This window comes from Schistocerca americana, chromosome 2 (assembly GCF_021461395.2).
Source record: "Schistocerca americana isolate TAMUIC-IGC-003095 chromosome 2, iqSchAmer2.1, whole genome shotgun sequence".
Classification (NCBI taxonomy): domain Eukaryota; kingdom Metazoa; phylum Arthropoda; class Insecta; order Orthoptera; family Acrididae; genus Schistocerca; species Schistocerca americana.
In genome coordinates this window covers 273,257,895-273,402,073 of record NC_060120.1, presented here as the reverse complement: position 1 = coordinate 273,402,073, position 144,179 = coordinate 273,257,895, and the positions used below count along the sequence as shown (strand labels likewise).

General features: G+C 39.3%; 1 protein-coding gene across 1 annotated transcript; it reads left to right on the top strand.

Moving 5' to 3' along the window:
- The first annotated feature begins 37,028 nt into the window (after nt 1-37,028).
- On the top strand, nt 37,029-126,746 carry LOC124596107 (succinate dehydrogenase cytochrome b560 subunit, mitochondrial-like). Its single transcript, XM_047135117.1, has 6 exons — nt 37,029-37,100; nt 37,181-37,237; nt 61,528-61,680; nt 101,494-101,690; nt 124,699-124,841; nt 126,425-126,746. Exons 1-6 carry the CDS (start codon nt 37,084-37,086, stop codon nt 126,527-126,529), a joined length of 672 nt encoding a protein of 223 aa, XP_046991073.1. The 5' UTR covers nt 37,029-37,083; the 3' UTR covers nt 126,530-126,746.
- The last annotated feature ends 17,433 nt before the right edge of the window (nt 126,747-144,179 follow it).

Here is a 144,179-nt window from a genome sequence, read left to right as displayed (position 1 = left end):
CTGCTATTCTCCCATGGAGACGATCGTAGAGATGCTGGATGTAGTCCTGTGGAACGGCTTGCCATGCCATTTCCACCTGGCGCCTCAGTTGGACCAGCGTTCGTGCTGGACGTGCAGACCGCGTGAGACGACGCTTCATCCAGTCCCAAACATGCTCAATGGGGGACAGATCCGGAGATCTTGCTGGCCAGGGTAGTTGACTTACACCTTCTAGAGCACGTTGGGTGGCACGGGATACATGCGGACGTGCATTGTCCTGTTGGAACAGCAAGTTCCCTTGCCGGTCTAGGAATGGTAGAACGATGGGTTCGATGACGGTTTGGATGTACCGTGCACTATTCAGTGTCCCCTCGACGATCACCAGTGGTGTACGGCCAGTGTAGGCGATCGCTCCCCACACCATGATGCCGGGTGTTGGCCCTGTGTGCCTCGGTCGTATGCAGTCCTGATTGTGGCGCTCACCTGCACGGCGCCAAACACGCATACGATCATCATTGGCACCAAGGCAGAAGCGACTCTCATCGCTGAAGACGACACGTCTCCATTCGTCCCTCCATTCGCGCCTGTCGCGACACCACTGGAGGCGGGCTGCACGATGTTGGGGCGTGAGCGGAAGACGGCCTAACGGTGTGCAGGACCGTAGCCCAGCTTCATGGAGACGGTTGCGAATGGTCCTCGCCGATACCCCAGGAGCAACAGTGTCCCTAATTTGCTGGGAAGTGGCGGTGCGGTCCCCTACGGCACTGCGTAGGATCCTACGGTCTTGGCGTGCATCCGTGCGTCGCTGCGGTCTGGTCCCAGGTCGACGGGCACGTGCACCTTCCGCCGACCACTGGCAACAACATCGATGTACTGTGGAGACCTCACGCCCCACGTGTTGAGCAATTCGGCGGTACGTCCACCCGGCCTCCCGCATGCCCACTATACGCCCTCGCTCAAAGTCCGTCAACTGCACATACGGTTCACGTCCACGCTGTCGCGGCATGCTACCAGTGTTAAAGACTGCGATGGAGCTCCGTATGGCACGGCAAACTGGCTGACACTGACGGCGGCGGTGCACAAATGCTGCGCAGCTAGCGCCATTCGACGGTCAACACCGCGGTTCCTGGTGTGTCCGCTGTGCCGTGCGTGTGATCATTGCTTGTACAGCCCTCTCGCAGTGTCCGGAGCAAGTATGGTGGGTCTGACACACCGGTGTCAATGTGTTCTTTTTTCCATTTCCAGGAGTGTATATTGATGACCTTGCAGGCAATATTAACAGTAACTGCAGACCTTTGCAGTTATCTATACTGCAGTACTGTCTGAAAGAAGTTGCATAAATATTCAGTCAGATCTTGATACGATTTAAAGTGGTACAAAGATTGGAAACTTGCTTTAAATGCTCAGAAATGTAAGACCGCACACTTAACAAAACGAAAAAAGTAATATCTATAATATTGTAGGCCAGAGATGACACCCACATATACAGGGTGTTACAAAAAGGTACGGCCAAACTTTCAGGAAACATTCCTCACACAAAAAGAAAGAAAATATGTTGTGTGGACACGTTTCCGGAAACGCTTACTTTCCATGTTTGAGCTCATTTTATTACTTCTCTTCAAATCACAATAATCATGGAATGGAAACACACAGCAACAGAATGTACCAGCGTGACTTCAAACACTTTGTTACAGGAAATGTTCAAAATGTCCTCCGTTAGCGAGGATACATGCATCCACCCTCCGTCGCATGGAATCCCTGATGCGCTGATGCAGCTCTGGAGAAGGGCGTATTATACCACAGCCGTCCACAATACGAGCATGAAGAGTCTCTACATTTGGTACCGGGGTTGCGTAGACAAGAGCTTTCAAATGCCTCTATAAATGAAAGTCAAGAGGGTTGAGGTCAGGAGAGCGTGGAGGCCATGGAATTGGTCCGCCTCTACCAATCCATCGGTCACCGAATCTGTTGTTGAGAAGCGTACGAACACTTCGATTGAAATGTGCAGTAGCTCCATCGTGCATGAACCACATGTTGTGTCGTACTTGTAAAGGCACATGTTCTAGCAGCACAGGTAGAGCATCCCGTATGAAATCATGATAACGTGCTCCATTGAGCGTAGGTGGAAGACCGTGGGGCCCAATCAAGACATCACCAACAATGCCTGCCCAAACGTTTACAGAAAGTCTGTGTTGATGACGTGATTGCACAATTGTGTGCGGATTCTCGTCAGCCCACACATGTTGATTGTGAAAATTTACAATTTGATCACCAGAATAGAGGAAGCACAGTACATACTGACGAAACTAAAATGAGCTCTACATGTAAATTAAATGTTTCCGGACACATGTACACATAACATCTTTTCTTTATTTGTGTGTGAGGAATGTTTCCTGAAAGTTTGGCCGCACCTTTTTGTAACACCCTGTATTTCACAACCTTTATTTTTCTCGATCACAGTCAGAAGTGACAGTTGTAAATCAGCAAAGAACAAAAGTCTTGCTCTAAAATCCACTATGATACAAGGAATAAACAATGCAACTCACTGGTCGGCTTCTCTTTCCCACCCAGCCCCCCCTTCCTCCTTAAACTGTTGAGCACATGGGTACTTGATTTTTGATTTGTCATCCGACTCTTGTGCGGATGACTAATTGTTGTGCTGGTGTGGGCGCAGTTGTGACCAGTTGTTCCGTGTTCCTATGGCGTCTTGGAGTTGACTCTTCAGTCTGACTGTGTGTAGGCTCATTTGAACCTTATCCATCCTTAAGCAAACGAGCACTGTCGAATATCGGCGATGGTAAGTTTCTTGCTGGCTTCATTCTTTCATTGGACACCTTGGTGCTTTTTCCATTTTGCAAAATGTCAATGTATTGGCATTACATCGTGGTACACGGTAAGGCCCAGTATAAAGGGGTTATAAAGGAGCCCGGACAGTGTCTGTGCACAGCATGATGTGCGAACAGTTCACCAACGCTTTGTGCACAAAGACTGGATGTTCACCATAGCAGGACGCAGGTGGTCGTCTCTACCTTGTCATCTGGTAAAGAACGTGCTGCACCAACAGTGGTAGCTCCGTTTGTGCTGTCAGTGGTGCAGTTGTGAGATAGTCGCCGGGATTCTCAATGGGTCCCTGTAAACCATCTTCGCCAGCAACGCGCCTATATCTGCCTAATACGCAGTCCATAAACCTAGATGTACCAGCGGTAGTGCTTCCATCCAACTCTCTCAGTGACACAAGAGGGTTGCCTTCAGTGTTCAGCGCCACCTTTCCTCCATTTCATGGCGTTTCGGATGATAACGGTTGTGTGATGGCTCTGGAAGCCACACAGTTTAGCCAGCCCATTAAACAGATTAGATCTAAACTGGCGGCCCTGGCCTTTCATAATATGCAGTGGACATCTGAAACGTGCCAACCAATTTGCGATGAACGCCTCAGCCGCTACATCTGTGATTTGTATAGTCTCGCCCATCTTCTTCACCTGTCTACTACCACGAGCAAGTATCTACAACCCTCTGAGGGTGGAAGCAGACTCACTAAGACGAGATGTACGCGAGCAAACCTTGCCGTAATGCGTGAAAAACTTCCGACCTTTCCGTAGAAATGTTGTCCTGCTTTACAACGCTGACATTGAAGATACGATCGAGTCCAATTCCTGGTACCCCTCTTGATCGATGGCCACACGAACCTCTCGGTTACCAACTTGATAGTGGCATTTGCCCCTGTGTGCGCTAGGCTGTAGAAGCTGCCAAAGAGCACTTTGCGGGATAGCTGTGTAATGTAGGACCGTAGCCTCTGATGTGAGATGCCACAACATATCTTCACCTCACTTCCCGGCACGTCTGTTTGCTCCAGTCGCAATCCAGTGGGTCGATATGTCAGTAAGTCCTGGAGCTCTTGAACTGTCTATTCTGCTGTGGCGAGGTCATCGTAATTCAAGACGCTGACTAAACTGCATACTCGCGAAAAATAGTCAGTGACTAGGTTGTCTGCGCCTTTAAGATGCCGCACGTCTGGGGTGAACTGGCTGACGAATGCTATGTGCTGGAACTGCTGTGGTGGTAGTAATACAACAGCTTTACATGACGGTAAACGACAGCATCATCTGGAAACAATCTAAGAGGGCTGCTTAGATCATCTCCTAAATTCTTTATGTAGATCAGAACAGCAGAGGGCCTGTAACAAATGGTTCAAATGGCTCTGAGCACTATGCGACTTAACTTCTGAGGTCATCAGTCACCTAGAACTTAGAACTAATTAAACCTAACTAACCCAAGGACATCACACACATCCATGCCTGAGGCAGGACTCGAACCTGCGACCGTAACGGTCGCTCGGTTCCACACTGTAGCGCCTAGAACCGCAGGGCCACTCCGGCCGGCGGCCTGTAACACTTCCTTGGGGAACGTCAGATTTTAATTCTGTCTTACTCGACGACTTTCTATCAAATACTACGAACTGTGACCTTTCTGACAGGAACTGACGAATCCAGTCACACAACTGATGCAATTCTCCACAGACACGCAATTTGATGATAAGTTGCTTCTGAGGAACGGTGTCAAAAGCCTTCTGGAAATTTAAAAATATGGGATCAATTTGACATCCCCTGACGATATCACTCAATACTTTGCGAGAATAAAGAGATAGTTGTGTTTCACGAGAGCGATATTTCCTGAGTCCGTCTGACTATTTGTCAATAAATCGTTTTCTTCGAGTGAACTCATCCGAACACGATGTTGCTGTTGTGGTCTTCAGTCCTGAGACTGGTTTGATGCAGCTCTCCATGCTAATCTATCATGTGCAAGCTTCTTCATCTCCCAGTACCTACTGCAACCTACATTCTTTTTAATCTGCTTAGTGTATTCATCTCTTGGTCTCCCTCTACGATTTTTCCCCTCCACGCTGCCCTCCAATACTAAACTGGTGATCCCTTGATGCCTCAGAACATGTCCTACAAACCGATCCCTTCTTCTAGTCAAGTTGTGCCACAAATTTCTCTTCTCCCCAATCCTATTCAATACCTCCTCATTAGTTACGTGATCTACCCACCTAATCTTCAACATTCTTCTGTAGCACCACATTTCGAAAGCTTCTATTCTCTTCTTGTCCAAACTATTTATTGTCCATGTTTCACTTCCATAGATGGCTACACTCCATACAAACACTTTCAGGAACGGCTTCCTGACATTTAAATCTATACTCGATGTTAACAAATTTCTCTTCTTCAGAAACGCTTTCCTTGCCATTGCCAGTCTACATTTTATATCCTCTCTACTTCGACCATCATCAGTTATTTTTCTCCCCAAATAGCAAAACTCCTTTACTACCTTAAGTGTCTCATTTCCTAATCTAATTCCCTCAGCATCACCCGACTTAATACGACTACATTCCATTATCCTCGTTTTGCTTTTGTTGATGTCCATCTTATACCCTCCTTTCAAGACACTGTCCATTCCGTTCAACTGCTCTTCCAAGTCCTTTGCTGTCTCTGACAGAATTACAATGTCATCGGCGAACCTCAAAGTTTTTATTTCTTCTCCCTGGATTTTAATACCTACTCCAAATTTTTCTTTTGTTTCCTTTACTGCTTGCTCAATATACAGATTGAACAACATCGGGGAGAGGCTACAACCCTGTCTCACTCCCTTCCCAACCACTGCTTCCCTTTCATGCCCCTCGACTCTTATAACTGCCATCTGGTTTCTGTACAAATTATAAATAGCCTCTCGCTCCCTATATTTTATGCCTGCCACCTTTAGAATTTGAAAGAGAGTATTCCAGTCAACATTGTCAAAAGCTTTCTCTATGTCTACAAATGCTAGAAACGTGGGTTTGCCTTTCCTTAATCTTTCTTCTAAGATAAGTCGTAAGGTCAGTATTGCCTCACGTGTTCCAACATTTCTACGGAATCCAAACTGATCTTCCCTGAGGTCGGCTTCTACCAGTTTTTCCATTCGTCTGTAAATAATTCATGTTAGTATTTTACAGCTGTGACTTATTAAACTGATTTTCGGTAATTTTCACATCTGTCAACACCTGCTTTCTTTGGGATTGGAATAATTATATTCTTCTTGAAGTCTGAGGGCATTTCGCCTGTCTCATACACCTTGCTCACCAGATGGTAGAATTTTGTCAGGACTGGCTCTCCCAAGGCCATCAGTAGTTGTAATGGAATGTTGTCTACTCCCGCGGCTTTCAGTGCTCTATCAAACTCTTCACGCAGTATCGTATCTCCCATTTCATCTTCATCTACATCCTCTTCCATTTCCATAATATTGTCCTCAAGTACATCGCCCTTGTATAGACCCTCTATATACTCCTTCCACCTTTCTGCTTTCCCCTTTTTGCTTAGTACTGGGTTTCCATCTGAGCTCTTGATATTCATACAAGTGGCTCTCTTTTCTCCAAAGGTCTCTTTAATTTTCCTGTAGGCAGTATGTATCTTACCCCTAGTGAGACAAGCCTCTACATCCTTACATTTGTCCTCTAGCCATCCCTGCTTAGCCATTTTGCACTTCCTGTCGATCTCATTTTTGAGACATTTGTATTCCTTTTTGCCTGCTTCATTTACTGCATTTTTATATTTTCTCCATTCATCAACTAAATTCAATATTTCTTCTGCTACCCAAGGATTTCTACTAGCCCTCGTCTTTTTACCTACTTGATCCTATGCTGCCTTCACTACTTCATCCCTCAGAGCTACCCACTCTTCTTCTACTGTATTTCTTTCCCCCATTCCTGTCAATTGTTCCCTTATGCTGTCCCTGAAACTCTGTACAACCTCTGGTTTAGTCAGTTTATCCAGGTCCCACCTCCCTAAATTCCCACCTTTTTGCAATTTCTTCAGTTTTAATCTACAGTTAATAACCAATAGATTGTGGTCAGAGTCCACATCTGCCCCTGGAAATGTCCTACAATTTAAAACCTGGTTCCTAAATCTGTGTCTTACCATTATATAATCTATCTGAAACCTGTCAGTATCTCCAGGATTCTTACATGTATACAACCTTCTTTTATGATTCTTGAATCAAGTGTTAGCTATGATTAAGTTATGCTCTGTGCAAAATTCTAACAGACGGCTTCCTCTTTCATTTCTTAGCCCCAATCCATATTCACCTACTATGTTTCCTTCTCTCCCTTTTCTACTGTCGAATTCCAGTCACACATGACTATTAAATTTTCGTCTCCCTTCACTACCAGAATAATTTCTTTTATCTCATCATACATTTCTTCAATTTCTTCGTCATCTGCAGAGCTATTTAGCATATAAACTTGTACTACTGTAGTAGGTATGGGCTTCGTGTCTATCGTGGCCACTATAATACATTCATTATGCTGTTTGTAGTAGCTCACCCGCACTCCAATTTTTTTATTCATTATTAAACCTACTGCTGCATTACCCCTATTTGATTTAGTATTTATAACCCTGTATTCACCTGACCAGAAGTCTTGTTCCTCCTGCCACCGAACTTCACTAATTCCCACTATATCTAACTTTAACCTATCCATTTCCCTTTGCTCGCGTATCATGTCATTTCTGGAAACCCAGAATCTACTATGTAGGAATCAACATGGATTCCGGAAACAGCGATCGTGTGAGACCCAACTCGCCTTATTTGTTCATGAGACCCAGAAAATATTAGATACAGGCTCCCAGGTAGATGCTATTTTTCTTGACTTCCGGAAGGCGTTTGATACAGCTCCGCACTGTTGCCTGATAAACAAAGTAAGAGCCTACGGAATATCAGACCAGCTGTGTGGCTGGATTGAAGAGTTTTTAGCAAACAGAACACAGCATGTTGTTATCAATGGAGAGACGTCTACAGACGTTAAAGTAACCTCTGGCGTGCCACAGGGGAGTGTTATGGGACCATTGCTTTTCACAATATATATAAATGACTTAGTAGATAGTGTCGGAAGTTCCATGCGGCTTTTCGCGGATGATGCTGTAGTATACAGAGAAGTTGCTGCATTAGAAAATTGTAGCGAAATACAGGAAGATCTGCAGCGGATAGGTACTTGGTGCAGGGAGTGGCAACTGACCCTTAACATAGACAAATGTAATGTATTGCGAATACATAGAAAGAAGGATCCTTTATTGTATGATTATATGATAGCGGAACAAACACTGGTAGCAGTTACTTCTGTAAAATATCTGGGAGTATGCGTACGGAACGATTTGAAGTGGAATGATCATATAAAACTAATTGTTGGTAAGGCGGGTACCAGGTTGAGATTCATTGGGAGAGTGCTTAGAAAATGTAGTCCATCAACAAAGGAGGTGGCTTACAAAACACTCGTTCGACCTATACTTGAGTATTGCTCATCAGTGTGGGATCCGTACCAGGTCGGGTTGACGGAGGAGATAGAGAAGATCCAAAGAAGAGCGGCGCGTTTCGTCACTGGGTTATTTGGTAACCGTGATAGCGTTACGGAGATGTTTAATAAACTCAAGTGGCAGACTCTGCAAGAGAGGCGCTCTGCATCGCGGTGTAGCTTGCTCGCCAGGTTTCGAGAGGGTGCGTTTCTGGATGAGGTATCGAATATATTGCTTCCCCCTACTTATACTTCCCGAGGAGATCACGAATGTAAAATTAGAGAGATTAGAGCGCGCACGGAGGCTTTCAGACAGTCGTTCTTCCCGCGAACCATACGCGACTGGAACAGGAAAGGGAGGTAATGACAGTGGCACGTAAAGTGCCCTCCGCCACACACCGTTGGGTGGCTTGCGGAGTATCAATGTAGATGTAGATGTAGATGAACCTACCTGCCCGATTAAGGGATCTGACATTCCACGCTCCGATCTGTAGAATGCCAGATTTCTTTCTCCTGATAACGACGTCCTCTTGAGTAGTCCCCACCCGGAGATCCGAATGTGGGACTATTTTACCTCCGGAATATTTTACCCAAGAGGACGCCATCATCATTTAACCATACAGTAAAGGTGCATGCCCTCGGGAAAAATTACGGCTGCAGTTTCCCCTTGCTTTCAGCCGTTCGCAGTACCACAACAGCAAGGCCGTTTTGGTTAGTGTTACAACGTCAGATCAGTCAATCAACCAGACTGTTGCCCCTGCAACTACTGAAAAGGCTGCTGTCCCTCTTCAGGAACCACACGTTTGTCTGGCCTCTCAACAGACACCCCTCCGTTGTGGTTGCACCTTCGGTACGGCTATCTGTATCGTTGAGGCATGCAAGCCTTCCCACCAGCGGCAAGGTCCATGGTTCATGGGGGGAAGGCCGAACACGATATATGTTCCAAAATCCTACTGCATATCGACGTTAGTGATATGGGCCTGTAATTCAGCAGATTACTCCGGTTCCCTTTCTGGTGTATTTGTGTGACTTTTGCAACTTTCCAGTCTTTAGGTATGGATCTTTAGGCAAGCGAGCGGTTGTATATGATTGATGGCTAACTATGAAGCTATTGTATCGGCATACTTTGAATGGAACCTAACTGGGAGCCAATCTGGACCAGAAGCCTTGCCTCAATTAAGTTATTTAAGGTGTTTCGCTACACTGAGGACATCTGTTTCTAAGTGCTCATGTCTACAGTTTTTCTAGACTCGAATTTTGGAATATTTACTTCGTCTTCTTTGGTGTCTCGAAATATGGTAGAAAATCCAAAGAGATTCTGGTCGTACGTAATGTACAACAATGGTAAGACACAATTCATACCTTCACTGCACGATAACAATTGTGATATTACTGCCAACAGTGCCCCTTATGCAGAGTAACTAAATACGGGTTTCCGAAATTCTTTCACCAAAATAGACGAAGTAAATATTCCAGAACTCGAACCAAGAACAACTACCAGCTTGAGTAACTTAGAACTAGATATCCTCTGTGTAGCAAAACACCTTAAATCACTTAACAAAGGCAAGGCCTCCAGTGCTGTTTGTATACCAGTCGAATTCCTCTCAGAGTATGCTGATGCAGTAGCTCCATATTTACGAATCATATACGATCGATAACTCGTCGAAATATCAGTACCTACAGACTGGAAATTTGCACGAGTCTCACCAAAATCCAAGAAAGAGTAATCCTCTAAATTACAGACCCATATTGCTAACATCGATATGCAGTAGGGTTTTGGACCATATACTATGTTCGAACATTATGTGTTCTCTTGAGTTAAACGATCTATTGACAGACTGCCAACACGGCTTCAGAAAATATCTTTCTTGTGAAACTCAACTAGCTCTATCTTTTCAGGAAGTAATAAGCGCTATTGACAGAGGATGTCAAATTGGTTCCATATTTTTAGATTTCCAGAAGATTTTTGACACTGTACGTTATAAGCGACTTCTAATCAAATTGCGCGCCCTGAACTATCGCCTCATTAGTGCAACTGGATTCATGATTTCCTGTCATAGAGGTCAGAGGTCGTAGTAACTGACGAAAAGTCATCGCGTAAAACAGAAGTAATATAGTGCGTTCCCCAAGGTAGTGTTACATGCCCTCTGCTGTTTCTGATCTACATAAATGATTTAGGAGGCAATCTGAACAGTCCTCTTAAGTTGTTTGCACGTGATGCTGTCATTTACCGTCTTATAAAGTCATAAGATGATCAAAACAAATTGCAAAACGATTTAGACAAGATATCTTTATGGTGCGAAAAGTGGAAATTGACTCTAAATAATGACAAGTGTGAAGTCGTCCATATGAATACCAACAGGAATCCGCTAAATAGTAGCTGAAAGGTATTGGTTGCAACTTGGCGCTGGTGTATTTCTGGACACAGCTCCTTTGTGGAAACTATTATAAGCATTGCGCATTAAAGTTCGTGCTAAATTTCATGCTTCTGTAAAACTTCGCCAGTCTTGGAGATTTTGCGTTTTTTTAAATTTGGGATGATTTTTTCATTGTTTCTGCAACAGTGTTTTGACGCTTTTTGTGTGCTACAGGTAATCAGAACTGCCTCTTATTGATTTATTTGGTATGTATATCTCAACTTCCATTGATACTATTTCTTTGAATTCAAGCTACATCAGGTCTACACTTATATAGTCATATCGGAAGGAGTGGCGATTGTCTTTTAGAAAGGCGTCAAGTGCTTTTTTAAATACACTGACAGAAAAAAATCGCTGCACCAAGATGGAGTTGTACGACATAAACGAAAGTTAGTAGGAGTGTTTCTACATCTGAAAGATGATGTCTATTCCAATTTCGCGCCATTCGCGTAAAAGTGGCGCTAGTAGCGCCACTATGAGGATGCAAATCAAGTTTGCTGTAAACACACACTATAATAGCCTTGAGCGTTAGTTACCTTTGAGATTGGACATGGTGAGTTGATGTTAGTCAAGAATCGAGTGCACCATGAATTTCTCTTTTGGTGGTGATGGTTACATGCAGGTATTTATATCAGTTGGCCGATTCCAGCTGTGACTCACTGAAATTGTAGTCATAGGATACTAAGTGTTTTCGTTTTGTGAAGTGCAGAGTTTTACACTTCTGAACATTTCAAACAAATTGCCAATCTTTACACCACTTTGAAATCTTGTCAAGATCTGACTGAATATTTCTTCAGCTTCTTTCAGACAGAACTTCATTATAGATGACTGCATCTTGTGCAAAATGTCTGAGCTTACTATTAATATTGCCTACAAGGTCATTAATACACAACATGAACAACAGGGATCCCAACACGCTTCCCTGGGCACACCCAAAGTTACTTGTACAGTTGACGATGACTCTCCATCCAAAATAACTTTCTGCGTCCTCCCAACCAAAAGGTCCTTAATCCAGTCACAAATATCACTTGATACCCCATGTAATCGTACCTCTGACAATAAGCAAAGGTGTGGTACAGAGTCAAATGCTTTTCGGAAATCAAGAAATACTGCATATACCTGACTGCCTTTAAGGAAACACAGACATAATTATCAACACCTCACTGAGTTTGAATGAAGTGTAATAGGGCTACAAGAAGCTGGACGACCCTCCTACGATATTGCCAAAAGACTCAACAGGAATGTAGCCACTGTACATGACTGCTAGCAACGATGGTCATGGGAATGTATGGTCACAGGAAGACCGAACTCCAGATGGTGACATGACACTGCCGAGAGGGGAGACCATCACGTTTGCTGTATGGTTCTGACGCATTGTACTGCAACTACAGCAGCAATTTGAGAGGCAGCTGACATCACAGTGACACAACGTACTGTTACAAATCTGATAGCTCCGAGCCAGACGCCCTGTAGTGTGCATTCCAATCTCTGAAACCACAGCCATTTGCGATTTCAGTGGTGTCAGGTTAGAGCTAATTGGAAGGCAGAGTGGAGGTTTGTTGTGTTTTCTGATGAAAGCCACTTCTGCCTTGGTGCCAGTGATGGCTATGTGGTAATTAGAAGGAGGCCAGTTGAGACCTGCACCATCCTGTCCATGTGCTAGACACACTGCACCTGTACCTGGAGTTGTGGTCCAGCGTGCAATTTCGTATCACAGCAAGAGCACTCTCACGGCTATCCCATGCACCCTGCACGCAAATTTTTTACGTCAGTCTGCTGATTCGACCTGTTGTGCTGTCATTGATGAACAACATTACAAGGGGTGTTTTCCAACAGGATAACACTCGCCCATGTACCCATGCTGTAGCTCAACATGCTCTGCAGAGTGTCGATATAGTGTGTTGGCCTGCCCGATCACCAGATCTATTTCCGATTGAGCACATCTGGGACATCATCAAACTACAACTCAAGTGTCATCCACAACCAGCATTAACCATCCCTGTATTTACCAACCAAGTGCATCAGGCATGGAACTCTCTCCCTCAAACTGACATCTGGGACCTGTACAACACAATGCATGCAGACTGCATGCTTGTGTTCAATGTGATTTCATAAAGAAATGACTAGCTTGTTTTCAAAACCATATTAACCACAAATAAACAGGCACCAAATATATTATTTCTAATACAATAATTCTGCATTTTTACTGCAGGCTACAGATGGCCCAGCAAAACTTTTTTGGAACTATGAAGCTGTGGAAAAAACTGGTGACTTGCAGAAATTTACCACCTATTTGTCCAAGTCACTTTTACTGATGAACTAAGAGATATTTGTAGCCAGAAGATTAACTCCCTGTGTGGGTAAAGGAACAAAAGATGGTATGATGTTTGCTGTAACTTTTCATTTGTCAAAGACAACTGAAGTGTAGAAAGAAAATCCTTTAGTACATTTAATTGCGTTGGTTTACAGTAAAATAAGAGAAGAAATTTAATTTTTTTGTTCTAGGAAATTCTATTTTCACTAGCTGTCGACGACTCTCAAAAAATTGCAATACTGATTTGATAAAAAGAAAGCTATAGCTTCTGCTATATCGGCAAAGATTACGTTCTGTATGTGAACCACATGACAAAGTACTTTTTTCTTAGCTTGCTATCATTGGCCAAAATGTTATTTCAATATCTCGAAGAAATGTTATTTCAATATCTCGAACAAATGTTATTTCAATATCTCGAACAGTTTACAAGATATGATGGATGTTATGAATGTTTCTTCCTTGCACCCATGCTAGTGGAAGTGAATGTTGTTGCTGTGGTCTTCTGTCCAGAGACTGGTTTGATGCAGCTCTCCCAGCTACTCTATCCTGTGCAAGCTTCTTCATCTCTGAGTAACTACTGCAACCTACATCCTTCTGAATCTGCTTAGTGTATTCGCCTCTTGGTTTCCCTCTACGATTTTTGCCCTCCCCAATTCCCTCCAATACTAATTTGGTGATCCCTTGATGCCTCAGATTGTGCCCCACCAACCGATCCCGTTTTCTAGTCAAGTTGTACCACAAATTCCTCTTCTCCCCAATTCTATTCAGTATCTCATCATTAGTTACGTGACCTACAAATCTAATCTTCTGCATTCTTCTGTAGCACCACATTTCGAAAGCTTCTATTCTCTTCTTGTCTAAACTACTTATCATCGACGTTTCACTTCCATACATGGCTACATTCCATACAAATACTCTGAGAGAAGACTTCCTGATACTTAACTCTATACTCGATGTTAACAAATTTATCTTCTTCAAAAATATATGCTACATTAAATCCCTTTTCTCGAATCTGGAGGCAAATATTGATCCCATCCCATGTTTAAAGAAAAATTCAAAATGTTAGCTACATTTGATACACAGTAACATATGATCTAATATGCACAACACACGAATTCATAGTGACCCCTATTTTTCATAGCAATGTTTTTGAATTTGTTACTGGTATATGAAATATCACAGTGACTATAACCATTAGCGAAATAATGAAATTGACATATAAAGTTACAAGTGACATAGAAAACAAGTCTTTTTTACGGAACAGATTCTATAAAATCTTTTGAGAAAGACCGCAGGGCGTGCGCCTCGATTGTGTCTGCGCAGCATCTCGCCAAGCATGCCTCTCTGCATGACATCATATCGAGTGCGGCATGACTTTCTCTTTTGGTGGCGATGGTTACATGCTGGTATTTATATCGGTTAGCCGATCCCAGTTGTGACTCACTGAAATTATAGTCATAGCATAATACATATTTTCGTTTTGTCAACTGCACAATTTTAGACTCCCGAACATTTCAGACAAGTTCCAATCTCTGCACCACTTTGAAATCTTATCTAGATCTGAATGAATATTTACGCACCTTTTTTCAGACAGGACTTCATTATAGCTGACTCAATCATGTACAAAAAGTCTGAGCTACCTATTAATATTGTCTACAAAGTCATTAATATACAACGTGAACAGCAGGGGTCCCAGCACACTTCATGTACACATCCAAAGTTACGAGGGTAATCCCAAAAGTAAGGTCTCCTATTTTTTTATAAGTACAGAACTCTGTTTGTGTGGCAGTTGATCACACTGTTATGAAGAGTGCTTCACGCGCTATGTGTATACATGCACACGCCGCGCTGAGGCGCTCAGTCTTGGCTTGGCAGCCGTTGAGAATGGAGCTCCCGTTGGATGTTACCGCCAAGTGCAATTCTATTATTGAAGGCAAAGGGCACTGCGCCGATCGAAATCCATCGCCAATTGACGGAAGTGTATGGTGAGCCGTGCATGGATGTCAAAAATGTTCGTAAGTGGTGTAGAGAGTTTGCAATCAGCCAGGAAAGTCATGACACCGGTTTTTTTGGATCGGAAAGGGGTATTGTTGATCAACTTCATGCCCACTGGAGCCACAATTAACGCTGACAGGTACTGTGAGACTCTGAAAAAACTCAAACGGGCAATTCAGAACCGGAGAAGATGAATGTTGAGCAAGGGCGTACACATTCTCCATGACAACGCTCGCCCACACATCGCTCGGCAAACCATTGCTCCCCTGCAACAGTTTCAGTGGAACATAATCACCCACCCACCCTATAGTCCTGACTAGGTGCCCAGTGACAATCACCTGTTCCCTAGGTTATAAGAACATTTGGCCGGAAAGTGATTCAGCTCCGACGACGAGGTGAAAGAACAGGCTCATAACTTTCTGAACAGCATGGCGGCGAGATGGTATGACATGGGCATACAAAAACTGCCACAGCGTCTACAGAGATGCATCGACAGAAATGGTGATTATATCGAAAAATAGCTAAATGTTCAAGCTGTAAACTGATGTAAACCATTGTAGAAATAAACAGGTCTATGTACTTATTAAAAAATAGGAGACCTTACTATTGGTATTACCCTCGTACTTGTACATATATCGATGACTCTCCATCAAGATAACTTTCTGCATCCTCCCAACCAAAAAGTCCTCAAACTAGTCACAGATTTCACTTGATACATATGGTCATATCTTTGACAATCACAAAAGATATAATAATGAGTCAAATGGTTTTCAGAAATCAAGAAATACTGCATATAGCTGACTGCCTTGATCCAAGCTTTCAGTATGTCATGTGAAAAAAGTGTAAGTTGGTTTTTACATGACTGATATCTGTGGAATCCATGCTGGTTGGCATTGAGGCGATCATTGTGTTCAGATACCTCAGTGTGTTTGAGCTCAGGAGATGTGCTAAGATCTTACAACAAATCGAAGTCAAGGATATTTGATGGTAGTTTTGTGGACCACTTGTACTATCCCTGTTGTACATGGGTATAATCCATGGTTTCTTCTCACAACTAGGCCAGATTTTTTGTTTGAGGTATCTACGATAGATTATAGTTAGAAGAGGACCTAACTCAGTCGCAAATTCAGTATAGAATCTGATAGGAATTCCATCAGGCTCAGGAGCTTTGTTCAATTTAACGATTTCAACTGTTCCTCAACACCACTGACACTAACATTTATTTCACTCATCTTTTCAGTTGTATGAGGATTAAATTTGCGAAATTCTGCTAGGTTTTCCATTGTAAAGGAAGATTTGAAAACAGAGTTAAGCATTTCAGCTTGTGCTTTGCTACCTTCAGTTTCAGTTCATGTTTCATTCGCTAGGGACTGAACACTAACTTTCGTGCCACCAATAGCCTTTACATACAACCAGAATTTCTTTTGGTTCTGTGAAAGATCATTTGACAATATTCTGCTACAGTAATTAGTGAAGGCTTCACACATTGCTCTCTTGGCAGATGAATGCATGTCATTCAGCATCTCTCTACCTATAGTCATATGCATTGTTTTACACTTATTATGCAGTAATCTCTCTTTGTTTAGAAGCTTCGTTGCAGTGACTTTATACCATCGTGGTTCCTTCCCATTAAGAGCTGTTCTCTATGTACTTATCTGTCCAGTGCATGGTCAACTATTCTTTTAAACTTGAAACTTAGTTCCTGCCCTGTGCTGGAAATTTCAAGGTCCTCATTCAGATACGACACTATTGATTTTTTATCTGATTTGCTCAACACACACACACACACACACACACACACACACACACACACACACACACACACACATATATATATATATATATATATATATATATATATATATATATATATTTGTTTTAGCTGTCATTTGTATTTTGATAATCACTGTTGCCACAACTGTGTCATGGTCGTTGATATTAGTTTCGATGTGAACATCCTCAAAGTGTTCAGGTCTGTTTGTTGATATTAGATCCAACACATTTCCATCACGAGTGAGGTTCTGAACTCTATATTATAAGTAGTTTTCAGAGAAGCCATTTAGTAACGTTTCACAGGATGTCTTGTCGTGAGCATCACTAAGAAAACTGTAATTTTCCCCACTCATTGTTAGATGTTCGAAGTTTCCACCAATGATTACAATATGACTGTGGAACTTACATATCAGTGAACTGAGGCTTTCTCTAAAGTTTTTGGTTGTATCAGAACATGTGTCTACTGGGTGATAGAAGGATCCAGTTACCATTTTATGCCCATCCCTGGTACTGAGTCTTGTCTTGTGTGCAACTTCAATTTCTATCTATGTGAACTTGAATTTCTTGTCTACTGCGACAAATACACCAGCTACATATTTTATTGGTCTGTCCTTTCGATGTGCACTTGAATTTTCCCCACTTCCATCAGTTTTAGGTTTCAGCCAGGTTTCTGTACTTAGTTTTATGTGAGCTTCAGTGCATTTCAGTGGCACTTCGAACTCTGGCACTGCTGAATGCTTCAGAAGTTAACCACTAGGATTTTAATACTCTCTCCTTTGGGAGGAGTTTCTTTCAATTTTATACTGATACTTCTTGGATGGAGAGATGCCTAATCTAAAAACTCCTTATATGCACCCAGACACATTCATCTACCTCGGTAGTGGCCTCTGATGTGTAGTGTGCACCTGATACGTTTATGGGACCCTACAGTTCTCAACCCTATGCCCAGTTCTCAACCTTAAGCTCAGGAAGTCCCAACCTAGCTTGTCACAGAACCTTCGAAGTCTCTGGTTCAGTCCTTCTGCTCCACTCAGAGCCAATGGGCATGTCTTTTCTGGGGATAAAGCTGCAAATTGTGAATTTCATTGACACTCCATGCACAAGGTTGGTCTTCTCAACCTTCTCTGTCAATCACTGGAACAGTCTAAGTATGACTTTGGAGCCCATACGACAGACCTTCATTTATTCCAATCTGCACGAAGTCTGATTTCAGCCTGTTCCATGAGTGACTGCCGGAATAACCTCTTTAACATGTTGAATGTGGCCCCAGGTACACACACAGACTGCACCTGCAGTCCTTTCCTGCCCTTGTTGCCATTCCCCTAAAGGGAACCATCATTCACTGTACATTTGAGAAACTGTCATTTAATGCACTGCCACCCTTTTGCATTTGCCTTGTCTTGATATTTGGTAAAACAAGTTTCCCCAAAACAAGTGAAGTGAGTTCCACTGGCTCAACTTCATTTAACATGAAAGACAGCATCTTAAATTTGTTGGCTAGAGAGATTGATATAGCACCCTGAGTCCCCCTGGTCTCCATCTACCCCATACAGAACGACGAGATCTACCACTGAAACGTCACTCTCAGTCAAGTGGATGAGTAATGGCAGATTCCATACTGCCCACTGAGGAGACAGGACCGACAGGATAGAATAGTAACTGAGGTACTTTTGGTACCAGTACTACAAGTACATGATTCCTGGGAGCTCTTCCAACATATCGATTCGGAACAGCTACTTATTGTTTGACAGTACTCAGGGCCATTTCCAGCTGCTTACGAATGTCAACCAACTCATCCTGTGTTCTAGAACAGTGTACATAGTGGGTCTGCATTTTGGCTCATGCAATGTATTAAAGAACAGTGAAGAAATAACTTTAAACTAAGTCTAGTTATTATATTTTAACCTGTTGAGCTAAAAAATTACTAATTCCCTACATGAATTGAAACAAATATACAAAATGAGACTCCTATTAAGGCACTAGAAAAACCAGTGGCAAAAATTACTAGTTTCCTAAAGATTTTTGAGGTTACTTACAGTTGTTGGTAAACACGAAAATATAGTTAATTTACAATAAATATAGATAATATATACTCCTCTTGAAGGGAAAACGCGATGTAACACAATATGTTAGATACAATATCTGCTACAACAACTAAATCTCAAACGCCGATTTAGATTATGCACAGGACAATAGTAACTTCCGAAAATTCTCAAAAATGCAGGTTTATTTGCGCTGAAACACAATGAAATTTGGGGTGATCATTTCTTTGGCAGTAGGCCTAACTGTGAATCACAAATGCTGATTTTCTATGAAATTATTCATCCAAAACACTTGTAACGGTAACTTACGAAAATTTTCAAAAATTTAGTTGCAGCACTGACAGGAAGTCAGAGTCGCGTAGAACGGCGTAAGATATCTTGGCAAGATATTCTACACTTTATTGCCATGAACACAAACGGAACATATACAAGAAATGTTACGCATTTTTCAAGAGGCAAGTAGGAACTGACGATTAAAGATCATTAACTTAGGTTACACATAAACCATGTCCATATTTGCTGCGATCGATATGTTGGCCGAGGTCGATACCCATGGTACATACTGCCACAGTGCCGTCCCCTGCCCTCTACCAGTGCGGAGTAAAAGGGAGTGCTAAACTCCCCTTCATAGTAGCAAAAATAGTCAAAGCCAAATGTGAAATCATGTGGCTCAAGACAGAGATAAAAATACAACACAAAAAGAATGACCTCCTCAACAGACAACTGTACAATCTACACTTGCAACTTAGCAATAACCTTTCCAGCCTACAGTTCACCTACATATTGCAATACATTGACGACATCATTTCTAAAGAACATCAGAAAATAACTTGTAGGCATAATAAAAACTTGATGGTCTGAAAAGTAAAAAAGGTAGCTTCAATGCCAAAAATCCCCAGGCTAACCTACATCAGTTCCATGAAAGAGTTATTAATTCAACTAACATCACCTTTACAAATACTGAACTTGCACTCCTAAACAAAGGCCTTAAGCACAACATAGAACCAAATCTTAATGGCAAAAACCTAAAAAGCCTTATTGCATCCACTAAGCTTGCATTTGATGCTGCTAAATTGAATCCCAGTGAAACCAATGCAATAGCCTTCAAAGCCAATAAAATAATCACAAGACACCTAAAAAATACTTCACATAAAAACAGTGGCCAAAAGACACTGAACTGTATTAATAGTGGCTGGTTGCTGTTTTCATCTTTGTAAGAATTAACCTATTATACACAGCCACAGTCTCACCATGTCAGTTTTAGACAAAATAACACAGTAATCACCAGTAAGACACCAGCACAAATGCTGAAAAATTCTACTGAAGTGCTGGGGGATGTTCACAAATGGTCTCAGGAAAACAAACTAACTCTTAACATAAAGAAAACAAATACAATATGCTTTAGAATGAACAGAAAACAGAGTCCCTTAAATTTAAAACTAGATAACATCTCCATAGATGATGTAAATTCTTAGGGTTGCACACTGATAGCCAAATGAAGTGGAATAAACATGCTATCAAATTCTCAAAAAAGATATCCACAACATGTTATACACTTAGAGTCCTTGTATCCACATGCAGTAATAAATGTTTGAGAACTGTATACTTTAGTTATGTTCATTCCATAATCAGTTATGGTATTATTTTCTGGGGAAACAGTGCTCAGAATTTGCAAACAGTATTTAAAATGCAAAAGAGGGCAGTAAGAATTATAACAAAAAGCAGTAACCGGGTCCACTGCAGAGAACTTTTCAAAATGTTAGAAATTCTAACTGTTTCTTGTGAATTTATATTCCAAACCATAGTGTACATCAAGAAAAACATAGGAAATTATAGCACAAATAGCAGTATTCATAACTATAGTACAAGAACAAGTCACTGTCTTCACATAGACAGGAAGAATAAACAGAAGACTCAAAATAGCTTCTTGTATGAAGGTGTAAAACTGTATAATAAACTGCAGCAGAAAATAAAAGAAGCAGATAACATGTACCGCTTGAGGAATAATCTTAAATTATTTTTGCAGGAACGCTGCTTTTACTCTATAATTGAATTCCTTAGTACAAAATGATTGTAAATAACTTTTGTTTCACAATGTTCAACTACATGTAATGTTTTGATAAGGATTGTAAATGATTTATATGTCACAATGTTTAGCTACAGGTAACAGAAAAACTGTATAAGTATATGAATGTACACAAACTGACTGCATCCATTCATTTTAAAATGTCCACAGATGGCTAAATAAATAAATAAATAAATATAAATCTTGGGGAAGTATTCTACACTTTATTGCTGTGAACATAACCAGGATATGTAGAAGAAACGTTATTGCGATATGCATTGTTTGGGAGACAAGCCAGGCATGACTATCTAAGATAATCACTGAAGATAATGAATTTAGGCAACAGATGAACCATGTCATCTGCTGCTGCAGTCGATATGTCGACCGGTGTCGATAATGGCAGTCGATATTGCCATATAGTTTTGTAATTGTCCGAAATTTCTCACAAATAACCTATTTCTCCAGTAATTATGAAATGAAATTAGATGACAATTGTTTTGAACGAGGATAGGCCTACTTTTACACTTAAAAATGAACGTGGAAATTGAATAGATTTTTGCTTAGATGTTTCTCTGCCAAATTCTACACTGACATGCAAAAGATGAAAACTGCAGCATGAGTTTATTTCAGTCGTCTGGCCTCTTACTGAGTGATCAGCCCATCTGACTACCATGCAGCGGGCCTGGGTTCGATTCCTGACCAGGCCGGAGATTTTCTCTGCTTGGGAACTGGGTGTTGTGTTGTCTTCATCATCATTTCAACATTGTCATCACCCAAAGTGGCGTAAACTCAAAAGAATTGTAAATCAAGCGCTGATCAGCCATCAATGTAACACAATCATTTAATTTCATTTTTTGAATCATAGTTGCAAAATGTGTGGTTCCAAAAAGTACATCTTCTGCCTGATGCAGGTAACAAAGCAGTGTCAGTGCAGTCGTTTGGATGAAGCCAGCCTATACAGACTGACAGTGTACTTTTCATCTGGACGAGATCAGTTTAATATAGTTTATTAAAATGTTCAGTAGAAAGATGGAGTTTAGATTATCACTTATTACAAACCAGCTTATTTCATTTTCTAGCTACATTTCACCTGAATGTTTTTTCTGTTCAAGTTGTAACATTCAGAACAATATCTACATACATTATGCACATTTCTTTTCTTCTTGTGCAACCGACGTTTACTTCTTCCTATATCGATACTGATCGAAGTTTATTAATGTGATTGGGGTATGAGCACATCTGCCATCTGTTTCTGAAGCATAATGATTCACACTTGCCATGCTGGATTATTCGAGTGGTCTAAGGTGCTGCAGTCATGGACTGTGCAGCTGGTCCCGGCGGAGGTTCGAGTCCTCCCTCAGGCATGGGTGTGTGTGTTTGTCCTTAGGATAATTTAGGTTAAGTAGTGTGTCAGCTTAGGGACTGATGGCCTTAGCACTTAAGTCTCATATGATTTCACACACATTTGAACATTTTTTTGGTTGACACTTTCCGACCTGATGTCTCTTGACTTATATATAATGCATTCACAACAACTATGTTCAAAAAGGGATTGAATGCCAACTTTCGATACCATTTTAATGTCTTTCTTAACAGACTGCTATATGCACTCGTCTGATCAAAAAAGTGAATAGACGTTTTTCCTTATTATACTCAGTAACAATTTTTAGTTTCTGATCAGCCACTCTTTGTGGTGTCATGATTTTCCATTTCACTCAAATACACACATCAGTTTATCTTCAGCAAGCAGAATTGCCACCTCAGTGGTAAACTGAATATAATCAGCCCCCTGCTCAATGTGTTAAGAACACTTTTCCACTTTATCAAGAATTTATATACTAAGTTGAAGACAAAACCCATTACAAATTGCAGTAGTTTTAAATGAATTTTTTATTTAACTTGTGCACACATCTGCATTTTGTCTTATTTACAAGGCATCTTCAGTGAGTGTCGTGATATATTACATGATTATTTTGCACATTTGGATTATAAATTTAAAACAGTTCATTGAAGTTTTGTAATAAAATGGAAACCAACTTACAGACCAGCGTCTTATTCATTATCTGTAAGCCAAGTAGCGTTGTCTCATTGACAAACTCAACACAAACTCACACATAAAACAACAAACATTTTAAAAAGAGAAGGCATGAACATAGCATTCAAAACAGACAAACATTCCAAAAATTATAGAAAACACAGACAACTAAAAGGAAGCAAGAATATATCAATTACAATGCAAGCTTACAACACAAATTAGAAATTTCTGTCAAAGTAATATCTACACCTTTCTGTCCCACATGCAGACAGAAAACTGGCAGGATACATATCAGTCTCGAAATGTAGATGACAAATTGGAGACTTTTCTAAATAGTTGTAGTTATTATTTCAACTACTACTTCCTCTTAAAAACAAAAAAATATTTCCAATAACAGTAAATTCCCAAGTGGATAACCCCAGGTATTTCACCTCAACAAAAAGAAAAAGAGAACTCTTCAACCTCAGCAAGACCGAATTTGGCAATACTAAAGAATTTAAGAACTACTTTACCAAATATAAAAAATCTTTAGAAATGTAGTTAATGTAGCCAAAAATCTGCAAAATGTTACCTGCTCAAATTATCAGCTAACAAAAGTAAATGCATGTGGAAAATCATTAATACACACAGTGGCAGAAATCAACAGCTGACAAGTAATACGAACCTAAAAATAAATGGGAAATCAATCACAAACGAAAAAGAAATAGCAGATGAACGTAACTCACATTTTATTAAAAATGTTTGAAGTCTCACAGACCACCTTATAAATAACCATCTCTCAAACTTAGAACAAAAAAACTGCACTGACACACTGTTCTTATTACCATCAACAGAGGCAAAAATAGAAAAAAATATTCATACAAAAATTAAGAAAAAGTCCCCTGCAGGACAAGATCAGATCCCCTGCTTCCTTCTCCATAACCGCAGCAGCCTCATAAGTAAACCATTGTCCCATATAATAAAGTCTTCATTTGTCTATGGCATATTTCCTAATAAACTCAAGACTGCAAAATTCATACCCATTCGTAAAATAGGAAGTAAAGATGATGTCAGCAATTACGGGCCAATAGCAGTACTCTCAGTATTCAGCAAAATATTTGAATATACCATGGCAGACAGACTAAATTCATTTATGAAAAAAAAAAGAAATGCCATATCACCTGCTCAGTTTGGTTTCCAAGGAGGAAAAACCACAGCTGATGCAATACAGCAACTCCTAGATTACACCTTAACACTAGTAGATGGGAAGTTTCCAGCCATAGGCATTTTTCTTGACCTAACAAAGCCATTTGATATGGTCAATCAGAATATACTGCTCCAAACAATTTATTTCCATGGATTGAGGGGCATTGGCCATGACTGGTTTAAAAGCTAACTCAAAGACAGAAACCAATGTGTCCAAAAGAATGTAACCAATCGACCAGGAATAGCTAATACTGTACAGTCATCTACCCAAATCACAGAACATGTAGTTCTACAAGGCTCCGTGTTGGGACCCTTATTATTCTTACTTTATGTAATTGACCTCCCCTTAAATTTACAAAATAACAGACTTTGCTGATGATACCACAATCATGGTATCTGACTCAAATTAACATCTTCAAGACGCAATAAACAGGAGCACAGCACAACTAAACTCATGGCTTAATAAGAACAGACTACTCCTAAAGAGGGGCAGCCGCCTTTTCAGTAGTTGCAGGGGCAACAGTCTGGATGATTGACTGATCTGGCTTTGTAACACTAACCAGAATGGCCTTGCTGTGCTGGTACTGCAAACGGCTGAAAGCAAGGGGAAACTACAGCCGTCATATTTCCCGAGGGCATGCAGCTTTACTGTATGATTAAATGATGATGGCACCCTCTTGGGTAAAATATTCCAGAGGTAAAATAGTCCCCTATTTGGATCTCCGGGTGGGGACTACTCAAGAGGACGTCATTATCAAGAGAAAGAAAACTGGCGTTCTACATATCGGAGCATGGAATGTCAGATGCCTAAATCTGGAAGGTAGTTTAGAAAATTTAAAAATGGAAATGGATAGGTTAAAGATAGATATAGTGGGAATTAGTGAAGTTCGGTGACAGGAGGAACAAGACTTCTGGTCAGGTGAATACAGGGTTATAAATACTAAATCAAATAGGGGTAATGCAGGAGTAGGTTTAATAATGAATAAAAAAATAGGAGTATGGGTAAGCTATTACAAACAGCATAGTAAACGCATTATTGTGGCCAAGATAGACACGAAGCCCACGACTACTACAGTAGTACAAGTTTATATGCCAACTAGCTCTGCAGATGATGAAGAAACTGATGAAATGTATGATGAGATAAAAGAAATTATTCTGGTAGTGAAGGGAGACGAAAATTTAATAGTCTTAGGTGACTGGAATTCAACAGCAGGAAAGGGAAGAGAAGAAAACGTAGTAGCTGAATATGGATTAGGGCTAAGTAATGAAAGAGGAAGCCGCCTGGTAGAATTTTGCACAGAGCATAACTTAATCATAGCTAACACTTGGTTCAAGAATCATTAAAGAAGGTTGTATGCATGGAAGAAACCTGGAGATACTAGAAGGTTTCAGATAGATTATATAATGGTACAGACATTTAGGAACCAGGTTTTAAATTGTATGACATTTCCAGGGACAGATGTGGACTCTGGCCACAATCTATTGGTTATGAAATGGGATATATGATACTGCACGGAGAGTTTGACAGACCACTGAAAGATCTAAGTCGAAACAAGTCCCAGGAAGGAGACAACATTCCATTAGAACAACTGATAGCCTTGGGAGAGCCAGCCCTGACAGAACTCTACCATCGGGGTGTTGACAGATGTGAAAATTATCGAACTATCAATTTAATAAGTCATGGCTGCAAAATACTAACATGAATTCTTTACACACGAATGGAAAAACTGGTAGAAGCTGACCTCGGAGAAGATCAGTTTGGATTCCGCAGAAATGTTGGAACACGTGAGGCAATACTGACACTACGACTTATCTTAGAAGATAGATTAAGGACAGACAAGCCTATGTTTCTAGCATTTGTAGACATAGAGAAAGCTTTTGACAATGTTGACTCGAATACTCTCTTTCAAATTCTGAAGGTGGCAGGGGTAAAACAAAGGGAGTGAAAGACTATTTACAATTTGTACAGAAACCAGATGGCAGTTACAACAGTCGAGGGGCATGAAAGGGAAGTAGTGGTTGGGAAGGGAGTGAGACAGGGTTGTAGCCTATCCCCAGTGTTATTCAATCTGTATATTGAGCAAGCAGTAAAGGAAACAAAAGAAAAATTCAGTGATGGAGTTAAAATCCATGGAGAAGAAATAAAAACTTTGAGGTTCGCCAATGACGTTGTAATTCTGTCAGAGACAGCAAAGGACTTGGAAGAGCAGTTGAACGGAATGGACAGTGTCTTGAAAGGAGGGTATAAGATGGACATCAACAAAAGCAAAACGAGGATAATGGAATGTAGTCGAATTAAGTCGGGTGATGCTGAGGGAATTAGATTAGGAAATGAGACACTTAAAGTAGTAAAGGAGTTTTGTTATTTGCGGAGCAAAATAACTGATGATTGTCGAAGTAGAGAGGATATAAAATGTAGACTGGCAATGGCAAGGAAAGCGTTTCTGAAGAAGAGAAATTAGTTAACATCGAGTATTGATGTAAGCGTCAGGAAGCCGTTACTGAAAGTATTTTTATGGAGTGTGGCCATGTATGGAAGTGAAACATGGACGATAAATAGTTTAGACAAGAAGAGAATAGAAGCTTTCGAAATGTGATGCTACAGAAGAATGCTGAAGATTAGGTGGGTAGATCACATAAGTTATGAGGAGGTATTGAATAGAATTGGGGAGAAGGGGAGTTTGTGGCACAACTTGACTAGAAGAAGGGATCGGTTTGTAGGACATGTTCTGAGGCATCAGGGGATCACTAATTTAGTACTAGAGGGCAGTGTGAAGGGTAAAAATCGTAGAGGGAAGCCAAGAGATGAATACACTACGCAGATTCAGAAGGGTGTAGGTTGCAGTTGGTACTGGGAGATGAAGAAGCTTGCACAGGATAGAGTGGCTTGGAGAGCTGCATCAAACCAGGCTCAGGACTGAAGACCACAACAATAACAACTCCTAAATATATAAAAGACAGTTGGTAGGTATTACTTTCCACAAAGTAAAAAAAAAACACCAATACCAAATATATCACTGAATGATGATAAAATCAACTATGTAAAGGAAACCAAATTTTTGAGGGTTACCATTATTGATACACTTACAGGGAAAAGTCATATTGATATAACCTGTACCAAATTGAGTAAACTATGTTTCATGATTAGACAAATAAGGAATATTGTTAATACAAGTACCTTCACATCAATGTACTATGCTCTTTTCCACTCTGTATTAAGCTACGGAATTACCTTTGGGGCCACAGTGCAGAAGCAGTAAGACTGTTTAAACTAAAAAAAAAGTTAGAATAATATTATTTAAACCGCAGAAAGAATCTTGTGAACCACTGTTCCAGAATCTGAAGATATTACCCCCCCCCCCCCCCCCGACATTTGTACATACTGGACCTACTATGTTTCACCAAGAAAAATATTAGCAACTTAGATATAAATTCAGACTGGCACCAACATGATACAAGGTCAAAGAACTCTTTATGAGTGATTCCCCATTCAACATAACTATAAGGAAAGGTGTCAAGTATATGGGAATAAAACTCTACAGTCATCTCCCAATAGCAGTGATGAACATTACACAAGTGAAGGATTTTAAAGCAAACCTACAGTCACTCCTAATTAAACACTGCCTCTGCAGCATACAGGAATTCCTTGAAAACAACCTGCTTTAAGGAACTGCTATAAGGAACTGCTCAACAACAACATCAGATAATGGATCCCAAACTATTGACCTTATGTAACATAACCGAATGTAAGTTTTATTGGTATAAATGCTAAATTGTGGTACAGAGTAAATATAAGACCTAAGTACATTACATAAATATGTAATCATTTTATAGATTCATTGACATGTACCTCTTCTTATAAATGCCTAATATGTAGCAAATGACCTGTCCTGTATCATGACGTGAATTTCTGTACAATGTGTGATTCAAAGGATCAAAATAAATAAATAAATAAATAACACAATATGGAAGACAAATCGGCAGAACATTTCACATCCAGTACATAAAACATATCAGAGCTTGGAAATATGGGATACTCCACTCAACTTTTGGAGAATATATAAGAAAAAATAATCACAAACCTACTACAAAAGAGAAAGATATGAAAACAGAATAAATAATGAAAGTCACGTCCTAACCTTACAAAAAGTTGTCTCATACACAGAACAAAGTGTGGAAAGGACCTACCACTAAATGACCAAATAAGAACTAAGGACAATTAGTAATTTCATGACTATTTTAAATCATATAAAAATCAACATGGTTGTCTGAAGCCTGGTAAGTGTGCAATTGGCAGTTTGTATTCTGCTCTATGAGTAAATATAAACCAATGTTGGGAGTTACAGTGATAAAACATGGCGCACTGCGATTCTGAATTTAACCAAAGAATTGTATTCTGCAAATTTAAGATGGAAACAACACAAATTAAGAAATAACGTGAAGCCTAGAGTAGGTACCAGAGAGCGATGAAACATATCTTGTGATCGAAAAACATTATGTTTCACAGAGGACAGATTTTTAAAATTGTGCTAAAGCTGTCAATATATTTGAAACAAAACATTTTACTCAACATTACCGACCAAATTTGCCTGCTTAGTCATCTTCAAGTGAATATTTACATACATTTGTACTCACATAGCTTTAAGAGATATTACTTTACATTATAAAAGGAACAGGACTTCAGAGAATACTCCAAGGTCATCAGGATTTCGTAAACCATACAAAACGCATAACTGAAGTTAAAGTGCATAGTCGCATATCCAGATTCACAGTGAAGTACCTGGTATTAAACTTTTCAGTGTGGTTTTCGAGATGTCAGTTTCCTTGGAGTATTGGGACTGAGTTACCTCTTGTCTGGTTGTTTACTATGACATAATGCCATATGTGTCAGAAAATGAAGATGTGCACTTGATACTGAGTGAACAATTCAAACTAGCCAATCATGTGGAATGAAACATGTCACTTCAAATAAAGTGACTGCTTATATGGGAAACATTAATTAAAACCAGATTTCTTTAATAAACCGAGAATCATTCGTGGAAGACAATAGATGCTTGATTACTAATAACATGAAAATAAAATAAAATCAGGAAACTGAAACTAATAACCTATTATAGTGCTCTGTGATTATGTGAATGTGTTTTAATTCCCTTGATAGCTGCCAGCCACAGTAATCCATTTTGTTTTCATTTGATGTGAGAGCTACAAAGGAAGAAAAAACAGCAAAATGACGAAGTGTAAACATGTGTCACGTGGAGACTACACTCACTACAGCCACAGCCTACTACAACTCCGACTGATCTGTGCCTGTGCAAATGTGGCACCTTGGGTGCGCCAGAAAAATTTTTCCTGGTGGCATCTGGCTGCTTGCTACTATTGCTCATACAGCTGACAGCCAGAAGCTGGAGAAGGCGCTATTGATAAGCGATTCCAGCCCTGCACGTGAGTGTGAGCCCACTGGCAACTACTCAAGGAAACACTTACAGAAATGCATGAGACTATAGACACAGGAAATGGCAGTAACAGTGCTATATTTCGCAAACAGAGTGACCAAAAGGAAAGCTATAAGTCTTTAACCAGTTTACCAAATGAGACAAAGCCGTCTAACTTACAAATATTGAGTTAGACGCTCATCTGTTGGTACCTTTCCATTTTATTATAAAAACTTTCAACAAATTTTTTTTTAAATCTATAACCTTAAACTATTTGGATTCATGTTTGGAAACATGTTTCGAAACACAGAAACGTCTATCCGTAGCAGTGTCGGTACAGATCAAAGGAAACATGTTTCAGGCTAGCTTCCACTTGTCACCGCTGCACGGCGCTAGCGTGTGTGTGTATGTGTCGTCAACTGTAAAGTGGTGTTTTGTTTACTGTAGCGTCGTTTTCGCTTTATTTTTCTAAAATAATGGCGTGGTCAAGGCAGCAAATTTTTGATTTAATTGCCATGTACCAGGAGGAGGATTGTTTATGGAATGTCCGGAGCAAGGAATACAAAACACTGTTAAAAAACACGACATACTTGCAAAAATTCCAGCAGCTTTTGGCACGGACAAGGGAAGTATAGAGAGAAAAAAAAATACGATCGCTCGTGGTTGCTTACAGGCGTGAGGAAAGAAAAATTATTTGCAGCAGACCATCTGGTCGTGGTGCAGACACTGCATATGACTCCAACTGGTTCGGCTATCAGCTGCTGCAGTTCTTCGACGGTGTTCATGAGCCGAAAGAGAAAACAGATACTGTGGAAAATGAGATACTAAAATTATGCTTGTTTGTTTTTATTTGTATTTTATGGTATACAGTGACAATCACCCGTAGTTATTTTGCCATGGTACACTTCATTGTGTGCTTAAAAAGCAAACTCGTCACGGATTTGTTTATTCGTGGAAGCAGCTTACCTTGGTATATTCTGTGCTGCAGTGAAAACTGATGCTGATGCAGTGTCATCTCGTCTCCAGGTGCCTGGAATCATCTCACCTGTTTGTAAATCGTAGGAGTCGAAGCTTCCATGTGGGTTCAAATGGCTCTGAGCACTATGGGACTTAACTTCTGTGGTCATCAGTCCCCTAGAACTTAGAACTACTTAAACCTAACTAACCTAAGGACATCACACACATCCATGCCCGAGGCAGGATTCGAACCTGAGACCGTAGCAGTCGCGCGGTTCCGGACTGAGCGCCTTAACCGCGAGACCACCGCGGCCGGCTCTTCCATGTGGGGTGTACTGGTTCCTTGCCTCAGCATTTCGCCTTAAAAAATTGTGGAGACACACAGCTGTAAGTGTGACAGTTTTTGCCTTATCCGGCTGCGGCAACATAGTTTTTCTAAACACACGAAAAACTGAAGCCATACTGCCGAAAGTGTTCTCAACAACCATTCTGGCCCTAGAAAGTCTGTAATTAAAAACTCTCTCTTTTGAACCTTTAACATGTTTTCGCAGGTAGGGTTTCATGTTTTCCTGTAAGGGAAAAGCATCGTCTGCTACAAAAACATATGGTAGGGCCTTGTGCCACCTGATAATCATTCAGCTTGTGGCAAGTTAAGTTTCTTTTTGTTATTAACTCGTTTATGCTCGCGTTTTTGAACACACCACCTTCTGATATTCTGCCTTGGCAACCGATATCTGCGTACAAAAAGTTGTAGCTGGCATCGGCGACAGCAAGCAGCACAATGCTGAATGAACCTTTATAATTATAATATTCACTTCCACTGGCAGCAGGGCACTGTAGCACGATATGTTTCCCATCAGTTGCTGCGACACAGTGGGGGAACTGAAGAATCTGTGAGAACAAACATGCCAGTTTCACGTCAGTCGCAGGTATCTGAAAGAAAGAAATTTGATTTTAGGTTTTCGTACATTCGCCAGAGGGTATAAATGAAGATGAAGAGGTTGCGGCTGGACCTTCCAGTCCTCCACCACGAAAAATTGGAAGGATGGGAGAAAAAAAATGCAACAACCCTACAAGATTGCATCTCTAGTATTAACTAAAGTGCTGCAAAAACAAGAAGAGAACAAGAACGGTGAATGTAGTACATATGGGCGGTATGTGGCATCAGTGTCACGGAAATTACCAGAGTTAGAAAGAGCAAAAACAATGCCTTTGCTTAACGAAGTGCATGTAGCAGTCGACAGTGGGTATGAAAGTTACAGGGATATCATTACCAAGTAATAATTCCCCTGTTACATTTATGAGTTATGGAGACAGTGATAACATAAATGAAGAAGTTGTGTTTGATGAGATATGTAATGTAATTGACAAATAATAACATTTCGAAAAGATGCTTATTTAACTATGTTTATCATTTACTTACCTTGAAAAGCATCAAACTTTTCATGTTTATAATTAAAGAAGATAATTGCCTTTAAAATCAGTCATTAGTTTATTGCAATATATGAAGTGTGATGGAGGTGAATTATTGTGCCATTAAGCGTCGGTAAAGGGCTATGATTCTTCTCTTTGCAAACTTGGTTCACTTTGTGCATGAAAGGAATTCTTCTGATGCGTTCCTAGCCGGGAAGCCTGGCGACTGGTGGACACAGATAGTACCTATGGGAGAGCGCCGGTCGCGCTCCTATGTCGGCACGCTTCACAGAGGGCAGGCTCCCAGAGGATTAGCGACAGGCGAAGACGCTGCATACATCAACAAGCTGCCAAGGGAAGCCGTGGACATTTGCACGTGTCCCCGAGGCAGCGAAACTATAAACTTAGAGCGAAAAACAGCTTTGCCACGATTCTAAGTAACGCGGACAAAGCGACGAGTCGAATAGCAACAGCACGACTTGGGTGTCCAAGAATCTCAAGTGGACGGGGAATTTTGGCCGTTTCCCGCGAGCAGGACACCTGAGAACGTAGCGGCAATACTCAAAGGGTTTATTTGTACACTCTGTCTAACACAGAGTATCGCTCCCTTTTCCTCGCGGAATGCGACGGCAAGGAGGGAGGAAATTTTGTAAGGGACTTCTTCATTGGCAAGGATCCAACGTTCGCTTTGAAAAATAGTACGAGCTACGTAATTTGCGCAAGGGCGGTGACAAGACGCTGTGGGGTGGGAGGGGGTGCGGCTCTCTCTCTCCAGGTGCGAGGAGCGCACTGGTGTTGGGCATTCCGTAATTGCTTCTGAGGAGGCAGGAGTAACTCTTGACTGCTTCCGATAAGTCGCAAGAATTCTCTTATCGCTTGTCATGAGACGATGCACTTTGCATTCGTCGCAAACAGCGTAGAGAGCAAAGTTTGTTAGATCCAAGTAGGCGAGCTTCACTCACTGTGCGCGTTATCAAGAGCTTAACTCAGGATCACATATTGATTTACTACATGTTCGATGAAGGTAGTACTGTTAGAACAGTGTTGAGCTTTGTTTAATGCAGTTTCGCGTAGGTTTGCACTTGCAGATGGACGCATACCGTCGTCCAGTAATGATAACTTCCAGTAGCAGGTTTCGGTCACTATTTTCAGCGTAGGGCATGCTAGACGCTATCAACTAGGTCGCCGGAAGAGTCTTGATGCAGCCGCACGCAATCAGCCGACTCCACCGCCACGCCAACCACGCTATGAACATGGAAATACAGAAAACGCCCGCTTTCCTAGCTGCGCATTCTTCTTTCGCTTTCTTCAATTTCTTTGCAATGTGTTAGATGCTCATAAAGACGCAAGGCACAGTACTCACCGTTTGCCGGTTAAGAAAGTCATATGTTCAGCTTTTTTTTTTTTTTTTTTTCCTTCCTCATTTATTACAACAGGTAAACCCATCTCGTGTAATTTATTTATATGTTAAATTAGAATGAAGTCATACAATGCTCATGTCAAAAGGCAAATACCAGGGCAGGCACCTTATGTAATTCACTTGTTGTGAGCTCTTGGTGTCAATTCAATTCTATTTGTCTTTTTTTTTTTATGCTTTCTACAGTATCTGGCGAACCAAATTTTTTTTATTTTTGTTTATCATTATTTGAATAATTTGTGAGTGAATGTTTAATGAATTTGATAAAATTTCAATAATTATTGCATATACAGTTTAATGCAGTTTCACTGAATAAACCAATTATATGTTGAACAACACTCCTTGCCTTTCATTTATAGAATCTAAATAAAATTCACATCTCTTTCTCCCTCCCACGCGTGGTATCTTGCAACCTTTACATAGTCCTTCAGTATTTTCACCAGAGCTCCACATACTTCAGGTACTATTTGAAATATTGCTTGCTTCGAAAAGTGAAATAAATACGCAAGGCTCTGAAATGAATCTCCTGTTGCCAGAAATCAATTTTTGAAACAAATGGTGATATCATATTTGCCATATATTCAAAATCGGTATATGACATTCGAGTGAAGTTACGGAAGCCAGAGCCTTCTTCCATACTCAGTTCACGTAGCAAGTTATTTCCGCCAGTTTCTCTATAGAATGTTTTTCTTCACCAACGACGAAGACGCCTTTATTTTGCTTGTGTAAACCTTCTAGCATTAATAATGCAACATTTCATATCATTATTGTTTCTTCGACGCCAGACATAACGAACACAACAATACAAGGAGCACTGCAGACGGCGTGAACACGGTGAACACACAACGAGAAATGTTTGCCGCCAGTGTGGACGAAACCAAGACCAAAAACAAAGTCGGAAACATTTGCAAAACATCGCCGAAAACAATGTTTCCAACAGAAACATGTTTCCAGTGGCAGTGTGTATGTGGCTTTACAAGCAAATAAAAAATCGTGTAATGTTTCAGAACACCCACTAAAGATGACTTGTAAACAAGGCGAAGGGTGTCTGGTTGCACAAGTTAAATAAAAAAACTTAATGTGGAGCATGCAAAAGGCGTTTTTCTCCTAAGCTACTGCAGTCTATATACAGCTGCTGCAAAAAATCCGCGACGAGAAAATTCTTAAGCCGAAATTTGCACAGTGGGGGTGGCATGATTATTGTCTGACAATAATTGTAGACTTTGAGTGACCAATGTGTCAATGGTAAGCATAAATTCTAAATTGTCGTAACAAACGCCGTAAGTGTGAATGCTGGGATAGTTCCTTTGATTAGGCCACAGACGACTTTCTACCCTATCTTATTTTGTTAACGTTTTTCTGTAATGTTTCTGGCATGTCCGATACCAATGTACTGAGCCAGGACTGCCCAACTAGAGATGGGCAAAACTGTTCTTTTCAGAGATCGGATCAGAACTGTTCACTCCCTGAAATGAACTAGCTCTTTTTCATGACTCACCACTCATTCACAATAGAAAATAAATGGAAGGCACATTGCCCTTTAAACTTGGTTTGTTCCAGTACTATACCTGTATTTTGATCTTATTTGATCCTATTTTGAAGTAACACAGATAATGAATAAGCATTTTGTATTGATTATTGAAATTTCCACGATATGACAAAGTTTTTGATTATTGATTTATTTTGCACTATCGTGGATTTTGGGTGATCGGAAAATGTTGAAACTTGAGATTTACATTAACAATAAATTTGGCTATAATGTATTAAAATTTCATTAACCTCGTACAAATACATCGCAAGCCATATATTTTTAAAGTGAACGTTTCCTTCCGAAGATGCCTAAGATCGCAAAATCCGTACCAGAATAAGAAAAAAAAATATAAATTTTACTGTAAGACTAAAGTGCTGCATATAGCCTTACGTAGAATAAAACAAGGAAAATATTGGTGTATCACATTTTGCGATACGTTTATCGGTTCGCTCGTAATTAAAGCGTAAATTCGAGTGTCCATAAGAAAAATCCTATAGTAAGAGGAGTCGTCAGGAACCTAATGTGACCAGTTTAAACAAATAAAAATAAAATAAAAACAAATGATGTATGCATAACATAATAATATAATATATATAGCGGTATTACTACGAAGAACAATATCCAGTAGAGACGAACTCCGATGCAGAGGCGCTGAGTCAAGCAGGTCGAGCCGCGAGCTGTATTACTGCGTGAGCTAAGACCGCAGAGACCAGAGTGACACCTGAGTTGCTTTGCTCAACGCTCTGGCTAGAGTCGAGAACGGTGAGATGAGCGTTGAGCGGGCGAGTACTGATGCTGGGGGGAGCGGTGAACGGCCACCAGTCACCCGCTCTGAGACAAATCGTCCGTTCTCTTGCGAGTTGGGTGTTGCAAGTAGTTCTTATGTTCCCCGCTAGGAGGCTCTCTGTCCTGTTGCTCGCATCAACCGCCCAGAGGGCAGGCCGTGCGACTGAAACGATCGCCGACGGAGTGCGATGCTGCGCCAGACACTGCACGCGGCAGAGGAAGCACAGAGACAGCACGGCATATGTGAAACACAAAATCCAATGGGGCACTGCACAATGCAGGCAGCCAAGGTAGAAGCAGGGCAGAGGCCGGCGCTGGCTGTGTTGTGTGGCGTGTAGTGTGCTCTGACCAGCAGAGGCCCCGCTGATATGCTCCGTCTCTCTCTCTCTCTCTCTCTCTCTCTCTTCTCTCTGCTGTGGGGAAACGTTTGGAGCTACCGTTCTTTTTTTCTGAATCACTGATTGTTCACTCCTTTGAAATATTCAACTCTATGAATCAGTTCAGGAGCGGATCCCCCATCTCTATGCCCAACCTTTTCGATTGCTTGGATCTTATTGGAAGAAGACAAATGTTCTTGGGCCTCAACAATGTATTTCATGCTAAAAAAAAAAAGAAAGAAAGATGGAGAGAGAGAGAGAGAGAGAGAGAGAGAGAGAGAGAAGAAATACGAGATGGACCAATGATGGAATAATATGTGGTGGGAATTTCATATCGAAGGTATTCAATTTATCATAACTTCACATTAACGGATTTTCCTTTTTCTGTTCGTGTAATAGTACACCCCTGTACTAGTGGTCTATGACTGCATAAACAAATAAAATAAATATGTGGCAAACGGAAGTTCCAGCATTTTGAACAACAGATCAGGCTGTTATGGTATATACGGCGGAATTACGACCTTGCTACGAGGCGCGGAATTCTGATTGAGTCTTTCGAGTTTTTGTGCCAGAAGTATCGTATCCTCATTTTTACCGTCCGTTAACTGTGCCAAGAGAGGTGGCATTGTGTTGAATTTGTCAGTTAGAACACACTTCGATCTTCCATTATCCCTGCTGCACGCCCGAATGGGATATACTACACAGTGGGAAAACAGACAAATTTCCATTTGAAAGTGACGCTACTTTCAGCTCTGTTCCGACGACATTAAGTGTGAACCACCGTCTGTCAATATTATGTCACATTTGAATTATATGTGTCGTAATGTTTTGCAGTTTTTATACATGAATTATGAAAGAGACGTGGTCAAGCTCAGTCACGGTTGTTGAGAATATTCGAATAACTTGAATTTTGGCGTACAATTGCTTAAACACGCCGAAGATCATTAGTATAAAAAAAAAAAAAAAAAAAAAAAAAAAAAAAAAAAAAAAAAAAGACGCCAAACGTGTGTCACATCTTTGATAGCGCTCAAGACAAAAACACAACAGGGCTATGGCATTGTGTTACAGGTGAATATTGACTAACGCTTATATATATATATATCCAGGTTATGTAGTGTTCCATCTGATTTGATATATGTATGTCACAGATTACTGGGAGGCAAGCAATTGTGTCGGAGCCTGGTACGCAATTTATACTCGCAGCCGTAAGTATTTCCGTTGTAATGTTGACGCAACAATACTCACTTCTGAAAATACGCGACGGAGAGAGAGAGAGGGAGAGAGAGAGATATTTACATGTACTGTACTTTATAGTAAAAGGATTTGTTTACTGATTAAAAGTAGTGTTTGTCAGTAATTACAGAAGTTTATGTGTAAAGGGATTTTTATTTCACTGCTGTGAATAACTGGTAAGAAATATATAGTCCCCACCCTCCGCCACACACACACACACACATACACACACACACACACACACACACATATATATATATATATATATATATATATATATATATATACATATATATATACGCTGGCTACGTAGGGAGACTATTGCAAAGTTTTGAAAGCCTTGTTTCATAAGCTTTCATATGGGAGCTTTTCCGCGGCTGTCCTCAACAATGTATTTTCAAGCTTAGGATTGTGTCACATTCCTGTGGAACTGTAGAAGAGTGGGTATTAAGGAACACAGAGACATTGAAGTATCTACTGCTCATACCACAGACAGCAGAAAATAATAATCTGTTCTGTACGTCCGATTAAGAACAGGAACCTTGGGGCATGCAACAGGTTAACTAAAGAAATACAGGTCATAGAACCTTAATATATGTGCTTTATTAACCATATACTGCCAGGGTGCTACTCATATTCGGGACAGATAAATTTACTCAAGTAAATGGAAAGAAAGCTGCTACTTGGGAAACACTGGTCTTCTTAGTTCAAGATAGCTTCAGCAACAATACATATTGGGCATGTGTCTGTTCTAAAGCACCATAACTGGCCTCATTTAAACTCATCAACATACCAGCACTTTCTCGTTTGGTAAGTTAAAGCATCTTTGTTTGTTGTATATACAATACTATTTATATTATATTATAGTATAGCTTATTGGATTAACTTTTAGAAGCTATCCTGGTGTAATTTGGTACACTGCCATGCTTAAAATGTATTCTATAATGTACTGACACTAGTTTATTTTATTATTGTATAATGATTTATGGTGAATAAAATTCTTGATTATTGACTATAATATTGCTGTCATCAGCAAAGATAATTTTTTCATCATAAGTAACACTATTGGGAAAGTCATTGAGGTATAGAAATAGTACTGGTCCTAATATGCTACCTTGCAGAACCCCTATGGTAATGTGTGTTGGTTCTGATAAGTGTTTTACTAAATGTTTAGATCTATTTGAATTATGTATTATCTCTACTCTTTGTACCCTATCTGCCAGGTATGATCGAAACAAGTCATTAGCTACCCATTTTCTCTCTAATGCTTCTAATTTATTTAATAGAATCTTGTGGTTGACTGTATCAAAGGCCTTAGAAAGATCCAAAAATATGCCCATGACACACTCATCTTTATCAAGAGCATCAAGTACAACTTTCTGAATTCTACTATGGCTGACTCTGTATTTTTGCCATTTCGGAAACCAAACTGTGATCCACTTAAAAGTGTATTTATTCAGGTAATTCATTAATCTGTCTTTCACAATTGCTTCTATTATTTTCGAGAACTGTGACAGCAGGAACATGGGCCAGTAATTTTCTATGTCTTCTGCATTACCTTTCTTAAACAAAAGTACAACTCTTGCGTGTTTTAACTGCTCTGGAAATGTCCCTGATGTGAACAGTTTTATTGACTTCATTCTCTGTGGTTGGAAGTAACATCATTGTATTTAGTGCAACATTATTTACAAGTGTTATATTTGTTTTGGGGAATTTTTGCTGTAACTTCTCTGCAATACTTGAAAAATGCTCTTTTACATAGTAGTTTGCTAAGTGTTGTGGATCATTTATTACCTTATACCCCTCCCTTAGCAATATGTTATTCTGCTTTTGTTTGCCTCTCCCCATTTCCTTTGTTATAACATCCCACATGGTTTTTCCGTTATTCTCTGCATTATATATTATTTTGAAACTTCCTGGCAGATTAAAACTGTGTGCCCGACCGAGACTCGAACTCGGGACCTTTGCCTTTCGCGGGCAAGTGCTCTACCAACTGAGCTACCGAAGCACGACTCACGCCCGGTACTCACAGCTTTACTTCTGCCAGTACCTCGTCTCCTACCTTCCAAACTTTACAGAAGCTCTCCTGGAAGGTAGGAGACGAGGTACTGGCAGAAGTAAAGCTGTGAGTACCGGGCGTGAGTCGTGCTTCGGTAGCTCAGTTGGTAGAGCACTTGCCCGCGAAAGGCAAAGGTCCCGAGTTCGAGTCTCGGTCGGGCACACAGTTTTAATCTGCCAGGAAGTTTCATATCAGCGCACACTCCGCTGCAGAGTGAAAATCTCATTCTGGAAACATCCCCCAGGCTGTGGCTAAGCCATGTCTCCCCAATATCCTTTCTTTCAGGAGTGCTAGTTCTCCAGGTTCGCAGGAGAGCTTCTGTAAAGTTTGGAAGGTAGGAGACGAGGTACTGGCAGAAGTAAAGCTGTGAGTACCGGGCGTGAGTCGTGCTTCGGTAGCTCAGTTGGTAGAGCACTTGCCCGCGAAAGGCAAAGGTCCCGAGTTCGAGTCTCGGTCGGGCACACAGTTTTAATCTGCCAGGAAGTTTCATATCAGCGCACACTCCACTGCAGAGTGAAAAATCTCATTCCGGATATATTATTTTGTCGTTAAATGACTTTTTCGCAGCAATCAGCACTTTCCTATAGATCTTTTTGTATCTGTGACAGAAATTTAAGAATTCTGGATTGTTGCGCATCTTTTTCATGGGACTGAGGTGTTTAAGTGTTTGGGAGAACTTCTTAATACTTGCTGTTATCCATCAGTTTTTGTGAGATGTTGATACAGACATGCATACTTTTGGAAATGCCTTTTCAAAATTCAGTTTAAATAATGTGGAGAATTTAGAGAATTTCGTATTCACATTTGTTTCCTTATACTTCATCCCAGCTTTGTTTTGCTAGTTCTTTTGAAAAATCTTTTATTTTTATTTCTGATAGATTTCGTTTGTAGGCTAGTAGTTTAGGGAATGATTCGGTGCCTGATTTTACTGTTGTTATTTGACAGAGATGGTCTGATAGTCCAAGATCTTTTACAGCTACATCACATTTTTCCTTGTTCATATTTGTGGCCACATGGTCAATTACTGACGCAATCATTGTAGTAACCCTTGTTGCACTACTTACAAATAGGGACATGCCAAAACTTTGAAGGATATTTATGAAGGTGCTGCTGGATTCATTTATGATATTGGTGTTGATGTTAATGTCCCCATACAGAATTATGTTGACCTTTGTACTTGAGACTTTATCTAGAACTTCTGTTAATTTATTGAAAAAATTGTCCACACTGCCACTGGGAGATATCTACACACACAAAACGATTAATTTCTTCATGATATCAAGTTAATTCAATAGCTGATATTTCAAAGTGTTTGTCTTCACTTACTGTACTGAAGTCATGTCTTGATTTGAACTGTGTTCCTTTTCTGATATAAATGCATGATTCTCCACCCCTTGAATCAGTTCTGCAGTAAGTGTTTGCCCTTTCATACAATGATGATACTACATGTTGGATTTCTGTGTCTCTACAACAGTGTTCAGCAACACAAACTACTGTGCATTTCAAAGATTGGAGCTCAACTTTTGATAGTTGTATTTTTGTTTTTTATTGATTGCATGTTTTGATGGAGGATTGTTAGTCTGTGAAATGCCCAATGTTACTCTTTCCAATGGTTTGTTTTTCTTTGTGACATCTGGTATGTGTGGTATTTGAAGTATTAAAATCTGTCTTGTGAGTAATTGTTTCAGTATGTTTTTAAACTGTTGGAGATACTCTTTAGCCAGGGGAACCTGTTGTCTGGATTTATCCTACCTATGACAACAGGTATTTGAATATGTGTGGCCTGAGATCCACCCTCTATACTTTCATGAATCAGCTGTACCAACCTTCCCTTCCCAGTCCTGTTTAGGTGTAGGCCATGCCCAGTGAAACCCCATCTGTTGATAGTCCATACGGGCACCAGAGAAACATCAGCAAAGTTGGCTGTCCTAAGAGCCATCCCTAACCCCACATTGATTCGCATCACAGTTCCATCGAGGTGTTGTCAATCATGATGCCGATCATAGCTGATTGATTTGGGGGAGGGGACCAAACAGCGAGGTTGTTGGTCCCATCAGATTAGGGAAGGAAGTCGGCTGTGCCCTCTCAAAGGAACCATCCCAGCATTTGCCTGAAGTTATTTAAGAACATCATGGAAAACTTAATCAGGGTGGCCGGATGCAGGTTTGAACCGTTGTCCTCCCTAATGCAGGCCCAATGTGCTAACCACTGCACCAACTTGCTCAGTTTGTGATGAAGCAAGCTGGGATAATTTTACTTCCCCTCTTGCTTTGCCATCTGCCTACTTAAAATCATTTTTTTTAACTAATTGCCTTTAACATACGTGAAAATAATCTGCATTTTCATATAAGAGAAAGGTTGGCCCTCAGTTTTAAAGAATTTAACACCATATCTAATTTTATGCTTAGTTTTTTGTATGTAATTAATTATCTAATTTATTTTGACTATTCCTAGTTAATAATTTCATTATAGGGTGAAATCAGTAATTGTTTCGTAACTTAAATTCTATTGTTGATGCATAAACAAATATAAATTCTCTACTAATTATAAACATTTGGAAGATGAAATACTAGTAATCTTAAAGTATCTATTTGGCACTATTCGAAAACATGTTAGCAAAACCACCCCTGAATTAATTCCAAACTAATTAACAGTTTTGTCAAAAGTATTGTTTGCATAATGATATTTGTTAATTTCATGTTTTACACAAATAATTTAGCCTAACTCTTACAGTAGAAGAAACTGTTAAAAAGACGCAAATTTTCGAGGTATTCAGTTAATTTAATGAGTTAAGTTTGAATTGTAATTTCTGTAAATTAAACAATGAATAATGTGTAGTTTCAGGGCCTATTATTGTTGTGATGATATATAAGGGCCTAATTTTTGGTCACGAGACAGTCAGTCCACGTCAGAGTTTCAGACAAGGAATCTGTGTTGATTAGAATGATAACAATGCATCAACTTAAATGTGGAATAAGTGTTACACAATTAGGCCATGTGTAAAAACAATGACAGTGTCTGCTCCATACATGCCTGATTATTCTTCAAGAACTGTGAACTTTGTGGTTAGGTTTTACTGTTCGTAGATGTTCAACAGTAAACTATTGTAGCAGCATGTGGATGTTCGACTGCTACCTATTAATGAGGCTTATCAAAAGTTATACAAGTGTGCACTGCCCATATAACTGTGCATTATTAGGGGGTTGTGAACCGTGAAATTAAAGTACTGCGAAACGCAACTGTGCACGTGTTGGCTACATTAATTACAGTAGTCAGTGTTGGAATCCACAACCCATTTTTCAGGCAGTGTAGCAACGCAGTACGCCAACACCAAGGATAACAAACGAAGAAATAAACAAAGCAGATGGAACCGCTACAAGTGTACTGAGGTAAGGTGGTGGTGTGTGATGATGTGGGGCAAGGGACGGAGAGAGTCAGGAAGGGGGTTGGGGGGTAAGCGGCTCGTGGGAGAGTAGGGAGCCATCTGTGAGCTGGCTGAGGAGGGGGCAGGTGGCAGATATGTGGACACGCGATTTCGTAGACTAGGGCATGAGGTAACAAACAACATGCAACTGACTGATATGGGAACAGAATTTGTGTGCCGCCTGCACTATCTCACTGCAACCCTAGTAGGCCACAAATGGCTCTCCACTCTTCCAAGAGCTGCTAGATGCTTCCTCCCCTCCAATCCCCTCCCTGCCTCCTGCCTCTCTCCATCCCTCACCCTACTCCACACCCTCAAACTACCCCAGTACGCTCACTGTGGGCCAGGAAACAGCTGACAACTTTATTATGTAAATGCTCTGAGACTGCTGTTGATAATACCTTTGTAGACAAATCTAGAGAAAAAAGTCATATCACAAAACAAATAGTAAATGGGCTATCTGCTCATGATACGCACCATCTTATGTTAAATGTTGAAGCATGTCAGGGTATAAACTATATTAAATCTGAGTACAGGAGGGTAATAAGTCAGTAAACAATTGAAAATTTTAGGAGACTGCTCAAAAACATGAACTTGATAGATGTTTACAATACTTCTGACTCAAATGGGAAATTCAGAGCATTCATTAGTAATTTTACTTTCTGATTTAAAATTGTGATTATGGTAACATATCAATGAAGTTAATCAAAGAATGTTCAAGTGAGTTCAGTTCTATCTTAAGTTATTTGTGTAATCAATGTCTTATCAGTGGAGCATTTCCAGACTGGCTAAAATATGCTGAAGTTAAGCCTCTTTACAAGAAGGGGGATAAAGAAACACCATCAAACTATCGATCAATTTCACTTTTGTGAGCTTTCTCAAAAATATTTTAAAACGTTGTGTTCGAGCGTCTTACTAAGCATCTGATTGCGAATAATATATTGTCGAAGTCACAGTTTGGGTTCCTTAAGGGTTCCAATAGAGAGAAGGCCATTGACACGTACAATGGGACTGTACTTAATTCATTGTATAAAAAATGAGAGGGTATTAGAATTTCCTGTGACCCGTCAAAAGCCTCTGATTGTATGAACCACAGTATTCTCTTAAGTGGGTCCTTCCAGATCAAAGGGACCAATATTAAAAAAGAGTCCCCACTCAACCACCTCAAAATGTAATGAAATTTAGTGTTGAAGGTTCTATATGGTCTTTCATAGTTATATAGTAAATTTCAGTCCAGTATCTTCAGTGGTTCAATTTTTAGGGTTTTTTTAAAGAGAGGTTACTAACCTTCACATCACATTCAAAGGTGCAAATGTGCCAAGTTTGCTAGGCTTTTTTAAAAGTTCTAGCACACATTTGGTCATTTGCTTAACCATACATAGACAAATGTTTATGCTGAATCGCACCATGGCAAAAATTTGTGATTTAGCCTCACCTATGTATAGTTACAAGCTTCTAAAGTGGTTGAAAAATTCATCTGCTATTCTGTGAGCCATGGTTTGACCAACCACTGCTACTTTTCATATGAACACTTCACACCAAAACTTCAGAGAGTTATTCCTACCTGTGATGTCTATATATGGATCAAATTTAATGAACACTGGATGCCTAGAAGGAAAGATATGCATCTGCAAAGTGGGCCAAAATTTTTTATGTGCACAGATGGAAAGAGCATGCTTTACGCTTTCAAAGCTATATTGTTTAATTTCTGGATCTTGCATATTGATGAGTAAGAATACCTATTCAAAAGTAGGGAAAATGGATTATTGATAAATACAAAAAATTAATACAATTTGAAATTGTAAATAAAAAATGTGTAATTGTAATGTCTTTAAATATAGGATTTGCCTGTGGTTTAGGGAATGTGACTATGCTAACAAGAAGTGTTTTCACATTATTTTACAGTATAGAATATAAAATAATAAAACCTAAGAAAATGCTCGTAAGATTGTAAAATCTAGAAGATCATACTGGAATGCTGTGTTGCTTTGGAATGTTTTATCCCTACAAAGCATGGTGGTGCATATATGCCCTGTCATTTAGTTTCTATCAGCATTATAAAGCATCAATAGTTTTTAAGGCTCTATCCTTGCAGCAGTGCTACATTGCTGAAACACCAATTTCATTTGTTGCTTTCATTATTGGCAGTTTTCATTGTGTCAGTCTTTTGTGTGGTGTAATCTTTGGCATTGACATTGTACAATCTTAGTGTTGATTATTGAGTGCTTGAATAATCAATCATCATTGTTGTTGCTGAAGGTAAGCACTAAAACAATATGTTTTGATGGCCCAAATTCTATATTTTGGCCCAGTTTCTAAATTTCATATACAAACAAGACTGAGTCTTCTATGCTTCAAACATGAATATTTATGAGCTTTAGAAATTGCTTGTTATAGCTTAATAAACTATTGTATAAAATGAACCAAGAGACCCCTTCACCCAACTACTTTGGTGGATCAGATGGAACTGATTGGTGTAAGTCATCAGCATTCTATTACAACGAAAGTCAACTACAATAAGTTAAGGAAATGTTACCAATGGACAAGGAGCTTCTACGACTTAGGTCTGGGCTTGATTTAACTGAAGATGTCCAAATGTGTTCATATCACAACGCCTTGTTGATGACAAAATTTTAGTGCCTGCAGAAGACTTGCCGCAACCCATTTGGTAAAGAAAAACATGTAGCCAAGAAGGCTTTAACAGCAGTAACCATTTGCAATGTCTGATAGGTTGAAGTTACTGACTAATTTAGTTTTTGAACCTGGTCAGAAAATTTGTACCAACCAAAAAGGATCATCCACCAGGGTAAGCAAGAATCACCATCCACTGAAGACATGGATGTTGTTGACTCTTGCTTTATTGCTAATACTTCATTATCATCACTTGGAGAGTCACCATTAAAGCTTCATTGGTTCAGCAAAAGGGATTCAATAGGATACATAAAGCACAAAGTTCTGAAAGCCCAAGGCAGCATTACTAAGGTAATTGCCACAGCTGCTGCTGTGAGCCAAGCAGATATACAAGACAAATAGAAGACTGCCAAAAATATAAAGATATGGATATATTAATTGAAGAAGTTAAGATTAAGCTTCAGGCTTCAAGAAATTGCAATAAAGTTCAAATTTTGACCCTGCCCCCAAATAGCTGGACTATTGAAAAAATGACTAAAGAATTTGCTGTTTTGACTAAAATGGAAAATAAGTGTAGGAAACTAAAGGTGGAAGATGGGATTTTAGCAACCCCCTCAAACCGAAAAGGGAAAAAGCTCAGTGATGAACTAAACCAAAATGTCCTCACTTTTTTTTTTAGAGATGATGAGTTTTCTTGTTTACACCCAGACTAAAAGGATTATGTTGCAGTAAGAGTAAATGGGTAAAAGATTCACAAGCAGAAACAGCTGCTCCTTTGAAACCTGAAAGAAATGTTCAGCGCTTATTGTAAGCAGTATGGAAATCAACTGAGCTCCTCAAAATTTTGTGTGCTAAGGCCAAAAGGTTGCACTACATTGGTGCTTCTGGATCACATTTAGTATGTATATGTGCGATTCATCAAAATGTCAAATCAATGTTGGCTTGAGAAACATCCCTCCAACATGATTACAGGGTTTTGAGGAAAAAAATTGATGCAGTTTGGAATCAAAAGATTGTATGCTGCAATGTTTTGAGGAATGTCCAGGAAAAATACAACTAGAGGCTTTTCTTGAAGACACTTTTAAAGACTATGACCCTGAAGAAACAATGTAATATCAGTAATGGGTCCACATTGACAGACACACATTGGAGACATGTCAGAGAACTGCGGAAGATTTCATTGAGGCAGTGATTTTTGAAATTACCGGGTTAAGAAGCCATCACTTTGTGACAAAACACTAAAATTTACACCTTAAGCAGTTAAAAAGAAATCTTGCAGAAAATGAATTAATTATGTTGATGGCTTTTGCTGACAATTACTCATTTGTTGTTCAAGATGCTGCACAAGAATTTCATTGGGTGAATAGTCAGGCCACATTACGTCCATTTGTTATCTATTTTGGTGAAAAAGAATGTCAAGAGTATTAGCATCTGTATGATGAGCAACTGTCTCCATCATGATACCATTGCTATCCATGCCTTTCAAATAAAGTAAATAGCATATTTAAAGACAAAGATTGAAATCATTGTGAACATTTATTACTGTAGTGATGGCTCAGTTGCTCAATATAACAATTTCAAAAATTTCACCACTTTATGTCTGCACAAAAAGGATATTGGCATCATTGCTGAAGGGAATTTTTTTGTGCAAGCCAAAGCAAATCACCTTGTTATGACATTGTGGGAACAGCAAAAAGACTAGCAGTCTGTGCTAGTTTGCAGAGGCCCTTAGACAACCAGATATTGACTCCACATGATTTATTCAAATTCTGTGATGATAGTATTCCAGGCATAAAGTTTTTTAATGTACCAAAAGAAGATGCTGAAAAAATTCAGCCTGATTAAGAAACAAGGTTTGTCACAGGACATACAATATCTGGAACAAGAGAAAACACCAGTTTAAGCCAATTAATTGTAATCAGCTCAGAGTACACGGAGTTTCAAATGATGCTACAGCATTCACAGTTAATGCCTCTGAAGCAGATGAAGAAATTGCAGCAACCTCAATTGCGAGTTTAAAACCAGAACACTATGTTGCATGTATGTACAACAATTTTTGGTGGGTTGGAAAAGTGTGTGAATTTTCACATGAACAACAAGATGTCCTTACCAGCTTTATGCACCCACATGGTTTTGCTCATTCCTTCCACTGGCCAACTGCTAAAGACACCTGCGGGATTCCTGAGCAATGTATTTTCATGACTTCAAAAGCACCACCACCACCACCACCATCATCAGGAAGACAATAGTTTCCCTCAATCTGTCCTTGTCAAAATTGTAGAAGTATTTAACCAAAAATGGAACTGACTCTTTAGTGTTTTTGTTTTGCAAGTTTGCTGTGTTGTGTATTATGCTTGTTTTATGGTATATGTTAAAATAATGTTTGAAACTGATTTACATACTAAAAAAATTAACTGTGGGTCATAATGAGGAAAATATTGCACCTTTCAATCTTCTTGAAGTGCTAAAATAATAACTTTTGAAATGTATTCTTACCCATCAATATGCGAGATCCAGAAATTAAACAATATAGCTTTGATAGCTTAAAGCATGCTCTTTCCAGCTGTGGCAAGAAAAAGAGGATTGAATAAGACACAGTTGAGATATTGGCCCCCCCCCCCTCCAAAAAAAAAAAAAAAAGCCATAAAATTTGCACATAGAAAATTTTGGCCGACTTCTAGGTATTCAATGTTAATTAAATTTGATCCATATATAGACATTATAGGTAGGAATAACCCTCTGAAGTTTTGTTGTGATTGGTTCATACGAAAAGCAGCAGTGGTCGGTCAAACCTCGGCTCACAGACTAGCACGACAAACTTTTTAACCACTTTAGAGGCTTGTATCTATATATAGTTGTGGCTGAATCACAAATTTTTGCCATATTGTGATTCAGTATAAAAAGTTGTCTATGTATGGTAATGCAAATGAGCAAATGTGTGCTAGAACTTTTAAAAAACCTAGCAAACTTGGCACATTTGCACCTTTGTATGTGATGCAAAGATGAGTAGCCTCTCTTTAAAAGCCCCTATAAATTCAACCATTAAAGATACTGAATTGAAATTTAGTATATGACCATCAAAGATCATACAGAACCTTCACACCAAATTTCATTAGATTTTGAAATGGTCGAGTGGATGGAATAACCCAAGTATTAATAGTGTATTATTAGTATATTACGATGTCTCTTCACTGACAGTGCTGCAAAATGGTTTGAGTCTTACCTAACTTACAGGAAACAAAGGGTGCCATTATGAAATACCTGTGGAGTAAGCAGTCATCTTCTTCTGATTTGGTATTAATTATGCATGGTATTCCTCAAGATTTAATCTTGGTTCCATTGCTTTTCTGGTGTACATTAATGACCTCTTGTCTAAGTTTGACTGCAGATGTTACAAACATTGAAATAAAAAGCAAGTCATGTAAAGATTTAGAAATGGCTGCTAATCAAATTTTCATTGACATTAATAAATAGTTTAAAGCTAAGTTGTTGCCATAAGACTTTGACGAGACCCACTATATGCAATTCAGAACCTGTAAGAGATTTCCATCCAGCATGTGTGTAACACTTAAGACATGCAAGTGGAAGAGGTTGACAGTGCTAAATTTATGGGATTACAGCTTGATAAAAAATTCAGATGGGAAGGGCATACCACAGAATTGCTGAAGCACCTAAACATGTCTGTGTTTGCAATGAGAATGATGTCGCATGTAGGAGATATAAATATGAAAAAACTTGCATACTTTGCTTACTTTTATTCAATTATGTCATACTGGTCCCCCCCGCCATGAACCATGGACCTTACTGTAGGTGGGAAGGCTTGCGTGCCTCAGCGATACAGATAGCCATATCATAGATGCAACCACAACGGAGGGGTACCAGTTGAGAGGCCAGACAAACGTGTGGTTTCTGAAGAGGGGCAGCAGCCTTTTCAGTAGTTGCAGGGGCAACAGTGTGCATGATTGGCTGATCTGGCCTTGTAACACTAACCAAAACGGCCTTGCTGTGCTGGTACTGCGAACGGCTGAAAGCAAGGGGAAACTACGGCCGTAGTTTTTCCCGAGGGCATGCAGCTTTACTGTATGGTTAAATGATGATGGCGTCCTCTTGGGTAAAATATTCTGGAGGTAAAATAGTCCCACATTCGGATCTCCGGGCGGGGACTACTCAAGAGGACATTGTTATCAGGAGAAAGAAAACTGGCGTTCTACGGATCTGAGCGTGTAATGTCAGATCCCTTAATCGAGCAGGTAGGTTAGAAAATTTAAAAAGGGAAGTGAATAGGTTACAGTTAGATATAGTGGGAATTAGTGAAGTTCGGTGGCAGGAGGAACAAGACTTTTGGTCAGGCGAATACAGGGTTATAAATACAAAATCAAATAGTGGTAATGCAGGAGTAGGTTTAATAATGAATAAAGAAATAGGAGTGTGGGTAAGCTACTACAAACAGCATAGTGAACACATTATTGTGGCCGAGATAGACACGAAGCCCATGCCTACTACAGTAGTACAAGTTTATATGCCAACGAGCTCTGCATATGATGAAGAAATTGATGAAATGTATGATATAATAAAAGAAATTATTCAGATAGTGAACGGAGATGAAAATTTAATAGTCATGGATGACTGGAATTCAAGAGTAGGAAAAGGGAGAGAAGGAAACATAGTAGGTGAATATGGATTGGGGGTAAGAAATGAAAGAGGAAGTCCCTGGTAAAATTTTGCACAGAGCATAACTTAATCATAGCTAACACTTGGTTTAAGAATCATAAAAGAAGGTTGTATACATGGAAGAATCCTGGAGATACTAAAAGGTATCTGATAGATTATATAATGGTAAGACAGAGATTTAGGAACCAGATTTTAAATTGTAGGACATTTCCAGGGGCAGATGTGGACTCTGACCACAATCTATTGGTTATGAACTGTAGATTAAAACTGAAGAAACTGCAAAGAGGTGGGAATTTAAGGAGATGGGACCTGGATAAACTGACTAAACCTGAGGTTGTACAGAGTTTCAGGGACAGCATAAGGGGACTATTGACAGGAATGGGGGAAAGAAATACAGTAGAAGAAGAATGGGTAGCTTTGAGGGATGAAGTAGTGAAGGCAGCAGAGGAACAAGTAGGTAAAAAGACGAGGACTAGTAGAAATCCTTGGGTAACAGAAGAAATATTGAATTTAATTGATGAAAGGAGAAAATATAAAAATGCAGTAAATGAAGCAGACAAAAAGGAATACAAACGTCTCAAAAATGAAATCGACAGGAAGTGCAAAATGGCTAAGCAGGGATGGCTAGAGGACAAATGTAAGGATGTAGAGGCTTATCTCACTAGGGGTAAGATAGATACTGCCTACAGGAAAATTATAGATCTTTGGAGAAAAGAGAACCACTTGTATGAATATCAAGAGCTCAAATGGAAACCCGGTTCTAAGCAAAGAAGGGAAAGCAGAAAGGTGGAAGTAGTATGTAGAGGGCCTATACAAGGGCAATGTACTTGAGGACAATGTTATGGAAATGGAAGAGATGTAGATGAAGATGAAATGGGAGATATGATACTGTGTGAAGAGTTTGACAGAGCACTGAAAGACCTAAGTCGAAACAAGGCCCCGGGAGTAGACAACATTCCATTAGAACTTCTGACAGCATTGGGAGAGCCGGTACTGACAAAATTATACCATTTGGTGAGCAAGATGTATGTGACAGGCGAAATACCCTCAGACTTCAAGAGAACATTTTGCCTTAGCAACATACTTCTGTTCAAAGATCAATGGTGTTATGCCATTCACTGTACAGAACTGTATATAGGGCCTACTGTTTTTTCTTGAAATTTGGTGAGAGTCTATTTGTAGACAACCAATTAATAATTTTCTGGAAGACATTATTTACAATTTCCTCAGCTGATTCCCATTTGTTGGGTGTGATTACTATAATTGTATCGTCAGCAAAAAGAACTAGCTTTGCATCTTCACGAATATAGAGTGGCAAGTCATTAATATATATTAAAAACAATAAGGGATCCACGACTGAACCCTGTGGAACATCATTCTTGATACCTCACAAGTTATAGGCTTCTGCTGATTTTTGCAGACTATCTGTACTGTTAATTTCAACCTTCATCATGCTTCCAGTTAAATACGAATTAAACCATTTGTGCACTGTCCTATTCGTACCACAATACTTAAGCTTATCTAGAAGACTTTTATGATTCACAGACACAAAAGCTTTGGAGTGATCACAAAATACCCCAATGGGTGTTGTTCGGTTATTCAAAGCATTTAATAGTTGATACATCAAAGCATATATAACATTTCCTGTTGAAAAGCATTTCTGTATACCAAACTGACATTTTGTTAGTACTTCATTTTTACAAATATGTGATGCTACTCTTGAATACACTACTTTTTCATGAATTTTGGATAAAGCTGTCAGAAGTGAAATTGGGCGGTAGTTGTTAGCATTTTATGCAATGATTTAACAAGAGTGTATTTCAGTCTGTCTGGAAAAATGCCCTATTTCAGTGAGCTACTACATATGTAGCTGAGAATCCTATGTATCTGTTAGGATCAAGCTTTTAGTACTCTGTTGGACATGGCATCAGTTCCATGTGAGCTCTTACTTTTGAGTGAATTTATTATTTTCCTAATTTCAACAGGAGAGGTGGGTTGAATTTCAATTTGACTGAACTGCATAGGTATTGCCTCTTCCATATATTGTCTGGCATTTTCTGATGAAAGCTGGATCCTATTTTCTCTACAACATTTAAAAATGATTATTAAAAATGTTTGCTGCTTCTGGCTTCATTGAGTTTGATAGAAATACAGCCCTCCTGTGCCCTTGGTTGCCCTGTTTCCCTTTGAACAATGTTCCAAATTGTTTTAATTTTATGATCAGATGTGCTAATCTCAGACATAAAGCACGTACTTTTGGACTTACTTAATACAGTGCAGTAGTTTTTATAATGTTTCATTGTTTCTGGATCATTGCTCCTTCTAGCTGTAAGATAGCTGCTGGCCGCTAGTGACAAGAGTAAATCGTGTCTTAAGTGTAATAAATTAATAAAAACCACATAAATATTCGTGATCTGTGGATTATGGTGTAGAAAACAGTTTCGCAGTGATTGTGTTGGTCAAAGCAACAGTGAAATACGTCTCATGAGAAATTCGAAAGAGCGAATTAAGTTTTATTGTGAAGCATGCGAGTCTGCCTTACATGTTCAGCTGACGAAAGAGGTAGGAACTACAAAGGATTGGGAAGCTGTACAATACTTAAGGGAAAACGCGTCAAGTGCAGAAGTGAGTAATATTAACGAGACAAAAAGCTACAGCCACGTTGTAAAAAATAGTGTTTGTAATTATGGTAAAGGAGAAATCGAAAAGTTAAATGAACAATTAAAAAGTCTTCAGCTAGTTGCTGATATACTGAGACGAGATATCACTAAACTTGAGAACGAAAACTGTGAGTTAAAAACATTGGTTGCGAGCAGTAAACGCCAAAAGAGCATAAACAACTTAAACACGCATTCCAGTGCAAGTGATGGTCAAAATTGCGTAAATAGGCCTAACTCAAATGCCCTTCAAAGTGAAAACAGTGGCCTAAAGTGTGTAAACAATTCAAAAACTATTTCTCGTGTAATGCCAAACAAAGTGACTAAAAAAGTGCCTTGCTCACAACGAAATACATGGAATAAACCTAATCTCGTGTGCACAAACAAGTTCAGTGTGTTATCAGAAAGCAGCAGCAGCTCCATAAACATTGAAAGTGAACAAGCCACTCAACGTGAAGAGAAAAACATTGTAAGGAGCTGCAAAAACATCGCCAACAGCCAGAAACAGCGAACAAAGAATCACAATGTGCTTTTTCTAGCGGACAGCCATGGAAGAAAGCGAGCAAATATTCTACAGGATGTGAATACGGATCTTCGTGCAACTGGCATCGTAAAACCTGGTGCGAGGACAGAAAATATTTTGAAGGCATACCAGAACACAAGAATACAACAAGGTACAGTGACTTTGGTGTTTGTGTGACTGGTGCAAATGATGTAGCACAAAATGAAGCCAAAAAGTGTATAACAGGTTTGAAAATTTTTTTATATGTAAGTAAGGTGAAAAACACTATTGTTGTGACGATACCTCATAGACATGACTTGAACTATAATTCATGTGTTAACAAAGAGATTTGTAAAACAAATATTACAATCAAACAACTATGTTCCATTTATGCTAAATGCAATGTAGTGGATATTAGCAGACTTGAAAGAAATTTGCACACTGAACATGGTGAGCATCTAAATTACCATGGGAAAACATTTTTGTGTCAGGAGATAAACCAAGTTGTAAATGAAATACGAGCACGCAGCAGCCTTGTCTTAAAAGACAGTCCCACAGAGCGTGACTGTACACCTACTTTTTTTAGAGAAAATGACATTACAGATGAAGGAAAGTTAGAAACCACATTAAGTGGAAACTAGAGCAGTCTTAATTCATTCAGATAATTGTGAAACCCTAGATCATGTAGCGAAAATAAATGAATACAGAAGGTTCTGTGAAAGTAGAATACCATTATGTAGCAGTGACAGTTTCCTCCTCCTTCATATAAATGTACAATCTCTTAGGTGTAAAATCAATGAATTACAATATTGGCTCGATAAAATCAAGTGCAGTGTTCTATGCATCAATGAACACTGGATGAAAGACACTGAAATAGACTTGTGTGTTCCTCTTGGATATTCGTTAGTTACAAGCTACTGCAGAAAAAGTATTACACATGGTGGGGTCTCAATATATGTCAAAAGTGACCTTGAATTGCATTACTCAGTTATAGACCTTAGTAGAATATGCCTTGAAGCTACAATAGAAGTAGCCGGAGTGGTAATGCATGAACAGAAAACTGTAATTGTCTCAATCTATCGAATCCCAGGCTCTGATGAGATAGTATTTATAGAAAAAATTAATACTTTAATATCGTTGTTGGCAAAATATAAACAGCATAGAATTGTAATTCTAGGTGATATTAACATAGATATAAGGGCAAAGAGAAAAAATGTAATTGATATGATTAACACTCTGAAGTCATTAAACTATTACTGTCTCAATGAAAAACCCACTAGACTGAACGCATGCCTTGATAACATAATTAGCAATGTACAAAGAGACTCCATACAATGTGATGTGATAGAATTAGGAATATCAGATCATGCAGGGCTACGGCTTCAAATAGAAAAGTCAGCCTTCAGTTCTACAGAGAGATAAGTGACATATAGAATTCTAGGTGAATCCAATGTAAACAAAATGATAAACCAGTTAAAAGAAATGGATTGGACTCATGTAATGGATAACAAGAAAACGATTAATAAATGTTTTTCCATTTTCCTGACAGAGATCAAGCATATACTAGAAATGACATGCCCCTTGGTAACCAAAAGGTACCAGAGTAATATTACTCATAAGCAACAAAATACTAACAAGTGGTACACCCCACAACTTAACAAACTCAGAATACTACTGATGATTATAAAAAGACAAATCTCATGACAGTGATAGGGACAAGGAAAATTACACTAAAATGAGAAACCTTTACAGATTAGAAATAAAAAATGCTAAGTGCTGTGCAAATGATGAATATATTTTAAATTCTAAAAGTAAATGTAAAGCTGCCTGGACTGTCATTAAAAGGGAAATAAATAATACCAATAAAGAAAGGAGTATCCCTATTGACTGCAATATTCTCAATGAATATTTTGTAAATAGCGTCACCACCCCACCCGTCAATTCTGCCTCTGATGCGGAAGCATTGCTCACTTGTGCAAAACAGACAAGAAGTGAGAAATTCACTTGGACCCGAATCACATTAAATGATATTCGTAAGTCAATAACCAAATTAAGTAATTCCAAAACAGAAGATTATTATGGACTCAGTAATCTCATCATTAAATGTATAGCAAAAGAAATTAAAATGCCACTTCTCTCACTATCAAACAGAGTTCTTGATGAAGGAATATTCCCCGGCTGTCTTAAGCTCACAGTTACATTGCCTGTGTATAAAAAAGGTGAAAGAAACCTCCCAAATAACTACAGACCCATTTCAATAGTACCAATCATATCCAAGTTAGTAGAAAATTGTGTGCATAAGCAGATATACAGGTATTTTGAAAACAACAAAATTTTAAATGAACAACAGTTTGGCTTCAGGTCACACCTATCAACTGTAAAAGCAGTAGAAGCTTTGGTAAGCAATGTTTATGAAGGGTATGAAAAAAGGGTATCAATGTCTGGAACACTTATTGACCTAAGTAAAGCTTTTGACTCGGTGTCACATGACATACTCATCAAAAAGTTAAAATACTATGGCATTGAAGATAACACACTCCGACTATTCAGATCTTATCGAAGCAATAGGTTACAACTTGTATATGCAAATAAGCAGAGGTCAGAAATACTCCCTATAGAAAGAGGAATACCCCAAGGCTCTGTTCTTGGACCTTTTCTGTTCATTGTCTATGTTAATGACTTCTCGAATTACATACCGTGTAAGAACATACTATATGCTGACAATATGACATTAATAAGTACAGGAGAGAACTTACAGAGTGTACTGGACAAAAATAGAGAAATGATGCAAATGGCTAATGACTGGTGTCAGGCTAACCAGCTGTGCATAAATCAAACAAAAACAGAAGAAATAATATTTAATCTCAAAGTAACTAAAAATGAAAACAAAACAGTGAGATTACTTGGACTAATCATAGACCAAAAGCTCTCATGGGAAGGACACACCAATTATCTATGTAGTAAACTAGCACGAGTACTTTTCTTATTGTATAAATTAAGAAACAGTGTGAGCAAGCAATTGCTACTCCACTCATACTATGCTTTTTTCATTCCCAACTGCAATATGGAATATTGCTTTGGGGTAACTCCCCAGGGGCTGAATGTATTTTCAGATGGCAGAAGAGAGCAATCAGGTCCATGGAGGGGTTAGCACCCAGAGAGTCCTGCAGAAATTATTTTAAATCTCTTGGCGTAATGACAGTGCCAAGCACGTACATATATAACTGTCTAATATATGCCAGAGTAAATCTGAAAAAATTGAACATCAGATGTTATGTGCATGCACACAGTACAAGAAACAGTCACCTGCTGGACTTGCCTTCCGCAAGACTTGATGTAGTCCATAATAACTTTGAGTATTTAAGCATAAAATTTTTCAATAAGTTACCATGCTCAGCTCGTACAGTACCACTAAATAAATATAAGAATACATTGCAAACCTGGCTAAAAAACAACGAATTCTATACAACTGAATTCTTAGAAACTAATCATAAAAATATATGTTTTACCTAAGTTAGAAGAAAATGTTGTGATATTATATAAGCTAGTTATTTACTGTGATTCTTTTCTTATGTGTGTATTTAATTACTGTCTAAAACATTGTTTTACATAATGCTGAAGAAAAGGTCTTTAGTTGCTTTTCTCCCCTTTCTGTAACTATTTGAATGTCGTACTGAAACTAAAACCCTCTGTAAACTTTGACGAAGTCAATTGTATGAAAAATACTGAAAGGCTAATAAAAATATTCTATTCTATTCTATTCTATTCTATACCTTTCCCCTTCTTGTTTACACGATTTTTTATTCTTTTAGTAATCCATGGCTGTTTAGACAGTTTCTTACAATTAAGTCCTCACCGGTTTACTGATGGACTTAAGTGAAATAAAATAGCTCTCGTGGACCAAACACTTCCTCTGCAGTTGACAACCGTAGTTGTAAATCGGAGCTTGCTCCAACCAAGATTGACAACCTTTGAAAATCAAAATGGAAAGGTCTTTTAGGAAAAAAATTCCACCATCCTGCTCAAGGAGAAGGCTACATCGGATTCGGTGGGTAGTCAACTAGAAGACAGCAACGAATCGGAGCGTTTGCAACCATCAAAATGCACACTAAAACACAAAGCTTAAACATGAGCAAATAAATTATATAGCAACACACAACATAAACTCACTACTTCAGACCGGAAAACTCAAGGAGCTCACAGATGAACTAAATAAACAAAATTTTAATAACAGGCATCCAAGAAATGAGAAACACCACAGAGGACCCATTTGAATCACAAGGATACAGAATTTATAATGGGAAACCAGGACTGAGGGCAATGAAACAATGTCCCCAGTTTGGAACAGGGTTTTTAGTAAACATAAAAATAATAGATTCAGTAATGGATTTCCAAGCAGTATCACAAGGAATTGTGACTCTAACCTTTAAAACAATGAATAAAACCTATACAATAATAAATGCTCATGCCCCCACAAATGAAAGAAATTGTCTAACAAAAACAAAGGAAGAGGTAGATAAATTTTGGGACCCTCTAAAACAAACTGTGAACAGAGTAAATAAAAAGAATGTAAAAATCTTATTGGGAGATTTCAATGCTCAGTTGGGAAAAGAAAGGAAATATAAAGATATAATTGGAAAATGGAGTCCACATAAATTGATGAACAAAATCGCTCAAAGACTTGTAGAACTCTGCAGAGAACACAACCTTATATCTAAATCAACATACTTTAAGAGGAAGCCAAGTAAACTTAAAACATGGAAACATCCAGACTGGAGGAAGGGGGAATGGTAGCTAGACCATGTCTGTATGGACAAAAATTTTCATAAGGAGATCCAAAATGTTAAAATACTGAGAGGAGTAGACACAGGCTCAGACCATTATATATTTAAAATTAAAATCAAATTCACTCTGTTAAAGAAGAAGATCGGAAAAACTAATAAAATAAAGAGGAGGTTTGACCCATATCAGCTAATTAAAAATAATAAATACCAACAAATAACATAAACCATCAAATTAACAGATGATATAGAACAACTAGTGCCTAATCTTAAAAAAGAAGCAGAGAATCTAGCTCCCTTGAACCCATGAAGGAAACATGCATGGTGGACATCAGAATGTGACAAATTCCATGAAGACAGACACCAAGCATGGTTAAGTTTCAAACACATAAAACTGAAGAAAATGCCATCAACCTAAAAAATGAAAGAAAAAAATTCACACAAAATATTAGAAGAATCAAGAGAGGATTCCATAAAGATATTATAAACTCTATAGAAGGTAATTATCATAAAACCAACTCCAGGAACTACTATAAAATCTTTGGGAAACAACTATAACAATATGAGGCCCCTACACTAATACTGAAAGATGAAGATGGAAGAATGACACACAGTAACAAGGAAAATGCAGAAATCATGGCAAAAGCATTTAACAAACTTCTGAATTGCGAGGAACCCAAAGAACCCTTACAAATCAACATAAATACCCCAATAAAAACCAAACCTAACAAACTAGACCCTCCAACTTTCCAAGAAGTAGAAAAAATTCTTAAAGAACAAAAAAATTATAAGGCATGTGGAGAAGATCAGGTTTTTGTTGGAATGTGGAAATATGCAAGTGACACAGTCAAGACCTCCTTACACATGGCTCTAACAAAAATTTGGGTAACAGAACGATTCCCTGAACATTGGACCACAGCTATCATCCACCCACTACACGAAAAGGGAGATAAGAGCAACCCATACAACTACAGAGGAATCTCTCTCCTAGATTGCACATACAAAATTCTATCAAAGATCCTATATGAATGAATCAAGGAGCAATTAGAACAGGAGTTAGGGGAATATCAGGGATGTTTCAGACCATGGAGAAGCTGTGCAGAGCAGATAATTAGTTTAAAATTGATTATGGCATACTACAAGAAATGGAACAAACCTCTGGCAATAACATTTGTAGATTTTAAGAAGGCATATGACTGTCTCCACACCTTCAGTATTAAAAATTTTAAGAAATCAAGGACTCCATCCAAAACTAATTAAAATAATACAACTCACTCTAACCAACACCAAATCAAAAGGGAAGTTTAGAGGAGAAATTTCGGAACAATTCCTCATAAAAACAGGCTTAAGACAAGGTGACTGCCTATCACCATTACTTTTCAACTGTGCACTGGAATACATAATGAGAGAATGGTACAAGGGCAATCCAAAGATGATAAGAATTGGAAGTGCAAAAGATGACATTAGCTTAAACTGCTTGGGATTCGCTGATGATCTTGCTCTCCTAGCCAAAACAGTTCAAGAAGCCAGGCAAGTGAAATCACTACAAGAAATAGCAGAGAAAGTAGGCCTTAGAATATCATTTGAAAAAATGGAGATTGTGCTAACTGATCCACCACTTGCAAACAAAATTACAATAGGAGAACATGAAATCAAAATTGTTGATAAATTTAAATATTTAGATGAAATAATAACATACAATCTAAATGAGAAACCATCATGGCAGAATAGAATAAAAAACTGAACTACGCAAATTTCATTACCAAAACTACATACAACAAAAAAAGCGTATCTATAGATGCAAAATTAAAACACTATAAAACAGTTACACAACCAGAAATAACGTATGCAGCTGAAACTATCTTCAAAACAACTAATACAGCAGAAATTGACAGAATACTAAAAATAGAAAGAAGAATAATTAGAACATGTATAAATAAACAGTATAAAATAAATGGACATTGGAGAATAGCATCAAATGAAACAGTACATAAGAAAATAGAACCAGTTATGAGCACGATCAGGAAGAAACGCATCTCATTCTTTGGACATCTGATGAGAACTCCAGAAAACAGAATTAGTAAAAAAAATAATACCAAAATTGTGGAATAGCAAGAGCGACATTAAATGGATCACAGAAATTAAGGAAGATATAAAGAACTCCAAATTACAGTAGATGACCTAAAAAACAAGACAGAGAAAACCAGAATACTGCAAGACCTGCAAACCAGACTACAAATGAAAATCAATAAAAGGAGTACAGGAAGAGTGGTCTCAGATGAAGAAAGAAAGAAAATATCTGAAAGAATGAAGAAATATTGGGCAAACAGAAGAGCAAAACACCTTTCATATAAGAATAGACTCTAATAATTATATTACCTAAGTATCATATTAAGTTATTGTTGAGCCAAATTGTATCCCTGTGTAACAACTTGTTTACAACTTTGTATTTTTGACTAGTGTGGCCCAGTGAAGGCCATAAAATAAATAATAATAATAATCACTGTTTTCTGAGGAAAACTATTTTCAAATATACTTACAAAGGTATCATGAAATAGATTAAATTTTAAATTAGCATCAGGTTCTCTGTAGGCCCCATCCCAGCCTAACTGTTTCAAGCTTTCCCTAAAATTTTCAGTAGTTAAATCGTTAATTGAACGCACTACTTTGGAGTACTGTTTTTGCGTTACTGTATGGAGCTGTGTCATATACTGTAACTAGCTGTGCATCATGATCAGACAGACCATTCTTAACAGGAAAAGTAGTTATTTGATTAAAGTTATCTTGGTTTTTAAAAATATTTTCTATCAGTGTGCTTCTTTCCTGTACCACTTGAGTAGGAAAATCAATAACTAATGTCAAATTGGAAGAATCAAGTAATACTGCAAGGTCAAGCTTTCTATCAGACTCTTTCAGAAAACCTGCTTTGAAATCCCCACAAACAATAATTTGCTTCCGTCTGTCCGACAGATAGTACAACAAATAATACAAGTTTTTAAAAAATAGCTGAAAATTTCCCAATGGGGACCTGTTTATGCCTACCGTTATGAAAGTACCATTATTTAGTTTAAGCTCATACGCAGGTGCTTCTACATGTTGCTCTACACAAAATTTTTTAGTTTCTAAATTTTTCACACTATGACAGATCTTAACATATATGTAACTCTTCCTCTCTCCATAGTATCTCTACTTACATGTGCTGAAAGCTTATATCCACCTACATTTGCCTTTTCCATATCTGTGACCCTATGATGTTCAGACAGGCATAGTACATCTATTTCACCCTCAGTTTCTAAATCTTCTAAACAAACAAGGTGCTCATTTGCTTTATTTTTTAATCCCGATATTCTGATGCAGTATACTAACATTATTTTTCACTGTGCTTTTATGAAAATCTTGTGATATACTAACATTGTACAGGGTGCGGAAGCATTCATAGTGTAATTTGACTTGCATAGTATAATGATGTACTGCAGGAATGCGCACCTGCTCATGCCTTATTCGTGTACTAATGAGCTGCCATTTCACGTGTGACAGTGATATGGAGCGGTGGAGTGCACAGCATCGTGACTTTGCTGTTGAAAGTTATTTCAAGAATAAAGACTCTGTTATTGCTACCCAACGTCTGTTTTGGCAACATTTCAACTTGGGATGTCATGGGAAAGTTCCAGATGGATGGACAATTATGAGGTGGGTATGTGCATTTTTAACAGCAGGTACTGTTTGCAGTGGCAAACTGGGAAGAAGTGAAAGAACTGTGTGGACACCAGAAGCCATGGAAAATGTTCATGCTGCACTATTGCGTAGCCCAAAAGATCTGCTCGTCGTCGTGCAAAAACTGTGCATATGTCAATCACTCATTCAGGAGAATATTGCATGAAAATCTCCATTTTCACCCATATAAGCTGCAGATTGTTCAGGAAATTAGGCCTCACAATTGGGTTTCACGTGATCTCCTTCGCCAAAATCCATAAAATGTTGCACATCATCTTGATGTCAGATGAAGCTCATTTCGAGTTATGTGGTTCAGTGAAAAACAGAATATGCCTTATTTGAGTGATGTAAACCCGCATGAACTGCACATCAAGCCCTTCACAGTTCTCATGTCACAGTGTGGTGTGGAGTTGCTTCCTTTGGGATTATTGGCCCTTACTTCTTTGAGGATGACAGTGGTGTGGCTGTAACTGTCACCAGTGAAAGCTGCCTAAAGATGCTGCAAGACTTCGTTCTTCCCCAGTTAGGTATGGTTGATGTGGATGTGGAACAATTATGGTTTCAACAAGATGGAGCAACCTCGCATATGGTCAGAATTTGCATGGATTTCTTGCGACAGACATTTCCCGATAGAGTAATTTCCAGTTTTGGTGACATTTCCTGGCCGCCTCGCTCGCCTGACCTTTCATGTGCAGACTTTTGCCTTTGGGCTACCTGAAGCAAGAATTGTTCCGAACACATTGTGCCACCGTTCCTGAGTTGAAGGATCGCATCAGAAGTGCCGTTTGCAATGTCCCAAGGAATACATTGCGCTGAGTTATGGAAAGCTTCCAACACCGCCTAGATGAATATGTTGTGCAGAGGGGGCATCATTTGACAGGAGTCATATTCAAAAAGGAATCCACGCAATGGACAATGACTTACACATTAGTAAATGGCATACCTTTAACTATTAATTGACATAAGAGGTTATAAATAAATTACAGTTGGTGGCTGATGGTGTTTTTTTTTAATATCCTACTATGAACGCTGCCACACTCTTCATTTCACTGTGCTTTTATAAGAATCTTGTGATATTTTAACATCTCTAGTACCTGCCTGTCTGAGCTTCTCATTAAGCTTAATTTCATTCTTTGTTGAATCACTGGAGACTGATCTTAACCTTAAAAAAAGGTACTCCCATGTGTTTCAATGCGCTCCCCCTTAAAGATTTTGCTATCATCCCAGCCAATTTACCCTTCTCTTTCTTATTGACATGCAGGCCATTTCTTGTGAAGTCCCACCTACCAACACCCTCAATAGGAACCAAACCTATGCTTGACAAAGTAGTGGACCGAATCAGCTGATCTAGCTCCATATTGATCCTGTAATGTATTCACATATCTCGACAATCTCCTGACAAATGACCAGGGAAGCAAGTATTACATTCAAATTTTCTATGTTGTTTTTGAGAGGGATTTTTGGAGGGGGGGGGGGGGGGTGTTGTATGTTATACTGTCTGATATGTTCCACGTCCGCCAGATTCATCTCATTTTTGGGTCTGTGGAATAAAATCTGAATCTAATCTAATCTGACAAAGTGGCTGCTGATTGTCTCACATTGGTAGCTTAATATTAATCTGATTACTTTAGTAGTATTTTCCAAGGGAAGTAGCCTGACAAAGTGGCTGCTGATTGTCTCACATTGGTAGCTTAATATTAATCTGATTACTTTAGTAGTATTTTCCAAGGGAAGTAGTCACTTACATCTTTAAATATTGAGCCCTATTTGCAGTACATTAGTGCTTGTCATACAGCTGTGAACACTGGTACTTCCCATAAAGCTAGAATCTAGGTGTTCATGTATTCAGATAATTTGTGGAAAGAGTAGCTAATGAGGTGTGTCTTCAAATTTTTTTATTCAACTGGTTGCGATTCTCAGGTACTTGCTGTATGTTAGGTGGGAGCTAGCCGAATAACGTTCCACCAGAGTACATATCCCCATTGTGACCCCCACAGAAGACAGTTCAACCAAAACTGAATTTCATTGTCAACTATTAAAACCAATAAGGAGTAAATATATTGAGAAGTGAGTACAAAAAGATTGTTAACAACACTTCTACAAGATGTTATCTACTTTATACAACATTCTTGCTGCACACTCCTACTGTATAAAAACTGTGTTTGCTTTAGGTGCACTGCTCAAGGAGACAATTCCATAAGACAACAAGGAATAAAAATATGAAAAATAAGCAGTCACTGTTGTCTTTGGGTCAGCAGAGTGAGAGATGCTTCTGAGAGCAAAATACAAACTGAGTTTTTAATTGTTTTATCCTTGTGTACACTCCTCAATAAAATTGTAACTGAAGAATAGGGATCAGCACACCAAAATCAGACACTTGTGGGGTGTTTCAAAAAGAATGTACAGGTTTTAAAGAATATGTAGCATTTATTACATTCAGCTTACAATTATAAACACATAATACATCCAATAATTATAAAAACATAATACATCCAATAAAAGAGCAACTCATAAATGGTTTTGTGTGATTTTGTTGTGTGCAAAGGGAAGAGTATGGGATGACCAAGAGTGGCTGAAGAAGTGTTGACAAGTGAGAGTATTTCACCTGTAGACTCAGGAAATCAGTTTGGAAGGCTAGTTGTGAATTAGCATTTCCAGTGACATCTATGTGGAGACTTTTTAAGGAGACACTTACAGCTACATCCTTATCGTTTCCAGTTGTTAAAGCTCTAAATCCTACAGATTATTACTGAAATGCCAACTTTGCAGACAAAATGTTGCTGCATGATGATGGTTTTCTGGATCATGTTGCCTTTCAGTGCTCTTAATGTCCAGAAATGTAAAATTTTGCACTTCACAAAGGAAAAAGGCAGTATCCTATGACTGTTAATATCAATGAGTCATGTTGGAGACGCTAACCTGGATGTACCGCTTTGTAGGAATATGAAATGGAATGATCACATAGGTTCAGTCGTGGCTAAAGCAGGTGATAGACTTCATTTTATTGGTAGTATACTCGGGAAGTGCACTCAGTCTATGAAAGAGATTGCTTACAAATGATTTGTGTGACCAGTTGTAGACTATTGCTCAAGTGCGTGGGACCTGTACCAGATAGGACTAACAGGGGATACTGAACATATACAGAGAAGGGCAGCATGAATGTTCACAGTTTTGTATAATCCAAGGGAGAGTGTCACAGATATTGAAGGAACTGAACTAGAGGACTCTTGAAGGCAGATGTCAATTATCTCGATAAAGTCTATTAACAAAGTTTTAAGAACTGACTTTAAATAATTACTCTAAGTATGTATTACAACCCCCTGCACATTGCTCATGTAGGAATCATGAGGATAAGATTAGAATAATTACTACACACACAGAGGCATTCAAACAACCATTCTTCCTGTGCTCCATGTATGAATGGAACAGGAAGCAATCCTGATATCTGACACAATAGCCTTCCCTCTGCCATGCACCTCACAGTCATTTGCAGAATATAGATACAGACGTAGAGATAAATGTAGATGTAGACATAGACATAGCTGTAAACGTAGAATTGACATTTCATCTAAGTGTGTATGTTAATACACATAATGCTTACATCAGGGGGTCAGAAAATCGCAGCAGATGGTACAGTTACAGCAAGACTCTTCTAAATTGAATGGTTTTTATGCCATATATCAGTGGAAAGTTTCTGGGCCTTTCTTTTTTGGTGAAGCAATGGCAGCTGGTGCTTCTTATCTTGATGCACTACAACTATGGCTTATTCCTCAGCTGGAAGAAGCTGGACCACAGATATTTATTTGGCAAGTTGTTGTGCTGCCTCAGTGGCATAACACAGTAGATGATTGGTTGAATGACGTTGAACCCAGCTGTTGGACTGGTTGCAAGGGCTGAATGAAAGAGCTTGTTTCTCATGGTCTGTACACATCTACATCAATACTCCACAATCTATCTTTACGGCATGTGGCAGAGGGTATCCCATACTACTACTAGTCATTTCCTTTCCTGTTCCACTCCGAAATAGAATGAGGGAAAAACAACTGCCTAAATGCCTCTGTAAGAGCCCTAATTTCTCATATCTTATCTTCGTGGTCCTTAGGTGCAATGTATGTTGGAGGCAACAGAATGGTTCTGCATTCAGATTCAAATGACGGTTCTCTTAAATTTTTTCAATAGTGTTCTGCAAAAAGAATGTGCCTTCCTGCAAGGGATTCCTATTTGAGTTTCTGAAGCATCTGTGTAACACTTGCATGTTGTTTAAACCTAGCAGCTTGCCTCTGAATTGCTTTGATGCCTTCCTTTAACCTGCCCTGGTATGGATCCCAAACATTCGAGCAGTACTCAAGAATGGATCACACTAGTGTCATATATATGGTCTCCTTTACTGATGAACCACACTTTCCTAGAATTCTCCCAATAAACCAAAGTCAACTATTTGCCTTTCCTACCACAATCCTCACATGCTCATCCCATTTCATATTGCTTTGCAACATTATGCTGTGTCAAGCAGGACACTACTAACACTGTATCCGAACATAACAGGTTTGTTTTCCCTGCTCATCCACATTAACTTAAAATTTTCTAGATTTAGAGCCAGCTGCCATTTGTCTCACAACTAGAAATTTTGTCTAAATCACCTTGTATCATTCTACAGTCACTGAACTTTGAGATCTTACTGTACACCACAGCATCATCAGCAAACAATTGCAGATTGCTGTCCACTCTTACCGCCAAATCATTTATTCATATAGAGAATAATAGTGGCCCTATCACAATAATCATTTTTTATGTGGAGAATAATAGTGGCCCTATCACATTTTTCTGGAGCACTCTTGACAATACCCTTGTCTCTGGTAAACACTCACCATCGAGGACAACATGCTGCATTCTATAACTCCACTCACTGCAATGAGAAACTATGTCAAATGCTTTCCAGAAATCTAGAAATATGTTGTTGCCTATTACCCCTCATCCATAGTTCACAGCATATCATGTGAGAAAAGGCAAGCTGAGTTTTGTATGTGCAATGCTTTCTAAAACTGCGCTGATTTGTGGACACAAGCTTCTCGGTCTCAAGAAAATTTGTTATATTTGAACTGAGAATTTTCTTCAAGGATTCTGTAGCAAACTGATGTACGGGATATTAGTCTGTAATTTTGCTGGCCCTTTCTTTTGTCCTTCTTATACACAGGAGTCACCTGCACTTGGTTTCCACTCACTTGTGCTGGGTGAGAGATTCGTGATCAATGCAAGCTAAGTAAGGGGCTGGTGCCTTTGAGTACTCTTTGAAAAAACTGAATTGGGACTCCATCTGGGCTTGCTGACTTATTTATTTTCAACTGCTTCACTTGTTTCTCTATGCCAGGGATGCTTATTACTTTATCATCCATACGGAAGTCTGTTCAATGGTCAAATGGTGGTATGTTTATACGATTCTCCTTCATGAACGATTTCTTGAACGTGAAATTTAAAACTTAGGCTTTCGTTGTGCTATCTTCAACTGCGCCAGACTGCATAGATGGAAGCCTTAGACCCACTTAGTGATTTTACATACGACCAGAATTTTCTTGGATCTTCTGCAAGATATTTCCAGATATTTTGCTAAAGTATGATGGTGGTAGTAGGTGTATACAATCTGATGCCATGTGATTTTTGCCTTTGGGGGAGCATAAAGGATCATATGTATGTGTCTCCACTACCAGATGATCCATCTGGCTTCAGAAACAGCATCGTTACAACAATTTCTCTAGACACACTGGTCTAGGTTCGGGAAGAACTCGTCTGTCGAATTGTGTGACAAATGGTACTCACATTGAACACCTGTAAGAAAAACTGTTGGAGCTGCTCTTTCATTTGAGGTATTATTTATAACTGCAAGTTGAATGTAACAAATGGTACAAAGCCTTAAAACACATATATTCATTTTGAAACATCGTATATATTGGATTCCAAATCTGAGCTACAAATTGTCAAACATGATGGCTCCAAGTTCTGTACTCAGACTGACACTATTTATTCCCTACACTAATTTTTTTGCAGATGATATAAATGGCAAACTTACTATTTATGCTGATGACACAACAATTATCGGTGCAGTTCAGTTGGAAGAGAAACTTGAAAAGGAAGCAGTTGTGAATATTGTCTACTACAAAATAATCTTTTTAGATATCATAGTGGAAAATTTCTGGCAGAATATGCAGTAAATACTTTAACAGTAAAGGAGACTACTCACTGGAAAGCGGACACTTCGAGTTGTCAACAGGCGTGCATAAAAGTAAAAGAAAATTTCCTAGCGTTTGGAATAAATCCTTTTTTATCTGTACCTGTTGATGACTCAACTCTTCTGCTTTTTATAAATCAGTGGAAAATGATCTATGTAATGTTTCAAATCAGATGAAATGTATAACAAAATATTAAAATAAATAGAGAGGCACTTAAAGAAGTATGCATCACAAAATTTATAGATAAGCATTTGACACAGGGAGAGCACACAGATTCATTGTATGGAAATATAAGCACTCAATGACTGCCTCACTTCACTAGCCACCTGCCCCCTATCCATCCTACCCCAGGATTCAAACTTAACTTGTTCTGCACTCACACCATCTTCCCCACAGTCAACCTTCCCCCTATTCAATATCCCCCTCCCAATCCTCTCCTCCATATCATTGTGATTGTGCAATGCCAAACTCACCAGTTACCGTGTCCACACTGCATTGCTACACTTTCAGTTGGAAATTATCAGCTAGATTCCATGGGCAAAGAATAAATAAATAACTAAATGGAAAAACTTTTTTTCTTGTTACAGAGAGCTTTATTATTTTTGTACAATGTTGGTTTTGGATTGTAAGTGTATTTTACATGACACAATTGATTCCAAAGATGACAACCAGGCAGAGGTAAACAATTGTAATTTCTTACTTTATCACTTCTCTACTTAGATTATAATAGTTATCTCCTGTTGACTATTTCAACAGAATTACAGATGTGTTGTACAATCTTACGAAACCCATTAGTATAACATTTATTGTATGACTAAACATACACTGGAATAAAGCTCTGTGCATGGGAATGGGTCTTTGTATGATTACTATTTATAAATGAAGGCATTAAGTTCCACAGCTATGTAGAAGCTGGCTGAAAGGGGTGAATAACTGAATTGAGTCTGCTTGCTCAGTAGTAAATATGGGGATACACCCATCTGTTTTTTAATTTGTAATATTTCTAATTCAATGAGCTTTACATCCTTACTCTCTATTTGATTTCGATAGTTATTATAACATAGAATGTTTCACCAAGACCGCAGTAGTTGAATCAATTAAAATACATAAATTTTAACATGTTGTCCCACTGAAACCCAAGGAATTTTACGTAGGATGTTTCATTTAGTGTATGACCATTTATGTCTACTTCCGGTGGTAGCAGATTACTTTTGCTCGTTTGAAATTGTGTATTATGAGTCTGTGAGTAAGAGTTTCAAGTACCTCATTTGTGAAATCTGTTATGCCCCAGAATGGGATTTTCACTCTGCAGCAGAATGTGCGCTGGTATGAAACTTCCTGGCAGATTAACACTGTGTGCCGATCGAGACTTGAACTTGGGACCTTTGCCTTTTGCGGGCAAGTGCTCCACCAACTGAGCTACTCAAACACAACTCACAACCTGTCCTCACAGCTTCAATTCTGCCAGTACCTCGTCTCCTACCTTCCAAACTTCACAGAAGCTCTTCTGTGAACCTTGCAGAACTAGCACTCCTGGCTGTGGCTAAGCCATGTCTCTGCAATGTCCTTTCTTCCAGGAGTGCTAGTTCTGCAAGGTTCGCAGAAGAGCTTCTGTGAAGTTTGGAAGGTAGGAGACGAGATACTGACAGAACTGAAGCTGTGAGGATGGGTCATGAGTCATGCTTGGGTAGCTCAGTTGGTGGAGCATGTGCCCGGGAAAGGCAAAGGTCCCGAGTTCGAATCTCGGTCCAGCACACAGTTTAAATCTGCCAGGAAGTTTCTGTTATGGCAGTTATTCTGTTTTTCTCGCTTCAGAAACCAAACTGCACTTCGTTAAAATGGTTGTAGTTATTCATGTAAATATTAGTGTATCTGTCATGATTGATTCAATTCATTTTTGAGAATTTAGATGTAGTTTTCAATACTCCTCATGTTATTTACCTCTTTTTAGCAAAGGTGTAACTCGGGCTTGACTTAGCTACTGTGGAAAAATTTCTGAGGTTAAAGGTTCATAATGTCTGTTTAATGGGTCTCTATGTACATGTTCAGAACAGAGGATGGTACCTCATCTATACCTGCTGATTTATTGTTTTTTAATTTTTGCATTATTCTCCTTAACTTGAAGCTCTTTTGTAGGAAAGAACATCATTGTTCTTGCTTTGTAGCTCATTGTTGGTGCTACATGTGTTTTTTAAGTAAGATTTTAAATAGTCATTCACAAAATTGCCAGTTCCTAAGGATTTTGTATTATACTACCCCCATGTTTGATTTATGTGCTATTGTATTTGTGTCTGTTTTTTCCAGTTTCTGGTTTTGTGTCATACAACACTACTATACTTCACCTTACTTTAAGCATTACATATGTTTTGTTTTTTCAGCAAGCAGTACCCTGATGTATATTTTTTTATACCTGTGTTAGTAATCTAGGAACTGTGGATTAGAATAGTGCTTTGATGAAGAACTGAGAAATTTAAGTGTCTGGAAGGCTTTCTAATGCCTGCAGTTATCTATTTTCCTTAAATGATACTTTTGGAATTGTCTCCTCAGAAAATAATTTAAACGATGTGCAGAACTTAGAGAATTTAGCACCTACATTGTTTTCCATATTCACTTCATCCTAGGTTTGATTTACCACTGCCTTAGAAAAAACACGTATTACGTTCTGAGAAGATCCTTTTGTAGTCCTGCAGTTTTTCCAAGCCTGTCTTTAACTTTATTATCTGACAGTAATGAGCAGAAAGGCCAATATCTCCAATAACTACTTCACAGTTTTACCCGTTGATATCTGTAAGTACAGGATCTAAGTCTGATGCTGAACTTTTGGTACCCAGATAGCAGTGTTCACTATCTGAGCCATGCCAAAGGTACTCAACTTGTAGTCTTCAGGTTTACAATTGCACATTTCTGCTCTAAAGTAAATTTTTTTGCAACAAACATTTAGGATGACAGGGTTGGATAATATACTTATGAGAAAATGGGTTTACTGAGCCTTTGTAAATTTAAATTGTTTGCTGGAGCAGCAATTGAAATTTGACATTTGTGTTTCATGGGGCAGCTTGTATTTGTTGGTGATGTATACTTAAACAATTCAACAGCAAGGTGATAGATCCACATTTAAATCTGTTCTGGTGGACAGTTTTAATCTGCCATGAAAGTTCATGCCAGTGAACATTTCTCGTCAAAATGTTTTTGAAAGTTTCACATTGAATTCTTTGTAGATGAATCAGTACCGTCTTGAGATACCAAAGTTGGCAGACTGTAAGAGCAAATTTAGATAGCGTTTCATACCATTATGTGCTCTTGAACATATCCTCTCATCCTGGTACCCACCTGGAGTTTAACCACTGTTAACAAAGCTCACCTCTTTTACTATGTTGTAGAATTTCACTATTTACTAGGTTATTTACTTTTTTAGGCTGCGGTCATAGTGGCAGTGACGTGTATTCAGCTGATGAGTGACATCGGTTGAAAACAGCTGATTTTTTCAAAAGAGGTTGCCACTATGTGCACAGTCTCAGTGCAGTGGAATCTCAATGCCTGACTGTACAGACTTCAGATGATGGGCAATGGAATTCAGATCAGTTTGTTTTCTTTGGTTGAATTGGGCACTGTTCCGAAACACAAAACATGGATTTTGAGAAACTTATTAGTTTAAAACAAGAAAGAAGGTATTTGTGGCATCCTGAGGTTGAGAAATATGACAAGCAATGGAAAATCCAGGATGGAATGTAACAATATTCTGAGAAGGAAAGTTGCCACTCATTATATAGCTGAGAAGGAGAGTTGCCACTCATTATATAGCGGAGAGGCTGAGTTGCAGATAGGCACAAAAAAAGATTTCGGACTTAAAGCTTTCAGCCAATGGCCTTTGTCAACAATAGACACACACACACACACACACACACACACACACAAAACTGCAGTCTCAGGCAACTGAAACCACACTGCAAAGAGCAGCACCAGTGCATGATGGGAGTGGCGACTGGTTAGGGGAAAGGAGGAGGCTGGGGCGGGGAAGGGGTGGGGGAGGGGGAGGGGTAGTATGGTGGGGATGGCGAACAGTGAAGTGCTACAGGTTGGGCGGCGGGCAGGAGAGAGATGGGGGGGGGGGGGGGGGGGGAAGTAGCGGAAAATGAGAGAAAAAGAGAGAAATAAATTTAAAAAAATATAAAATAAAATAAAGCCTGGGTGTGGTGGTGGAATGACGGCTGTGTAGTGCTGGAATGGGAGCAGGGAAGGGGCCAGATGGGTGAGGACAGTGCCTAAGGAAGGTTGAGGCCAGGAGGGTTACGGGAACGTAGGATGTATTGCAGGGAAAGTTCCCACCTGTGCAATTCAAAAAAATGCTGGTGCTAGTGGGAAGGATCCATATGGTACAGGCTGGAATTAATACAAAAATGATGCAAATATGCACTCGTAAATTAGCACCACAGTGAAACTTAATGGATGTTAAGGGTTGTTTATGAAATGTTATGGACTTAACATGTGAACAAAAACCAAGGTATCTCAGAAAATGCCACAAGAGTATGAAGAGGAAATATTATCTTTCCATTGCTTCGTTATTCAGCATCGAAAGAAAACCAGTGTGGAAATAAGCCAAATAGCGAATATGCACAAAACTCCTCCGACATTTGATGTGCTGAGTAAAAGAGCTGTTCCTGTGAAATGTGCTGAAACTATAAAAACAAGTGGACATGAAAAAATGCACTACACTGTTGTCCTTTCATGCTGTGCTGGTGGTACTAAACTTAATCCAGTGATCATTTTCAAGAGCAAAACAATGCCAAAATCTTCTGAAATACCACCAGGTGTTGTTTACATACATGACAAGGGTTGAATGGATGAGGCTGTTATGAAATTATGGATTGACAGGATGCGGGAGAGAAGGAAAGGCACTTTATTGAAGAGTTGCCTTCTTGTGCTAGGTCAGTTTAGAAGTCATTTGAAAAATTCTGTGAAAGAGAAATTGAGTCAGGGAAATATAGAGCTTGCTGTTTTTCTGGGAGGACTTACTTCACAATGGCAACCTCTTGATGTCTCAATAAATAACCCATTTAAAGTGTATATGAGAGAGAAAAGGAACAAATGGATGATGGATGAAACCCAAAATGAATGCACAGCGAAGGGAGCTATAATATGCCTACAACGAAACAAGTGTGTCAGTGGATGAAAATTTGTGGTCTAGAGTCAGAGAAGAAGTGCGGCATAAGTAACACTCTCAGTGGCACTGAAGGACACCATATATGTGAAGAGGACAATGATGAAGCTGAAGAAAGTTCAGATGACAATTTTTAGGAATCTTAAAGGTCAGTTTGGTTTTATAAACTAAGTTTTTTTGCAGTCTAATAACAAAAATTGTAAAGATGTTATTTTTTTTAAATTGTTTAACAATATTCGAGCATCTTATATTCCATAAAATATGATTAATGTAGTGATGATGAATGCAAATGAGTGACTGACTCACTAGGGAACTTACATTTCAATAGCTAACCATTAACTTACCTAAAGCAACTGTACATTTTAATAGCTAAACAAGGACTGACTCAATCATTGTCTTACACGACTACTAATAGATGCACATAATATAAAAAATCAATTTGGTATTTCATTTTAAATATAAGTTAATAAAATTAGGGAGCACAAAATAATTTCAGCAAAAGACCAAATATATTTTAATATGAGCTGTATAAACCAGAATAAATGCCAAATTATAGGTACTTTTTTTTCTTCTCTCAAAACATTTCTGCTTATGTAGGTTGTTCACAAAACCTCTTCCATCTTTTCTTTCCCACAGAGTATTGTTCAGCATTTCCCCTCACCCTTCTGATTTACATCGTATTTCACGTGGTCTCTTTGTCTTCTTGTGGTCTTCCAATTGGTTTTCTCCCAGATTCAGTCCATTCCAACCTACTTCACTCCTTAGTTTCTTTTAGGTGAATTGATGTGAAGTGTATTTTGTATTGTTTCATATCTTATCCTGTCCCTTCTCGCCTTACTCAGGACACCTTATAGTAAGTGCATCTCTGTCACTTGCAAGTGACAAGTTCTGTCCAGGTCCAACATTCTGATCCATAGGTAAAAATTGGTAGATAATACAGTTTGTACTTCATGATCTTTGCTTTCACAAGTATTTTCCAATTTCTGGGCCTGCTTTATGGGGTAGAGAATTGTGAGACTTCCATCAGTAGGTCAGAGGTGCTCTATATGTAGTAAGGAGCTACTCGGGTAACAGAGTAAAAATTTTAACAGTTAGTTGCCGAAGTATTTGTAACAAAGTTCCCAAATTCACTGCCGTCCACTAAAGCTACAGTGCTCATGTTATTCCTGTAATCGAGTACTGTATGAAATCTGATGTAGAAAACTCTGTAATACTTAATGAGGCATGAAACCTTTATTGAAAATACAGATTAGACATTATAAGAAGATGAGTGTTCTTTGCAGTCAACAAAAATATTGTGTCTATCTAGATTGAAATTGAGTGTGGCTTTAAAGTTATCTGGACACGGGTAACTGTTAGATGTTTTTAGTGGCCACCTGATTCAACTGTAACAGTCGTAGAATCATTAAAAGAAAGTCTATGCTTAGTAATGCATAAGTACCTTCATCATATTGTTTGGAGATGAATTTACTCTACTGAGTATAAACAGGGACATCTTGTGAAGTAGATCTGAACATCTTTTCGAAAACTGTCTTGGACAGCTAGTTCGACAACTCACAGACATTCCAGTTACAAACAGCATGACCTTATTGAAGGTATTGGTATAGAGACAGGGATTAGTGATCGTAATGTCATCCTAGCAACTATGGATACAAAATTTCATAAATCAGTCAAGAAGGTTATAGTAGTGTTTCTGCTAGAAAGAGCAGATAAGCAGTTCATAGCACTCCACTTAGACAATGAATTGACTTCATTAGTTATAGTTAGTATAATGTACATAGAGGAATTATGGTCAAAGTTTTAATATACTGCAAATTGTGTTCTGGAGAGGTAGGTGCCAAATAAGTGGATTATGTTGGAAGAGACCCTTTGTGATCTAATAATAAAATTTGCAAAATATTGAGGAAGCAGAGACTATTGGACACTTGGTTCATAAAATAATGCACAAATGTCAGCAGGGAAAGATTAGAAATTTGTATGTGTGTAAGAAGATTGATGCATGAAACGTACAACAACTGCCATTGTCATACCTTAGTGAAAGATCTTGCGAGAATCTGAGAAAATTTTGGTCCTATGTAAAATTACTGAGTGAGTCAAAGGCTTGAATCCAGTCACTTGTTGACGAGTCTGGTGTGGCTATAGAAGACAGCAAAAGGAGAGCTGAAGTTTTAAATTTTGCATTTAAGAAATCATTCATGGAGGAGGATCATACACATGTACCATTGTTTGACAGTTGCACAGACTCCCGTATCTAGGACATAATAATAGACTTTTCTGGTGTAGAGAACCAACTGAAACAGTTAAAAACAAATAAGTTGCCATGTCTGGATGGGATACCAGCTCGGTTTTACAGAGACCCTGCTGTGGCATTGGCCCCTTTCTGAATCTCTCACCCAGTGCAAAGTCCCAAGCAACTGGAAAAATGTGCAGGTGCTTCTATATGTATCCTTGGATTGATTGCAATACTAGTGTCATCTGCAGAAAGAACTAATTCCGCTTCTTTCATATTAGACAGAAGATCATTTACTTATATGAGGACTAATAGTGGACCTAATGGCTCAAATGGCTCTGAGCACTATGGGACTTAACATCTGTGGTCATCAGTCCCCTAGAACTTAGAACTACTTAAACCTAACTAACCTAAGGACATCACGCACACCCATGCCTGAGGCAGGATTCGAACCTGCGACTGTAGCAGTCATGCGGTTCCAGACTGAAGTGCCTAGAACCGCACGGCCACAATAGTGGTCCTAGATTGAGCCTTAGGAACCTAGTACATGATTTTCCCCCAACTCAGAATTACCTCTGCGGACTATATTGGTTGAATTAATAAATTCAGCTGTCTTCATCAATCTCTGTGTTTAACCAACAGTGTGGGAAAAGATGGATTGCTGCTTACCTTAAGAAAGACGTGTTAAGTTGTACACAGGCACAATTAAATAACACTTGCATAAAGCTTTCAGCCCCAGCCTTCATCAGAAAAAGAGAAATGCACACCATTCATACACACAATCAAGCACACCTCACACACACGTGACTGCCAATTTCAGTAGCTCTGGCCAGAATGTAACTATCATGTGAGGCGGAAGCAGCAGGCTGGAGGGTGCGGGGAAAGAGAAGGGATAGCAGTGTATAGGTAGGGGGGTGGGGGGGGGGGGGGGGGTGAGAGAAGCGCTCTCTGGCAGAGTGAGCTGGGACTATAATGGGTGAGGGTGTTGGCAGAGGATGGCAAACAAAGAGGGTGGGAGATGAGAATGGGGAGGAAGTGGTGGAACAGAGAGGGTGGAAACTCTTGGGTGGAGGGTGTGGGGACAGTATGTTATCGTACATTGAGGGCGAATTGTTACGGGAGCAGAGAATTTGTTGTAAGGATAACTCCCATCTATGCAGTTCAGAAAAGTTGGTGGTGGAGGGGAGAATCCAAATGGCACATGTAGTGAAGCATCCATTGAAATCGAGCGTATTTTTTGTAGTTGCATGTTGTGCCACAGGGTGGTCTACTTTACCCTCAGCTACAGTATGACAGTAGCCATTCATCCTGATGTACAGCTGGTTGGTAGTCATACCAGTATAAAAAGCTGTGCAATGATTGCAGCATAGCTGTAAATGACGTAGCTGCTTTTACAGGTGGCCCAGCTCCTGATAAATCACATCTCTGAAAGTGAACCCTTGCTCTCCAGCACCTGGAGAGGCATTCTAGACACCACCCCAATAAGTTATCCACCCTGCTGATATCGTTCTGCTGCCTCGGGGCACCAGTATCCAATTCCCCAGGGATCCTACCCACAGTGTTCCTCCTCATCCACCCCTCATAGTACCTAATGCTACCTAGCACCTACGCTCTCTCTCAGATACCGATCAGATCCCTGCTCGCCAGTCTGCAACACTTGTCGAGAAAAATTGGAAAGAACCTAGGCAGAACTCCATGTCAGCACCCGGAACTTGCCACATCCCCAAAAAGTCCCCAACACCACTCCACAAAATCAGAACTGAAACTTTCCCGTAACATTATTTTTAACCTTTCCACCAAAACCTTCAGTTCCACTGAACTTTCAGTTCTATCCAAAGTTCTATAGTCCTAAACCCAAATTTAACCATGCTAGATTTTTCAAAGACGTTCCCAATCCTTGCAAGGGAAACACTTCTTTGCTGCCAGTCCCTTCAACTGTGCCGCTGCCGTTCAGGTCCAGACACTGTCTCAAGTATACTCACGGTGTCCTCAACGAATATGGTGGAAAGAGTGTAAGAAAATCTTAACACCTATCTTTACTGATATTTTACTCCAGGCAAGAGAGTGAATAGAGCACTTATTTGGCGGAGTGGACACAAGAAAGAATAATGATAATATTGGGGACCGGAATCTATACTTTCATAAAATAGTTCTCTGAGCTCCGATTATTTAACAGCATGCGACTCACTGCCTTGTTAATATAGGATTGCGTGAGGCGTTCTTAGAATCTGTTGCAAAATTGATGTCTCTGTGAAGCATTAATAGACACAAAAACATAATCTCAGGGATAATATTTCGGCTTATCACATTAAAACATTGCTGCAGGATATCTTTACCATAGTTAAATTAATTAAAAGAAACCTGTGAATTAATGAAAGTATTTCCTCTTTAAACGAAATAATCTTTGTTTTGCTGAGAAGTGACCAATGTATGTACTGAACTAAAAGTTTTTAGTTTTCACTTTAATATGAAATAAATTAATTTATGCACTTTCTTTTCTTTACTAATTATGATTGCGAGTCTTTTGAAGTGGGGAAATTATAATGAAATTATTCCTACGCAAGATATCTGCCAAGAATGGTTGACTGTTTGGCCATTCTTGTCATTTATCCAGCATACTGAAAACCTTGCAAAATAAACCTTATTTTTACTTCTGCATGAGGGTCACTGTATACATGAAAGAAAAATGCACAATTAGCATAAGTTACAATATATCATTTAAAATTCACAACTTACAATCCCAAATGGCCACCATAGCGTGCATTTTCGTCAAGGCTAGAACAGAGAGTGTGTCTAATAATGCTGGTCTTTTTGGTTTGTTGCACCAGCAAGTAAAAGGTCAATTACATTGCTACATAGATTCTATACCATTATCTTATAGAGTCTTGTGCTTTATTATTATTTCATTTCATTACAAATTACCATTCTGACATGTAATTACACATACATTTTTAGAGTTCCTGCCTAATGATTTCAATAATTTAAAGTTTTACAATTTCCATTTTACTTCATTTTGTGTCCAACTTGTCATCACAGGATTTAATATTTTGTACCACGTATCGGTACACAACCTAATTCCAACACTGAGCCCTGCCTCTCCCAGATCATACCACCATCCAACCATGAAACTCCCCCCTCCCAACCACACACTGGTTGCCTTCCAGGAATTCCTTACCTCCAACTTAGTCTAACCGTCCTTCACCAGGTCCCTTCCTCAGAACACAAACCTTTCAGCAGAAGAAAGAATAGCCATGCACAGCATCGAAACAAATCCTAAACTAACCATTCTACCTGCAGACAAGGATTCCACCACTGTTGTTATGAATCAGAAGACCTCTGCCAATTATCTGACTCCTCCCCCTATAAATTCTGCCAAAGTGATCCCATCTCAGAAGTCCAACACAACCTCCAATCCCTGCTGAAAGCCAGAGGCCCTTCCCAGAAACTGCACCCTGAATCCATTTCCCTCCTCACCTCTATGACGCCCTTAACACCCACTTTCTACATGTTCCCCCAAAATTCACAAACTCAATAATCCCGGTTGCCCCATTGTGACTGGTTATTGTGCGCCCATTGAAAGAATTTCGGCTTCCATTGACCAACCCCTCCAACCAATTGCTTGTAATATAACCTCAAACATCAAAGATACCAATCACTTCTTTCACTGACTCACCACCATCCCCCACCCCCCCACCCCCGTTTACTTCCTGGATCCCTGCCTGTCACTATTGATGCCACCTCTCTATACACCAGTATCCATCATGGCCATGGTTGAACTGTTATTGAACATAACCTTTCCCAGTGTCCTTCAGACTACAAACACTCCCTTATTCCTCATACACTGTATTGACTTCTTTATCCTAACTGAAAACTACTTCTCCTTTCAAGGGAAGGTATACAAACAAACCTGTGGCAAAGCCATGGGCACCCGTACGGTACCCTCTTGTGCTAACCTGTTTATTAGCCATCTAGAGGAGATGTTCCTAGCCTCTCAAAATGCCAAACCCTTAGCCTGGTTCAGCTTCATTGATGATATCTTCATGATCTGGACTCAGGGGCAAGACATCCTATGTTCATTCTTTCACAACTTCAACACTTTCTCTCCCATCTGCTTCACCTGGTCATCAAAACAGCATACCATCTTCCTAGGTGTTGACCTCCTCCTCTCAGATGGCTACACCCGCACGTCTGTCCATGTTAAAACCACCAACAGTACGTGCATTTCAATAGCTGTCATCCCTTTCACATCAAAAAATTGCTTCCATACAGCCTGGCCATCCGGGGGATAGTGTATCTACAGAGGCAAGAAACCCCTTGCCCAGTATGCTGAGGGTCTCACCAAGGCCTTCACAGATAAGCTCTATCCCACAGACCTAGTTCGCAAACAGATCTCCTGTGGCATTTCCCCTCACGGTCTGAATCCTCCCACAACCCCTAAGAACCAGCCACAGAGGAGTGCCCCACTCATCACCAAATACTGCCCAGACTGGAACAACTGAACGACATCCTTCACCAGGCCTTTGGTTACCTCTCATCAAATGAGGTGAATCCTACCTGAAGTTCTTGCCATCCCTCCTAAAGTGGTGATCCATTGCACACCCAATCTCCCTACATCCTACTCCATCCCTATGCAACTCCCAATCCCTACTCCTTGCCACAACGATCATAGGAAGGCCCAGGTGCAAGATCTGTCCAATCCATTCACCCAGCACTTCCTATTCGAGCCCTGTCACATGTTTGTCCAACCCCACCAGGGGCTGGGCTGCCCGTGAAAGCAGCTGCCATTTACCAGCTCTGCTGCAATAATTTCACAGCTTTTTATATTGGTATTATTACCAACAAGGACAAACGGCCACTGCCAAACTGGCCAATAGCAGAGTAGAACACCCTGTAGCACAACATAACAGCTGAATGTAACATTCTTGATTTCAATGGCTGCTTCACTACCTAAACCATCTGGATCCTCCCTGGCACCACCAGCTTTTCTAAACTGCACAGATGGGAGTTATCCTTACAACACATTCTCCACTCCCGTAATTATCCTGTCCTCAGCCTATGGCAACATACTGTCCCCACATGCTCCACCCAACAGTTTCTACCCTCTCTGTCCTATCACCAGCTCCCCATTCTCATCTCTCACCCTATTTGTTTGCCACCCTCTAGTAACAAAGTCATCCGTATTTCCCAGCTACTCTTCATTTCTGCTTTGGTTTTCCCCCCTTCCCTGCCCCACAACCTCCTGATGCTGCTCCTGCTGGCATTCTAGTCCCAGCACATTCTGCCAGACAGTGCTCCTCTCTCCCTCAACCCATACACTGCTATCCCTTCCCCTTCCCCACTCCCTCCATGTTGCTGCTTCCATCCCACACTGTACTTGCATTCTGGCCGATCTGCCGGAGTTGGCAGTCGTGTGTGCCTGATTGTGTGTCTACATCAAAATCTATTCTCTGAAAACTGCCGTGAGGTGTGTGACAGAGGGAACATCTCATTGTACCAGCTATTAGGGTTTCTTCCTGTTCCATTCACTTACAGAGTGCAGGAAGGATGATTGTTTGAGTGCCTCTGTGCATTCCGTAATTATTCTAAGCTTATCCTCACAATCCCTATGCAAGCAATATATAGGGGCCTGTAGTATATCCATAGGGTTATCGTTTAAAGCCAGTTCTTGAAACTTCATTAATAGGCTTTCTTGGGATAGTTTATGTCCATCTTCAAGAGTCTACCAGTTCAGTTCCTTCGGTATCATTGTGACACTCCCATAGGTTAAACAAACCTATGACCATTCGTGCTGCCCTTCTTTGTATATGTTCAATATACCCTGTTAGTCCTACTTGGTACAGGCCCTACACACCTGAGCAATATTCTAGGATTGGTCGCACGAGTGATTTATAAGCAATCTCTTTTGTAGACTGATTGCACCTCCGCAGTATTCTACCAATAAACTGCCTGTTTTACCCATTACTGAACCTATGTGATCATTCCATTTCATATCCCCATGAAGTGTTACACCCAGGTATTTGTATGAGTTGGTTGAATCCAACAATAATTCATTGCTATTATAGTCATAGGATGCTACATTTTTCATTTTGTGAAGAGCAAAATTTTACATTTCTGAACATTTAGAGCAAGTTGCCAATCTCTGAGCAAGTTGCCAATCTCTGCCACATTGAAATCTTATCAAGATCTGTCTGAGTATTTATGCAGCTTCTCTCAGATAGTATTTCATTATAGATAACTGCCTCATCTGCAAAAAGCCTGATTTTACTATTAAAATTGTCAGCAAGGTCACTGATATACAACATGAACAGCAAGGGTCCCAACACACATCCCTGAGGCATACCTGAAGTTACTTCTACATCTGACAATGACTCTCCACCCAAGATAACTTGCTGTGTCCTCCCTACCAAAAACTCCTCAGTCCAGTCACAATTTCACTTGACACCCCATATGACCATACTTTTGACAATAAGCGAAGGTGTGGTACTGAGTCCGATTGTGACAGTGTTTGTCCTCTTTGTTTCTTCATTTGTTGTTTTCGGTGTCGACATACTGGCTTAAAAAATAGGGGGTGGAAATGTAGTACTGTCTATTGTAAATGATGTAGCCTACAGGTGCACATTTTCATTCCACAGTCGTTTACTTTCACTTTTCACAACTCCGCATATACACATTTAATATGGACAGTGCACTGTTGTTTAACTTTTGATAAGCCTCATTAATAGTTTTCAGGCAAACATCCTCATACTGCTACAGTAGTTTACTGTTGAATATCTACGAGCAGTAGAAACCAAACCACAAAGTTCACAGTTCTTGAAGAATAGAAAGGTACGTATGGAGCAAACACTGTCATTATTTTTACACTCAGCCTAATTGTGTAACACTTATTCCACATTTAAATTGAAGCATTGTTGTTGTTCTAACAAACACAGGTTTCTCGTCTGAAACTCAGCTGTGGACTAACTGTCTCGGGACCAAAAATCAGACCCTTATATATCCTCACAATAATAGGCGCTGAAACTACACATTGTTCAAAGATTAATTTACAGAAATTACAATTAAAACTAAACTCATTAAATTAACTGAATATGTGGTGTCACCGCCAGACACCACACTTGCTAGGTGGTAGCTTTAAATCAGCCGCGGTCCATTAGTACATGTCGGACCCGCGTGTCGCCACTGTCAGTGATAGCAGACCGAGCGCCACCACAAGGCAGGTCTCGAGATACGGACTAGCACTCGCCCAGTTGTACGGACGACTTTGTTAGCGACTACATGGACGAAGACTCGCTCATTTGCAGAGCAGCTAGTTAGCATAGCCTTCAGCTAAGTCAATGGCTACGACCTAGCAAGGCGCCATTAGCATTATATTGCATTTATCTAGAGAGAGTCTCACTTGTATCATCAAGAACGCTGTATACAAATGATGGATTAAAGTTAACTATTCCAGCAGCTACATACTTTTCTTTATAGCATTCATTATGTATCCTGTTTCAGACCTCACGCCACCCTGCGTGAGTTAGCGCGTGCATCTTGGCTGCCTCTTTCTATTAGTGTACGTAGTGTTGGCAAGTCTGCCGACACTACATATATTTTGGCGATGCGGCTTAAAAGAGGAATTAGCGTTCGTATTGCCTTAATTTACTTGTCATGGCTTCGCCACAATCTCCAGATGTACTGTCCGAATTTTATCGCTTGCAGAATCAGCAGACGCAGGCCTTATTGGATGCCCTTGGACAGCTCGTCCAGGGTCAACGTGCAATGCAAAACGATGGGGCAGCCGCCGCTTCACTGCTACCGCAGCCACAACATGCAGTTGAACCCCCATTTCAACCGTATGATGCGGCGATGGAAACATGGACGGAGTCGTCACGCCAATTTGGATTTCATCTCGCCGCCTACAGAATTCAAGGTAACGAGCGGCAGCCTCACTTATTGTCATGTGTAGGGGTGCGAACGTACCGTGTGATAGTGAAATTATTTCCCCGACGCGACGTAGCAACTCTGTCCTATGAAGAAATTTTGTCTGCTTTAGATGCCTATTTCAAGGAAACAGTTAATGTAGTTGCAAAAAGGTATACGTTCTTTTGTACAAAACGTACGGCCAGTCAAACTAATCGTGATTGGGTTGCAACTTTGCAAGGCCTTACAAGGGATTGTGCTTTTGAGTGTGAATGTGGACTCCCTTATTCAGATACTATGGTACGTGATGCAATTGCACAGAACGTTTCTGATGTTCGTATACGGGAGCAAATTTTGAAACTAATCAATCCCTCCCTTCAACAAGTGATAGACATATTGGATAGGCAAGACACACTTGGCTTTGCTCAGGAATCATTTGAAACTTCGCCAGTTGTGTGTCACATTAACCGGCCCGCCGGACGAGCTGCACGGAACTGTAAACAGCCCTTGCGCACGTCCGCGCAGCTGCCGCCCAGCTATCAACCACGTGTCCCACGGCAGCAAGCAAATGCAGTGCTCAAATCATGCCCGCGGTGTGCTACTAGACATTCGCGTGAGAATTGTCCGTCATGCCAAGCTATTTGCTTTTTCTGTAATAAAAAAGGACATGTTCAGAGAGTTTGCCAGAAAAAGCTCAGATCGGACACTCACAACGATTCCAGGCCCTTTGCTTCGCGCCGGAGTCGAACCAAGAATACTCAGGCTCGTGAACCTTCACCCATGGACATTCATGTAGTTAATTCCACTCCGCCCAGTGTCACTCTCTCTAACAGTGACTGTGTTCGTCCCACAAAAAGTGTGCGTCGACGTCGCCGGAAATCACGTCGATTAGCAAGTGATTCCGTACCAATGTCTGTTCACGTTGCACGAGACAGTCGCTCTTATCATCAGCAGGACAATAAACTTTTTGTAGACTTGGACATTAATGGCAACGTGATCCCGTTCCAGCTCGATACCAGAGCTGCAGTTTCTCTGATCACTAAAGACATGTACAAACAACTGGGCACTCCTCCGTTGCGTGCCGCAAATGTTCAGCCAACTACATATACTAACAAAGAGATAGAGGGGCTGGCCAGTACTTATCTCAGCTCAGTACATCCGATAGATACACATAAAACAGAACTGAAAATTTACATTCCTAGCTTTCGGAACTTTGTTCCTTCATCAGGGAGGAGAGAGGGGAAAAAAGGGAAGAAGGGAAAGTGGATTCAGTTACTCACAACCCAGGTTATGAAGCAACAGGGAAAGGTAAACAGGGAGGGTAGCAAGGATGGAGGCATGGTTGTCAGAGGGAAGCCAAAGATATTCTACTGTAGGTACTGTGCCAGCTTCAAACCAAAGAGGATGCATACAGAAGTAAAGAGGTATATAGTATAAAGATAAACACAACTATGTAGGATGAAAAGATGCGTGAATGGCTAAAGAGGAAAGGGAAAGAGGAGGAGACTGAAGAGTGAATGGGAGTGAGGTTGTTTAACGTAGGTTCAGTCCAGGGGGATGGCGGGATGAAAGGATGTGTTGGAGTGCAAGTTCCCATCTCCGCAGTCCCTCTGAACTGCGGAGATGGGAACTTGCGCTCCAACACATCCTTTCATCCCGCCATCCCCCTGGACTGAACCTACGTTAAACAACCTCACTCCCGTTCACTCTTCAGTCTTCTCCTCTTTCCCTTTCCTCTTTAGCCATTCACGCATCTTTTCATCCTACATAGTTGTGTTTATCTTTATACTATATACCTCTTTACTTCTGTATGCATCCTCTTTGGTTTGAAGTTGGCACAGTACCTACAGTAGAATATCTTTGGCTTCCCTCTGACAACCATGCCTCCATCCTTGCTACCCTCCCTGTTTACCTTTCCCTGTTGCTTCATAACCTGGGTTGTGAGTAATTGAATCCACTTTCCCTTCTTCCCTTTTCTCCCCTCTCTCCTCCCTGATGAAGGAACAAAGTCCCGAAAGCTAGGAATGTAAATTTTCAGTTCTGTTTTATGTGTATCTATCGGTTGTACTGAGCTGAGGTAAGTACTGGCCAGCCCCTCTATCTCTTTGTTAGTATTTGTTTCACATCTTATATGAGATTTTCCATTAATCATTCAGCTAACTACATATTCAGGTCACACGATCCCTGTGTTAGGACAGTGCAGCCTTGTTGCAACATACAAGGGACAAACAAAACTTGTGTCTTTTTACGTCCTTCGTTCTTCTTCTGCAGTGAACTTGTTTGGTTTAGATTTATTTCAGTTGTTTAACTTGTCAATAGTCAATCAGGTCCTATCAGTGAACCAGACTGTGCCTTCCGCCAGTGTTTCTTGTCTATGTGAAGAATTTGCAGACATTTTTGCACCGGGCCTTGGTTGCGCTACGAACTATAAAGCACATTTGGAACTGAAAGTCAACGCGCAACCGAAATTTTTCAGAGCGCGCAAAATTCCCCACGCATTGTGTGAGGAGGTTGCGAGGACATTAAACGATTTAGAATCACAAGGTGTAATTGAACGTGTGCAGGCTTCTCTCTGGGCCTCGCCCTTAGTAATTTTGCCAAAACCCTCAGGAAAATTGAGACTTTGTGTGGACTTCAAGGCACAGTGAATCCACAACTAGTGATTGCCACTTTTCCTTTACCCCGCCCGGAAGATCTTTTTGATCAACTGTGCCCGGGTAAATACTTTTCGAAGTTGGACCTCACAGATGCGTACTTGCAAATACCAGTGGACGAAGAATCCCAGCGCGTCTTGGTGGTTAACACGCATCTGGGTTTGTATCGATTCAAAAGACTGCCATTCGGGTGTGCATCCACCCCTGCATTGTTTCAGCAATATTTACAAACTGTTTGTGCGTCGGTTCCTACTGCAGCGAACTATCTGGACGATATTGTGATCTCTGGAAAGACAGCAGATGAACATTTAGCAAATCTTCGAACATTATTTCAGGTTTTGCAACAAAATGGTCTTCTCTTGCGGAAGGACAAATGTGTGTTTTTTGCTCGTGACTTACCATATCTGGGACATGTAATCAATGCCCAAGGCATACATCCCAGTCCAGAGCACCTCCGTGCCATACAAGACTTGCCTTCGCCGCAGAATTTGAAGCAGCTACAGAGTGTGCTGGGAAAAATTAACTATTATCATAACTTTGTTCCACAGGCCTCTTCCATTTCAGCTCCGCTTCATCGCTTACACCGTAAAGGTGTTCCGTTCGTCTGGACGACGGAATGCGAACGCGCCTTTCGTCAGTTGAAATCGGCGTTGCTTTCAAATACTTGCCTTACGCCATTCGATCCCCAGAAACCCCTTTTGTTGATGGTAGATGCATCGGATTTCGGGATCGGTGCTGTGCTTGCGCACAAAGATGGCTTGCATGATCGCCCTATTGCCTTTGCGTCCAAATTGCTGTCGTCTGCACAAAGAAATTATTCACAGATCGAGAAGGAAGCTTTGGCTCTCGTGTTTGGTGTTACAAAGTTTCATGATTTCTTGTATGGTCGTCACTTTACCATCATCACAGACCACAAACCTTTGACATCACTTTCTCATCCGAACAAGCCTGTACCTCCACGTACTGCGCAGAAATTCATTCGCTGGTCTATTTTCCTCTCGCAGTACCGCTACGATATCTTGTATCGGTCCACTGCTAAGCACGGAAACGCCGATGCATTGTCCCGTTTGCCTGTTGCTGAGGATAGAGCATTCGATTCTTCCGAACTTGCTTGCATGTTCATTGATTCGGAAACCGATGACGTGGTCGAATCGTTTCCAATTTATTTTCGTCGTGTAGCTACAGCCACAGCTGCTGACCCCGTCCTTGCTACCGTTTTGCATTTTGTTGCTACTCAATGGCCCTTGTCGAACTCGCGGATTGAGGATCCGCTGGTTCGCCGATTTTTTGCTCACAGGGAGAGACTTTTTGTATGACGTGGTGTTTTGTTGTTGCGTTCTGATAATGATCAGTCCAGAGTCGTGGTCCCACGTTTGTTACAGTCCTCTGTTTTACGGCTTCTTCACCAAGGACATTGGGGTATCGTGAGAACAAAACAACTTGCTCGTCAGCACTGTACTTGGTTCGGGATCGATGCTGCGATTACGAATATGTGCCCTTCTTGCATAGCGTGTGACGAACAACAATCTGCACCGCCGCGGAAATTCTTTGCATGGCCAAAAGCCACTTCCCCTTGGCAACGCTTGCACATCGATTTTGCTGGTCCATTCTGGAATGCTAGATGGTTGGTTGTGGTAGATGCCTTCAGTAATTTTCCTTTTGTTGTCCGGATGTCTTCCACAACGTCATCTGCCACCATCCAAGAGTTGTCTGCTATCTTTTGCATTGAAGGTCTTCCGCAGACTATTGTTTCCGACAATGGCCCACAATTCATGTCTGCAGAATTTCAGCCATTCTGCAAGGCCAATGGTATTCAACATCTGACATCCGCACCGTTTTCGCCTCAGTCAAACGGTGCTGCTGAACGATTGGTCCGGACTTTCAAGTCACAGATGTTGAAGTTAAAAGAGTCGCATTCTCGGGAGGGCGCATTGTTGCTCTTTTTGTCTTCGTATCGCTCTCAGCCCCGAGATGGTCGCTCGCCGGCTGAGTTGCTCCACGGTCGTCCTCATCGAACCTTGATGTCTTTGGTGCATCCGCCGCATCAGGTTCCTGTGCAGCGGCAGACTCCTGCTTTTGCTCCAGGCGACGTTGTATTCTATCGCAACTATCGAGGTTCACGGCATTGGCTCGCAGGGCGCATTCTTCGCTGCCTCGGCCGCGCGATGTATTTGGTTTTGGGGGCCTCTGGTGAGGTGCGTTGGCATCTCAATCAGCTGCGCCTCTGTCGTCGCCTGGGTTCTGCCGCTCCCCGTCTGCTTTCAGCGACGGTGCCGTCCGGTCAGCGCCCTGGGGACCCATCTACTGGCTCGCCTCATCCCCGGGTGTTATAGACGCTGCCTTCCATTTTGCCCCATGGCGACGCGCCGCCGCCGCCGCCGCCTGTTCTCCCGCCGGCGCCGCCCGCAGTGGACGCGTCGCTGCAACCGCCTGGCACCTCCCTGGGTCACGCGCCGCCGATCTCTTCCCGTGACCAGATGTCCTCCGCCATGGAACTCTTGCCCACTCCGGACCACATGGCGTCTTCGCGCGTCGGGTACCCCGACGCAATGGAGGTCGACCCTTCGGCCCCTCCTGTCTCTTTACGGGCGCATCCACCGCATGTTGACGTGCACCCTGGACTAGGTTTTCAGGCGTTTCCTAGCTCCCATCGGACCGAATGGCCGGGTGCGGGTGGCACAGCCTCGCCTGTTGTTAGGCTCCTCACCTCCTCGCATACGTCAACATGGGGTCCTCCCCACGGCGGGTGGAAGCCTTATAACACGACCGTTCGCCGATTTGCGGGGGAGGTATGTGGTGTCACCGCCAGACACCACACTTGCTAGGTGGTAGCTTTAAATCGGCCGCGGTCCATTAGTACATGTCGGACCCGCGTGTCGCCACTGTCAGTGATCGCAGACCGAGCGCCACCACAAGGCAGGTCTCGAGATACGGACTATCACTCGCCCAGTTGTACGGACGACTTTGCTAGCGACTACACGGACGAAGACTCGCTCATTTGCAGAGCAGCTAGTTAGCATAGCCTTCAGCTAAGTCAATGGCTACGACCTAGCAAGGCGCCATTAGCATTATATTGCATTTATCTAGAGAGAGTCTCACTTGTATCATCAAGAACACTATATACAAATGATGGATTAAAGTTAAGTATTCCAGCAGCTACGTACTTTTCTTTATAGCATTCATTATGTATCCTGTTTCAGACCTCACGCCATCCTGCGTGAGTTAGTGCGTGCATCTTGGCCGCCTCTTTCTATTAGTGTATGTAGTGTTGGCAAGTCTGCTGACACTAAAGAATACATCGAAAAATTGGTTCTTTTTAACAGTTTCTTCTACTACAAGAGTTAGGCCAAATTGTTTGTTTAAATTGTGAAATTAACAAATATCATTATAGAAACAATACTTTTGATAAAACTGTTAATTACTTTGGAATTAATTAATGGCTGGCTTTGCTAACATGTTTTTGAATAGAACCAAATAGAAAGATTACCAGCATTTCATCTTCCAAATGTTCACAGTTATTACAGAATTTTTATTTATTTATAAGTCAACAATAGACTTTTTAAGTTACAAAACAATTACTGATTTCACCCTGTAACAAAAGATACTAACTAGAAATAGTTGAAATAAATTAGAAAATCAATTACATACATAAAACTAAGCACAAAATTAGATCTCGTGTTATATTCTTTAAAATTGAGGGCCAACCTTTCTCTTTCCTGAAAATGCAGAATACACTCACGTATGTTAATAGTAATTAGTTAAAAGTGAAAAAACAAATTGAAGGAGGCAGATGGCAAAACAAGAGGGGAAGAAAAATATCCCAGCTTGCTTCGTCACACGACGCTTTTCAGAAATCAAGAAATGCTGCAGCTACAAGAGACTTTATTATGTTTGAGCTCATAATATGTTCTAGGATTCTACAACAGATCGATGTCAAGGATATTGGACGGTAGTTTTCTGGATCATTTCTACTACCCTTCTTGCAGATGGGTGAGACCTGTGCCTTTTTGCGAGAACTGGGCTTGGTTTTTTTTGTTCAAGGGATCTATGGTAGATTGTAGTTAGAAGAGGGGCTAACTCAGCTGCAAATTCAGTATAAAATCTGACATACATTCCATCGGGGCCTCGAGCTTTGTTCGTTTTTAATGATTCAGCTGTTTCTCAACACCACTGACACATACTTATTTCATTCATCTTTTCAGTGGTACAAGGATAAAATTGGGTTGATTCTCCTGGATTTTCCTTAGTTATAAAACATTTGACAATAGAGTTAAGCATTTTAGGTTTTACTTCAATTTCAATTCCTGTGTCATTCACTAGGGATTTGACACGTAACTTTGGTACCACTAACAGCCTTTACAGACAACCAGAATTTCTTTGGATTTTGTGAAATGTCATTTGACAGTATCCTGCTACGGTAGCCACTGAATGTATCACACATTGGTGTCTTGACAGTGAAATTCATTTCATTCAGCATCCCTTCATCTATAGCCCTATGCTTTGTTTTACACCTTTTGTGCAGTCAACTCTGTTTCTTTAGACGCTCCTTTACAGTGACTGTATACCATAGAGATTCGCTCCCATTATGAACTGTTCTACTGGGTACATATCTGTCCAGTGCAGTGTCAACTTTTTTTTAATTTACTGAACATACATATTTTTCTGCTTGGTTTAGTTGTCCTTTGTACTTCGGTAATCATTGTTGCCAGAACTGTTGTTGCCACAACCGTGTCATGGTCACTGATACCAGTCTTGATGTGGACATCCTCAAAGAGGATGCTGTGTGCACAATGACCAAATATGTTAAATTAAAAGGAAGGTCAGCGTTGGCCATAATATTGATGTTTTTATTGATAGCAGAATCGATTTTCGATCACATGGTGATCATCTTCGGTGCTAAGATGATCACCATGTGATCGAAAATCGATTCTGCTATCAATAAAACATCAATATCAGGTCTAATTGTTGCCATTAGATCAAGTATATTTCCATCATGATGGGGTTCCTAACTCTGTTCTAGGTAGTTTTCAGAGAAGGCATTTAGTAAAGTTTCACATGATGTCTTATGACACCCACCACCAGCAAAACTGTAATTTTCTTAATTATTGATGACAGTATGATTGGGGAACTTACGTACAAGTGATCTGAGGTGTTCTATAAAGTTTTCGGTTACATCAGGAAATGAGTCTGGTAAGTGACTGAAGGATCAAATTATCATTTTATGCCCACCCCTGATAATTAGTGTTGCCCAAACAATCTCACATGCAGCTTCAATTTCTCTCTCTGTGATTTGAGTTTCTTGTCTACTGCAACCAATACACCACCTCCATTTCCCATTTGCCTATCCTATTGATATACACTTAAATTTCCCCCAAAAATCACACTCCTATCAATTTCCCCTTGCAACCAGCTTTCTGTACCTAATATGATGTGAATTTCACTGCTTTTCAGGAGCACTTCGAATGCTGGTGCTTTGCTGTGAATGCTTCGGCTGGTGTCCTACAGGTATCGTTATCTGGATTGAATGGAGAATTGCCTAATGTAAAAACCTTTGTGTGCACCCCACACATAGTTGGCCACCTGAATAACAGCCTGTGAAGTGTAGTGCTCATCTGACCCAATTAGGGGGACCCTACGGTTCTTAACTCAATGGTGAAAAGTCCAGGAAGTCGCAGCTTAGCTTGTCACAGAAATTTTCAGCCCTTCCACTCAACTCAGAACCAATGGGCCACAATCATTTCTGGGGAAAATGCTGCTAATTGTGAGCTTTGTTGAAACTTCACACGCAAGGCTGGTCTTATCAACCTTCTCTACCAGTCACTGGAATGACTCAAGAACGACCTTGGAGTCCAGGTGATAGGCATCATTTGTTCCAGCGTGTGTCACAATTTGCAGTTGGTTGCACCCTATTCTCTCAGTGGCTGCCAGAATAGCCTCTTCAACATGTTAAATGATGCCCCCAGGCATACACACTGAGTGCACCTCGTGTCCTTTCCTGTCCCTTGCTGCCATTTTCATAAGGGGCACCATCATTCACCACACGTTTGAACTGCTGACAATTAATAGAACCTACCCTATTGCATTTGCTTTCTACTGAGACTGGACAGTGAGTCCCACTGGCTCAGTTTCAGTGAAAGACAGCACCTCAAGCTTGTTGGTTATGGTTATGAGGATCAGTACAGCATGTTGAGTCTTCCCTGGTCCCCGCCCAACCCTGTACAGGATGCCTAAATCTACCATTGACACGCAGTCAAATAGATGGGTAATGACAGAGGCTGTACTTTCTGCAGAGGAGACAGGATCCACAGGAGAGGATAGTACCTGAGGTACCTCTGGTACAAGTATCACAGGTCCAATGTGCTGATTCACAGCAGTTGCCAGTTGTTTGACAGTAGTCTGGGTGATTTCCAGCTGCTTATGAATGTCAGCCAGCTCATCCCTGTTTGAGAACAGCCTTCACAGTGGGGCTGCATTTTGGCTGGTGCATTGTGTTACCTGATTATCCTTTAGTCTCTTGAGCTAAAAAGTTGCTAATTCCCTATAAGAATATAAGCAGACACACAAAACGAAATTTCTGTTAAGGCAACTTAAAAACCTGTGGTAAAAATTACTGGTTTCCTAAAACATTTTGATGTTAATTACAGTTGTTAACCAACTCAAAAACAGTTAGTTTACAATAAAGGCAGATAATATATTGTGCTATTCCTCTTTAAGTGAAAACTAGATGTAACACAATATGTTAGTTAAAAAATCAGCTACAGTAACTAAATCTCAATCGTATGTTGGTGAATGAATGGTGCGTGTTTCTCTTTTTCTGACAAAGACTGTGACTGAAAGCTTATGTGTCAGTGTCTTTTAATTGAACCTGTCTGCAACTTAATGTGCCTTCTTTACAGTAGTTAGTTAGTTAGTTACATGTTCCATCGATCCATCTCACGGTAACTATAATGATGTGGAATGTGTTAAGTGCATAACAAATGCACACTTATTTCTTGATTTTCTGACAACCTTCCTGAGTATGTTACAATAATTTTTATAGTGTAAAATTACTTCTGGGTCTTTACTAATTTTTGCTGTCTCATACAATTTTCTTTTTCTTTCTGAAGACACTTTAATACCTGTAGTGATCCAAGATTTCTATGAAAACTGGTTGGTGTCACATTTAGTAATTTTTTGGGGCAACAGTGTTCAAAAATGGATATAAATTTATTGAGAAATATGTTGCATTTATCTTTGGCATTTGGCTTATTATATACATCTCCCAATTAACATTTCTTAAATTTTCTCTGAAGTGCTCTATAGATACTGGGTTGACCAGCCTTACACTTTTACTTAATGGTTTCTGAACTGTACACGCTGCTAAGTTTTGTAAGTTAATCAGTTGTACATCATGGTCTGGTAACCCATTTATCACAGGGAAAGCATGTGTTAGTTTTAGATCCTCTTGCTGTACAAATACGTTATCTATTAGAGTGCTGCTGTCTTGAGCTATACATGTAGGGAAGTTGATCACTGACTCTAAGTCATATGTCATTAATAACACTTCCAGTTCACTTTTACTATCAGAATTGCTTAGAAAGTTTACATTGCAATCACCACAGATTAATAACTTCTTTTTGTGTGACAGACAGCATAATAGGGAATAGCTCCCAATCTCCTTATGGGGACCTGTACACTGTTGCTAATATCAACACTATAGTATCTAGCTGTAGTTCACATGCACAAACTTCAGAGTGCTGATCAACACAAAATTTGCTTACTTCTACAGTTTTGTACTTATATCCATGTTTTGCGTAAATGGCAACTCCTCCTTTATCCATGCTAGAGCAGCAAGTGTATGATGCTAAATTATACCTATTTATACTGGCACTTTCACTGACCAAAGTTACATGGTGTTCAGACAGACCAAGTATATCCATGCCATTCTAATTTTTGAGGTCATCTAAACATACTAACAGCTCATTGGCTTTATTTTTTACTCCTGTGATGTTTTGATGAAGTAAATTGATATTTTATCCCTATTTAGTGACAATCTATCTTTTCCTGCATTGTTAACAAGTGATTCTAGTGAATATAGGCATTTGTGAATTCAGAAAAATCTGGGCTACAAGACTGTGGTACTGGTGGGATACGAATATTTTGAATATGCATAACTTTTTAACAGAAAATTTGTGGAAAAAGTTAAACTTTCGTGGAGAACCTCAGAAATCATGACATATTCAGAAAAAAACGGTGAAATTTTTGTGACAGTGTAGGTTACAAAATTGAGTGATTTTCATCGTTACCATATTCCGTCACTCAATTGGCTATGAACGATGATAACAAATTGCCAACAGCAGCATGCGGAAGGAGAGCCGCAGTACAGCATAAGTGCAACTTATCTGTCTTTCTGAATTTGCCTGCCATTATGTATCCGAGAGATTCCACAACACTTGTTTAGTATGTTTGTAACTAAAAAGTGTATGCTCTTGTTTAACATGTGCCTTGAATTTATTATAGCAATAATAATAATGATGGTAATAAAATTGCCAACTCTAAATCAGTTTTTTTAGCCATTAGTTAGTAACATTCTGTTCCCATATCCACTGAATTAATAAATATTATTTGTGCATAGCATTAGAACCGCACTCCTCAAAAGGTCTCAGACTATGTAGCCATGGAGAATAGTACATTGGTTTAAATAGATGGTACAAAAATGCATAAAAACATTCCTGCATTGTATACTGGAACTGACTGCCTGCAACCATAAGCAAAAGAATAACTAGGGGGTTTGATCAAGTGATAACATAGATATGCCCTTTTGTTCTTTGTACACAAAGTCCATCTGCACATTGTCTACCTGTTAAACCCTACCAGTCCTTAACCTGTTCTGCAGTCATTCTTAAACTGAGCTCTCACTGGCGTGGCCTAGTAAATCTTTGCATGAACAACACAATTCAGGAAGAAATAAATATCGTGCTACTCTGGTGAAAAACACATTATATTGTGAATGCGCTATTTCCTCCAATTAGTTTGGCATGTATTAGTAACAAGGAAAAATGCAAAGTTCCAGTTGCCAAACACAAGAATTCATGGAGCCTCAACTGTAAATGCTAATTCTGATGGACGAGAAACACTTTTAAATCAAACTCACTAGTGACTCCCATTTAATGTTACAGTACTACTACTACTACTGCTGCTGCTGCTGCTGCTTCTGTGCTGGACTTGGGAAACGAAATGCAAGGATAGTTCTGAATCTTCTTAAGAAAAAGATTTATGATAGTTTCAAATATGTTAGCATCAACACACAGTCAAATGGTTCAAATGGCTCTTAGAGCACTATGTGACTTAACATCTGAGGTCATCAGTCCCATAGACTTAGAACTACTTAAGCCTGACTAACCTAAGTACATCACACACATCCATGCCCGAGGCAGGATTTGAAGCTGCGACCATAGCAGCAGTGCAGTTCCAGACTGGAGCACCTAGAACTGCTCGACCACAGTGGCCTGCAACTCACAGTCAAGACCAGATCATGAACAATGATTTAATACATCACTGAGGAAGTTCACAACCAGATACTAAGCATTATCCAAATTGTCGACAGCAAGGTGTTGATGTAACAATTTGACGTAAGCTTTGTTCATTTATGCTACCAACATCGAAGTCTGCAGGGATTGTCACAATCAAAATTATAACTTCACAACACCAATCCAAGTCAATGCCCATGCGACTGTTCATATCCAGACTTGGTCAACATAAAATGAACAGTTACAAAGCGTATTTTTGCCACTGATGTGGAACTGCCATCAGAACAGGTCCTGCTTCAGCCATACAGGATGCTTTTTGCTTCCACAGTGGTCTGTGACCCCTACTTATAAATACTTCACAGACTATGAAATCAGGCAGGTCACTAAACCTGCCAAAGATGTAAACAATCATGCATGAGCAGCGCCTATTAGATGGAGGGGGTCCGACAGCCGATCAGTTCCAGTCATTCCACCAGGAAGGAGGTACACGGCTTTTGTTGTCTGTAGTTCAACCATGCCTAGACAGTCAATACCGCAGTTCGATCACATCTGCATTGTTACTTTGTGCCAGGTAGGGCTCTTAACAAGGGGAGTGAACCAAAGCGATGTTGTTCAGACATGGAAGAGATACAGAGAGACAGGAACTGTCGATGACATGTCTCACTCAGGCTGCCCAAGGGCCACTACTGCAGTGGATGACCACTACCTACGGATTATGGCTCGAGGAACCCTGACAGTAACGCCACCATGTTGAATAATGCTTTTCGTGCAGCCACAGGATGTCATGTTACAACTCATACTGTGCGCAACAGGCTGCATGATGCACAACTTCACTACCAATGTTTATGGAGAGGTCCATCTTTGCAACCACGACACCATGCAGCGTGGTACAGATGGGCCCAACAATGTGCTGAATGGACTGCTCAAGATTGTCATCGCATTCTCTTCACCAATGAGTGCCGCATATGCTTTCAACCAAACGATCATCAGAGACGTGTTTGGGGGTAACTCGGTCAGGCTGAACACCTTGGACACACTGTGCAGCAAGTGCAACAAGGAGGAGATACCCTGCTGTTTTGGGGTGGCATGGTGGGGGAGTATCATATGCCACTGGTGGTCATGGAAGGCGCTGTAACGGCAGTACGATATGTGAATGCCATCCTCTGACTGATAGTGCAAACATATCGGCAGCATATTGGTGAGGCATTCGTCTCCATGGATGACAATTCGTGCCCCCATCATGCACATCTTGTGAATGTCTTCCTTCAGGATAACGACATTGCTTGACTAGAGGGGCCAGCATGTTCTCCAGACATGAACCCTATCGAACATGCCTGGGATAGATTGAAAAGGGCCATTTATGGACAATGTGACCCACCAATCGCTCTGAGGGATCTATACCAAATTCCCGATAAGGAGTGGGACAATCTGAACAAACAGTGCCTTGATGAACTTGTGGATAGTATGCCATGATGAATACAGTCATGCATCAATGCAAGACGACGTGCTACTGGGTATTAGAGGTAGAGCAATCTGGACCGCCACCTCTTAAGGTCTTGCTATATGGTGGTACAATAGGCAATGTGTGGTTTTAATGAGCAATATAAAGGGCGGAAATGATGTTTATGTTGATCTCTATTCCAATTTGCTGTACAGGTTCCACTTACAAGATGGCCACGAGTGTGGAAGTCACGAATTTTAACACGAGAAATAGTTATAGTTATGTAGTTAAAAAGAAAACCTGTGAAAATTGTAAAGCTGAAATTACAACCCTAAACGAATGAATTTCAAGCCTACAATTCATAGTCAATAATTTAAAAAGGGAAATAGCTGGACTGAAGAAAGAAATCGGCGAAGTACAAACAGTGGAAAATTCGTGTGAAGTGAAACAAGATACACATGATAAATCATCTGAGTGGATAGCAGTGTCGCAAAAAGTTCGGTCTCAAATCACGAAAACTGTTAAAAGTGTTACTTTCTTAGATAAAAACAAATATGATGTCTTGAGTGTACAACTGATCGTGACATTGTAAAAACCTGCAATCCGGACACCAACAGTAAACTTGGAAACAGTGGTAAGGGCAAAAACGTATCACTAAGGAAAAAGTGTGGTATTCTCTTGCTTGCCGACAGCCATGGCAGAAAGCTATCAAGCATGCTCCAAGAGAAAAATCGAGAAATGGCAGTGACTAGCATAGTGAAACCTGGAGTGGGAACACACCATGTCGTAGACACTGATCTTCAGATGAACACAATACAGGATAATGACTTTATAGTATGTATAGTGGGTTCGAATGACATAGCTAAAAATGAAGCCGATGCCTGCATTAAAACACTACAGAACTTTCTAGAAGTGAATAAATCTAGGAACACAATAGTAGCCACTGTGCCTCATAGACACAGCCTAATTTACAGATCGTGTGTTAATAAAGAAATTAGGAAAACTAACATCAAAATTAAGAAATTGTGTGCAGAATACGCAAAGTGCGATGTACTGGACGTAAGTAAACTACATCGAAACCTACACACCAAACACAGAATGCACGTTAATTACACGTAAAAAGTGTTATGTGTGATCACATCAATGAAATAATTAAAGAAAGACTATTACGAAATAGATCTGTCTATCAGCTTCCTGAAAGACTTACAGGCAAAAATGAGGAAAGCAAATTCGACAAGAACGAAGAAAGCAGGAAAGAGGAGACATCAGAAGATCCACAAAGGACTGCAGCAGCTACACCTGTAAGAGTTAATTTGAGATCAGGGCGGAATATACCCAAGAAGGAGGATTTTTTCCATCCCCCTCTGAGAAAAGAAAAAACTTAGCATCACCAAACAAGTTAAAGATAGCATCATCAAACAAGTTAAAGATACACCATAAAACTTGCAAAGGACTCCATCAGCAAATTGTAAATAAGGTAAAGCCTGAACCTCCTCACCAATGTGTAAAAAAATTAAACAAAAAAATTCTTGATCTAAAAGTATACATCCATAATTTACAAGGGCTCAAAACCAAACTTAATGAATTTGAAATTTTGTTATCAAGTGCAAGTGGACTGTCAGATACACAGATATTATGTATTAATGAACATTTCATGAGGTCTTTTGAAATAGAAAGTGTTGTGATACCAAATTTTAAACTCGTAGGTCACTTCTCAAGAACATCTTACAAAGGTGGAGGTAGTTGCATATTTGTAAAAGACAACATTACTGCTACACCTCTTGATATTTGCAATTAGTATAGTATTGAAAAAGATATAGAACTGTCAGGTGTAGAGCTTACAGATCTAAATGTTTATATAATAGCACTTTACAGGTCACCCTCCGGTAACATAGGGACTTTCTACAAAAATCTAGCACCAGTAATAGAAAATCTAAGTAAAAGAAAATCATATAGTGTTCTAATATGTGGTGACTATAATATAGATTTTCTCTCAGAAAACTCTAGCCATCTAAGCATTAAAAATTTTATGAACAGCTACAACCTAGACCTAATGGTTAACACTCCAACCAGGATTACAAATCACAGTACCACTTGTCTGGATCAAGTAGCAAGCAATATAAATTGTACTGTATCCTCCGTCAAACTAGGATTTTCAGACGACAATGCATTAATTATCCAGGTCTGGTTGCAAAATAACAGTCACGAACACAATAAAATCACTGTACAGAGGAGAAACTTCAATAAAACCCACATGCATACTTTCCTCTTTGATATGTTGTTGTTGTTGTGGTCTTCAGTCATGAGACTGGTTTGATGCAGCTCTCCATGCTACCCTATCCTGTGCAAGTTTCTTCATCTCCCAGTACCTACTGCAATCTACATCCTTCTGAATCTGCTTAGTGTATTCATTTCTTGGTCTCCCTCTACGATTTTTACACTCCACCCTGCCCTCCAATGTTAAATTTGTGATCCCTTGAAGCCTCAGAACATGTCCTACCAACCGGTCCCTTCTTCTCATCAAGTTGTGCCACAAACTCCTCTTCTCCCCAATTCTATTCAATACCTCCTCATTAGTTATGTGATCCACCCATCTAATCTTCAGCATTCTTCTGTAGCACCACATTTCAAAAGCTTCTATTCACTTCCTGTCCAAACTATTTATCGTCCATGTTTCACTTCCATACATGGCTACATTCCATACAAATACTTTGAGAAACGACTTCCACTTAAATCTATACTCGATGTTAACAAATTTCTCTTCTTCAGAAACGCTTTCCTTGCCATTGCCAGTCTACATTTGATATCTTCTCTACTTCGACCATCATCAGTTATTTTGCTCCTCAAATAGCAAAACTCCTTTACTGCTTTAAGTGTCTCATTTCCTAATCTAATTCCCTCAGCATCACCCGATTTAATTCGACTACATTCCATTGTCCTCATTTTGCGTTTGTTGATGTTCATCTTATATCCTCCTTTCAAGACACTGCCCATTCTATTCAACTGCTCTTCCAAGTCCTTTGCTGTCTCTGTTCGGCTTCCAAAGTAAGAAAGCTACAACTGATGCAATACAAGAATTTCTAGATCATGCACTGGAGCTTGTGGACAAAAAACTCTCAGCCATAGGTATCTTCCTAGATCTAACAAAGGCATTCGACATAGTTAATCATAGTATACTTTTGCAAAAGATGCATTCCTATGGAATAAGAGGAAATGCCTATGACTGGTTTAAAAGCTACCTGGAAGATCGACAGCAGTATGTTGAATTAAATGAAACTAAGCTCTCAGGTACAGCTAGCACTGTACATTCCTCCATACATACCATAAAGCAAGGCGTTCCCCAAGGCTCTGTCCTGGGCCCCTTGCTGTTCTTACTTTACATAAATGACCTTCCTCACAGCCTACCAGACACAAAAACCCTTTTGTTTGCTGATGACACCTCTGTACTCATATTTGCGCCCAAACAAATTCTCCAATCTGATATAGATAGGACCACAGATCAAATAAGTCGATGGCTTCAAAGTAACAGGCTGCTGCTTAATGCGAAAAAGACAATTGGAATAACCTTCCACACAGCCCAAAACAGAAATCCATTACTACCAACTATATCACTGGAAAAAAATAATGTTAAACTTGAAAATGAAATAAAATTTTCGGGGGCCACTATTATTGATACGCTCACATGGAAAAGGCACATTGACGTTACCAGCCCAAAACTTAGTAAAGTATGCATCATGATTAGATCAATAAGGAACGTCACTAACACAAGTACCCTAACCACAATGTACCATGCACTCTTTCACTCTGTACTTAACTACGGAATCATCTTCTGGGGCCAAAATTCTGAGTCAATTAAGATATTCAAACTGCAAAAGAAGATAGTCAGAACAATTATGTTCAAAAAACAAAGAGACACTTGTAAACCATTATTTAAGAAACTAAATATTTTGCCCCTCCCATGCCAATACATACTAGAATTATTATTCTTTACCAAAAAAAGTATCAACAAAATTAGCAAAAATATGGATTACCACGATTACGACACAAGATCAAAAACCTCTCTAAGAATACCTCCCCACTCAACAAAACTGTACAGTGATGGTGTCAAGTGCATGGGAATAAAATTATATAATCATCTTCCAACTTTTATACAAGAAATCCAAGAAATAAATAAATTCAAACAGACAGTGAAATCTCTTTTAATAAAAGACTGCTTTTATACCATCCAGGAATATTTGGAATCAAAATTGTCTTAGTGCATGATAATGTATCAAAGCTGAATGTTGTTAAGTCAATTTTGTCACATCATGTAACAATTCTCTGTAAAGCTGTAACTTTAAGTAACATAATTTTGTAGGTAATGTAAAATAATCATTCTTCTGTGTTCTTGTTTACTGTTTTAGAGTCCTGTAAACTGTATATTTATATTGACTTATCCCATATCAGTTGTACAAGCCATTGTACTGATTTGATCTATGGGACAAATAATAAATAAATCTCTGGGAATCGAAGTGATGCAAAACCTTTTCTGATGTGTGTAGATAAGTTTGTAATGGTATCCATACAGGACATTGAATGATCATGATTTTGTCTTTTGCGATTTAGCTTCTATTGTATATATTTAAGAAATCGGCACATATGCCATTTGTCAATTTGTGTATGTCTTTTTTGCAGGTGTCGATGCATTACACTAAAAGTAACAGAGGTTGAATCTCCTGTCAATGAAACCCACGATGAGAGAAATGCTAGGCTGGGTCGGCCACAGTCACCTCACCTTACCATTTACAAAATGCAACTAACATCAATGCTTTCAATCACACACCGAATGACAGGACTAGCTTTGAGTTTCTACATGACAACTTTGGGTCTAGGTAAATATTTGATGATAGTCAAGTTGACCATTTGTATTCTGGTTTACAGAAAGGTCCACACCAATTTACACATAAATTATATTATATTATTATGATATATTATATTATAAATTATATTATATTGCTTGGATTACATCTGCATGTATATTTGAACAATACAATATACAAATAATGTAACAGCTACAATCCTTAACAAAATAGGTAGTTGATAATAAGGTCCACAAAACAGCAACAGAGATCCAACAGTTTCAAAATATTGCAGAATTGATGTGCAGATCTCTCCTGCCAGTTTTAACACATGTTATGTTCTTGAGCTTCCATGACAGGCTAAAATCCACCACCATCATCATTATCATCATCATCATCAATTAAACTTCTCTACTTGGCCAGGTATAGTATAAGAATACTTACCACCCTTTTCTATCCAGGTAGACTTTTTCCCTTTCAACATGGTGATGTTCCACTTCACATCCATCTAGATCCTGTTTCACTTGAGTGATCTACCATTTCCTGAGCCAGTCACTAGTCCCTTGCCTTCCTCGAGCCATTTTCTCACTTGTTTATTTCAAGTGGTGCTTCACTTGTTTCTTGACAGATCTCTTCATTCTGGATCTCTGATTTACTACTTTATGTGAACAATGATGCTAAGAACTTCACTTCCACAGTCTATAACCTACTGCTGTCTCTAGACTTGATGGTACAGGTTTTGAGGGTACGTATATTGGTAAAAAGTAGACTTGGTGAAGGGTTAGTATTGCTAATTAGTGAAATTGATTGTCTCATAGGATAGTTGTAATTTTTAGCGGTATTGAGTTCCTTTTTAAATTCTATTAATGATTCCTGTGGAAGACGAGTTAAGATACCACCAAAATCCTGACAATTGCCAAAATTTCTGTTTCACTCCATCCAGTTTGGATTGGTTGGAGTTCCCAATTCTTTGCTCTATGTTAGACATCAGCTTATTGAATATCTTACCAACAGAGTACATAGCTCAGTATGAACTGTGGACAAGGAGGCAAAGTCTGCTTGAAAATTATTTTTATTTCTTGGTTATGACTGTGTGTATAATAGCTCAACTGAAACTGATTTTTATCAACAGCAACACAAACTACTAAGTGGTAAATGTACTGAGAAATGAGTGTAAGTATTCAAAGATCCTTAAAAAGTATTCTTTAAGATGTGCAGTTGTCTGCTGTACATAGTATTCTTATTGCTCACTTCTGCTGAATAATCACTTTATTTTTGTTAGGTTCACTGCTCCAGAAGATGATTCCATATGACAACACTCTTGTCTTTAGGTCAGCATGATGAGAAATGTTTCTGCTGTAATTACCAATTCTGTGTGTGTGGCACTTCATAGTTTGTGTGTGAAGTGTGTGCTTGATTTGGCCACTAGAGGCCACCCGCCTGCTAATGCGACAGCAGTTGAATGTGCAGCATGCTGGCTGTGCCCCCTGTTGGGACTAATGAATATATAGGCCAGAACGCAAGGCTCCACTGGCCACTTGCAAATTGCTGATTGTATTGTGCCTTATCTTAAATGTGTGTATACTGTTTGAGCAATAAATAACAATGTCCTTCAGTTAGAACACTTCTTTGGTGACTAGTATGATATTCAACCCCATGCGTTCCACTTCAGTCATTAGTCCTTCAAGTTTAATTTGCATGGTGGCAGTGCTTAAATCTCTTCTCGAGCAAGAGCAGGTGCTGACAGCTGACTACATTGGCACAACCCGTGGCCCCACCACAACATATCCACTGCCATTCCCTGCATATGATAATGCAGCAAAGGCTAGGACACTTACAAAAAACTCCTGCGGCAACATTTCCAGGCATTTAGGGTAACAGATGTAATCTTGTGCAATGCTGTTTTTTTGTTGTGGATATCACCTCGCAGGGATCATTAGTTGTGTCAGCTTGCCCCCTTACAAGAACCTTCAAGTCTTTCTTTTGATCAGATGTGTGAGTCACTTTGTACCTGTCAGTAGAAAAGTTCTCACGTTATTGCTGCTTGTGTGGAGTTTCACCACTACCAAAAGCTGCCAGAACAGTTGTACAGAGCATGGATCAGCAGAACTACATGAACTTAGCTGTTGTATTTGCAGGTCAGTTAGCCTCTAGTGGCTGAATCAAGCACAAACCTTATGTGCAAACTATGAAGTGACGCACACACAAAATTGGTTGTTACAACAGTTGATAAGGCCATAACAAGCTGAACTGGGCTTCTTAATTAGTTAATCCATTTTTTACTCCATTTTAGATATAATGGTTCATTCAGTGTATGAACATTAATTCCTACTTCTGGCGCTAAAAGTTCATTATTACTTGTTTGAAACTGTGTAAGTCTTCATGAGATTAAGACTCAAACTGTGAACCACTTGAAGGTCTGTTCACTTATCATCTGAACTGTGTCAGCTAAGTTTGTGTTTGGACCCTGGATTAGTATGTTTGTGTTTTGAGCAAACATTACATTGTTTGAGCACCCTTTAAAGTAATTGAATGGAAGATCATTTATATAGATTAGAAACAAGAGTGGGTGTAGTACTGATCCCTGCGGTATTCTACAAGTTATGTTCCCCCGTTATGAAGTTTCTTTCAGACCAGAGATGCAGTCTGTTAAAGAGACCCTCTACTTTCTGTTGTGGAGGTAAAATTCCATCAAGGCGAGAGGGATGCCATCAATGCAATAACACTTCAGTTTGATGAGTAGAATTTTTGTGATCCACAAGTCACAGAATATACCAACAGGATATTTTCTCTTGTTTAGCTCTGTTAACACTTCATTTTTAAGATCTTGTAATGCTTTTCGTGTGGAGAATCCTGTATGACAGCCAAACTGACAGGTAGTTAACAAGTTCTACTCAGTTAAGTGGGTCAGTATTTTATCATAGGCCTCTTTCTCAAATACTTTTGCAAAGACTGGAAGAAATGATATAGGTCTGTAATTAGAGGTGGTTTGCTTGTCTCCAGTTCCATGGATGGATGTTATTGTAGCATACTTAAGTCTTTCAGGAAATATACTGCGACTCATTGTCTGATTATAAAGATAGCTTATGGATAATCCTATCAAGTCAACTTGAGATTTTTAATATTCTGCCAGAAACACTATCATAATCAGCTGAATTATTACATTTTAGTGGCCTGATGTATTATGTAACCTCCTTAGCAGTTGTATTTTTGAAACCAACTTGTACTGGTGGTGCATGCAGCACCTTCAGAAGTAAATCTAACACAGTTGTATTTGGTGCAGTATTATTGGCTACTGTGAGGAAGTAATGAAATTAATGGCCAATGATTTTTCATTTGGGTGACCAGTTTCGTGTGTTTGTTGTTTAATAATGTTCCAAATAGTTTTTTCTTATTCTTGGAGTGTTTTATTTTTTGAGCTTAGTAAATGACTTTGCTTATTTAATCTTAGAGTGGAAGAGTCTCAACTACTGCTGTAAATTATGTGGAGCTTTCTGTTCCTAGTGTAAGATACTTCAATCTCATAATATTTGCTTACGTTCAACTTTGACCTTATTCAAGTGGAAAACAAGACTCACAGTGCTGCAGGAATATATTAACAAAATTGTATTTTCCATCAACGTTGCCTGATTTATAAAATTCTCCCCATTGTTCTTCCCGTAATTTCTCTCTAAACATTGTGATACACACCTGCTTTACAAATTTCTCCCAACCATTCTTACTGTAGTTTCTCTCTAAAGGTTGTGATCAGTTCATTTTTCCTGATTCTGTGATACAATACTTTTCTGCTATGACTTGTACCTAAAGGGTCAGTAAATTTCATTGTTAAAATTTGACAATCATGGTCAGATATAAACTATTGACAATTTGTTTTAGCCGGCCGGTGTGGCTGAGCGGTTCTAGGCGCTTCAGTCTGGAACCGTGTGACCGCTATGGTCGCAGGTTCGAATCCTGCCTGGGGCACGGTTGTGTGTGATGTCCTTAGGTTAGTTAGGTTTAAATAGTTCTAGGTTCTAGGCGACTGATGACCTCAGATGTTAAGTCCCATAGTGCTCAGAGCCATTTGAACAATTTGTTTTACACCTAAATCACTGCAAGTTGTTGGGCTTAAGAACGAATTGTCAATGACTGTTGCACTTCTCGTATGGAAATTTCACGTGGGAAATAATCCTAAGCTGGACGTCCAACAACTCCAGTTGCCCTCAGTCAGTACTGCATGACCGGAAAATCAACATTAAAGTCTCCAAAAACAATGATCTTCCAATTAAGTCTGCGTAACCACATTAAAACTGTTTCTAGCTCTTTTGTGAAGCTTAACATACTTTCTGCCAGTGGTCTGTAAGCTGTTAGTACTACAGGCTTGTGTTTCTTGATCCACTCCTGTAACACAGGATAAAGTAAGCTGTTCATCATAATTTTCATTAACCTGAAGGTCTGGGACTAAACTCCACTTTTTGCACTTCCCCTTTCTTCTTATTTGGTGTATTGTAGTGTGGTATTAGGTTTTATTCTTCAAGATAATCTGTTCAATTTCTGTGATATCTACATGATGTAATATTCACAAAAGTTTGCAGTTGTTACAATCAAATTTTCATTTTCCAATGGATATGAGAACTTTAACATTTTTATTTAACAAATTTATGATGTTTGATGGGAGACACTAAATGCATTTTCTGTAGTATACTTGGCTTTGTCCAAGCTGCAGTATTTTGTTGTACTAGGAGCTGTATCAACTATAATGATATCTATGACAATATGGTGAAAAGGTAGATTGCTGCTCACCATGTAGACGAGATGTAGAGTTGGGGTTAGGTACGACAAAATAGTGCTGTACATTCGTGCTTTCAGCCTAAAGGTCTTCTTCTAAAGCAGAAAACACACACACAAGTGTGCACATGACCACTGTCTGGCCTCTGAGGCTCAACTGAGTACAAAAAATGTGTGTGATGGAAAAATCAATCTGTGAGCAGTGGGGGGAAGGATGAGGCCGGGGCAGGGAGGGAGAGGGATAGCAGGGTAGGGGCGGGGGACGTGTAGTGCTGCTTGTGAGAGTGTGCAGGGACAGTGGGGACAGGGTAGGGCTGCTAGGTGCAAACATGAGGTTTTTTTGCTGTCTGTGTGTTTGTGTGTGTGTGTGTGGGGGGGGGGGGGGGGGGGAGGGGGGGGGCAGAAAAGGAGAGAAGTAGAGGAGGGGGAAAAAGATTATTGAGTGCATTGGTGGAATAGTGCTGGAGTGAGACCAGGGAAGAGGATAGGTACGTGAAGGACAAGGACTAGTGGAGGTTGAGGCTATTGAGGTTACGGGAACGTAGAATATATTGCGGGGAGAGTTTCCACCTGTGCCATTCAGAAAAGCCGGTGTTGGTGGGAAGGACCCAGATGGTGCAGGCTGTGAAGCAGTCATTGAAGTGAAGCATGTTGTGTTAGGCTGTATGTTCAGCAATTGGGTGGTCCAGCTGTCTCTTGGCCATAGTTTGTCGCTGGCCATTCGTGTGGACAGACAGCTTGTTGGTTGTCATGCCCATGTAGAAAGTGGAAAATTGGTTGCAATTTAGTTTGTAGATCACACTACTGCTTTCACAGGTAGCTCTGCCTTTGATGGGATAGGAGATGACTGTGACTGGATTAGAGTAGATGATGGCAGGGGGATGTGTGGGACCAGTCTTGTATCAAGGTTTATTGCTGGGATATGAGTGATGAGGCAGGAAGTTGGGGGCAGGTGTGTAAAAGGTATAGACAAGGATATTGCACAGGTTCATTGGACAGTGTAATACCACTGTGGGAGAGGTAGGAAGGATATGGGTAGTATATTCCTTATTTCAGGACACAATGAGAGGTAGTCAAAACCCTGGCAGAGAAAGTGACTCAATTGCTTCAGGCCGTAGTGGATCTGCGTTGGGAGGGGAGTTCTCCTTTGTGGCTGGATGCATGTGGAAGGTGGTAGGTGACAGGAGTGACAAGGCCCGGGAGATCTGTTTCTATACAAGGTTAGGAGCATAATTTCGGTCTCTGAAGCCCTCAGTGAGACCCTATGTATATTTGGAGAGTGACTGTTCATGATCACAGATGCAACTGCCTGCTAGTCTACATGGTGAGTAGCAATCAATAATTTTCATAATAATGTCATTATTCCATCCTAGATATTTCCATCGTTTGTAACTATATTTATTCTGCAGCTCTGTCTTTTTTATGAGTTTACCCTGAAAAGGTCTAGCGATTGCAATGGAAATCACTGGGATAGTGTGGATATTGCTTTGCTCGGACTGGATGCTTCTGGCACTCAGCCGTCCAAGTAGCCTCTTACTAGAAGGATTTGTTGCTAACCATGCCATATACAATGTGACCGAGTTGAGGATGATGCATCAATTATGCTCATGTGTGATCTTATCTCTCCCTGAGTGATCGGTTTTTGTTCAGGTTTTGCATTAACACGTTCCACAGAATGCTTCATGCAGGGCTCATCACATCGCTCAAAGTGTGACACAGTTTTCTCGCTACTGTGAGGAGCATTGTCTGCAACATGTCTGATATAATGCTCAATTGTCTAATTCAGGTTATGGTCCAAACTGTTACCTGAACCCCTCTTCTATTATTGCTTGATCCTTCCCCAAAGAGCATAGCTCACAGTCGACATTATTGAGCCCTGCACTTGCCTTAAAACTGGTAATCACTTTCCAAAGAGCTGTGAATCAGTTCTGATATTCCCCTCTAAAAGTACTAGTTACCTAGTAATCAATTCCCAAAGAGTCGTGAACTGGTTCTGACATTCCCCTTGCATGTCTGCTACCTAGTAAGAAAACCTTTTTGGTCTTCTTAAAACTTTTCTTCCAGCACCTCACCTGCAACTTTTTATCTGTACTTTCAGACTGCTTCAGAGCTTCTTGGGATGTCTGAATGCTTTTATTCTCTGTCTCCAAAGCACTGAAACTACTGGAGGCAGGTTGACTGAAGCAATCAGACCACCAATGTCTCCTGGATATTTTCACTGATTTGGAAAGCATGACTGTAATAAACCTTACAGTCTAGGCCTAACATTACTACTGCAAAACTGCTAAATGTTCTTGCGCCACTGCCAAATAAGCTCAGAGTTTCAAAATAGCCTGTTGTAAAAAGGCAGGAAGAAAGGAAGATTGGATTTAATATAGGAAGAAGGAAGGGAGATTAGGTTTAACGTCCTGTCGACATTGAGGTCATTACAGATGGAGCACAGGCTCGGATTGTGTCAAGGATGAGGAAGGAAATCGGCCATGCCCTTTCAAAGGAACCATCCTGGCATATGCCTGGAGCAATTTAGGGTACCTTGGTAAACCTAAATCTGGATGGCTAGACGCGGGTTTGAACCGTCATATTCCCAAATGCAAGTCCATTGTGCTAGCCACTGTGCCACCTCCCTTGGTATAAGGTTTTCTCTTTCTGGTATAGTGTAGCATTAGCGAAAATCAGTTTATCCCCAGAAGTGACCAGCATCATTCTTCAGGCAGATTGTATTACATCTTCCCACCCGAAAATACACTGACATTCCTCACACTGACATGTTTGATGATTCTGCAGCAGTTCGCACACTTTGTTGTGACAGTCATGCTTTATTCAAAGAAAGGTAACATCTAAGGTATTTCGGAAATGAATTATCTGATAACAATGAGAATTATTTAGTGACAATTATGTTGGATAAAGTAATGTACTGCATGTATTAAGCTTAAATATTTGGTGTAATGAAGTTTACTTGTGAAAGAAAATGAAATTGATTTGTGAAAGATAACTTTATAAGAAAGAGCTAAAATAATTTATAAAATGTTATATTCACATGATTAATAAAAGCAAATTAACTGTTCTTAATTGTCATTTGATGAAGATTTTAGAATAGATGCAAATCTTTGCTGCTACAAAAAATGTGGGATAGCTTAGTTCACAGCTACACATCATTTCATTTCATTCCATAATAACTGTCACCTAGTTTCTATTGAACTAATAGTGTTGTGAAAGCATAGAAAGGAAACTTTTGTATATCAGTATTTTAAAATCTTTCTTAAATGTCCCTTGTATTGAAGGGGGTATCTTGGATCTAGGAGAAAATCAATCAAAAAGTTCTGGATCATGGGTCTAATTCCAGCCACTACTTGGACTTCGAATAAAAAAGATCATCAGCAGAGGCAGCTGAATACTTCAGGTATAAGAAGTTACCCTCATCCTTCCTATAGCCTTGTCAAAGAGGACAGGTGTTCAGGTACCCTCTCACCCTTGGAATAAGAAACTGCCACTAAAGGCAGAAGAATAAGAAAACACCAGCAGCATGAGGATGCAGAAGGCAAAGGGACACAGAATGTCTGTCCACAGGAAATGTGACCTGCAATTGAAAAAGTGTCTATATGATCTCTCCAATGGTAAAATATTGTGGAAGAGAACTGACAGAATGATGTTGCCTTGAGAAGAGATTGAAAAAAACTAATGAGGCGGTAACTTTCTACAAGTTGGGGTGTGGAATGTCTGTAGTCTAAATGTGGTAGGGAATCTAGAAATTCTGAAAGGGGAAATTTAAATACAGTAACAGTTATTGAAGTGAAATGGAAAGGTAAATGTAGGGTAATCCCATTATCACCAGAAAACAGTCAGAAAAATATTGAGTAACATCAATAGCATTAGAAAATGATATAACAGGTGTAGGATTCATTATAAACTGTGAGGTAACACAGAGAATGAGTTGCTGCAAACAAACAGCTCAGTGACAGGATTATTCTCAAAGCAATCAAAAGCAAACGAATTCCCACAAAAATAGTCCAGGTATACATGCTAATGTCGCAAGCAGAACTTTAAGAGATGAAGTATACAAAGGCATTGTCGGGGTAAGTCAGTGTGTAAATGGAGATGAAAATCTAATAATCATGGATGATTGGAATACTATTGTACAGGAAGAAATAGAAAGCAGAATTATGAGAGAATATCAGCTAGGAGGGATTGGAACGGGAGAAAGACTGATCAATTCTGCAATAAATTTCAACTAGTAATAGCAAATATGCTGCTCAAGATTCGCAAGAGGAGGAGGTGTATTTGAAAAAGGCCTGGAGAGAAGGAAGTCTGTAACATAGCAGTTACCTACTGTGACCTGATACATTATTTGAGAAGCACTCCCAATCATCTTGCACTACATTTCTCATTCACTCCTTGCATGAACTCGTGATATGCGATGGGGCCTTAAAACACAATACACATCCGTCCACCTTGAAAACTGATGACTGACTGCCTTAACGGTGGTGCTACCTCAGAGTGGGGGAGGCAGTGACATGTATGAGATGTGCAGCCTTATATGTCTAAATACCCCTACTGACTTTTGAAAAGGGGTAGGCTGCTATCCTCATGGCCAGTCTGCTTGTAGGTTGCTGGTTCCAGACTGGCAGCTGCTCTCTTCAGACTGCTGCTATCACTCTCTGATGGGATGTGAACTCCACTGACTCACTGGGGCGTGGATTGGTTTTGGAATCCATACGATTGGCTGTGGATACCAAGCGATAACACGTGTCCCGATTGGTTTTTCAGGCAGAGTGATGTCACCCCTTTGCATGTCTGATGCACATGACAGTGCAGCAAAATAGTTTGGTTGCCAATGGCAGCATCTGTGGAAGACCACCATGAGGCTGCTGGCTTCACTTTGATCTAAGTCAAGTCTGCATGCCATCGTGATGAAAGGTCAGACTATCTGGCAGGGTTGATGGTGTGGGACACAGCATCGATCCCCCTCAAGAGACAGAAGTGAAGCATCTTCTCCTTTGGCTGCAACTGAGCCTGGGCTTGTGTCTACATTGGTTCTGTGTTGCTAGGGTGTCAGCACTGGTAGGCTGCTGCTCTTCTGTGGCTTCCCCTGCCCCTTCCATGGCAGAACCATTGATGTCATCTAGAACTGAAACAGAGCAATGATTCCAAGAAGGAAGAAATGTATCCATTCATGGTAAGAGCTGATCTACATATTTGTGTTGGATATAACCATCTGATGTCAATACGACATATATTGTGTTGCCCAGCTGACAGACCTCTGTCCGAGGATACTACTCTTTCTTGCGATACCATACTTCAGAATGGGAGACTGTGGCACCGATTTCCAAGTGCTGTTTTTTATATTTATTTTTGTCGCTAGATTCAGTAGTGATGATGTATGATGTTTACCCATGACAAGGTGCCATGAGGGACAGAAGGATTCTCATCTTCCTATGGTGTAGCATCTCCACTCAGGATGTCTGAACGAAGCTTTCAACAACCCCTTTCGACTCTGTATGAAATAGTACACTGTATACATGCTGTATCCTATGGGCCATGCAGAAAGATTCAAATTCATAACTCTTGAATGGGACACTGTAATCTGTAACAATAGCCGCAAGGAGATCCCCAACAGTGAAAATTTGTTTCAGAGCGTGGCGCATTTGGAGTGCCCCCATACTGTTCATAGTGATGTCATAAGGGTAGCTTGTATGGCTGTCCACAAGAATTAGCCATTTAGCCTCCATAAAAGGTCCAGCAGCATCTGGGGAGAGCCGGCACCAGGGCTCCATTGCATACATCTAGAAAAAATAAGAAGTGGGTAGCGCACATTCCACATTTTCATCTGTGTTTGGCCAAATCCTGAATTGTGAATCTAAGCTGCTAAAAAAGATCCAGTCCCGTTATGTTGGCAGTTGTTTGCAAGTTTTTCATCAGCTTTGGTGGCTGTACATGTTTGTTTTTATGCCTGGCAGTCCCAATGCAATGATCTTTAATTTGGACTGACTGATCACTATAACTCATTAGCATGGCTTGAAATTTGAACGACTGTGGAGAACCAAATAAAGGTGTACATAGTACTGTTAATTATAGTTTTTGAGGAACCTGTATCAAGTTGAAATGTATGTTTTGTCTGTTGATCCCAACATCTGTTAAAACAGCTTTATCACCTTGAGAAAGAATACTGTAAACATTATTTTCAAAGTCGTCTTATGTGTACTGTAGATGACTGACTGCCTATGAATATTGACTTGTGTTTTTTTTTTTTTTTTTTTTTTTTTTTTTTTTTTTTTTTTTTTTTTTTTTTTGTGGCATGTAACGCCCCCAGTATCTTGGCAGGTTTTACTGACATCTTTACTCTTGTGACAGAAAGATTTGTCACGATTATAAAAATCTGTCTTAAAATCCTCAGTTCCTCCAATATTGCAGCTCACCTTATTAGTTCAGAAACTTGAAGCACAAATAAATTTTCTTCCAACATAGGATTATTTAAGCGAATAAGATCATTTCACAGTGCTGCATCTGTTGTATGAATGATAAGTGTGTCCCTGACAGCCATATTGGCATAAGATAGATTACAGTCCTGTTTTCACATTGGAATTTACGGTACTGAGTGAGATCATGTATAATGACTGCTCATATGTTAAAAGATTGTCCACATTTCTTATACACCTTATAAAACTTATGGATGCCACCACCACTAGAATTGTACCTTTAAAACATTTAGTTAATGTGTCTTTCACTTCCATATAACCTAACACACATTGGTCCTTATCCAGATATAATTGCTGCACCAGCTAGTAGATATGAGCACCAACATTGGGTAATAAGGATGCACTTTTGGTAACATCACATGTTGTCCTGTGTGTTGTGAACTGTTACTCCAGCTGCGCTATGTACTTGGACCAAGATTCCTTTGCTGGGTCTAATGGGTGGTGTCCATCTGACATTCTCTTGCCATTGTTCCAGTTCATCTAACCTATGTAACAGCTTTTCTCAGGTACTACTAAGAGACTGCAGGAGGTTAAAGATTTGAATTGTAATATGAAGTTGCTGTGCCCTCTAGAATGAACTAAAGACATGTTATTGTTCCCTTGATAACATAATGAGATACAGCACAAAAGAAAGTTCTAACAAGAAAAATAGTACAAGAAGTTATAGAGTTTGTGAATATGAAGATCTTGAGGCCCATTATGACCACTGACTATCTTGAAGTCAATATTCTCAGTCAGAAAAACATAGAATAAGACTCTGTATTGCAACTCTCATAAATTTGAAATATCTCTTTGGTACAATCTGTGTCAATTGGCACTGAAGTATGTTGTCTTCAATTGCTGTTATGTGTACTTGTTGCCTGGACTGATTAGAGTTCAGGCAGCTAGTACACATGAAAGGAAAGCTCTCACACCTGAAGATGACAGCTGGGTTGATCTTTGAAATATTATACATGTAATGGAAACTACACAGCAGAACACTTTGGAAGCATACCAGTAATCAAATATGCCAAGAAAATGTGAGAAATAATATCCATTTTCTTGAAACGCAGGCTGTTGGTGTTCTAGCTGCTCTGCAATGGTGTCTCTTATCAGATATGACATGGGCCCAGTATTCCAGTGTATGAAGGACACCCACAGTTTGTGAAAGGTGGTGACAGCTAGATGCCTACTAATATAGGTCTGTATGTGTGGGCTTGTGGTAAACAGAAAGCCCCAGTGATCCATTCAATTTCCAGCTGACTAAAACATCTAGAAATGGAAGACAGCCATCTGCCTCCATTTCTATCATAAACTGTATGTTCTCATGGACAGAACTTAGATGCTGTAAACATCATGACAGCTCTGCCTCACCAGGGGCCCACACTACAAAAGTATCATTTACACATTACCAGAAAACTTTGGGTTTTAGTTCCACTGACTCAAGTGTCCTCTCCTCAGTCTTCCATAGGAAAGGTTTTCCACCAGGGGGATAGAGGACTACCCACGGCAACACTGTCAATGTGTTCAAAATGTTGAATATTGAATAAAAAGTAAGTTCAGAGATGGGCATGATGGAACAGATTTTTATATCGAATTTGAACTTAAGTGCTGACGAGTGACAACAAACACATTAAGCGATCCTTGTGAAGAATTAAACAGTATCAAAAGTTATTAATAAGTTTGATTTGTTGAGTTTTAGGTACTTAATTCTATTAATAAAGTCAGCAGAATTGCAAATATGATGTGAAAGTTTCTCACGGAAGGTCTTAACAGTAAAGTTAGATGTTTAGGTAAGTCATACGTCTGTGCTCTGATATTACTTACAGTTGGTTGTTGCTTGTGGATTTTTGGGAGACTGTAAAACTTGAGTGGAACAGAGTTGTGAGGTCTTAAATCTTTCTGCAACTTCTTGAGGAAGATGTGAAGAATTTGACAATGTGACATTTTCTTTTCTATCTCACCTGTAAGGTCTTTGTCAACCTACAGTATGTAACATGCTGTAAATCATCAGGTTACAGTGATTGACTGTTCTCAGTTTCCATAGTCACGTCACTATACCCACAGCTGTGATTCATTTCCATATACTTTTTACTTCAAATATACGTTAGCAGAAATTTCTTCTTTATCTCATAAATTACTTGCTTAAACTAAGGCTCATGTTGTGTAATGTAAAGTTCCCCACTAGGGTAGCCGATTGCTCACAAACAGCCATTGATAATATCTTTATAGAAAAGTCCAATGAACAAAATTATATTACAAAACCAATAGTCAATGGCCTCTCAGACCATGACATGCAGTTCCTTCTGTTAAATGTTAATACTGAATAGGATATAAAATCTGTTAAATCTGAGCTCAAGAGGGTAATCAATAAGCCAAAAATTGATTATTTTAGGACACTCCTCAGAGACATTCACTGGACTGATGTTTACAGTGTTCATGGCATGAATGAAAAATATAACACTTTTGCTAATAAAGTGATTACCTTATTCGAACACTGTTTTCCCCCAAAACTTACCAAGGTTAGAGCAAAATCCACAAACAAGCCATGGATTCCTCAAGGAATAGGGGTATCCTGTAAAACAAAAAGAAAACTGTATCTGTCAATCTGAAACAATTCTGATGTTGATGCTATAGCACATTACAAGAAATATTGCAAAATATTAAAGACTGTAATATGGACATCAAAGCAAATATATTACAAGGAATAGATAGTCATATCAGATAGCAAAATAAAGACAGTATGGGATATAGTGAAGGAGGAGACCGGTAGAACCAGACATGAAGAGGAACAAATAGCATTAAGAGTAAATGATACATTGGTGACAGATAGTGTTGAAGAACTTTTTAACAAATATTTTATAACTGTTACTGAAAAGATGGGGTTGTCAGGTTCAGTAGATGCTGCTATGGAATACCTCAGACCAGACATTTCAAGTAACTTCTATAATATGAATTTGACCCTCACTACCCCAGCAGAAATAATGTCCATCATAAAATCTTTAAAATCAAAAACATCTAGTGGGTATGATGAAATATCAACAAAGTTAATTAAAGAATGTGATTCTGAGCTAAGTAACATATTAAGCTATCTGTGTACCAGTCGTTTATCAGTGGAATATTTCCTGAATGGTTGAAATATGCTGAAGTTAAGCCACTGTTTAAGAAGGGAGATAAAGAAATAGCATCAAATTTCCGTCCAATTTCACTGTTGCCAGCATTCTCAAAAATTTTAGAAAAAGTAATGTACAATCGGCTTTATAGCCATCTTATCTCAAATAACATACTGTCAAAGTCACAGTTTGGATTTCTAAAGGGTTCTGATATTGAGAAGGCTATCTACACTTACAGTGAAAATGTGCTTAATTCATTAGACAAAAAATTGCAGGCAACTGGTATATTTTGTGATCTGTCAAAGGCATTTGACTGTGTAAATCACAATATCCTTTTAAGTAAATTAGAATATTATAGTGTAACAGGAAATGCTGCAAAATGGTTCAAATTTTATATCTCTGGCAGGAAACAAAGTGTGTTATTAGGAAAGAGACATGTATCAAGCTATCAGGCATCATCCAACTGGGAACTAATTACATGTGGGGTCCCACAAGGTTCCATCTTGGAGACCTTACCTTTTCTTGTGTGTATCAATGACCTTTCATCCGTAACATTACCAGATGCCAAGTTCGTTTTGTTTGCCGATGATACAAACATTGCAAGAAATAGCAAATCAAGTGTAGTCTTAGAAAGATCAGCTAATAAAATATTTGTGGACATTAATCACTGGTTCCTAGCCAATTCTTTGTCACTAAGCTTTGAAAAAACACACTACATGCAGTTCAGAACTTGTAAGGGGTGACCCACGAGTATAGGCCTAATGTACGATGACAAGCAGATAGAAGAAGTGGACAGTGTTAAATTCTTGGGATTACAGCTTGATAATAAATTCAGCTGGGAGGAGCACACCAAAGAACTGCTGAAGCTTCTTAACAAACCTCTATTTGCAATGCTTGTTGTGTCAGACATAGGGGATATAAAAATGAAAAAGCTGGCATACTATGCTTACTTTCATTCCATAATGTCATATGGGATTATTTTTTGGGGTAATTCATCAAGCCAAGCTAAAGTTTTCTGGGCACAAAAATGTGCAGTAAGAGTTTATGCGGTGCGAACTCAAGAACATCCTGCAGAAACCTGTTTAGGGAACTAGGGATACTAACCACTGTTTCCCAATATATTTATTCCTTAATGAAATTTGCCATTAAAAATATATCACTTTTTCAAACCAACAGCTCAATTCATGGAATCAATACTAGAAATAAGAGTTATCTTCACAAGGATTTAAACTCACTTAGTCTTGTACAAAAAGGTGTGCATTATTCAGGAACACACATTTTCAATAACTTGCCAGCAGTCATAAAAAGCTTAACAACCAATGAAATTCAGTTTAAGAGAAGCCTAAAGGATTTATTGGTGGCCAACTACTTCTACTCCATTGATGAATTTCTCAGTAGAACTAACTGATTTGTGTGTGTGTTATTATAACTTCTGCACAATTTCTGTGCAGTAATGTGTTCATTGTAAATATGTGTGTGTGTGTGTGTGTGTGTGTGTGTGTGTGTGTGTGTGTGTGTGTAAATAAGTATTATAGTAGTTGTATTGCACGTTTATTACCTTATAAATAAATAAAAAAACTTTTTTATTTTAGATTCAGTGCATTAGTATTTGTAAAATGACTCTTTCATATAGTGTTCATTAAAAAATGACGATCATTCCACTTGGGACCTGTGGAATGGTATATTAGCTTATTTGTTTTAGTTGTAAATATTTGTCATGTATTGTTGTTTTTCTGACATGTTCTACATCCTGGAGGACCCCCTCACTAGGGATCAATTGAAATGAAAGTAAATCTAATCTAATCTAATGTAATAGTAGAGTTTTTTAGTGAGGAATGCCCTCTTTGCATGTTCCAGTCTGCTGTTTTGTCCTTGTTGCTTCATCTGTAATGCTTCATTTTGCCCCAGAATTACCAGGATTTTCCAGCTTTGTATACTATGTGGTCCCCAGTTTTGCTGCTCAGTTTATCGCTGATCTCATTTCCACTCACCATCATTGCTTTCGCCTTTCTTTGGTTTTTCTGTCAGTCCCTATTTTGTGATCATTAGTCTGTTGATTCCATTCAGCATGTCCTGTAATTTTTTCTCACTCTGACTTAAAGATAGCAAAGTGATCATCAAATCTTGCCAATGATATCCTTTTGTCAAGAAATTTACACCCCTGAATCTTTCTTTTATTTCCGTCATTGTGTCTTTGTGTTACAGGTTGAACAGTAGAAGGGAAAGATTTACATCATTTTAATCTAAGGACTTATTTCTTTAATGTTCCAGTCTTTTGTTCCCTCTTGGTTCTTGTAAGTACTGTATATGTCAAAACTGCCTCTCTGGTGCCTTTAGCTTTCCCAAAGCCAAACTGCTCATCATCTAACAGAGAATCAGCTTTCTTTTCCTCTTACCTATTTATTATTCTGGTGAGCAAAGCGTAAGTTGTTAAGTTGATTGAGTACTGGGTCTCATATTTATCTGCCTATTCTATCTGTGGGATAGTATCGATAGTATTCTGAGAGTTCAGTGGTATGTCTGCACTCTCATAGATTCTTCATATTGAACTGGAGAATCATTTTATTGCTACTCCCCGACACCCCAATGAAGCTTGAAATTTCAAAGGAGTGTTTGTCTGTCACTGCTACATTGTTTGATTGCAAGCCTTCCAAAGCTCTAACTACCACTTGATCCCCTATGTCATCCAAATCAACACTCATTTCTTCTTCTGTCACATCAGCAGACAATGTCTCCACCTTATAAACAGCCTTGTTGCACTCTTTTTCATGTATACGCTCTCTCCTCAGTGTTAAACTGTGGATTGTCTTCTGTAGTAACTAACAACATTAGTTCAACTTTTCTGTGTGCCAAAACTTTTCTTTTGAAGACCATTTACTTTTTGATTTCTTCATGTTTTTTCAGCTGTTTTGCTTTAGCTTCCCTGCACTTGCTACTGACATCGTAGCTAAGAGACTTGTATGACTGTATTCCTTCCATTTGCAGAGCATTTTTGTATTCTCTTGTTTCCTAAATCAGTGAAGTATTTCTGCTGTTACCACAGGATTTTTGCAGTTGTTTTCCTAGGACCCATGTCCGTCAACACACCTTCTGTGATTGCGCTTTTTAGGGACTCCCTTTCAACTGAAATACCTACTGTGGTATATATTATCACAAATTTCAGGTTTTCTAGCTTCCCTGCCACATTTAAATTTCTTACATTCCATGCTCCTGTTTGCAAAATATTACCTTTTCATTGGTTTTTTCAATCTTGTTTTCAAGACCACTCCACCCTTGGCAGTACACTCCTAGAGACCTGAATCTGGGAGAGATAATCATGACATTTTTTCAGTTACATGCAACATTTCCTGTGGATGCACATTATGTATGTCCAGTGCAGCAATTTCCATTGCATTCTGCATCCTCAAGCCATTGATAATTTCTATTTCTTCTGCTTGAAGGGCAGTTCTCCACCCCAAGAGCACAAGGATACTCTGGAGCTGTATGAATCTGTCTTCTTTGATGAGTTCATTGGCAGAGAGAAGTCTTTGGCTGTCACTGCTGATGATTTTTTAAATTGAAAAGGTAACCAATGGTTGGAACTGAACATGGGATCTTTCCATTAGTAGTTGAAGATGCTATCTCTAGACTTATGTTGTAATCTACGTAGTTAATATTCATAATGTTGGCAATGTCTGTTTTATCTGCAATGATTTTGATATTCACTTTCATATTTTTTATTTTGTCTGCTGTTTGTGTGTATTTTATGTTGTTTAGATTAGATTAGATTAGATTAATACTAGTTCCATGGATCATGAATACGATATTTCGTAATGATGTGGAATGAGTCAAATTTTCCAATACATGACGTAATTAAGTTAATTTAACAACCTACTTAAGTTAATATAACAACTTTTTTATTTTTTTGTGTTTTTTATTTCTTTTATTTTTTTATTTTTTTTCTTAATTTACATCTAAAAATTCCTCAATGGAGTAGGGAGTTGTCATTCAGAAATTCTTTTAATTTCTTCTTAAATACTTATTAGTTATTTGTCAGACTTTTGATACTATTTGGTAAGTGACCAAAGACTTTAGTGCCAGTATAATTCACCCCTTTCTGTGCCAAAGTTAGATTTAATCTTGAATAGTGAAGATCATCCTTTCTCCTAGTATTGTAGTTATGCACACTGCTATTACTTTTGAATTGGGTTTGGTTGTTGATAACAAATTTCATAAGAGAGTATATATACTGAGAAGCTACTGTGAATATCCCTAGATCCTTAAATAAATGTCTGCAGGATGATCTTGGGTGGACTCCAGCTATTATTCTGATTACACGCTTTTGTGCAATAAATACTTTATTCCTTAGTGATGAATTACCCCAAAATATGATGCCATATGAAAGCAATGAGTGAAAATAGGCATAGTAAGCTAATTTACTAAGATGTTTATCACCAAAATTTGCAATGACCCTTATTGCATAAGTAGCTGAGCTCAAACGTTTCAGCAGATCATCAATGTTTTTCTTCCAATTTAATCCCTCATCAATGGACACACCTAAAAATTTGGAATATTCTACCTTAGCTATATGCTTCTGATTAAGTTCTATATTTATTAATGGCATCATGCCATTCACTGTACGGAACTGTATGTACTGTGTCTTATCAAAATTCAGTGAGAGTCCATTTACAAGGAACCACTTAGTAATTTTCTGAAAGACAGTATTGACAATTTCATCAGTTAATTTTTGTTTGTCAGGTGTGATTACTGTACTTGTATCATCAGCAAAGAGAACTAACTTTGCCTCTTCATGAATATAGAATGGCAAGTCATTAATATATATTAAGAACAACAAAGGACCCAAGACTGACCCTTGTGGAACCCCATTCTTGATAGTTCCCCAGTTTGAGGAATGTGCTGATCTTTGCATATTGTGAGAACTACTTATTTCAACTTTCTGCACTCTTCCAGTTAGGTACGAATTAAACCATTTGTGCACTGTCCCACTCATGCCACAATACTTGAGCTTGTCTAGCAGAATTTCATGATTTACACAATCAAAAGCCTTTGAGAGATCACAAAAAATCCCAATGGGTGGTGTTCGGTTATTCAGATCATTCAAAATTTGATTGGTGAAAGCATATATGGCATTTTCTGGAAACCAAACTGACATTTTTACAGATATGTGAAGCTACTCTTGAATACATTACTTTCTCAAAAATTTTGGATAAAGCTGTTAGAAGGGAGATTGGACAGTAATTGTTGAGATCAGATCTCTCCCCTTTTTTATGCAAAGGTATAACAATAGAATATTTCAGTCTATCAGGGAAAATGCCCTGTTCCAGAGAGCTATTACACAGGTGGCTGAGAATCTTACTTATCTGTTGAGAACAAGCTTTTAGTATTTTGCTGGAAATGCCATCAATTCCATGTGAGTTTTTGCTTTTAAGCAAGTTTATTATTTTCCTAATTTTAGAGGGAGAAGTGGGTGAGATTTCAATTGTATCAAATTGCATAGGTATGGCCTCTTCCATTAACTGCCTAGCATCTTCTAATGAACACCTGGATCCTACTATATCCACAACATTTAGAAAATGATTATTAAAAATATTTTCAACTTCTGACTTTTTGTTCGTAAAGTTTTCATTCAATTTGATGGTAATACTGTCTTCCTGTGCTCTTGGTTGACCTGTTTCTGTTTTAATAATATTCCAAATTGTTTTAATTTTATTATCAGAGTTGCTGATTTCAGACATGATACACATACTTCTGGATTTTTTAATAACTTTTCTTAATATAACACAGTAGTTTTTATAATGTTTGATAGTTTCTGGGTCACTACTCTTTTTTGCTGTCAGATACATTTCCCTTTTCCGGTTACAAGATATTTTTATACCCTTAGTAAGCCATGGTTTGTTACAAGGTTTCTTACGAGAATATTTAACTATTTTCTTGGGGAAGTAGTTTTCAAATGCATTTACAAAAATGTCATGAAATAAATTATATTTTAAATTGGCATCAGGTTCACGGTACACCTCATCCCAGTCTAACTGCTGTAGGCTTTCCCTGAAATTTGCAATTGTTAAATCGTTGACTGAGCGTACTACTTTGGAGGACTGTTTAGTATTGCTGAATGGAGCTATGTCTTATATTGTAACTAGCTGTGCACCATGATCAGAAAGACCATTCTCAACAGGCTGAGCATTTATCTGGTTAAACTTATCTTGGTCTATAAAGAAGTTATCTATCAGTGAGCTGCTATCCTTTACCACCCGAGTAGGAAAATCAATAATGGGTGTCAAATTGAAAGAACCGAGTAATACTTCAAGGTCATTTTTCCTATAACCCTCTTTCAGAGAATCTACATTGAAGTTCCTGGCTGTTTTTATTTTATATGTAACTAATTGTACCCAGCCATGCATTGCTGTGGCCTAGTGCAGTAAAATGGAAAAGAAAAGAAAGAGAAAGCATACATTCCTGGTATGTTTAATTTCACAGTATTTTTTGCTGTTTTGTTGTCTATGCAAAAGAGATTATCTTCTTTGCTGACTCTAGAATATGCGATTGTTTGAGCGAGAAGTAATCTGTGTCTAGATCTAAACCACACAATTCGAAAGATTGGTCATGAGTTTTGTTGATGGTGACTGCAAATGCCATTCAATTGTGGAATTGCAGTCTGCTAAATTGAAGTGGCATATCCATTGGAATCATGTGAAAGTGAGAAATGAGGACATCTTCACCTTTGAATAGTCTTGTTAAGAGTATTACTTCTACGATGTTTCTCATTAAATTTTTTACTGCAGCAATGTGCCATTGCAAAACTTTGGCTGGTTGATATTTTGGGATGTGACAGTTTTGAGTAACAGTACATGCAGTAGCATCCCTGGCAGGTCAAGTGAATTCAAAAATTCTATTGGGTAGTTAATTGCTTCCAAAAAACTGTCGACAGACTTTTATGAGACTGCCTCACGTTGAATGTTATACTGAACAATAGTTTTAAGTTCGTAGACATCTATGTTCTTGGTGCCAATAAAAGTGTGTTCACACAGCCAGTCAGGATTCTTATGATTGGTTTGAATATTGAGAAATGACAGCTCAATTCCACTTCAGTGTCTCATGATATAATTAAATCAAAATGAAAATAAATCTAAGTCTATGAAAACTCAGTTTAACTATGCAATCGGAAACATGCAAATTGACAGCATCTGTCCAGAAGCATGCTGTCCAACACGAGCAATGTTTAGTGTTGTGTGTGTTGCAATTATGTTCATATATATATACAGGGTGTTACAAAAAGGTACGGCCGAACTTTCAGGAAACATTCCTCACACACAAAGAAAGAAAATATGTTATGTGGACATGTGTCCGGAAACGCTTACTTTCCATGTTAGAGCTCATTTTATTACTCTCTTCAAATCACATTAATCATGGAACATTTGCACTGAAATGAGGATTGACACATTGTTGGATGAACCTTTTGTAGAAGTGTACTCGTGGAGGCCAATCAGCTGCTGATAGTGCCTGCACACGCTGTACGTGGTATGGAAACAACTGGTTCTCCCGTAGCACTCTCCATACAGTGGCGTGGTCAACGTTACCTTGTACAGCAGCAACTTCTCTGACGCTGACATTAGGGTTATTGTCAACTGCATGAAGAATTGCCTCGTCCATTGCAGGTGTCCTTGTCGTTCTAGGTCTTCCCCAGTCGTGAGTCATAGGCTGGAATGTTCCGTGCTCCCTAAGACGTCGATCAATTGCTTCAAACGTCTTCCTGTCGGGACACCTTCTTTCTGGAAATCTGTCTCGATACAAACGTACTGCGCCATGGCTATTGCCCCGTACTAATCCATACATCAAATGGGCATCTGCCAACTTCGGATTTGTAAACATTGCACTGACTGCAAAACCACTTTTGTGATGAACACTAAACTGTTGATGCTATGTACTGGTGTGCTTGATGCTAGTACTGTAGAGCAATGAGTCGCATGTCAACACAAGCACTGAAGTCAACATTACCTTCCTTCAATTGGGCCAACTGACGGTGAATCGAGGAAGTACAGTACATACTGACGAAACTAAAATGAGCTCTAACATGGAAATTAAGCGTTTCCGGACACAAGTCCACATAACATCTTTTCTTTATTTGTGAGTGAGGAATGTTACCAAATGAAAGCGCTGGCAGGTCGATAGACACACAAACAAACACAAACATACACACAAAATTCAAGCTTTTGCAACCAACGGCTGCTTCGTCAGGAAAGAGGGAAGGAGAGGGAAAGACAAAAGGATGTGGGTTTTACGGGAGAGGGTAAGAGTCATTCCAATCCCGGGAGCAGAAAGACTTACCTTAGGGGGAAAAAAGGATGGGTATACACTTGCACACACACACATATCCATCCGCATGCGGCTTTTGCTTGTCTTTTCAACTGTCTGTGCTACTTACATTGTACTTAGAAGGTTTTCAGTGCTTTTAGATTGTTTGTTACCTTAATGTGTCACTTTGTTCTCATATTTCCTTTTTGAACCTCTGCTTATTTTGGAAAATTTTGCATTTTCTATTACTTTTGGAACTGCTGTACTGAAATAATATTGTAAATAAATACTTTGAAAAGTATTGTACTTTTCATTTGTTTCCTTGGTTTGAAATACATCTGCCCACTGTTTTTTTCTGTTTAAATACATTGATTATTTGTTGTTGGAAACAGATGAAATGGTTATAAATATTTTTAGGTACTCTTGTATCACCTTACCAGTTCACTGATTTCATCACTTGGATGCAAGAACTGCATTTGAATCCAGCAGTAATCACAGCCATGAAAGCAATGATGGCATTTCCTCTGGCATATCATATATCCAATGGTGTCCGTCACTTGGTAAGTAACTATATGTATTTATATCATAAAGTAATAAAACTTTACTATTGGTTTTGACATTATTGGTAGCATACATAAATCTGCATCTATTCATGAACAACACAATTTATTTTGGAGAAATGAGCCAGTTATGCAACAAAAGGTACAACTAAAGCAGTATAATAGTTGTTTGAGAGAAAATAAGCATCTGAGGAATAAGAATCAAATAATAACAGAAAGAAAACTAGATGACACATCCTCTCTCTGGAATCATATGAGTACACAAATATAAAATTAAATCGAGAGAACTGTATGGTGAGGTCACATGGTGGTTATAGTGAAAACAAGTCCTTATACCAGATATAGGGAACATTGTTCAGTGTGTACAGTTTATTGATTCTGTTTCATCTGATTGTTTTACTCAAAATGAAATTTTATACAGTATGTTGCAAATTGTTCCTGCTAGAACCCCCAGTAAGATTCTCTTCATTAATTTTCCAGGAGCTTAGCACACTGTTTGTAGTGCAAGTTTTTGTACTTTACACGGTTAAAAACCATGAATAAGACAATTGTTAACTTGTGGGATACATGTAGTGGAGCAAAAAAAAAAAAATAATTTTCCCATGTGTTGTGGAACTACAACCCATGTTCTGTCACACAAGATACAGGGTGAATCAGGAGGAAAGGTACATGCTTTGAGGGGTGATAGTATTAGTGATTCTGAACAAAATACTTCATATGGATGTATACCATATTCCGAATGGTTTTCCAGATAGAACACATTTAATATCACTTTTGTACATTTTTCTTGAATAACTCGAAAACTGCATCCTCCAGAGACAATGTGATGCAGTACAAAATTAAACTATATTAAATTTCCTACAAAAAAGGTCCTATTCATTTTTTTCTCTAGAGCTAATGGTTTGTGCAAAGAGAGCGTGAGAATGTTGAAAAACTTGCTCCATGCGCATGCGCTGTAGCTTATGTAGTTTTTGTAGGCCAATTTGAGGTAGTTTCCGACTTGATAGACCACAAATGTCCCCTGTCAAACTGTTTGTCTCAACTTGCTACCTCAAATTGGCCCACAAAAACTATGTAAGCTACAGGGCATGCGCGTCGAGCGAGTTTTTCAACATTATTGTGCTCTCTTCGCACAAACCGTTGTTGTTGTTGTGGTCTTCAGTCCTGAGACTGGTTTGATGCAGCTCTCCATGCTACTTTATCCTGTGCAAGCTGCTTCATCTCCCAGTACATACTGCAACCTACATCCTTCTGAATCTCTTCGCAAAAACCATTAGTAATAAAAATGAATAGTGCCTTTTTTGTAGGAAATTTAATATAGTTTAATTTTTTACTGTGACACGTTTTCGCTGGAGGGTGCGGTTTTCGAGTTATTCAAGAAAAATGTACAAAAGTGATATTAAATGTGTCCTATCTCAGAAAACATTCGGAATAGGGCATACGTCCATATGAAGTTTTTTGTTTAGAATCATTAATACTATCACCCCCTCAAAGCATATACCTTTCCTCCTGACTCACCCTGTATAATCAACTTTTCCCTTCACATATGATTAAATCATCTAAATTTTGTTTTTTCTTTTTAGGTTTGGGATTTAGGAAAGGCACTGACAATAAAGGAAGTGTATTACACAGGGTATACTATGTTAATTGCAGCAACAATTGTGACAGCATGGCTACTGTCACTGTAATATAAAAAGTCTTTCCTCATAACAATCACACTGGAAGTAGTGCTTGGTGTAGTGTGCTTAAAGAGTATGCAGCAGCATTTATTTATGAGGAGAATGTGTGTAAATCTGCAACACTTTTGTGTACATAACTGCTTTGCAGATTCTAACTCCAATATTATTTTAAAATATTTGTGAATTCAAGAAACCGTAGTATATGATTATGTAATGGCAGGTATTGCTTAGGATAATAAATAATTCACTAATAAAATTTACAAGTCTTTCTCTGTTTTCATAGCTAGGCCGAAAATTTGTTATTTCCAAACAGCCAGTACAAGTAAAATTGAACTTTATGCGGACAGCCAAGGGCGAAGCACAGTCACTGAATTTCAAAGTAAAAGCAGTCAGAATTTAATTTCATTACACCTATGGGGCAAGCCAAGACTGACAGTAACATGCCAAGAACAAACACAGCACTGGAAGCCAGGTAGATGGGCAGCTGCATGTGATAACGAGCCAGAGAGCTATAAGATATCAACACACAAAAGGGGCCTTGTGTATTCTGACAATGGAGCCGTTGACATGGACCACAATTAAAAATAACAGGAAGACAGCACATCTGGTTAAAGAGAGAGCGTGGGACGAAAGGGAGAAACAGAGATAGCCTTCTTGTGGGGCCAGCATCGGATCGTCTAAAGCCAATGAAGGGCTTAGGTCACAATGTGTGACCATATTGAGAGGAGCAGTCTACTCCTGCACTTAGCCTGTCAGCCTGTGAAGAACTGCTGAACAATAGTGTAAAAATACAGCCAATAAGTTGGTGAAGGGGGGGGGGGTGTCGAAGGGGAAAATGTAACAAAGCTTGGGAGCAGGGTGTTCAAGGGTAACAAACAAGGCATTAGAGAGTTTATTGAGACTGATGACACAGCATTTTAATTAGTTAAGCCAGAGGAATACGAAGCATCATTGAAATTTGTTAAAGATGAAATAGATTACTATGCATGCAAAATATTCTAAGCAAAGCAAGGAAAAGGTGAGTGATCTTGTTGTGGGCAAGCAGAATTGGTGAGATGCAAAGAGATTTCTGGGAAGCCGTAATTCGAGTTACAAGTCAGGAGAAAATGCAGGTGCTGTAGTGTTGGTAGACTCGTTAAGATGAGCTTGTTTTATTCAAGGCCTAAGTAATGCTAGAATTCAGACAATAGTGTGAATCCAAGGAGATGAAATTGGTTTGACAGCTGCAGTGAAGTTAGCACTGCAAGAGGAAAATACAATATTATCAATGAAAGAATGGGGACTGGTCCTGAGGGTAAAGTTTAACCGTGGAATAGAAACGGTAAAGGGCCCAAAATAAATTAAGGATTTAAAATGTGTTACATGCGATTTGAGAGGGCATGTTGCAAGAAAATGTAGGAAGAATAAGACAGGGGGGAGAGTAAGGGTGATGACAGTTAGAGTTCACAAACTTTGTTACGGATGTGACAAGCAGGGTGACACCAAAGCAGAGGAAGTGCAGCAGAGCTCCGATGCCAACAAAACCGGCAAAAGCACAGGGAAACTAAAAGATGACAAAACTGCGCAGTCGGGCATTGTTGTAGTAAGCAAGCCCACAGTTACCCTCATAGACTGTTATTATAGTGTATAGAGTTAAGAAAGCACTTAAAGTTATTGATAGACACAGGAACACACCCATGTTTGTTAAAGAGAATGAGTATTTCAGTTAAACATAGAGTTAGAGTAAATGAAGCAGAAAGGTTTAGGCTGAAAGGTGTAACGAGTTAAGCAGTGAAGTACAGTAGAGGTATAGTGCAGATACGTTGAAGTGTGGAAGGTGCTGTCGGAAAACTGGACAGTAGCTTCATGTATGGCTCAGGACTATACATTCCATATGATGGATTGATATGTAGAGACTTCCTAACAGAGCATAAGGTTAAGTTAGACTATGCGGAGAAAGTTGTAAGATGATAAGGGTGAGCTATACCCGTGATAGTAGAAGAGGAACTGAGAGGTTATGAGTCTGAGGTGAGTCGAGAATCTGACGAGGAAATAGGTCGCCAAGAAGAAAAAATAATGCTGTTGAGAGTGGAAGGCAAGGTGCCAGGAGAGAGTGAAAGGGAAATGATGAAATTACAGAAGCAACAAAGAGTAGAGCATTTAAATGCCGAGGAAATGAGTGCATTATTGGAAGGGTGTACTGAGTATGGAGACATTTTACATCCAGACTGTTTATATTTTAGAATCAAATAAATATGTCTTAAAGATAGGTATGGAAACATTAGAGAATTTATTTTTATTTGTACAGAGCACTTACACTACAGAGAGAGATTGCTGATAGGAAAGGAGAGTATGAGATATGAAAGGAGAGTATGAGGTTTGTTAAAAAATTCTGGAACATTTGTAATTTTGCACCAGTGGTGTGTTGGAGCGAAATGCGGTTGGCATCATTGCACACACCTGTTTTTAATATGTAAATGCTGAAAGTTTCATTGTTGTATGTCTGTTAGTTATTGTTCAGTACTGTATTGAGTAGAATGTTGTATCACACAGTTTGCAAATTTCGAGATGGCAGAGTTAGAGGAGCAAAGCATCTCCATTAAATTTTGCGTGAAACCCAAGAAAACCTTTACAGATACACACCAAATGATGCAGGAAGCCTACGATGATGAGTGCTTAAGCTGTACTCGGTGTTATGAATGGTTCACATGGTTAAAAAATGGCCGGACTTAAGTTAAAGATGGTCCTCATTCAGGATGCCTTTCGATGTATCTCAACAATGTTCACATCAGGAATGTCAACAAAATTGTGTGTGCCATGTGAAGACTGACTGATCGAGAGATTGCAGGAAAATGTAACATTTCAGTTGGATCAGCAGAAAAATGTAACATTTCAGTTGGATCACTTCATGAAATCCTGACACAGCATCTCAGAATGCATTTTGTTGCTGCCAAGTTTGTCCCAGGGCTCATGAGTCAAGACCAGAAAGACCTTTGCCTCATAATCTGTGAAGAGCTTTTGGATCGCGTGAATGAGAATGAGATGTTCCTTAAGAGAATCATAACTGATGATGAGATTGAATCTACCATTATGATGTTGAGACCAAGGTTACATCTTCATAATGGAATGGGAAAGGTTCTCCAAGACTAAAACAAGCTTGTCTGGTCAGGCCAAATGTCAGAGTCATGCTGACAGTTTTCTTTCAGTTTAAAGGATTATTTCATCATGAATTTGTGCCACAGGGACAAACTGTTAATCGATGGTACTATCGGGACGTGTTGCGACACCTGCAAGATAATGTGTGGCAAGACAATTCATGGCTTTTGCACCAAGATATCAGACCTGCACATTCATCCCTGTTGGTGGATAACTGTTGCACAAAAAAAGAAATCACTGTGTTGCCTCATCCTCCGTACTCTCCAGACCTGGCCCGTGCAGACTCTTTTCATTTCCATACTTGGAAACCCCATTGAAAAAATGAAGATATGCAACGATAGATGAGAAATGAAAATTCGCAGGTGGTGCTTCTCCAGCAAGAGGTGCACCAAGACTGCTTCTGGAAGTGGAAATGGCATATCATTTGTGGAGGAGAGTATTTCAGAGGAGACCATGAACAATAAGTAAAAGACAAGCGTAGAAAAATTTTGTGGACAAAGTCCCAAAATTTTTTGAACAATCGTCGTATGTTTACATACAGCCAGAAAAAGAATTCTTGCTGATAGATGAGTCCAAAAAGCAATATGCAAAACTTTCAATGGAGTAGTTGGACTGCAAAGAATTAAGTAAGAAGTGGCAGCTGTGCAGAAAGTTCTTTGCATTATTATCAACTGTTGATCATGAAGAATACAAAGCAAAACTGTTGCAACCAGTGAAAGAAATTCCAGAACACTGCATGTGTAGAATAGTTGCACTGAACCAAAGCATTTGGACAAAACCAGTATTGAATGGTTATACATGGAACCAAAAGCAGGATTAACAGTTTTATGTGAGAAAGAAACTCCTAAGGATCTACTAATGAAGGTTGTAGGTAAAATAAGATTTAATAGTAAATGTAAGGATACAGAACAAGAATATTTGGAGAAACAGATAGTGATCAACAGTAGCATAACCAGTAAACATATAATACTATAAATAAATCTAGAATTTGATTGTTGTATTGTAAATGAGGAAAAGAAAACCATTTCAGAGTTAAACTTAGATTTGCTGTTAGAACATGTAGTAACTCAATCACTACAAATGTTAAGTGAGACATTAATCATACTATTTATAGTAATATGTGGTTGTAGACAGTGTAAATGTTGTAAAGAATGTTTTAAGATTATGTGGAAATATTTCTGATTGTTGTGGAAAGATATGTATACAAAAAGCTATTGTGAATCAGTGTGCTTAAACCAGTTTGGTCCAGAGATTGCTCAATAGATAGACTGAAGAAGTAGATATTTACGAAAAGTGTGCAAAGGATCAAGGCGAGTCAATCTTTTAGAAACAGACATTAATATGAAAAGAAATTGTAAAATATGTGAGTAAAATGTACATGTTTCAAAGAAAAAATGCAAGTAACAGTAAAAGTCAATGAAACAAGTGAAATAAATGTACTTGTAAAATAAATAAATGTAACTCATGAAACGAAACGTCAATGTTTTAATGTCAATATATTAGGATCAATGTGTTAAAATGTCAAACGTCATTATTTCAGTATCAGTGTTTTCATGAGTTGATGTAAAAGTATTAATGCCAGTGTACTAAGACACTGGATAAAGTGCAGTTCAATCAACATATGTAAAGAAAGCAAAACAAACGAAAAATCTGTAATGTAACTGTGTCAGATGTAGGCAAAAGAATCAGAACTGATGCTACTCTGAAGAGTAACGCCAATTTCCTTAGCAGGGAAGGTGTTGCAGCCATGAGCCAAGCCAAGTCTGCCAGTGAGATTTTAGGAACAAACTGGGGAAAATGTTAATAACGCGGGCAGCAGTGAAGGCGTACAGGCTACAGTGCCAGAAGCCAGCCAGTCTTGTGCCAGGTAGATGGGTGCGTGATAATGAGCAAAGAGCTATAAGGTAACAACACACAAGAGGGGGCCCCGTGTATTCTGACAATGGAGCCATTGATACAGACCGCAATTAAAAATAATAGGTGAGAGAGAGAGAGAGAGAGAGAGAGAGAGAGAGAGAGAGAGAGAGAGAGAGCGCACCTTCTGGTGGAGATAGCACTGCATCATCAAAAGCCAATGAAGAGCTTAGGCTGCAGTGTGTGACGGTATTGAGAGAAGCATCTCTACTCTTCCACTCAGCCTATGAAGAACTGCTGAACAATTGTGCAGAAATACAGCCAATAAGGTGGGGAGTGACCTTAACACTACATCACACCAGGTGTAGGCAGGGTCAAAGGAGAAAATGTAACAAAACTCAGGAACAGGGCGCTCTGTGGGTGGATGTGTGAGAGGACAGGAGCTGCAGTAGCCATGGGACTCTTGAGTTTAGTTGTGTGGGTTGCATTTGTTAGAACAACTGGAAAGGTCTTTGTCAGTCACCGTCTCTGTATCGGACTTGGCCACAATGGGAGCATCTCAGCTGGAGCAGTTAGGATTTAGTTGCTTTATTTCTGAATAAATCTCACATTTTTCAACAGTTTTGGAGATTTACTTAGTTACCTCCCATCCTTTTACCTTTTACACCAGAGAATGTATCATCTTAGCCAGGTCAAAGTTTCCCTCTCATTACGGCCAACCAGCTAAGCCTTCTGTTACAAACTGTGTGGCTCAATCCCAGGAAAAACCCAAGTCTGTGCCTGACAACTTGCGTACTAATGCCAGGTGTGAAATTCAGTGCAGCTACATCAGTAAGTCTGTTAGATTTCGTAATTAAGTAGTTAAAAGTTATCTATTTTCCTGGAAGGATCAAACAATGTTGCGAAGAATGAGGAAAAAATGATCTGACTTAAAAGAAGACTGTATGAGCTGAGAACATGTCTCATTGTTTATTCAGTGCCACATTGACCTAACTTGTGAGAATGGTCCTTTGTATATGTCAGAATGGTCCTGTGGATACAAAGAAGTAGAACGTGGGATTACAGAAAGATGAAATACATGTAGGCAGTTTAAAAATGCAATATTTGTGGACATAAGCAAAATTGGGAAAAGATTCCACGTTACACATGGTTTTCACCTCAGTAGACGAGGGAAATGACAGCAGAGTGGAATCAGCTCCTTATCTATACCAGGAAATTCTAATCTCCCACCAGGCAACTGCAACCCAAGGAATACCACGGACGGTGATACAACCAGCTTTAACTGTCGTGAACATACCAGTATAGAGCAGGGAAACATGAAAAGTCTGTGTGACAGCCTGATGAAAGTTAAGTTTACTGATATGACCCAGCAATTTAAAGATAATCCTCCAAAATGTTAAAAGCTACAAAATAAAATCCATGATCTGGACACCATAGCATGTATTAATAAACAAGATGTTTAGTTATTATTGAGCAGTGGTATTCTAAAGAAAAAATTTTCACTATGCACATGTTGACAGCCAATCTTTGCTCAGCTTTCAGTAGGGAGGTTGTGTGCATGTATGGAAAGTGGTTCAAGGATGGTGAAAACACTAAGTACGTGAGAACATGTTGGATGTTCATGCTTCATCACAGAACTTAGAGGTTGGAGAGTTGGCAGCTTTGTAAAGCATGGTAGGTAGTGATCTGTGGCAAATGCAGTGACACAATAAAATGCTGGTACAGGCACAAGTGTTATGGAGCACATCCAAAATGACCCATACACATTCCCATGTTGATCCAATAACATCATCAGTTACAATTGCAGTGCGCAAAATATTGTCGATCTTGGATCAAAGGAAGCATGCCACTTGGTTTGACGAATCGCATTTCCAGGTCGATGGCTGTGTTTGGGTATACTGACATCCAGCCAGAGGGTTACATGAAACATGCACTGCATCACGGATGTGCTATTATGCTATTGGTGGAATTCACCGGACTTGCATGGGACCAGAGGTAGTAATCAAAGGTACCACGACAGATGTGAATGTTATTGTTAGGGACTGGAAAATGTAGCATCTATTTATGGCAAAATTCGGATCTATTTGTGGCAAAATTCGTATGTATTTTTTGAATGATTAGATGCACTAATGTAAAAGGCTATCACGCTACATTAGTGAAGACGCATAAAGCCTCAGTTCTTTGAAGTTTACTGTTGAAAAAAATTGCTGATTGGGAACTTTTTGACTGGATTGTTTGCTTCTGCAAAAAGTTCAGCACCTTTTTGTTCTTAAATGGGCTTTGTTTTCTGGGTTGGCAGTATTCAGGCTTTCATGAATGACTGTTCTGTTGAAGAGCAGCAGCATTTTCCCACCTGTGAACTGAATGCATTGCCAAATAAAGAGTTTCTGGACATTACTTGTCTTTTCCTGCCCAGTTCGATATTAAAACATCTGTGGACTATTAATTTTGACCTTTCGTGGGCTGCAACCCATGCTTGACAATGCTACAAATTGAACTGACAAGGTATTTGGCATAGAAGTAGGATCGAATGTCGGTAATTCCCTTTTTATGTAAGGGGAAGGATTTCACCGCAGTTGAAAAAAGTTATAGATTTCATTTTCCAGTCACTATAGTGCAGCGTGCGAGCATTATTCACTATGGTGTAAAGTGTAAATGAACTAGAATTTTGACTGTGTAACGAAACAGGCTGTATTGGGTCATGTGGAGTATCCGATACAGCAGGTTTCGTAGTATGCAATACATGCTAAAACAGATGTGTGTAGTGTATGAGGACACTTAGTGAATTAGGCCAGTTAGTGCGACAGTGAAATAGTTTTGACGAAAATGTTAAACTGTGCCACAGACCAATTAATGTATGTTCTTAATCAGGTAAAGTAATGTACAGTTACGATAGGGCATGAATTTCGGGATATTTGGAAGAGAAAGAACAAGTTCTGGAATCAGTGTATAAAGGTTAGTAACTATTTTCATTCAGTTTTGTAATTATAATTCAATTACTAAAATTCATTGTTTACCATAATGCAAATTACCTGAGTAAACCATTAATTTTGGGAAAGCTTAACATTTATGTACCTTTGCAGGTCAGGACAACATATTCTTATGGAAATCACCAACTAAAAGTCTGTAATTAAAGTTGTAATTAATGTTTCTGGAACAGGCTATAGAGAAATTCAGTGCAATGTCCACATACAATAAAACCCCGCTTTTACGTTCATGGAATTAATGTTTTCCCGCTGTTTATGACATTATTTATCACTCGCTTCAAATTTCCTATGTTCACAATGTTAATTTGCACCCGTTTTTATGTTAACATATCCATAATTTTCCCATGATTTATGTTTTGTGAAATAATGTTCATGGAGGAAAAAAACTGGCGTGTTTGACATAAGATGACGCAGGCACAGCATTTGCCTTCTAGTAGTGTTTACATACGTTATATGTTTATTTTCTTGACACCAGGGTGCTCCACTCAGCAAATCTTAAGTTGGAAAAAAAACGTGATTTGTATCCTGCCGCTGCCAACCACAACTCGGCGTGGTGGCTTATTGGAGTAAGTGTTTCGATAGAAGACGGAAGAATGTGCAACTTCTGAGGAACATTCATTTGTTTTGAGTCAATACCAACTTTATCTGTCAGTACTTTGTGCAACAATAAGTAATACCCTTACTTTATTGTATCCGCACCGTTTCTGCGTTTACTTCATCCTGTGATAATGATCACATACAGAGGATATCCATTTTCGAGTATTTGTAGCTTGCTAATATATGGTAGTTTCCATTATGGTTCGTATACTTCGCCAGAAGATGACAAGTATGTCACTCGTCGAAACGTCGCGGTTTGAAGACACCGCCACCCGGCTGGAAGCCCGAGAACTCTTCGCCACGTTGTTCGCTATCTAAGTTTGGCAACTCAAGAAGCCTGTTCCTACAACTGAAGTGAGTCGATTTCGGTCAACACAGCTACTCTCGACAACTGCCGTGCGAAGAGTTTGTGTTTGTTACTTTGTGTGTATCACGTAGCTTGTTATAGCCTTTTGTGAAGTGATCAAAGTCTGTGGTTAGTTGTTTCTTTCACATTGTGGTTTTCTGTCACAGTTTAGGACAGAAAATACTGGTACTGCCAAAACAGACAGGAAAACCCTTTCTATGGAAGAAAAAGTCAAAATTTTTGAAAGAGTTTATGTTCACTGTCGAACACGTGTTGCATTAGCGGAGAGTTTAGGAATACCAGTATCTACATTGAACACTATTGTGAAAAACAGAGAGACTATTTTGGAAAGTGTAAGTAACAATGGCCCAAATTCCAAAAAAATGAAATATGCCAGCTATTCGAAATACGCAGAACTGGAAGAAATTACAAAGAACTGATTTCAGGCAGCACGTGCAAGGAATATTCCAATAAATGGTGTGATGTTGCACGAAAAGGCACTGAAAGTCGCCAACGTACTTAGTATTGAGGACTTCATAGCATCAAACAGGTGGATAGATAGATTCAAGAAGCAGTACAATGTAGTGAAAAAAAACTGTGTGTGGCGAAGAAAACAGTATGGACATAAAATCTGTTACAGAATAGCAGAGTGGTAGGTTCCAAGAACTTTTGAAACAGTATAAACCGAAGGATATCTTGAGTATTCATGAAACAGGTATCTTTTACAGCTTATTGCCAAATAAAATGCTTGCCTTTAAAGACAAAAACTGCCATGGAGGTAAACACAGCAAAGTTTGCATGACAGTAATGTTAGGCACAAACGCGTATGGTTCCGAAAAAATTAAACTGTTCGTGATTGGCAAATTTAAAAACATAAAAACACTACCAATGAACTACATTGCCAACAAAAGAGCATGGATGATGTCAGAATTATTCGAGAAACAATTATAATTGTCTTGATGCAAGAATGGGTATTCACAACAGAAAAATTCTCCTGTTAGTAGATGGTTGCCCTGCACATCCCAGAAATAGAAGCCTACGTAATGTGCAATTAGAGTTTCTGTCACTAAACTGCACAAGCAAATCACAGCCTTTGGATTTGGGTATCATATATGCCTCCAAAACACTCTATAGGAAGGCGATTGTCCAGAAGGCATTAACTTTGATGGAAGTTGGGAAAGACCCAGCCTCCTTTAAAGTGTCAATTTTCGATGCTTTGCATTATATTGCGAAGGCATGGACAGAAGTTGTGGCGGCCACCATCTCCATGTGCTTCTGAAAAGTGGGATTCATTGAAGCCAATGACTGAAATGGATCTGACACACCAGATTTGAGTGTTGGTGACAACGGTGAAAAACTGCTTACTTCATCATGGGAAAAGTTGCCGCTTAAGCATCTGGTTCACAATTTCTTACACATTGATGATGATGTTGTCACTGTGGAAAGTGTTTCTGTTGATGAAGTTATCAACTTTCACACACAAGAAAATGCAGAAAGTGTCAGTGACAGTGATAGTGATAAAGTTCCCTCACTTGCAGTGGAAACAATTAAAAAATGTATTTCATCTGCAGATGTCAATGACAAAGTTTTCCATTGTGTTTGTGAACTCAAAAACCACATTGAAAAAACTCATCAGACAAAATTAAAACAACCCACAAGTTTGGATTTTTTTGCCAAAAAGTAGTAACTACTGTACTCATTTGTTAACGCTGCATTTATAGACCTGCCAGATTAAAGATCAGTATAATAAATATAAATGGCATATAAATGTTTTGTAGATGTGTGCTTAAAATGCTTAAGTGTAGTACGGTTTCCTTCGCTGTAATTTTGGCTGTGGATACAGACTGATCTCTATCACAACCCCAATGTCTACATTGATTTGAAAATGTCAGTTTGGCTGGGAGCTGACTAAGTCAGTGAGTGTGAAATAAAGGCTGCAGTGACAGATTGATCTGCAGTGTAGTGCCATATTTAACACACTTTACGATATTTCATGCTCCTATATATACAAAATCAAAAACAGCAAGGTAAATGGCCGATTCTGTATACATCTGCTGACATCACTTTCGCAGCAAAGTTACACTAAAAATGATGCAGTTTAGAGAGATCTTTAATGCAGTATACACTTGACGTGCACATTTCATAGGCATCAAATGTAAATACTAAAACTGCCAACTGCATCGCTTCAGCTTTGCAAACATGTAAATCAACTTGGCAGCCACATGGTTGCATTATTTTTAATGCAATTTGTTGTGCTAAAGTGTTGGTGAATGTCATGTCATTTGCTAAACATAGCACTAAATTCGGATAACCTTTAATAAAAATAAACCTTCACTGATGAGTATTTTTTTGCTTATTATCTACATATATCACGGCTTGGGTAGCTCAGTTGGTAGAGCACTTGCCCGCAAAAGGCAAAGGTCCCGAGTTCGAGTCTCGGTCCGGCACACAGTTTTAATCTGCCAGGAAGTTTCATATCAGTGCACACTCCGCTGCAGAGTGAAAATCTCATTCTGGAAACATCCCCCAAACTGTGGCTAAGCCATGTCTCCGCAATATCCTTTCTTTCAGGAGTGCTAGTTCTGCAAGGTTTGCAGAAAAGCTTCTGTTAAGTTTGGAAGGTTGGAGACGAGGTACTGGCAGAAGTAAAGCTGTGAGGACGGGGCGTGAGTCATGCTTGGGTAGCTCAGTTGGTAGAGCACTTGCCCGCAAAAGGCAAAGGTCCTGAGTTCGAGTCTTGGTCCGGCACACAGTTTTAATCTGCCAGGAAGTTTTAGAGAATATTCGTTTAAACTGGAAACATAACCTGATTCAGAAAGACAATTTGTATCATAAATAATGTTAGAAGAATGGTTCATTAAGTTTTTGGAACATGATTTAAAGATTTTGTGATGTATGTAATTATTCCGCATTTTAGCCTTCAAATGTTGTAAAAAGTCATTTTCAATGTTTGAATTGTAATTTTGATGTTATAGAAATATTACCAGCTCAAAATTGTTTCATAAAATCACATAATTAATTAAATTATGTAAAGACATTCGAGAATGTTCTGAACTGAATAATAAGAACTTAATTGTTAACTGTATGTATATTTCAGAATTTCACTTGTAAAAGATCGTTAATTTCACAAATATGAATTATCATTGTACTCATTGTAATTTCTACGAAAGCTCTGTAATGTCAGTTTTTGCTTGATTAACTTATTGTAATTGTACCATTAAACATGAAATAACGTAATAATATCAAATAATGTAATTGTTAAAAGATTTATAAATACACCATGTCTAAAGGCCTTGGGGCGGAGTACTATCTGGTATGTTCTGGTTCCTGGTAAGTTGTGACAGTCAGCTGTTGTATATATGTGTGTAAAAAAGAAGTGTTGTCAACAGATTAATTGGTGTACATCTGGTAGTGACCCAACACTTTCTGCAGTGAAGTTATCACCTCCAAAAACATGAAATATGATATGATCAGCTGTACTTCATTAAACCTGAATTGATGGGATTGCTGCGTTAGATTTGGTGAATGGAGCTGGTATGAGAATTTACGTTAGATTTGACGTTGAAGCTGGGCTTCTGGACCTGATTACACTTTAACTGCCAGGCAGGAGGGGAGAGGTGCAGGGAAACAAGCCCCACCTCCCTTTAGCAGGGTAGCAGCCTACAGCAGGACTAACACATTGTAAGGGTGGTAATTGAAGTCCATGATAGACCAGGATCAGTCGCTTCACTTTTTTCAAAATAAGAAAAGAAAAACCATGAGCAATGCACGACATAAGGCGTTCGGAGATGGCTACACACAATTGCTTGTTGTGATTAGCAGTTAACGACATAGTTCAGGTCTGACTTCTAGTGATATCCAATATGACCGCAGTTCAAAACATGCACCACCTAGTTTGGCACATTAAAAGTTTCTGCATTATACCATCTTTTGAGCTTTTGTTAACAAACAAATGTATGTGTTTCTTCGTTGTAAAATGCTAGTTGCCACAGCTGAGTACTATTGCGTTGCATTACGTGGCGTAGATCTTCAATAGACCTTTCAACCGCCCACAATTGGCATTGCGCCAGATCATTGTGCACACTGATATATCGTTGCGTTCATACACTTTCTATTTTGCAAACAGGTTCTTACACGCATTATCTTCCTAAACTGGGCTTCGCTAGATTATGAACAATACCAGTAACTGAAAACTGGTTACATTTTTTATGTTTATATGTATAAAATAAAGCTATTTCAAACTGTCTGTGATAAAATAGCTCATATGGGTACAGTTCGTTGTGAAATAGTGTCTATTAAATAATTTCATGTTTTTGCATTTTGAGGCAGAATTCACATCTATTTTGAATTTATTGCAAAATGCAAATTTTTCCGGTCCCTAGTTATTGTGGATCTGATGCATCCCTTCCTACTTGATGTCTTCCTTGATGCTGGTGGCAACTTCCAGCAGGATAACTGTCCATGTCACAAGGCCAGAATCATGCTACAGTGGTCTGATGAACGTGATAGTGAACTCGCCAAAAAAATTTGCCATATCTGAACCTGACTGAACAAATCTGGAACACTATCGGTCACTAGTGCTTGGCCTACACACCACCTTCTACACCTACACTGATAGTTGGCAAACCACGGCGAAGTGCATACGTTATGAAATTGTGTGACGTATGCATACACATCTTGTGCCATTTACCTCTGGGAACCTACCAAGGACTCGTCAAATTCATGCCAAGCAGAATTCATGATGTGTTGGGTTTCAAAGGTGGGCCAACATGCTATTAGGAAGATGGCCACAATGTTGTTAATTTCATGTTCTGTGGATCATTTTGCATGATAAATCATAATTATGTGGAACAAGTCATTTGACATTAATTTTCTTTGAACTTATACAGGAAACATCATCTTAATTTCCTACCTCTTTGCAATTTATTCAGTTTTAATCTACAGTTCATAACCAATAAATTGTGGCCTAAGTGCACATCTGCCACTGGAAATGTCTTAAAATTTAAAATCTGGTTCTGAAATCTGTGTCTAACTATTATCTAATCAATCTGAAACCTTCTGGTGTCTCCAGGTCTCTTCCACATATACAGGAGAGGTAGGTGATCTGCTCCTGAACTGCTTCAGAGAGCAAGTTCCTTCTATAGGGTTAGTGATGGGTGACTTGGAAAAAAGGAGCATTAGTTCCTCTGATCCAAAATGTCTCTCTGGAGACATTGGTGAGCAGAATGAATATTCTGTGGCAGGCTGCTGCAACAGTGCCCCACATAACATGCTGAAGGGAATATGTGTTCAAGTACAGATTTGCATACCTTACTGATGTGTGCAGTTTTCTCATCCAAGAAAAGAATAGAACAGAATATTGCATTAAAGCAGAAAACACTTTGCACCTTATACTGTGTGTAAATGATAAACTGTTTACAACATACCCCAGTGGTGTAGAGGAAGTCGAGAAGCAACAATTTGATATAGGACTCTTGTGGTCAAGTTGGGAAATGATCTCAAATTGGCAAAAATAAATAAATAAATAACCTATCTAAGGGGCAGCATGTGCATGTCACTCGGGATTTTTCAATATCCTCTCACTCTGATTCCAAAGGGACCACTCACTGCGGCTCGGTGCCAGATCCCGATCGCCAGCCAAACCTGTTAATTTCACATTGCATGCACTGTTTTTATTTATTTATTTAACCTGATCAGAGTAATGCTTTCAAGACAGCTCTTAGATCAAGCCAAGGTTTCAAAATTTTTTACATTACAGTTACTTAAAAAAACCATAATATTTTTAATATGAGGTGTTATCTGCCGTTTGCGTGTAATAGGCATTTGCCTGTTACATCTTCTTGGTTGAAATTATTGACCTTTCCACCTTTTTCTCCATCTTCCTAAAGACCTTACGTCCACTGTGTAATAATTTGGGTATTCTGTCATTTTCCATTCTTGTGGCGTAGCCTGTTCAGTTGTTCCTTTATTCCTTAAGCTGTTCATTTAAGTTTTTGTTCCCTGCTCTTCTCTGATGTCAGCATTCATTCTCCTGTTAATCTGTGTTCCCAGCTACACTTCTTGGGAGTCGCGCCTCCAGTGCTTGTATTCTTTATTCATTTTTTCTTCAGTCCATATTCATTTCCAGATGTCATAGTAGGTTATGACATTGTTTTGTACAATTTGGATAGAGTTTCCTTTCTTTCTTTAGTTCAGAAGGTTCTACACAATTTCTGTTAATATAATTAAATCAATCTACTTTCCTTTGTATGTCCATTTCTGTCATAAATAAGATAATATTTTCTAATAGATCGAACGAATGTATGCTTTCTGGGAATTAGCTTCTTCCTTGAAGATATAAACAGATTATACTCCTTTGCAGTTGTGGATAAAATATTAACAGCTGTCTAGAATGTGTTCTCAGCTCCAAGGAAGTCATGTGCAGCAACTGTCAAACTATACAAATATTTATCTGAGGCATATTTGCCTAGAAACAGTAATTCCTTACACAGGTGAGAAACCAGATAATTGCTGTACCCAAAGCTGTACTAACTTTCTGAAAAATATTATGTATCCCAGCTATGTCAGTGTCCTGTGAGTGTATCTTTTCAAAAGCAGGACAGATATGCACCAAGGAAAGAAACTGTATCACTACAAGTAAAATTGATCAAATTTTATTTCTAAATCATAACATAAATTAACTTTTCCTTTTTGGGTACATATAGTGTCATACTGATTGTAAATGAAGACCATAATACTTAAATTAATTACGATTATACTGTATTTTGTATCTAATAAAAGTGTGAAAACATAACAAGAATTGTCTTACTTTCGAAATTTTCCCTCTGCATAAAAAGTATTTAGGATTCTGTTGTAATATTTTTAATTTTTGCAGCAGATGATTTAAATCTCAAAACTATTAGGGACAGTACAGAGTTATTACTTCTCTTTCTACGATCTTTCAAAACAGGACTAAATCAGATAAAACACAGATATAATGTTCTGAATTAAAACTTTTATTTACTTTTGTGAGTGAAGAATGAGTGGTGAGTCATGAAGAAGAACTAGTTCATACCAGTGAATGAGCAGTTCTGATCTGATCTATTAAAAGAACGGTTTTGCCCATCTCTTGTATACAGTTTTCTTTCACGATTTTTAAACCAACTGTTAGTGATGATTAAATTATGCTCTGTACAGAATTGTGCCAGGTGGCTTCTTCTTTCATCCCTTTCCCCTAGTCCATATTTATGTATTATTTTTCCTTCTCTTCCTTTTCTGTTACTGAATTCCGGCCCCCCCCCCCCCCCCCCCCCAATTAAATTTTCATCTCCCTTACCTATCTCATCATGCATTTCTTCAGGCTTCATGTCTATCTTGGCTATGATAATGCGTTCATTATGCTGTTCATAGTAACTTATCTACTTGCCTATTTTCTTATTCATTATTGCGTTACCCCTGTAAAATATCTTTCATTTCTACATGTGACGACAATCTCCCGAGTAGTCACTGCCTGGAGATCTGAATGGGAGACTAACATTACCTCTGGAATGTTTAACCCAAGAGGATGTCATCATCATTTAACTCTAAAGGCTGTAGTTTCTCCTCGCTTTCAGCAGTTTGCAGTACCAGCACAGCGAGGCTTTTTTTGGCTGATGTGACATTCAGTCACAACTGAATATTACCAGTAAGGTCCACCGCTTACTTCAAAATGACAAAGTATATATTGCACAATTGGATAGATAAGAAAATCTACTCATCAAGCGGTGGCAGAACATTGATGCAATCACACGATGTCACTACAGCCACAACCTTTGCCGTCCTGCAAAGATGACACATGATGCTTTTTGAGCTGCAGTATACTTTACTGCAAACTGTGGATGCATTCAAACACCAAACGACTGAGAAGGAAGACAAAACACACGCTTCCTTGCAGCAACTCTGTCGCTCCATGCACCCAAACATAAATAAAGCGTACGGGAAGCAGCATCTGCCTGTGTGTTGGTATCAAAGCCACTACAGAGTTCAGGTTAGGGAGTGTCATATATTGTATTTACTCAGAATATACAGGGTGACCTGCTAGCCACAGGAAAGCTTCATAGCAGCTTACTGGTCAGTGCCCGGAATGCTACCAATGGTGACAACAAAAATAACATTAAAGCCACCACTGCACCATCTGTCACAACAAACCAGCAGTTCATGCGAAACCACAGTAAACATCAGCACTGTGAGTACTCGTGGCTAACCTAAGTGACTGCCACAGACCACGACATTAGAGCAAAGGTGACATCCCACATACCTGGGGGGACTGTGGTTTGGATGTGAATGCTGTACTGGCAACACAGCAACAGCAAAGCTAGATGAGCACATGATTCATAGCCGCCAACAGATTGCCTATTTCCACATTTGGTGAGTGACTATGGTGAACTTGGATTTCTGTCAACATATTAGAGTGGTCCTGGGTTAGCTGATGTGTGAGAGCCAATGTTGGGTGTCAACTTCCTACATCATTATGAATTAGATACCAACTTATGCACAGCAAAACTTCAGATGGGGACTGAAATAATAGAAAGGTAGGTTTTCCGAAACCAACAACGTATCCCTCACTAAATAGCAGCAAACTTGTTTCAGCAAGAACAAAACAAACAGCATTGCCCCACCCAATATGTTGCGTACAAATGCAGAGGGAATGGACTCACTCAAGCCGAAATTTGATCATTTAGAATATATTCCTATCTTTCACAACTGAGGTTAACTGTCATAT

Coding starts and splice junctions, on each gene's coding strand:
- LOC124596107 (XM_047135117.1), top strand. Junction 37,238..61,527: donor CGCAATTTATACTCGCAGCC/GTAAGTATTTCC, acceptor CACGTGTGACAG/TGATATGGAGCGGTGGAGTG. Junction 61,681..101,493: donor GATGGATGGACAATTATGAG/GTGGGTATGTGC, acceptor TCTTTTTTGCAG/GTGTCGATGCATTACACTAA.